This window comes from Colius striatus, chromosome 1 (assembly GCF_028858725.1).
Source record: "Colius striatus isolate bColStr4 chromosome 1, bColStr4.1.hap1, whole genome shotgun sequence".
Taxonomy (NCBI): Eukaryota; Metazoa; Chordata; class Aves; order Coliiformes; family Coliidae; genus Colius; species Colius striatus.
This window is the reverse complement of record NC_084759.1, coordinates 2,070,979-2,215,157: the sequence shown is the minus strand read 5'-3', so window position 1 is coordinate 2,215,157 and position 144,179 is coordinate 2,070,979. Positions and strand designations below refer to the sequence as shown.

Below are 144,179 nucleotides of genomic sequence, written 5' to 3'. Positions count from 1 at the left end.
GGAGGAAGGGGCGGACGTTGGGAATGATCACATTTGTCTTCCCAAGTCATCGTTACTCACAGAATTATAGAATCATTTTGGTTGGAAAAGACCTTTAAGATCATTAAATCCCACCACTCACTTCACACTGTCAGGCCTGTCTCTAAACTAGCCCATGGCCCTCAGCACCTCAGCTGCAATATCTGCAGGGCTGGGGACTCCCTCAGCTCCCTGGGCAGCCTGACATAGAGGCCGACAACCCTCTCAGGGAAGCCATTCTGCCTCAGCTCCAACCTCAACCTCCCCTGCGGCAACCTGAGGCCATTTCTTCTTTTCCTCTTGTCCTGTCACTAGTTACTTGGGAGCAGAGACCGACCTCGCCTCACCACAGCCTCCTGTGAGGGAGTGTCAGAGAGTGCTGCTCTGTCCCCTCAGGCTCCTCTTCTCCAGGCTCAACACCCCCATTCCCTCAGCCCCTCCCCAGCCCCTTGTGCTCCAGCCCCTTCCCCAGCTCTGTGCCCGGCTCTGGCCACGCTGCAGCCCCTCAGTGTCCCTGTGGCAGTGAGTGAGGGGCCCAGCACTGACACAGCCCTGGAGCTGCGGCCTCCCCAGGGCCCAGCACAGGGGCCGGGCACTGCCCTGGGGCTGCTGCCACCCCACTGCTGAGCCCAGCCAGGCTGCCCTTGGCCTTCTTGCCCCGTGGGCACGCTGCTGCCTCCTGTTCAGCCCCTGCCACCAACCCCCCCAGGCCCTTTCCCTGCAGCAGCTTCCCAGCACCTCTGTCCCAGCCTGGAGCTGCCTGGCCTTGGGGTGGCCCAAGGGCAGGATTTGGCCCTTGCCCTTGTTCAGCCTCATCCCATTGCCCTGTGCCCATGGCTCCAGCCTGCCCAGGGCCCTCTGCAGCCCCTTCCTGCCTTCAGGCACATCTACACTCCCAACCAGCTCCATGTCACTGTGAACCTACTAAGGATGCATTCAATCCCCTCATCCAGATCATTAATAAAGACATTAAACATAATTAGCTTTCTGCCTGTTGCTGGGACTGCCAGTTGCCACCCAGCTCATCTTCCTCTGCACAGCTCCTGATACAATGAGACAAGCAAAGCAGAGCTGGGACTTGAATAACCAACAAAAGTAATGGCTTTAACAGAGGAATAACCAGATGACTCGTAGCAGAAAGACACAGGAAGGCAACTTCAAATTTGCCTTTGTACTTTGACAGGACCAGAAGTCAGATGAGGAAGCAAAGGTGGTACTATAGCATCCTCCCAATCTAAGACCTAAGAATCACAGAATCACAGAATCTTAAGGGTTGGAAGGGACCTCAAAAGAGAAGTATTTTCCCTCCCTGCCAAAATACATTGCTTCAAAGCAAAGGTTGGAGGAAAACTTGATCCTTGTCGGTGACAGACGGAAGACCTGATAGAGCTGTCCTTCGTTTGGGTGAGATCTTGTTCCAGCAGTTGTGTTGATGTCACTCCTCATTGGTTTTTAATCTGTTAAATAAAGCTCATCTCTCCTCTGGCTTCTGATGCCATTTGTCTGCAGCTGAGTAAGTTAAACTGACAGCTCACTCTACATGTCTTTTCCAGACAAAAATGTGGAGGGAGTAAACGATCTTCACTGATTGCAAGCGATTTTCTGTTGACCAGCCTAACCTTTCTGTCTCTATTAATTATTATTAATTTCTCCTTTAGCTCAGTTTAAATCCTAGAAATTTCTACAGGCTTAGCTGCTTGAGGAATTTTAGTTAAGAATTACTGTTTTCTGTTCCCCTACGTGAATTCAAACTTGCTCAAAGAGATACAGGCAGAGGCTGCAGTTAGTTATTCTGAAGCCATTTCATTCAGCCCTGTGGGCTTTTGGATAAGAAATTCCCCATAAAAAGGAAAAAAAACCCATCAAATTCCAAAGGTCTGCAATTTTCAAGGCAACAAGGAGCTATGTTGAGGTTCACAGCTAACTCCTCTGCTCAAATAACAGTGATGTGATTTTGACACTCATAGCCACAACAAACATATGGGAGAACTTTCTGAAGATTTTGCATGTGGGTTTTTTGTCAAGGCACAGCTCCTTGTAGTTTGGTGAGGAGGGGAATCTTTACTCTGGGTTAATTCACAAAGTACCTAAAAGTATTGTGAGGCAGTTATGATCTGGCTCAACACACATTCCCTTTGACAACCACTGTGAGGGGAAAAAGCCACATACTTTTTCCCGTATTCAGTCTATCTAAGAAGACTTCCTGGTGTTGCTATTTCAATGAAGTTTGTCTCACCTATCCCACTCCTTTGCACATCACTGCCTTTGGACAGCAACTTGTGATGTTGAAATATGTCTGTTGACCTGGGTCTGGCTAACGTTCAAATTTCTTACCATTGTTGTTGTTTTGGCTTAGAGGGTAATTTTATTTTCCAAAAAAACAAACCAATGTAATAACTGCCATCAAGATTTGTGTTGGTACAAGAGGGCTGTTTGTCACATCAGATCACCTCCTTTCACTTGTGGTAACTATGCTGACCTAAAATAAACCTGAGTGCTCCTCTAGCTCGAAGAGGAGGCTTTGCTGCTACATTACCTCCACAGCAGTACCATTTATGTATAGAATCATTTTGGTTAGAAAAGACCTTTATGATCATTGAGTCCAACCCCTCCCCTCACCCTGCTGAGCCCAGCACTAACCCATGGCCCTCAGCACCTCAGCTCCATGGCTTTACAATATCTCCAGAGCTGGGGACTCCCCCAGCTCCCTGGGCAGCCTGGCACAGGGACTGACAACCCTCTCAGGGAAAAAGTTCTTCCTCAGCTCCAATATAAACCTCCCCTGAGGCAACTTCAACATTTTCAACAGTCACCTGGATGAGGCAGCAGAGTGACCCTCAGTAAGTTGGCACCAAGATGGCACCAAACTGGGAGCACTGGCTGATTCACCAGAGACTGAGCTGCCATTGAGTGAGATGTGGGCAGGCAGAGAGGAACCTCATGAAGTTCAACAAGGGCAAGGGCAGAGTCCTGCAGCTGGGGAGACACAACCCCATGCAACAGTACAGGCTGGAGATTGACCTGCTGAAGAGCAGCTCTGCAGAGAGAGACCTGGGAGTCCTGGTTGATAATAAACTGACCATGAGCCAGCAATGTGCCCTCGTGGCCAAGAAGGCCAATGGCATCCTGGGATGCATCAGAGGGACAATCACTTCCCTGGTCCTGCTGGTCAGACTATTTCTGGTACAATCCAGGATGCTTTTGGCCTTCTTGGCCACCTGGGCACAGTGCTGGTTCATATTCAGTTAACTGATGATGAACATCCCCAAGTCCTTTTCCATTGAACACTAAGTAACTCCAAATTCCTAAATGAAGATGAAGTAAAGGAGATGTCTCATGTCCCTCTGGAGGTTTGCAGCATCAAAGTCATGGCATGCCAGCATAACATAGAGGGTAACGTAGAGCAATTTAGCCCTCAGACAGAATTCTTGTTAACCCAAATGTTTCCCCAAAGGACTGAGTAGGTCTCTAGGAATCAAACAACTAAAGAACCAGACAGACCACATCACCTTTTACTCATTTTTCCCAAGAACCCACCCTGGTGTGTACATGCTGCAAGAACCCTTTCACTTTTCAGCTGTGGCTGACAGAGCTGTTCATTCCCATTGATGAACATCTGGGCACAATCACAAATGTATCCTCCAAGGAGTGCAGATTGTGAATCAGCAGGCTGCTTGACAAGAGGTCCAGCTCTCAAAACTGCCACGTCTAGAGCATGATCCACAAATACCATATCTTTTCTGATTCCTTCTCTCCAATTAATCCTATCAACCAGTTTTTGTCTCCATGGACATGACATTGACACGTGTCTTGTTATTTTCTGACAGGGATAAAGAATTATTTCCTTTCTTACACTTGGCAAGTCCAGTAGGGCAGGCTAAGCAGAGCAAAATGAGTTTATTGATGCAAGAAATCATGTAAGAATTTGAAGGATTCAGGAACACAACTTATTAACACACATGTGAGAAAGGAGGTTCTGGTAGTATGAGCACAGGTTTGGCTCCCGTGTTAGTGCTCCTCTTCTCCTAGGGCACAACAGCCAGTCTCTCTTTGCTACCTGGTCCTAATAGGATGGAAGATGTTCTCTGTGCATCACTTGTCCTGGAAGAGTGACCACGTGAGTCATCAGCAGACAAGATGAGGTGGTGACAGGGATTAAGCCCTTCACTCTGGTTTGTCCATTGTTGTTCATTTTTCCTTACCTCCTTGGCTCTGTTCAGCTTGCTCCAGCAGGACAAGTCATGCAGTCGAGCTTTGCACTTTCAAACACCCTTCAATGCGCTGATCCACTGCCCTGTGCATTCAGTACCTTTGTGGCTTCATCCTGTTGTCACACTGGATTGATGAGATCAGCACTGCCTAGAATCACAGAATGGTTTGAGTTGGAAGATACCTTAAAGATCAGCTTGTTCCACCCCTCCCTGCTGTGGGCACGGACACTTTCCACTAGACCAGGGTGATCCAAGTCTCATCCAACCCGCCCTTGGACACTACCACGGATGAGACTTCCACAACTTCTCTGGGCAACTTCTTACATTATCTCATCTCCTGCATTGTAAAGAATTTTTTCCTAATGTCTACTCTAAATCTAACCTCTTTTCAGCTTAGAACTGTTACCTTTCATCCTGTCATTACACATCCTGATAAAGGGTCCCTCTCCATCTTTCCTATTGGCCCTTTTTAGGGGCTGGAGGTTGCTCTAAGGTCTCCCCGGAGCCTTCTCTTCTCCATGCTGAACACCCCCAGCTCTCTCAGCCTGTCTCCAGAGCAGAGGGGCTCCAGCCCTGGCATCATCTCTGTGGCTCCTCTGGACTGGCTCCAGCAGCTCCATGTCCGTGTGCTGTTGGTGCCCAGAGCTGGAGGCAGCACTGCAAGGGGGTATCAGCAGAGCAGAGCAGAGCAGAGGGGACAATCCCCTCCCTCAACCTTCTGGACAAGTTTCTTTCGATGCAGGCTGGAATGCAATTGGCTTTCTGGGCTCATTGGAGTCACAAGGTCCAGAGCAGAGTCAAGGCTGTGCAAATTCAATGCAAACTGTTGACTCTAGAGAGTGATAACCACAAGCAATGAACATCAACCTTAGACCAGGTCTCAGCCACTGTCCCTCTGGCTCAGTGGCATGGAAAGCATACACTTTCTATTAATTGCAGAGGGAGCCTAGAGTGACGTGCCTGTAACACGGAAAGCACAGCTCACTGCCTATATTTAGGTAGGATGAATCCAGGCCCTTCTAAAATGTTTACAGTGCCTTTTATTTGTGGCTTGAACCGGAAGATAGCAATTATACATATCCCAGATGGAGAAAGATGTTTAAAAGCAGGCTTGGTTATACTGTTGCTTGCTTTTTCTGTTTGGCTGTTTGTTCATTTCTCCTACAGAAGGAGCAGGAAATCTTTAGAGAATGGCTGCTCTCCCTCCTCCGCTGTTTCCAAGAAACTGCAACTCTTTGATCTTTTTTAGCCTTGCAAAACCTGAGCCTGTCCTTGTCCCAGCCAAAGCAAGTGGCAAATTCACAGGGTCAGATGCTTATCTGGGTGAAAACTGGCATAACTTCTGCACTTCAAAGAAACTCCCTTGATTTATACCTCTTGCAGACCACAATCCTCAAAGTCTTCATGGGAGGCGGGACCCCACGCCGACGACCTTGGTCATTACATTACTTAATTAAAACCAGTCATTAAATAGTCTTTAGTCTGATGTTTATTTCTCCAGGCTGATCTGTTTACACTGCTTGTTGCTGCTCTGCATTGTGCCAGAGTGACAGGAGGCTAAAGCAAGGCTATTCTGCAATGTGGTGGATTTCAGTGCCTGCACTGCGACTGGGCATCTTGGCTGTGTTTGCTCACAAGAAAAAGTGCAGTTTAATGATTAGATGGGGAGACAGAAGCCAAAAACCCAGTGCAAAATGTTAAGGTTGAAATCTCTGGTGAGCAGACTCTTGTCTTCTGTTCTCCTCCCTTCTTCCCAACTGAGCAGTGCGTTTTCATGGCACGGTCTTGAAGCCCTCTGGGTGACATTCACTGTTGGGTTTATAAAGAAGGGTCTGGCAAAGAGATAACTCACCATGTATAGATGACATATATGTATATGATGTATAGATGTCATCTGTGACAACTCGCAGAGCCACACTCCCCTAAGAAAGCCCCAAACTCAGTGTTAACTGTGCAGCATTGCTCATTTAACAGTAGAGTGTTTTCCCACCACTCAGCTTGGAGAAACCGTTCTGAGAGCTCCTTAGTATGAATTCTGGGGGTCTCAGTTTCTCAGGCAACTCCATTTCTGAGCTTTCCAGGAGCAATGATTTGCAGAGGAGTCCTTATGAGCACTGACTTTAACTGCCCAGGACTGGGGCCAAGTCCTCCAGAGCATCTCATCCAAAGCTCAACTCTCTGCTTGCAATTCACTGTCCCAGGAGCAACTCCACAGCTCTCTGTGCCCTTCTTCACCTCTGAAGTGGAGAATGGCAGGAGGATGGTCTCTTTAGCCCATGACATTGGATCTTTTTCCCCAGAAACTATGTTTAGGATGTTAAAACCCAATTTATCCCCTGAAGCCTGCCCTCCAACTTCCTTGGAGGAGAAAGATGTGGTTCATTCTCCCCTGTACAGACAATTCCTTGCAAGCTCACAAGGAAAAAAGAGACTATTGGTACACACTTCTAGATCTCTTTTAAGAGAAGCCACTTAAAAATGCAGTTTGAGACGTAGTTCTGCTGGGGATGGCCTCTCAAATGCTGAAGCTATTCTTTCAGGAAGGTCATGCTGTCATAACAAACATTTCACCAAAATAGAAACAATACCCTGGGAATCTGAACGTCAGAGTGGAAAGTCAGCTTCCTGGCAGATATTTGTAAAGTGCTTTGAAGATGTGAGGAATGACACTGCTGCTAAGAAGTATTTATCCCCCTTCTTTGTTCTGTAATGTTGATGAGCTTAATTCTTTCTTTCAGTGTGTGATATGACAAAGGCACAACGTCTTCTCCACACTTGGGGATTTAAAAATCCCAACCACCACAAACCAAGACAAACTCTGTAATATCTCTGCTATCAGCAGAAGTACAAACAGTCATGATTTATGTATAGATTTTTTCCATGGCTCTCACCACTGTGGTATCTGAATGACTTTGCATTTAACAGCTATAATAATTTTGTGAAACAGTGAAGTATAGTTGTTTATATTTAACCAGAGGGAATCAAGGATTAATTAAGCAAGGCAAAGTGAAACAGGAGGTGAGATACTGAATGCTGATCTCTTGAATCCCAGTTTACTGTTTCTTCTATAAGATGATGCCTGTTAGTTAAAGAAATATAAACACAAAGGCTTTACACAGAAGCCATTTAGTGCAGTTCTTTTGGCCTGAGCTGTACAACCCAGATAAGATTATCTCAAAAGTCCCAAAGCCCTGGAAATTATTAACTTTCTCTAATTCCTTTGTATTTGGGTGTAAGCCATCTTGTCTGTGTATAATCCCCTAAAAGAAGGCTTTTTTGGGTGTTTGTGTCTGTCCCATGTCTCAGCCATATCGCATTCCCATCAGCTGGGCAGGAGGAGGACCCTACAAATGCTCATCTGAGAACTCACACGGGGGGACAGACTGAGAGATACATTATTAAAGACCCCACAGCAAGAAAAATGTTTAGAGCTCATGGGCTTTTCAGGCACCAAAGGCAACCAACCAAGAGCTATAGCTCACTAGGAAACTGGGCATTTATCTTAGGAGGAATTTCTTTGGTGCCAGGGCTGTCAGGCATTGGAAGGGGCTGCCCAGGGAGGTGCTGGAGTCACCGTCCCTGGAGGGGTTTCAGAGCCGAGTGGATGCTGCACTGAGGGCAATGGGCTGGTGGCTGATGGGGCTGGGACAAAGGCTGGGCTCCATCAGCTTAAAGGTCTCTTCCAGCCAAAATGATTCTATGATTCTATTTCTAGTGTTTGCAGATCTCCTGGAGTTTTGAAAAGTTTGAGATGCAGCTTTTACACTGCAAATCATTTCTGCCCTGCAGAGGGGATCGTCACACTCTTCACTTTTAGCATCAGTGGAGAGTGATAGCAGTCTGGCTATAGATGGGATATATATATATATAGTTCCCTGTCTCTCTTGAACTGGGGAGCTGGACACAGCACTCCAGATGAAGACTCACCAGGGCAGAGCAGAGAGGGAGTAGAACCTCTCTCACCCTGCTGCCCACACTCTCTTCATGCCCCCAGGCTGCCATTGGCTTCTTGCCCACCAGCCCACGCTGCTGCTCATGGGCAGCTGCTGCCCCCCAGCAGTGCCAGGTCCCTGTCCCAGAGCTGCTCTCCAGCAGCTCACCCCCAGCCTGTGCTGCTGCAGGGGCTGGTTCCTCCCCAGCTGCAGGACTCTGCCCTTGCCCTCTGCCCTCCTCATGAGGCTCCTCTCTGCCCAGCTCTCAGTCTGCCCACATCTCATTCAATGGCAGCTCTGGTGAATCAGCCAGTCCTCCCAGTTTGATGCCAGCAGGGAACTTGCTGAGGGTCACTCTTTCCCCTCATCAAGTCATTGATGAAGCCATTGAATAAGACATCAGAACCCCAGCTAATGTCTCCTAACAAGCTGCTTCCAGCTGTTCCACAGCAGAGTTGAGAAGAGACAGAGCCGTGGTTTTGGGTGGCTGGGTTGTTGGGATTTTTTTGTTACTTTTTTGAGGCTTTTGAGAAGATTTCAAGTTGAGGAGGGCTGGGACAAAATACTGGGGGTTTTTTGTTTATTTCTACCTAGCAGGAAAACAATTTTCTTTGTCTGTAAATTAGGATGTGGTAGGAGGTTCTTAACTGCTGGAACAACCCACACACAAAGTGTTTATTTCCACACTTAGGAAATGGTTATAATTGAACTCTTCCCAGAGATGCAATTAAGATGTGAGCAGGCTCCCTGCCTGCCCATAAGAGCTTTCTTTGGGATTTGCCTGGAGCGATGTGGCTGTAGTAGTCATAAAGGGGATGAGATTTCTTCTATTGCACGTGAAGAAAAGGTGGATTAAGTCCCCAGCAGGACAGAAAAGCATGATTAAACAGTGCTAATGCCTCTGTTTCGGTCCATTACAATTTCCCTAGTCCCAATACCTGCTCATCTGCTCCCCAAGCCAGGTGTTACTAGCAGAGAGGAGCTTGCTGGGGAAGAAGTCCCTTATGTTCCTCTTTAAGCAATCACTGCTGACCGTTGCCAGACCCAGGAAAACACAATACAGGGACTGTCAGGTATCACATAAACTGGGATTTCTACTAAACTAAAGGAAACCCACACAAACCTGGATTAGATCTCTCCAGTTGCCCATCTAATTCACCTTCTTTTCTTTCCTGAAACTGTAGACCCAGAATCATAGAATCATAGAATGGTAGGGGTTGGAAGGGACCTTTAGAGGTCATCTAATGACTACAGAGATGCTGTGCCCTTTTTACAGTGCCTTCAAATCCCAGCTCACACAAGCCAAAGAAAATCCCTGTAACACTCACAGGGGTTTTTTTCCAGGCTGGTGATTGAATCTAATCTTGGGTTAATTTCATATTTGAAGGCTGCAGATCTCTTAATGAAAATTATAAGCTTTCCAACATCTTGCCTGCAGCCCTTGCCAATTCTTCAATATGCTCCTTAATTTTCCTGTATACATCTGTGCTACTTCAGAATCTAGTGTCTCTTGTAGAAAAATGTTATGAGTCAGCTTATGAATAATTCCAATGCTTGCTTCATTTTGCATTGCACAGAGATGACTAGAAAAGAAAACTCTGGAGGGATGCTTTACTTAAACTGACATGTAAAGGGGACAGTAGGTTCAGTGAGAAAAATACAGCACACCGTGCTTTCTTCATCAGTGTTGTGTGCATCTCTGCACAAAGGCAGGGCTTGGAATTGTGTTCTCATTGTCTGTGAGGAATGAAGCTGATTTTACAGTCAGAAATTAATTTTCCTGTAACACAGAATGGAAAGTTTGAAATCAGTAGGAGATGTAAGAGGCAGACAACTGGCTCTGGATGGAAGTAAATGAAGAAGTAAATGAAGACCTAGAAGGCTATTGATGACAACAGGAGCAGATATTCAATTTGTCATACTTCAACAAAGGTAAAAGTTAAATGAAGTTTAGGCAGTCTTCAGCTTTTTGATCTGGATACCAATACACTATGGCAGTGGAAGAGGATGAAACAATCTTTGTGGTGGTACCAGTGGAGAGAAGTCACTCGTGTTCTTGCTGATGAAATTGGGCAACTGTTTCAATGAAGTTTCAGTGGAAACACTGAAGGTTTGTGGGGCTGTAGGTGTGTATAGAGTTTGGCCCCCAATCACAGAATCACAGAATCTCAAAGGTTGGAAGGGACCTAGAAAACTCATCCAGTGCAACCCCCCTGCCAGAGCAGCACCACCTAGAGCAGGGCACACAGGGACTCATCCAGCTGGGGTTGGGATGGCTCCAGAGAAGGAGACTCCACAGCCCATCTGGGCAGCCCCTGCCAGTGCTCCCTCACCTCAACAGGGAACAAATTCTTCCTTGTGTTTCTTTGGAACCTCTTCTGTTCCAGCTTGTCCCCGTTGCCCCTTGTCCTATCATTGGCCATCCCTGAGCACAGCCTGGCTCCAGCCTCCTCACACCCACTCTTGATGGATTTGTAACCATGAATGAGGTCACCCCTCAGGCTCCTCTTCTCCAAGCTGCAGAGCCCCAGCTCCCTCAGCCTTTCATCACAAGGGAGATGCTCCACTCCATCATCTTTGTGTCCCTGCACTTAACTCTCTCCAGCAGCTCCCTGTCCTTCTGGAACTGAGGGGCCCAGAACTGGACACAATATTCCAGGTGTGGTCTCACAAGAGCAGAGTAGAGGATGAGGAGAACCTCTCTCTACCTACTAACTACAGCCAAGAGAAAAACTCTTTATGGCCCAGTGAGGAAGAGGGTTTAAGGCAGGAGCTAGGACTAAACAAAAAGTCTGCCACTCCCAGCAGAACAGGAAAGAGATGGAAAACATTGTTTGACTCTCCCTTCCAGGACAAGTATCTCCAGGTGCTGGTTATTACTGCTGAGCTCTGAGGCTCCTGGGCAGAGGGAGCAGCATTGCCAGAGCTCATTCTGCCTTTTCACAAAGTCTGGATTTCAATTATGGAACTGTCTGCCAGCAGGCATTATGAATGACACACATTTATACACACCTCAAAGGCCTAGCTAAGGGAAGAAATTTTCATCAGAGGCTCTTCAATAGAAATACACAACCTGTGGCTCAGCAAACCACTAAGCCACAATTCTTCAGCCACAGAGGAGGTACCAGGGCAGTATCACTTCCCTCTGGTATTGTTTTTGTGCTCCTTCCCTAAGTTTCCACCCCAGGAGGGATGAGGAACAGTTACAATGCTGATCTGACTCAGTACAGTCACTCAGTGCCCTTACCTGCTTCTAAAAGAGTTTGGAAAGGTATTTGGCCAACACCAAGCCAGCAGAATCATCTGCTCTGTGACCCAAACCTCTGCTTCCTTGTCTAGCCCTTGTAAACTCAACTGCTTCCCAGAAATGTTGGAGGGCTGAGGGAACCCAAGGCATTCCTCCAGTAGTGTTTTCATGAAGAGCAAGCAAGACAGGCCAGGGTGGATGTTCATCTCTGTGACAGAGGGGCAAAGGAAGTCCCAGACCCAGTTAAGCAGTCTGCCCAAAAGCCTGATGAGGTGGGACAGTACAGGAAGGAATTTGATGCCAGTTTCCCAAGCTTTGATCCCATGCCTTGCTCTTTGTAGCTCTATGATACATCCATGGTGCTCTGCAAGTAATCAATGCCAATTAGACACTAAAGTAAAACCAGGAGTGTCTGAACAATGAGAACTCACTCAGGAAATGCCTATTCATTGACCTTCTAATCCATTTGCATGTAAAACCTAGAGCAGACAGTGGAACTGATTCTGCTTCAGCCCCTTTTACTCTGTCTCATCACTGGCCGTTGTCCTCTTGCTCTAAGTCAATATTCATCTCTGCTACCTGGGAGATTTCTACTTGTTTACATATTGAAATATTCTCCCTTTTATCCCTTGTGATGGCTTAATGTCTCATCCCCTCTTGGCTTTTCTGATTCAAACTTTCTCTATGTGGGGCCGTTCAAATAGGAAACAGCTCTGACCAAGGCAGCAGCTGCCTTGTCAGTTTTCATTTCTACACACGATGACTAACCCTTCAGCTTATGATTTTGGTGGATTTTTGTACTCTACCCCAGCCTTTGGATCACTGCTTTGGGATTTGCAGCCTACAAAGTTCTCAACACATTGGTCCCATTAGGACTCCATCTGTGACCGATGCCATCTCTGGAAATGGCTCTCCTCCCAACCACCCAGTTTAATTCATGTCGTTGACTTCTGTTAACATGCCCTTGGTTTACCCTGTGAGCGAATGGCTGGGATTGGCATCACACCCTCCCAGTCCTTGTGTGGGAACAGGCTACTGTCTATCCTCTGGGATCTCCCCCAGCCCCACCCTTTCTCCTTTTATATTCTACAGTCGTCTCTGGAGCTGCCAAATGACCATATTTTTCTGTGGTCTGGGAATGTTAGTGACAGCTCCCCAGAAATACTCACCATGATGTGTGTGAAATTTTCTGTGGAGCAAAAAAATTCCTCCTCCTGCCACTGGCTCTGAAGACCCTCACATACAGCAAAAGCTTCAAGGCAAGTGAAGACCCCAAACTTACCTCCAGATATCTCTCAGGACAAGAACATTCCTTAAAAAACTGAATGGAAGAGATGACAATGATATGGGGGTCACCCAGCCAAGCCCTCACAAAGCACCTCTGGTGTCTTTGACAGCTAAGGGCTTGTGGCACGCATGTACAGACTTCTGGCAACATCTCCAGCTGTATTACCAAGAGATGCAAAGTGGTACCACAGCAGCCTGCTTCACACACTGGGGAAACCTTGGGTAAGAGCTTTTTCCATTCCCAAAGAGCATCCATTGTACACCAACCAAAAGAAGGACGTATTGTCACCTCCACTTTACAGCTGTAGAGCTCAGCAGGTCTGATGTGACATACAGGCACCCAAACTGTATGGAAATCAATAGGACCTGCACAGCTGAGTACTTCTGAGGACTTCAGGCTTGACTTGGAAGACAATTTGGTGACTGTTGTAGAATGTGGCTTCTTTTTGCCCCTTGTCCATGATGAAATCCTCCGGTCTGCAGGCTGCAAGGTGCCTCCTTCCCAGGGAAGGTAAGTGCAGAGTAGAGATGTCCAAATGCAGGGGAATGGAGACCTTCCTCTGTTGGAAGAAGGTTGGAAAAAGGGTTGGAAAGAAGTTTGAAAGAAGGGAACATGCCTGAAGCACATCTAGCTGAGACATGACCACCCTTCTGCTTCAGCATCCATCTTTATATCCTTGCTGCTGGATCTGATGGCCCCATATTTCTATTCAGAGAACATTTCCCATGATGTGACAGTAAGGAGCTTGCCTGCCTGTGTCCCCAGGGAGAGCAATACAGCTTTGGATTCACAAAGTACTGAAGTCAAGTCTCTTCTTCATATCTAGCAAAGCCAGAATGAGATCCTGGGTCGCCTTCATGAAGAAGGACCCATGCAAATGTGCACATTGTCACCTGGCTGCCTCTTGTGCAGGTTGTACATGGCTCAGAGCTTCTCTGTGGGGTGAGGTAGCAGAAAGGATCAACCTAAGACTCCTCCTTAGGGCTTTGGTTTAAAGTCTTCTTGGCAGAAGGTACTAACACGTTGGTGCCAGCTAGCAGAAGTGTAGCACCCTCAGGTCTAGACAGTGGTTGAGCAGCAGTTCTGTCTGTCGTGTCCACCACAACGGTGACAGACAATTACTAATGTATTGAATCCAGACCTGGCAAAGCATCTTAGCCAAGATCACAGACTAGTCTGTGGCAGAGCTGGGAACAAAATGTGACCCTTGGAGGTTCAGCCTGGCACTTTAACCACATGAATACACTTCTTGTGTTATCTGCTCCCCCTTTTCATGAACTCTGCTGTATGTTTCATACCTAATTCATTCCTGATTGTAAGGAGAAAACACCCCCTTTCAAATGCACATTGTGACATACAAGAAGCAGATTGATGGCCCTGAAAGCCTTTTCTCTTCTAAGTCTCTGTAAAATATGTTCTTTTGGTGCTCATTAATTAAAGAGACTGTGAGATGGGAATTTTAAGTACAGTAATAAATCTACTCAGTTAATCCATGGCACTAGGGATTTCATCCAAGCAGGATTTTAAACCATTAGATTATAGCAAAAGTTTTCTGTGACATGAGGAACAACTCAATGCCTCAGCAGCTTCAGCAATAAGGCTGTGAATGGGCTGATCCTTTGTACAGTAGGTTTTCACTGCAGAAGAAGAGGCAAGTGGTCCAGAAACACTGCAACTTGGGCACCAAAGGATTGCAGGACGGCTGGGAACCAACAAATGCCCTAAATTACGCAGGGTTGGCCATAGGAAGTTAGTAGGTAGAAAGAAGCTCAAGCAAAACAGGGAGCAACACAGAGATCTGAAGGGCCTGAAAGTTATGGCCAGGAAATGAACACCTCTGTCTTGGTGGGGGTTCAATATTGGAGTCTGGTGCCATTTGCTACCTCATTCCTTTAGGTATGGCATCCTTACAAAGAGCCATAGACTTTGATGCTTGGTGTTTAAACACCTTTTGTGAGCCCTAGAGGTGTTAACACAACATTGTCACTGCCATTGCATTTGCTGTCCCTCCAGCAGGAACAAGCATCATGGCAGCCTTTTCTGTGACTGCCCAGCAGTCCCTCTTCAAATCCCTCATTCACCCCAAGAGTTAAACTAACCACAGACACAGATCAGGAACCAGTGGGGACAACTGATATCCTTCATATCTCCCAAGTCTTTGTATGTCTGCACAAATGGAGACTTTGAAGCACAAAGCACACACACTGCTTCGTGCCCTTGCAGGCTCCTGTCTCAGGGACTCACAGCCTGCACTCCTACTTGCCCAAACCTGTTCACTGTGGGAACTCAAAACACCTTTTGTCTTCTCTTGGAAGCAAACCTCCTCACAAGTACCATTTCAGATGTTGTCCCTGCTCCCTGTTCTTGCTCTCCAGCTCTTGGCATTTTCCCTCTGTGCTATTTCAGCCACTTTGCTCTGTGTCTTTCCAGCTGGGTGAGGCTAAGCTATAAAAGGGATCTGACTATCTTCCCTGTCTTTTGGCACACAGCCTTGGGCTATACACAGCTCAGCTAAACCATTCCATGAATTCCTCTCTCTCCCGGCTAAAAGTAATTCATCACAAGGGGTTTTTTTCACCATGCCCTCCCGAGACAGAAAATTCTCTGCCTTGCAGCTGCCTTGACATATAGGTCTTGGGATGAGCTTATCTCAAGCAACTTGTGTGCAGAAAGATTCCATGGCAGAACTGAATGATAAACAGAACTTGAAAGAGTGTGGCCATGTATAAGCAGCCAAGAAAGTGCTCTGTGTTCCTAGAGAGATGTTTCTACCCTGATCTTCCTCCTCATGCCATTATCTAGTTAGAAATGCTTGGTTTGAAGCAACCACTCAAATGTCAGCATTTTATGAAACCTGGTGCAGTTACTGTCCCACAGAGTGTGATCCAGCTGCCTGTTCCTCCACTGACTGATGAACTCATGGTTACTGATATTCATACAATGGTAGGGGTTGGAAGGGACCTTTAGAGATCATCTAGTCCAACCCCCCACATTATGTGTTTTCATTCTCAGACACACACAGTCCCTCCCTATTAAAGTCATGTTCCATTCCAGAGGTAAGGACTAGCCACATTTTCACCTCTCCTCTGCAGAAAGTTGACAATCAAGATGTAAACTCATGTGAACATGGTCATGTCAAAAGGTTGCCTTTGAAAATGAGTCTTGGGATTGAGAGAGGCAATTGCTTGATTTCTAAAGGGAATCCAGGACTTCTGGTGGGCAGCAAACTAAACATGAGACAGCAATGAGCTCTTGTGGGGACATCCTGGGGAGCATCGAGTGTGTGCAGTAGGGTGAGGGAGGTTCTCGTCCTCCTCTACTCTGCCCTGGTGAGGCCTCATCTAGAGTACTGTGTCCAGTTCTGGGCTCCTCAGGTCAAGAGGGACAGGGAGCTGCTGGAGGCAGCCAGTGCCAGGACAAGGAGTAAGGCGCAGAGGCTGGAACACATCAAGTGCCCCTGGCACAGGAGGAGAAAGTCCTTTGATGCTGAGGTGAGGGAACCCTTGCCCAGGCTGCACAGAGAGGGTGCAGAGCCTCCTACTTGGGAGGTTTTCAAACCTGTCTGGACACGTTCCTGTGCTCTCTGATTGAGGGGAACCTGCTTTAGCAGGGGATTGGGCTGGAGCAGCTCTGGAGGTCCCTTCCAACCCCCACCATTCGGGGATTCTGTGACAGCCCTTGGCTTGTATCGAAACCCACAACTACTTCACTAAAGCTATTTGTATGGAGAAGAGAGCCATGGCCTCAGGGTGGGGGTCATGGGGCATGCTATTTCTGTACTCCCAATGTATGACTCTTGCCACTAAACAGATGTGTTCTGTGCTTGTATCTTTTCAGAGAAAGTGTTTGAATTCACCAGCTCTGTGTTGCAACCCAGAACAGAGCTTTACAGTGTGGGTGCAAGTCGGGGTGTCTTGGAGGTCCCTGTGGGTACAAGGTTTAATAGGCAGTGCTGGAGTATTGTGTGGGGCAAAGGTGCAAAGCTATAGAACTGTCTCATTCTTATGAATAAGTTTTCTTATTCTTTATGACCAGGGGGACAGGGAGATAAATTACAGTTATATTGACAATCCACCTCTCTCCTGCAGTGGCAAAGACACGAGAAAAGGTAGGTTAGGGTTTAAAAGTATGCTGACATCTAGTTATATCTCCCAGAAGCTTTCCATGTCAAAAGCCCTGCCAAGTCATAGAATCATAGAATCATAGAATGGTAGGGGTTGGAAGGGACCTTTAGAGATCATACAGTCCAACCCCCCTGCAGAAGCAGGGTCACCTAGATCAGGTCACACAGGAACATGTCCAGGTGGGTCTTGAAGAGCTCCAAGGAAGGAGCCTCCACACCCTCCCTGGGCAGCCTGGGCCAGGGCTCCCTCACTGAAACACTGAAACAGTTTGTTCTTATGTTTAAGTGGAACTTTTTGTGTTCCAGCTTCATCCCATCACCCCTTGTCCTGTTGCTAGCTACCATAGAAAAAAGGGATGTCCCAACCTCCTGACATCCACCCTTTAGATATTTATAAATGTTAATGAGATCCCCCCTCAGTCTCCTCTTCTCCAGACTAAACAGCCCCAGGTCCTGCAGCCTTTCCTCATAAGGAAGATGCTCCAGTCCCCTGATCATCTTGGTGGCCCTGCACTGGTCTCTCTCCAGCAGTTCTCTGTCCCTCTTGAGCTGGGGAGCCCAGAACTGGACACAGGACTCCAGATGAGGCCTCACCAGGGCAGAGCAGAGGGGGAGAAGAACCTCCCTTGACCTGCTGCCCCCACTCTTCTTGCTGCCCCCAGGCTGCCATTGGCTTCTTGCCCACGAGGGCATGTTGATGGCTCATGTTTAGCTTATTATCAACCAGCACTCCCAGGTCTCTCTCTGCAGAGCTGCTCTCCAGCAGTTCGACCTCCAGCCTGTGCTGGTGCAGGGGGTTGTTCCTTCCCAGCTACAGGACTCTGCCCTTGTCCTTGTTGAACCTCAGGAGGTTCCTCTCTGCCCAACTCTCAAGCCAGTCGAGTCCCTTATTACTGCCTGTTTTTAACCCCAAGATGGCTAGAATTTCCAGGATCCAGCTTTTGCCCATCTTGGCAAAAGAACTGAGAATATCTCAAATCTGTCAGCGAAACTGAACTGAGAAACAACATCCTTCAGCATTGGGTCTCACTATGGACACGGGACCCTTCTGAGTTACAAATCTCCTTCCTAGAAGGTTACCATGACTATTTAGTCACTCACACTGTTTCTCTTGTGTTCAGAGTAGCAACTGAATGTGTTACAGAGGGAAAGCACATCATCTCTGTGGGCTTCAGAGATGGCTTACTGGGAATTTGGAAAGGCCAGAACAGTGTCATATCTTTATGATCCTCTGCATTTCCAGCTTCAGGCCAATGGATAAATATTTGGCTTATGCTGTGGGCAGTTCCTGGAATGCAGTTGTGAGCTGGACAGAGATAGGAATACTTTGTCAGGCTGAGAGGACATTGCCTTTCTCCAAAGAGTCATAACCGCAGAAATAACTTCTTGGAAGAGCCTTGACATTGAGCATTGGATGTGCTGGATTGTCCCCAGAGGATGGCCGGGAATAAAGGGCTTTTCTCTAGCGTGGTCAGAAATGTGGCCATGCAATCTGGGCTGTGGGTGATGGCCTCATTAGGAAAAGGCTGCTGGGATTTTTAATGAGAAGTTCAAGCCAGGAGGGGATGTTTTCTACACTTTCTGACCACTTGCTCTGGGGCTATGTGCAGCACATCTAGTTTGAAGAGCCCATTTTTAACAAGCTTAACTTCCACTCCAAGTGCAGAGGATTTAACATGTGCCTCTCTGCTTTGCAAAATCTGAAACATGAAGCACATACCCAGTGTTTTGGGGACTTCAATGAGAAAAAAACTTCAGGGGGTCTGCTCAAGCAGTGACTAGTTACAGGCATACCAAGCCAGATGCTTGTTCCTGTAGTTTTGAGCCAAATGTGACTGCCACATTTCTTGCTGTTGGCTCTATCTCCATTTCTTTTCCTAATGGATTGATTGAGGTCTGTTAAGTACTCAGAACATCAATTAAGAATGGAAAGTTGATTGTCTGAAGATAGCATCACCACAGATTCATCTCATTGACACATGAAAATGTAATATTTAACATCAAGCAACAAACCTGCTGATGGAAAAACAAGTCAGAAGAGAAAGTGAGCTATTAGAACACTCACCAAGTGCTTGATTTTCTCACCCTTGCTCCAGTGACAGTGTCTGTGTCTGAGGGAACTGAAGCTCTAAGTAGTGCAGGATCTGTATGTGTCAGCAGCATTGTTCCTGTCACATCATTTATCACCATTTCATGGTTATATCATTCTTACTTTCACAGGAGCAGATAATTAAAATGGACTAAACACATTCATCAATGATGGAAAACCACACTGGAATCTGACCACCTGACTAGGTGTTGGGTATCGTGTCATAGCACAGAAGTGTTTGTCACATGGATGATCTATTAATAGGTCCAGAAGTGAAGTGACAGCAGGAGAGAAATAGTTGGCAACTGGTAATGGCAAAACCTTATCCTTTGCAACACTTCTGGTAAAGGGATTGCTGTGAGCACTGAAGGAAGTCTTACTGGACTAAAACCTTATGCTGGAGCTCTGGCTGGCTCAGGGCTGGTTTTTTTGGAGACCTCTTCATCCAAGCAATACCTAGTATACATGTTGAAGTACTGTCAATGAGATGTTTACAGCTGGTTGTATGCTTTGTAGAGCAGGTCACAGATCAAACTCTGCACTTTCTCCTCTTGCTTGTGGCTTGTGCCACTGCTGATCTAAGGTGTCAAACGGGTACGTTATTCAGAGCATCAGCTGTGTGAATGAGCCAAGAAATATTTGTCCCTTTAGTGAACCTGGATTAGAAAAACATACTGAGAATAGCTGAGTAAGCATTAGCACTGGGCACAGATGTTGTTAATTTCCACATATCTAGTTTAGTGAAGGGACTGAGGCCCATGTAAGATATTGCTCATCGTGTGATCTGGTACCGCTCGCAAGGAGGAAGGGAGATGCCTACAATCTGCTCTGCAGGCTGTAGCCTCCTCAGGCAGGATCATCACAGGAGCAGGAGAAGCATGAAAATGCATAAACATGGAAACTGCATTTTGCATCAGTGAGTCTCAACAAAACTGGGGGAAAAAAAGGCTTTAGGACTCATCCTTTACAGACAAGCAGGACATGAAGAAAACAACAAAGAGATGTCCTGAAGGCACACAGTGTGGTGCTCAATGCAAATAGTGAGGACAACCCACCTGGATACATTGTTCTGAGGTTCTACAAACAAGTGAGATCATTCATCTATCCCACCATAGAATCATAGCATGGTGGGGTTGGGAGGGACCTTTAGAGCTCATCCAGTGCAACCCCCCTGCAGAAACAGCTCCCACCTAGATCAGGTCACACAGGAACGTGTCCAGGTGGGTCTTGAAGAGCTCCAAGGAAGGAGCCTCCACACCCTCCCTGGGCAGCCTGGGCCAGGGCTCTCTCACCTCACAGGGAAATAGCTTTTTCTTATGTTTCAATGGAACTTTTCGTGTTCCAGCTTCATCCCATCACCCCTTGTCCTGTCACTGGTTACCAGACCAGGACTGTGGCCAAAAGACATAAATGTCACTAATTACAAAAGAGATTCTTAAGACTTTAAAGGATGAGGTCACAATGACCTGAAAGCCTGGGAAAATATCAACACTAAGAAGGCCAAGGGCAGCCTGGCTGGGCTCAGCAGTGGGGTGGCAGCAGCCCAGGGCAGTGCCCGGCCCCTGTGCTGGGCCCTGGGGAGGCCGCAGCTCCAGGGCTGTGTCAGTGCTGGGCCCCTCACTCACTGCCACAGGGACACTGAGGGGCTGCAGCGTGGCCAGAGCCGGGCACAGAGCTGGGGAAGGGGCTGGAGCACAAGGGGCTGGGGAGGGGCTGAGGGAATGGGGGTGTTGAGCCTGGAGCAGAGGAGGTGGGTCGATCCCTTCTCTCATGTAATGAGTGACAGGGCAAGAGAAAATAGCTTCAAGTTGCTCCAGGGGAGATTTAGATTAAAGATAAGAAACAACTTCTCCAAAATGGCTGTGCCAGGCTGCCCAGGGCTGTGGTGGAATCCCCAACCCTGGAGGAATCCAAAACCACGCAGCTGTGGGGCTGAGGGCCCTGGGTTAGGGGTGGCCGTGGCAGTGCTGGGGGATGGTTGGACTTGAAGAGCTTAAAGATCTTTTCCAAAACTTTCTGTGTGATCCTGTGATTGTCTTCACCTGTTGTCTGCAGCTTCCATCCAGGCTACAGGTCATTTTGTGCATTCTTTTCCTTTACATCTTACACAATGTCTTAACACCTTAGTGCTTCAGTTATTGCCATGCCATTTACTCTCATTCTGCAAATGCAAACCAAAGATTTCATGCCACTCATCACATTGCTTTAGCCAGTCTCTCCCAACCTTATATACCAACAAGGCCTTCTCTTCTTTTATCTCATAATCAAAAACATGCAGGTTTTCTTTACCTCAGATCTTCTTTCAAGTTAAGCTTGCTATATCCTTTTTGTTTTGGGACTAAAAATTCAGATCTAGGTAGGGTGTGGAGGCTCCTTCCTTAGAGGTCTTCAAGACTCACCTGGACACGTTCCTGTGTGACCTGATCTAGGTGGGAGCTGCTTCTGCAGGGGGGTTGGACTGGATGATCTCTAAAGGTCCCTTCCAACTCCTACCATGATATGATGCTATGATCACATCTACAGTGGATGTATTTGTGATGTCAGTTCCCACAGAGCACAGAGAAGAACAATCCATTCTGCCTATTTATATCAGCTATGCCTGTTTCGTCCATGTTTGCAGAACATCTCACACAGCAAAGCTCTGGTCATAGATAAAGGCTTCAGATACCACCAGCACTTAAACAAAAATGATATATTGGGGAAAATGAATTCTAGGTTCTCAGTGAGGAATTCCCAGTCATGTGAGCTGTTGGGATGCAGAAATGTCATCAGAAACACTGAAAGTATTTTGGTTCTGGCAGATCAACTATAGTAAATAGTGGAGGCCTATATTTGCTGTAGTACTGGACTGGGGCAGAGGACATCAGACTCCCGAAGTCGTCTGCTCTAAAGTTCCCTGGAAGATCATAGAATCACAGAATGGCAGGGGTTGGAAGGGACCTTTAGAGATCATCCAGTCCAACCCCCCTGCAGAAGCAGCTCCCACCTAGATCAGGTCACACAGGAACGTGTCCAGGTGGGTCTTGAAGAGCTCCAAGGAAGGAGCCTCCACACCCTCCCTGGGCAGCCTGGGCCAGGGCTCCCTCACTCCAACACTGAAAGAGTTTGTTCTTATGTTTAAATGGAACTTTTTGTGTTCCAGCTTCATCCCATCGTCCCTTGTCCTGTTGCTAGATAGAATAGAAAAAAAGGATGTCCCAACCTCCTGACACCCACCAGTGAGATATTTGTAACTATTAATGAGCTCCCCCCTCAGTCTCCTCTTCTCCAGACTAAACAGCCCCAGGTCCCACAGCCTTTCCTCATAAGGAAGATGCTCCATTCCCCTGATCACCTTGGTGGCCCTGCACTGGCCTCTCTACAGCACTTCCCTGTCTCTCTTGAGCTTGGGAACCCAGAACTGGACACAAGACTCCAGATGAGGCCTCACCAGGGCAGAAATGGAGCAGAATCTCCCTTGACCTGCTGCCCACACTCTTCTTGATGTCCCCAGGATGCCATTGGCCTTGCCCACAGGGGCACGGTGTTGGCTCATGGTTAGTTTATTGTCAACCAGCACTCCCAGGTCTCTCTCCCAGAGCTGCTCTCCAGCAGCTCACCCCCAGCCTGTGCTGCTGCAGGGGCTGGTTCCTCCCCAGCTGCAGGACTCTGCCCTTGCCCTTGGGGAACCTCAGCACCTTCCTCTGTGCCCAACTCTCAGCCTGCCCACAGCTCACTCACTGGCAGCTCAGCCTCTGGGCAATCAGCCAGTGCTCCCAGTTTGGTGCCAGCAGGGAACTTGCTGAGGGTCCCTCTGTGCCCTCACCCAGGTGGTTGATGAAGATGTTGAACCAGACTGGCCCCAGAACCCATCCCTGTGCAACTCCGCTGGCCACAGGCCTCCAGCTCCACTCTGTGCCATTGATCCCACCCTCTGGGCTCTGTCATTCAGCAGCTCTCCATCCCCCTCACTGTCCACTCATCCAGCCATACTGCCTGAGCTTTCTGATGAGGATGTTATGGGAGACAGTGTCAAAAGCCTTGCTGAAGTCAAGGCAGAGGACATCCCCTGCCCTCTCCTCGTCTAGCCAGCCGATTATGCACTCAGAGAGTGCACACATCACTCAGAGAGTGCACACATCAAGTCGGTAAAAGATTTCCCCTTGGTGAATGCATGTTGACTCCCCCTGATAACCATACTTTCCTTCATGTGTTTAGTGACAATGTACTGTGAGAAACAGAAGGAAGTATTGCCAATAGCAGTCTGGACACGCTGCAGACGTGTGTTTTCATACAACAATCCAACAGGAACAGTTAGCAATTCTGAGCCTGGGGATATTTTAGGAGTAATGTATTTGTACTCTTCTTACAGAATTATTTTTTCCACTCATAATCTCATCATCTTCATGTTCTGGGGGAAAGAAAAAAAAGCCCTGTTGCAAACAATTATTGCCCCACACAGTCAAGATTGTTTTCATTTACTCCATTACAGCAGAGACGAGTCGGAAAAGAAGCCTTAGTCATGAATGTAACACTGCATGAGGGGAAATTCCTGGGGAGTGAATGAGCACAGCAATATCTCAACGTCTTTTTGTTTTCTGAGTACAAGTAAACGTCTGCTCAACCTTTTCCAATCATTTGTCATGGGTTTAGTCTGAAGTCAGCACTGCACATGCAGTGATTCTCCTCTGCACAGTTATCCTGTCCTGACTTTACCTTTCCAATGTTATGGTGAGGTGTATTTGCTGGGAGTAGAAAAAGGATAATATTTCCTCACTACCACCACCCCAACCTGGGTCAGTATTGGTAGAACATGGTTCCAAACCTCCTGATCATAGAATCATAAAATCATAGAACCATTATGGTTGGAAAAGATCTCTAAGATCATCAAGTCCAACCCCTCCTCTCACCCTGCCTTGACCACCACGAAGCCACAGCCCTCAGCACCTCAGCTCCATGGCTTTGGGATCCCTCCAGGGCTGGGCACTGCCCTAGCTCCCTGGGCAGCCTGGCACAGGGGCTGACACCCCTCTCAGGGAAACAGTTCTGCCTCAGCTCCAATCTAAACATGCCCCAGGGCAAACTTGAGCCCATTGCCTCTTACCCTGTCCATTACTGAAGAGGCTGATCCCCCAGCTCCCTGCAGCCTCCTGTGAGGGAGTGTCAGAGAGTGCTGCTCTGTCCCCTCAGGCTCCTCTTCTCCAGGCTCAACACCCCCATTCCCTCAGCCCCTCCCCAGCCCCTTGTGCTCCAGCCCCTTCCCCAGCTCTGTGCCCGGCTCTGGCCACGCTGCAGCCCCTCAGTGTCCCTGTGGCAGTGAGTGAGGGGCCCAGCACTGAACACAGCCCTGGAGCTGCGGCCTCCCCAGGGCCCAGCACAGGGCAACAGCCTCTTCCTTGGTCCTGCTGGTCACACTATTTCTGATCCAAGCCAGGATACCACTGTCCTTCGTGGCCACCCGGGCACACTGCTGGATGTAATGATCCCCTTGCAGCCAGGCAAGTTCCTAATCCCTGTGTGGGTTGCATTTACCTGTGATTAACTTGCACTGCTGTTATCCTGACAGAGAAATTTGGCCAATGTAAATAATGTTATCAATCCTTGACATGTCTTACTCCACAGGGGGAAAGGCTGTAAATGGTTTAGATACATCCCAGGAAGTTGCCCAGTGAAGCAGTGCAGGAGATAAGCTATCAGGAGTGAACTGCAGTAAGTGCAAGGACAGCAAAACAGGTCCTTTGGAGAAACCTGAGGGCAAATTTATTGAAGGAAAGGTGAAAAGCAGGAGGTACTAAATCTCTCTCCATCCCATTTCAAAATGACTAAGGTGGAAATCAGAGTTCAAATACCACTGTGAGCTGAGTTGGACAGTTTTATGGCTTCATATTTCACACTTCTGGCTTCTTAAGCACTACCACAGCCTAATAAATAACCATATCTAACACATTACATTCCACTTCTCAACACCCCAGAACCCTGACAATGACAGTTGTCACTTGAGTGTCTCTCCTTGCATGCAAAGAGCGTGGACAACAACAGACTGACCACATTGACCCAGGAAGGGAGGAGGTGGACTCATTTTATAGATGGGAAATAGAGGCATAGACAAGGATGGGATCAGTTGGATCAAAAGCATCCTAGGTTTGAGGCTCTCTTTGTAGAAGCACTCCCAGGGTGAGATTCACCTGCTTGGAAGCAGATGCTTAAAAGAAGCCAGGTGAATTGCAGCTATGCCCACTGCTCTCTACTGACTGTGGAGAGAGTCATGGGTGACTCCATTGTCTACTGGCATTAACCCCACATGCATCTGAAGCCATATGTGAGGAATCACATCTTCTGTGGCTTGCCCAGGACTTGGCAGCCAGTTAGCTACTGCAGCAAAGCCTGGAGCTCATTTAAAAATGGTATTTATTTAACTAACATCAAGTGCAATGAAGTTTAAAAGTTAGAAAAGGGAAAGAAAAATGAATAAAATAAAGGAAAAATAAGTAAATGAAAATAAACTCAAATAAAGGAAAGGAAAAGAAACGAGGAAGGAGAGGAGAGGAGAGGAGAAGGAGAAGGAGAAGGAGAAGGAGAAGGAGAAGGAGAAGGAGAAGGAGAAGGAGAAGGAGAAGGAGAAGGAGAAGAAAGGAGAGGAAAGGGAAAGGAGAGGGAAGGAGAGGGAAGGAGAGGGAAGGGAAGGGAAGGGAAGGGAAGGGAAGGGAAGGGAAGGGAAGGGAAGGGAAGGGAAGGGAAGGGAAGGGAAGGGAAGGGAAGGGAAGGGAAGGGAAGGGAAGGGAAGGGAAGGGAAGGGAAGGGAAGGGAAGGGAAGGGAAGGGAAGGGAAGGGAAGGGAAGGGAAGGGAAGGGAAGGGAAGGGAAGGGAAGAGAAGAGAAGAGAAGAGAAGAGAAGAGAAGAGAAGAGAAGAGAAGAGAAGAGAAGAGAAGAGAAGAGAAGAGAAGAGAAGAGAAGAGAAGAAAAGAAAAGAAAAGAAAAGAAAAGAAAAGAAAAGAAAAGAAAAGAAAAGAAAAGAAAAGAAAAGAAAAGAAAAGAAAAGAAAAGAAAAGAAAAGAAAAGAAAAGAAAAGAAAAGAAAAGAAAAGAAAAAGAAGAGAACTGCCACTCTGGCCTGAGGATTTACTACTTCATGTGACTCAGACCCTGTTATTTGTCATTTTTAAATCTCTGTAGGAACAGGAAGTCACCACATTGTGGACTACAGGATGTGTAGCAACTTTCTGCTGCAATAGGATTGCCAGCCACAATGAAAACTGTGGGGCACCTGCCAGGGATCAGGCTCATGCTTTGTGTACAGGACACACAGGCAATGCCAGGGCCTCCACACCTCTCAACATGCTGCACAAAACATGGAAGCTTGAAACAGCACGAGTGGAAAACCTGACCCAAAATATCCTGCAATTTATCTTTGCATCACTTTTCATTCCCACAGTTACTGCTGCACGTCTGAGTTCAAAGCAGCAGGTGGAATGGGAACCTGACAAATCCCTGTGGACTGGAGACTTGGGACAATGAACCCAAACCCAACCTTACCACGGTTCTGGGGGTTTTAGGAGAGAGTCAATGCTAAGAAGATGATGTTATCATCTGGAGATGATTCATTGGTCGGTGTTTGGTGGTCTCAGGGCACTTCAGCTGTGGTCAGGAGACTACAAGACAAATTGTCACCCCAGTTGATGCTCATCTGAGGCAGCTTACACTTACAAAAGTAAAGGTAAGAGATGCTTGGACTGCACCACTATCCTTAGCTCAGAGACTGGTTTTTCCTTGTCATGGGGACACTCCAGCAGACACAGCATGGACTGCTGTAAGTGGTGAAGGAATTGGCAGTGTCTGTATAGAACCCACCAGAAGGCTAGAACTGGTAGAATGGTGACTTCAGCTGAAATAAAAGCGTGGAAAAGATCCAATAAGAAGATTTTTCCCTACCCTGCTTTGAGCTCTGCTTTCTGCTGGCATGGCCTTGGCTGAGTTCAGACCTGATGAGAAGTGATGCTCCAAGTGCTGCTTGTTTTCTTATGCTACTGTTTGCAAGGACTCTGTACCAGCCCCTACATTATGGGCACACAAGAGACTAATTGATATGAATTACTTTTGTTACTGTCAGTTATCTTTCCTAGGGCTGTCTTTGCCACAGATTTTGCAGGCAAAATCCTTATGAACCCACATGCCCCCTTATGTTATCACAACTTTGTGCTGCCATTCAGAAAGATCCTGACCAGCTTAAGAGTTGGGCACAGAGAGGAAGGTGCTGAGGTTCCCCAAGGGCAAGGGCAGAGTCCTGCAGCTGGGGAGGAACCAGCCCCTGCAGCAGCACAGGCTGGGGGTGAGCTGCTGGAGAGCAGCTCTGGGACAGGGAGCTGGCACTGCTGGGGGGCAGCAACTGCCCATGAGCAGCAGCGTGGGCTGGTGGGCAAGAAGCCAATGGCAGCCTGGGGGCATGAAGAGAGTGTGGGCAGCAGGGCCAGGGAGGTTGTGCTGCCCCTGTGCTCTGCCCCAGCTGCAGTGGGGAGGCCACATCTGCAGTGCTGTGGCCAGGGCTGGGCTGCCCAGCTGCAGAGAGACAGGGAAGTGCTGCAGAGAGGCCAGTGCAGGGCTGCCAAGGTGCTGAGGGGATTGGAAATCATTCTTGTAAGTAAAGGCTGTGGGACCTGGGGCTGTTCAGCTTGGAAAAGAGAAGGCTGAGGAGGGAACTTCATCCCCACTTACAAGTGTATAACTGGTGGATATCAAGAGGATGTGGTAACAATTTTCTGTGGTGTCCAGCAACAGAACAAGGGGTAATGAACATAATCTAGAACAAAAAGAGTTCCACTTAAACACAACTTCTTTGGTGTGGAGGTGAGCGATCCCTGGCACAGGCTGGCCAGGGAAGGTGTGGAGTTTCCTTCTTGAGAGGTTTCCAAACCTGCCTGAACGTGTTCTTGTGACCCTGATCGAGGGGAACCTGCTTTAGCAGGGGGTTGGGCTGGAGGAGCTCTAAGAGGGCCCTTCCAATACCCAGCATTCTGTGATTCTTTGTTTCTGCATCTTGGTGACAGATAAGGGACCTCAGCAGTGTTTTGGGGTAACACCTAGGTGCAGGTCCTTGTAGAGGGAAGCGGATGGGTGACATGGAGAGACACATCATCTGACCTTATGGTGGGTTCAGTTGCAGCAGGCCATGCTGTTCATGTCTGCACAACCCCAGAGCTCTGGTTGGGTTTGCTCTGAGGAGCAGGGGCTTTTCAGACACACCAGGGAAGGCTGCCAGATGCCATGCAGTTGTCACTCGATGTTGGTGAGAAATGAAGAGGTGGGATCTACAATCTCAGGAGTCATTGCAAGTGAGGAGGCGCTTTGCAACATAGTGTGTGCCTTGGAATGACTTAGAGGCAAGGACAGTCTTTCCATCACCTCCAGCCCACTCTGGATCAAGCCCAGGATGCATCATCCTAGCTGTAATCCTCTTGTATACTCGGATCTGTTACCAAGTAAGGTTTCTTTTAAGGATGTAACTGGTTGTGCAGCCAGATCATGGGCTTACAGGGAGGGGACAACATAAACTGCTTAATTTTGTGTAAAACCACACATTCTTCCCCCACCCTTTTCTTTTGAGTTTGATTTTTGAAATGGTCTGGTTGGGTTTGTTGCCAAATGTCGGTTCTTCACTTATTTTCTTGGTGAACCCTTCAGAGCTGGGGACTTTCCACGGGACGGCTCGTTTGGAAAAAGTGACGTAAGTTGTACATGGCGTCTGATTTTGTCTTAAAATATCGAAGCCTGGGAAAATGTGTCATCACCTCACTGAAGATGCTACCCATGCTCAGAAACTCAGCAGGTATCTGTCTGTCGGAAACTCACCCCAGCAATGAAAGTCATGGCTATTTTGGATAACAATTGATGTGGCGTGTGTCACAGAATCACAGAATCTCAAGGGCTGGAAGGGACCTGGAAAGCTCACCCAGTGCAACCCCCCTGCCAGAGCAGCACCACCTAGAGTAAGTATTTTTCTTGGGAAATACTCAAAAGAGCAATGGGATCAGCTGGGACAACAAAAAAAATGCCAACAAAATCTCTCAAACTTTGTCGCTGCTCTGAACGGCAACAACTCACACAAGAGGATGGATGTTCTGCTCGAGACATCAGTGTTGAACTCCAGGCCATGCTCTCTCCTGTATCAGGAAACAAAATGAAAGAAACATGGTTAATTTTATCAGCTTATTGAGATCTCACTGAAAACGTTTCACTTGTCATTTATCTCTACTCAATTATTCCCTTACATGATCTCACTATCAGTAGGAAATGAGGAGGATAAAAAGAGATTTACCTGAGACAGAAATTTAGTGACCTTAGACCTGGACAGGCTGGAGGGTTGGGCAGAGAGAAATCTAATGAAATCCAACAAGGACAAGTGTAGAGTGTTGCATCTGGGATAGAACAACCCCATGTACCAGTACAGGCTGGGGAATGAACTCTTAGAGATTAGCACAGGGGAAAGGGAGCTGGGGGTGCTGGTGGGCAGCAGGATGAGATGAGCCAGCAACGTGCCCTCGTGGCCAAGAAGGCCAATGGCAGCCTGGAGTGGGTGAGAAGGGCTGTGGTGAGTAGGTGCAGAGAGGTTCTGCTCCCCCTCTGCTCTGCCCTCCTGAGACCACACCTGGAATATTGTGTCCAGTTCTGGGCCCCTCAGTTGCAGAAGGACAGGGAGCTGCTGGAGAGAGCTCAGTGCAGGGCCACAGAGATGCTGGAGTGGAGCATCTCCCTTGTGCTGAAAGGCTGAGGGAGCTGGGGCTCTGCAGCTTGGAGAAGAGGAGCCTGAGGGGTGACCTCAGTCATGTTACAAACCCATCAAGGGTGGGTGTGAGGAGGATGGAGCCAGGCTGTGCTCAGTGATGGCCAATGGTAGGACAAGGGGCAACGGGGACAAGCTGGAACACAAGAGGTTGCAAAGAAACACAAGGCAGAATTAGTTCCCTGTTGAGGTGAGGGAGCACTGGCAGGGGCTGCCCAGATGGGCTGTGGAGTCTCCTTCTCTGGAGCCATCCCAACCCCAGCTGGATGGGTCCCTGTGTGCCCTGCTCTAGGTGGTGCTGCTCTGGCAGGGGGGTTGCACTGGATGAGCTTTCCAGGTCCCTTCCAGGCCTTGAGATTCTGTGACTCTGTGAATACAGGATGGGATGTTAAACTAAATTCAGAATGTGAATTTGTGTCCTTCTGTGATTTCACCAGATGTCTTTGTGAAATGACACCTTGCCAAAGTAATGTTCTCTGCTTCTGAAAACTAGCACAAGGGATGTGTTTGTATTTGTACTTATTGGGTTACTCTACCTTTATCACACAGGTGAAAATGTAGATCTTCATCTTGGAGGAATTCATAAGACTTTCCTCATAATAGATGTTTAAAACAGTGATTTAAAACCATTTAGAACCAGATTTCCTCCAGATGGAACATAGATGTATGACGTTACACCCAGTTTGAACAAATGGGTTTGAACAATTGGATGATGGAGCACTGGGACAAGCTGCCCAGGGAGGGTGTGGGAGCTCCTTCTCAGGAGGTTTTCAAAACAGTCTGGACATGTTCCTGTGTGACCTGATCTAGGTGGATCTGCTTTGGCAGGGAGGTTGGACTGGATGATCACTAAAGGTCCCTTTGAACCCCCACCATTCTGTGATTCTGTGAAATGTCTCAATCCTGTTGAAAAGCAACTACTCAATAGGTAAAACACCCAAAATCACAAGTATTTGGTAGTTCATTGCACTGAACCTTTTGCATTCTGTAGATATGCAATGGGGAGAAAAATTAAACCACAGAATTTTCTAGACCAACCTTTTTTAAACCCTGTTCTTAAATTAGGCTTTAAAACCCTATATTTAGATGCTTTGAGTCTGATGATATTTCAAAGGTGCTGAGCACCTCTGCTTTCTGTTGACACAGAAAACTTTTTGACATTTCTCTGAATGAGATAACCTTTCTCAGAAAGCCTAAATATGGTTGTAGGCATCCAGGTTTCACTTGTTTGCCTGAAAATTTCACAGTAAAACTTGAGCACTAGACACTGTAAATAGTTACTGTGAAAGACACGCATGGTAGATACACAGAATCACAGAATGGTGGGGGTTGGAAGGGATCTCCAGAGATCATCCAGCCCATGCCCCTGCTAAAGCAGCTTCCCCTGGCTCAGGGGGCACAGGAACGTGTCCAGCTGGGGTTGGAAACCTCCTGAGAAGGAGCCTCCACACCCTCCCTGAGCAGCCTGGGCCAGGGCTCCCTCACCTCAGCACCAAAGGAGATTTTCTTATGATTAAGTGACACTTTTTGTGTTCCAGCTTCACCCCATTACCCCTTCTCCTGTCACTTGAGACAATAGAAAAAAGTGCTGTCCCATCCTCTTGACAGACACATTTTAAATGCTCGTGAGTGTTGCTGAGGTGCCCCTGAGCTCAGGCTTCTGTTCCCCAGGCTGAGCAGCCCCAGGGCTGCAGCCTTTCCTCCTCACACACATGTTGCAGCCCCTCAGCACCTTGGCAGCCCTGCACTGGCCTCTCTGCAGCACTTCCCTGTCTCTCTGCAGCTGGGCAGCCCAGCCCTGGCCACAGCACTGCAGATGTGGCCTCCCCACTGCAGCTGGGGCAGAGCACAGGGGCAGCACAACCTCCCTGGCCCTCCTGCCCACACTCTCTTCATGCCCTTAGGCTGCCATTGGCTTCTTGCCCACCAGCCCACGCTGCTGCTCATGGGCAGTTGCTGCCCCCCAGCAGTGCCAGCTCCCTGTCCCAGAGCTGCTCTCCAGCAGCTCACCCCCAGCCTGTGCTGCTGCAGGGGCTGGTTCCTCCCCAGCTGCAGGACTCTGCCGTTGCCCTTGGGGAACCTCAGCAAGTTCCTCTCTTCCAAACTTTCAGATGCTGAAGGTGGGAACATGTGGTGTAGCTCCAGAAGGAAGACAGAGTTGGGATCAAACCAACCATTGCATCAAGTCCTGCAGATACAATTGTCTTTGCACCCACAGCCACACCAATCACACGTGCGTCAGAACAGCAAGCAACAAAATGAGCTGCAACCATTTGAATCTCAAGCATGTAAAAAATTCCTCAAAAACAGGAAAAGGAGGCAGAAATCTCACTGCAAGTTGTTTGAGCTTGTGCAACAAATGTGTCTGGCCCAGCCCTGAGCAATCTGTGCCAATTTGAGGTGAAAGTGAGTGTGAGCCAGTGGTTTGCTTAGGTGACTTGCTCTCTTCTGACCTTGCAGTGGGAGAGCAGCCCAGGGGAATGTGGTAAGAAGGAACAATTTTGAGAAAGCAAAAGACTTGCACAAGATGATTTCTCTTGGCAGCAACAGCTTCTTAGGAATAAACTCCTGCTCTCTGCAGACACATTCTGGATGTGCAGCCTCCTCACAGTTTGAAGGGGGATAGCAGGACACCTCTGCTAGAGGGAGAAGCACAAAGCTCAGAACACCAAGGTGGCATTTGATTCAATTTTCCATATTTGGCTGAAACTGAAGGAGTAGAGCTCCTATCTAGTTGTCTGATGGTCAATGATAAGCAGAGCATAACAGGAGCCTACAGAACATTAAAATAAGGAACTTGAGCTCTCAGCAAAGTTGTATGTGAATTCATCCCAAGCTGGAGGCTGCAAACATCCCTTAGAGGTCTTAGGAGTAAGTAGTTTAATTGCTCACTGCTTTCACTTGGTGAAGGTGGACTCCCCATCCCTAGAGATATTTGGAAGATGCATAGGTGAGGTGCTGAGGGCCATGGGTTAGTGATGGGCTTGGCAGTGTGAGGCAAGGGGTTGGGCTTAATGAGCTTAAAGGTCTTTTCCAATCACAATGATTCCATGATCCTATGATCCTATGATCCAATGACTCTGTGATTCTGGCCTATAACTCTGCAAGCCTCAAAAGTGGTTAATCAGGTGTGATGTTGCAGTATTACACTTTAGCTCCCTTTTTTTTATGATCAAGGACCCTGCCTCCAGCAGACACCAAGGTGAGACGTCCTCAGACCAGGTTCAAACACCAGTGCTGATAAAAGCAATTCAAATGAAAGCTGCTCTGAGGATGCAAATGTCACTGGGTAGGAGTGAAAGCAGAAGACAGCATCAGGCTAGAGCAGAGGAAATGAAGAAACAGAAGCAGCCTATGCAATGGAGACACTGCTGATGGAGGAAACATCTCATCATACCTCTGACTGGCATCACTCATCTCGGAGCAGAGCTGCAGAGGCAGCAGCAGGTTTGGGGGAGTTTTTCCCCTCTAGATCTGCTGGGGGGAAGGATTATGTTGACTGAGATCTGCTTAGAACTCACACTGAGCTCTACCTGCACACAAAGGCAGCAGCAGGTTTGCAAGCACTTCTTGCTCTTCTCAGAAACGACAGTCACAAATTAGGGGAAGATAGTCTGAAGTCTGATCTTTATAAGCCCAATCTTTGCCAAATCCCTGCTCTGCCACTCCATTCCTCCCCCCAGGCTGCAGAGCACTGCTGCTCACACACCATCCAACAGAAAATGGCCAACTACATTCCAATGATCATGAAGTGACACTTGTGAGATGGTCCTTGGCTCAGTTACACTCACACTCCTCCATCACTCTCCAGCTCCACTGCCCTGCACAAGAAGAGGATGTAACAGGGCTTGCAGCAGCCACGAGCTTGGCTCCTGATGTTGCTGCAAGGAGCTGTGCAGGCCTCAACACCTCTGGGCAGATACTTCATGGCCTCAACGTGTGCAAGGTGGGGACATCCCCAGCAACTGCCTCACGGGGTATTTTTGTGTGCACACCAATTAACAGCCTGGAAACCACCAGGAGAGGTGAAAGAAACCACTGAGGAGATGCTCAGCAGCCTGCTAAGGCAGTAACCGCTGCAGCACAAGGGAACCTCAATGTATGGAAAGTACACCAAACTGGGAGGACTTGGCACCAAACTGGAAGGACTGGCTGATTCAGCAGAGACTGTGCTGCACTCAGTGAGATCTCAACCAGCTTGAGAGTTGGGCAGAGAAGAACCTTGTGAGGTTCAACAAGGACAAATGCAGAGTCCTGCAGCTGGGGAGGAACCAGCCCCTGCAGCAGCAGAGGCTGAGGGTGAGCTGCTGGAGAGCAGCTCTGGGACAGGGACCTGGCAGTGCTGGGGGGCAGCAACTAACCATGACCAGCACCGTGGCCTCATGGGCAAGAAGGCCAATGGCATCCTGGGGGCATCAAGAAGAGTGTGGCCAGCCTCCTTCAACTTGCAGGTAAATGAAGTGGAGCTTATACAGTGAAACTCAAATACTTAAACATAGCTGTGGAGCTACTTTGAGAAAGGACAAAAAACAATGTGTTGACCAGAAACTCCTACACGTTATTCCCACACAGCAAATTAGATTTGTCTTGCAGATTAAAAGACTGTGACATTTACAAACCACTGTACAGTGTAGGCTTCCTGATAAATAATGGCAACACCCCAGCTATTCCACATCAGAAATAAATACTCAAAGAGAGAGCAAAAGAGACTCGTGAGACTACAGTGGTGAGATAGAGCTGAAGGGCTGGAGAGAAGCAGCCAACAGAGCACATAGACATCTGTGCCATTTACTGTGAGATACACACAGCATTCAAAAGGCAGAAAGCCAATGAAAAAGTGCTAAAAGAAACAGGTAGCCAAGATGAATCCTTTGTGCAAGGGTAATCTGCAGCTTTGGTCTGCAATGTGCAGTGGGAAGCAATTAAGAATGGCATTGAGTAAAAAGCCAAAGCCTGGCTTTTAATAGTCACAACGATGCTCTGAGAGCTCCTGGATATGCTGGGCTTGCTCTGGGAAGGAAAACTCCAGGGTCATTGAGATTTCTGTAAACATCAATGAACCTTGTGTTGTGCTGGGTTCCTGGTGCAGCTGAGGAAGAAATCAATCTGCTCAGTCGTTAGTATAGCAGCTATTTCTGTCCTTATGTCCACACTGGCTCGTGCCACATCGATTGCACTTCTTCAGCCTTGACTGGGAGGAGTGTTCGATGCACCAGTTTCCTCTGATGCTTCAACACGTTTGTTCCAGCAAAAAACTTTCATTTCCATGGAGTTGTGCTGCTGGGAATCTGGGAAACAAGGGAAAGAACCACCACCAGTCTGGGAACAAAAGTGTAAAGCACTAAGACTGGACATGAATTAGTAACCATAAGATCATAGAATCGTTATGTTGGAAAAAACCTTTAAGATCATAAAGTCCAACCCCTCACCTCACACTGCCAAGCCCAGCACTAACCCATATCCCTCAGCACCTCATCTATGTGGCTTTTGGATATCTCTAGGGATGGTGACTCCACCACCTCCCTGGGTGGGTACTTACCCTTCAAGCAAACCTCAGCGGTGTGCAGGGATGGAGGTATGATACATCACTGATTATATCCTTCAACTGCTTAACAAGAACCCTGGGGCAAGCTTCTTTTCCCTGTTCATGTAACTGAAGCACAGCCCAGTCTTTCCTGACTGCCCCAATACGCAGATAAAGACGATTAACAGTCATGCCTCATGATTATTCCAACCCATTTATCCCACTCAGCCTGAGCAGAAATTCACTTCCCTCTCCAAAAAGGCTGATGATTTTTAGTGTTATTTTGTTTCAGACTCAAAAATGCCCTTCAATTTGCATCTGTGAGTCAATCCCTTCCAGCTGTGCACCGTTGATTGGCAGCTTCCCTGGAAAAGAAGCTTTCATCCTTCTCAGCATCACTGTGAGAGGGTAAAAGCATTGTGCCATGGGAACCATCAGCTTGCTATTATTTTTCGACACATTTGTTTTCAGTCTGAATTTGGATGCTTACAAGAGGTGACAGCTGGGGTGTTTTACACACCAAAGTCCCTGAACGAGTTCCTTCCACTCTTCATAGAGTCACAGAATCATTTGATTGGAAATGAACTTTAAGATCATCATCCCAGCCCTCCCCTCACCCTGCCAAGCCCATCAACAACCCACAGCCCTCAGCACCTCAGCTCCACGGCTTTGCAGTATCTCCAGAGATGGAGACTCTCCCACCTCGCTGGGCAGCCTGGCACAGGGGCTGACACCACTCTAAGGGAAACAGTTCTTCAGCAACAACCTGAACCTCCCCTGGGACAACTTGAGGCTGTTTCCTCTTGTCATAGAATCATAGAATGGTAGGGGTTGGAAGGGACCTTTAGAGATCATCCAGTCCTTTCACTCATTACTGGAGAGAAGAGAAGGTCCTCCAGCTCCCTGCAGCCTCCTGTGAGGGAGTGTCAGAGAGTGCTGCTGTGTCCCCTCAGGCTCCTCTTCTCCAGGCTCAACACCCCCATTCCCTCAGCCCCTCCCCAGCCCCTTGTGCTCCAGCCCCTTCCCCAGCTCTGTGCCCGGCTCTGGCCACGCTGCAGCCCCTCAGTGTCCCTGTGGCAGTGAGTGAGGGGCCCAGCACTGACACAGCCCTGGAGCTGCGGCCTCCCCAGGGCCCAGCACAGGGGCCGGGCACTGCCCTGGGGCTGCTGCCACCCCACTGCTGAGCCCAGCCAGGCTGCCCTTGGCCTTCTTGCCCCCCTGGGCACGCTGCTGCCTCCTGTTCAGCCCCTGCCACCAACCCCCCCAGGCCCTTTCCCTGCAGCAGCTTCCCAGCCCCTCTGCCCCAGCCTGGAGCTGCCTGGCCTTGGGGTGGCCCAAGGGCAGGATTTGGCCCTTGCCCTTGTTCAGCCTCATCCCATTGCCCTGGGCCCATGGCTCCAGCCTGCCCAGGGCCCTCTGAGGAGCCTTCACACCAAAGCTTTCATAGACAAGGGTGGGATGAGCACAAACTTGGTATAATGACACAGAGATCCAGACACAGGCACTGTGAGTCTTACTAGGCACTCTCCAGCTTTGGGATATGGAAATGCTTTCCATCTGTCACATTGATGTGAGAGATGGGTGTGGATTAGGCATAAAGGAAAGTATGGCATTTATAAGGTTTAGGAGACAGCTAGGTTTGGGTACTTATTGAAGTTAATCACATGCAATATAAATAGTGGAAATCTCACAAGGTCCAAGGTGTGGGCTGCCCTTGGTTACATCTGGGCTGAGCCTGGAAACAAAGCTGGGGTTTAAATAAACAGCTGAAATCTATGGAGGGAGTCAGTCATTGCAATTCTGAGGTCATTGGTCCTCATCCCGAACTCAGTGACACTCCCTTGTGCTATAGGACAGATTCAGGGTGGCCTTAGACATTAACATGTTGGAGAGAGTTCTGCCTAACCATCAAAACTGTGATGACCCACCCCCAACAGCTTGCTTTAGAGACCCATATTCCTCCCCCTCCATGTATGCACTTTCTGTTAAATCACTGAGCAGCTTACAGATGGGCTGAAGTCTCAAGGAGGAGTTGTTTAAAGCTTTGTTTGGTTATTAGCTCTGTTTATCTTTCTCTTCCACGATGACAGCTGAAGTAATCCCAGCCTTTATGAATAAGCTCAGAGTTTCACCTGTGTTTAGTTAAAGACCACGAGGTACAATACTTCCCCCAAAACACAGCCTTGTCAAAGGAGTCATGCATTGTGCTGGAAACTCTATTAGCTAAATTTAGTGTCTGTTTGATGCCCAATGAAGCTGCTGGAAACATTAGAAACGCTGGCAGCAACTAAGGAAAACAGCTCTTTAGTTATTGCTCTGCCCAGATCTCAGCTGAAAGATTGTTCAGAGATCTCCCACTCCACTTCTTTTCATCACAGACCAGTTGACTCTCAACCTCTTTTATTTTACCTTCTCTTAAAGAAACTGCAGATGCAGCTGGTAAATTGTGTTGCTTCTTTCTTTGTTTCTCTCAAGTGTCAGATACTACTGACACAAAAACAAGACCGAAACAGAGTATTACTGGACAAGTTTCAACTCTACAAAGAGAAGCAATATCACAACAACAACAACAAACCCCTCACAATAAATCTCCAGTTAAAATGCTACATCTGAGCCAACTACTGGCATCACCTTCTGCTCTGAGATGAATCTTCATCCATCCCCCAGTGAGCCTTTTAGCCAAAACCTTTATTGGCCAAGGAAGGCCAAGCCCTTAACCTTCACTCTTTCTTTGCTGGCAGCCTGGAGCCTGAATATTTTTGGACAGATGTTTCAGGGCTGTGGATATCACTAAGAAATTGGGCACCTATTTGTCTTTCTCAGAGTTAGTCTGGAAGGTATCATTCAAAGCTGCTTTTGCTGCATGATGGATGTTGCATTTGAGTTTTAAGCTCAGAGATCTGTTACTTATTTTCTTGCTGTTAGTGAAATAAAAGCCACAAAGAATTTCTCATTTAAAAAAACAGAAAGACTGTGACAGTGGTTCTGTGTGGAGCTCTCAAGAAAAGAGCACATAACTGAGAAATATTCAAGGCAAGTGGAGAACTCAATAACTTTCATCCAAGAGACACTGGCTGCAGTAATTTGTGCTCCATGGCTTGGGCTTTCTACCAGCTGCTGCTCTGTGCAGGTTGTACTGGGGCACTAAATAGTATTTCTAATAATTGCCTTGGGGGGGGGGAAGCAGAATAAATCACATGCTGAATGAAACAGGGATTCAACAGAAAATTATAGAGTTAATTACTGGATGCCCACCTTGGTCCCCAAACACACACCTGGAAGGAAGGGTGGAAGGAAGAGGAATTTTGTCAGAAGATGGCTCATTTGGTGCATCCTGAAATGGCTGAGTGTGAGATGGGTGTCAGGGGAACATAGAAATAATAGATATAGACATTGCTTCTCAGCTCCTGAGCTTCCAGGGGAAACCAGCACAGGCAAGAGTAAGGGGAAGGGTGCATCAAGTCTCTTTTGCAGACTTTTACAGAATCTCAGGGGCTGGAAGGGACTTGGAAAGCTCATCCAGTGCAACCCCGCTGCCAGAGCAGCACCACCTAGAGCAGGGCACACAGGAACTCATCCAGCTGGGTTTGGGATGGCTCCAGAGAAGGAGACTCCACAGCCCATCTGGGCAGCCCCTGCCAGTGCTCCCTCACCTCAACAGGGAACAAATTCTTCCTTGTGTTTCTCTGGAACCTCTTCTATTGCAGCTTGTCCCTATTGGCCCTTGTCCTATCATTGGCCATCACTGAGCACAGCCTGGCTCCAGCCTCCTGACACCCACCCCTTATGTATTGGTAAACATGAATGAGGTCATCCCTCAGTCTCCTCTTCTCCAAGCTGCAGAGCCCCAGCTCCCTCAGCCTTTCATCACAGGGGAGATGCTCCACTCTCTTCATCATCTCTGTGGCCCTGCACTGAACTCTCTCCAGCAGCTCCCTGTCCTTGTGGAACTCCACACCTCAGTCTTACTGGGAGTTTTGTCTCCTGTTTCTACTAAGTCCAACAGGAATCACAGAATCATAGAATGGTGGGGTTGGAAGAGACCTTTAGAGATCATCCAGTCCAACCCCCCTGCAGAAGCAGGTTCACCTAGATCAGGTCACATAGGAACATGTTCATCAAACCCTAGAGGGGTACTTGGTGATGCTGTGATATGTCCCATTTCATAGTCCTCAGTGAGACAGCTTGAGAGGAGCTGACAAAGCCCATCTGGGTGCCCAAGCTATCCATGCATTGAACTAGCAGTGTTTGAGAAAGCACACACCCCTCCTGTCCATGCCACGTGTAGTGGGTTGGTGTGGGCAGGTTTTGGTAGTGGGGGGCTACAGGGGGGGCTTCTTTAAAGCAAGAGCTGCTGGAAGCTTCCCCTGTGTGTGCCAGGGCCAGGGGGCTCTGAGCTGGCCCCACTGCTGCCCAAGGCCCAGCCCAGCAGCCATGGAGGGAACGTCTCTGGCACTGACACAGGGGACAAGGGGAAGGAGTTGCTGGGCAGAGGCAAAACTGCAGCAGCAGAAGGGAGGGAGAATGTGAGAGCAGCATCTCTGCAGGCAGCCAGGGCAGTGCAGAAGGAGGGGGAGTGGGAAGGAGCCACGCTGGGGCAGCTCCTGGAGGACTGTGTCCCGTGGCAGGGACCCCACACTGGAGCAGGGCAAGTGTGAGGAGGCCTCTCCCTGAGAGGAGGCAGCAGCAAAGTCCATCTGGGAGGAACTGACCATAACCCCCATTCCCCATCCCTCTGTGCTGCTTGGGAGGAGAGAGAGACCCAGGGAGAAGGGAGGGCTGGGGGAGGTTGTTAAGGGTCAGGGTTATTTCTCATCTCTCTACTTAGTTTTTATTGTTGATAAATCAGATCAATTCCCCCCAAGCTGAGTCTGTTTTCCCTGTGACAGTAATTGCTGAGTGATGTCGCTGTCCTTTGACTCGAGAGCCGTTTGTTGTATTTGTCTCTCTCCTCTCCAGTTTGGGAGGAGGATAGAGCAGCTTTGGTGGACACCTGGTACCCAGCCAGGGTTAACTCACCACACCAGGGCACTCAAGCCAGAAGCAGGAGTTTCCCACAAGCTGGGTGTGCTTGCAGTGTGTGAGTATAGGGCATGATCTCACCCTGCCAAGGTGGGGCTCAGGGCTTCCTCCCACAGCCTGCCTTCCTGCCACCCCTGTCCCAGCCTCTCATGCTGGCCAGACCGAGCATGCAGCACTTACACATCCTACAACTAACCAGCCCAAAAGGAGAGCTGGGGAAGGGGTCTGGCTCCACTCCTGGGGTTAGAAGATTCACTTGAGATGAAGGGAAGGAAACGTCCAAGATCCTGATCCCTTCACACAGGTTTTGCTGTTTTCTAGCTGAAATGGTGTTTCATCTGGACTCCCTTCAGCAGTCCACTACAACACAGACTTTCCCATTCCCTATGAGAAGTGCAGCAAAGCCCTTCGTGTTTCAGATGATAAGCTCAGGGAAAAGCATCAGAGTCAGGAATGGTGCTCACCTGCTCTGTCAGGCTCTTCAGCTAACTTAAACTCACACTTTCCCCCCAAAAGAAAAACAACCCAGGGGAAGATGAGCAGAAGGTGAGCAGGCAGAGGGAGACGTGCATGATGCTGTAAATCCTGTAAGAAAAGAGACTTTCCTCAGTTAGGCTGGGTGTCTCTCACATACTTTTTTGCTACTTACTCATAAAAACATGTTTGAAATTAATATTTGTGTGTTTACTTTGTCTATACAGGAAAAAAAACCCCACAGAGATGTGTCTCTTCAACCAAATTACTGCCACTCTCGCTGTATTTCATTGTGGATTTCTGTTTTGTTGTCTATACCTTTGAATGATAATTCTTATGTTGCAGAGCTGTGAGACCAAAGTTCTTTGCTGTCTCACAAAGTTCTCAGAGGCTGGAGGAAAACCAGTACCACTAGAATTGACATTCACTCAAACAAGGTAAAAACTCATCAATGTCCTTTCCTGAAAGACAAAATCCTCTGGAAAAGATCTGGGTATTCACTGGGAGGAATGGTACATTACTGAGACTTCCATCAGTCAAGGGGGCTTGTGTACTCTGGTATGACAGGCAAACAGCCTGTAAAACTGCTGTTGAATACTTGTGGCTGTTGGCAGAAGCTGATGTGTCAGAGAGGACCACAGTGACCCAGGATCACAGATGAACACCAAGTTATTATGACACATTGTGCTGCCATTCAGCGGGATCTCGACCAGCTGGAGAGTTGGGAAAAGAAGAACTTCATGAGGTTCAACAAGGACAAGGGCAGAGTCCTGCAGCTGGGAAGGAACAACCCCCTGCAGCAGCACAGGCTGGGGGTTGAACTGCTGAAGAGCAGCTCTGCAGAGAGAGACCTGGGAGTGCTGATTGATAATAAACTGAACATGAGCCAGCAATGTGCCCTCGTGGGCAAGAAGCCAATGGCAGCCTGGGGGCAGCAAGAAGAGTGTGGGCAGCAGGTCAAGGGAGATTCTGCTCCCTCTCTGCTCTGCCCTGGTGAGGCCTCATCTGGAGTCCTGTGTCCAGTTCTGGGCTCCTCAGCTCAAGAGGGACAGGGAAGTGCTGGAGAGAGGCCAGTGCAGGGCCACCAAGATGCTCAGGGGACTGCAGCATCTTCCTTCTGAGGAAAGGTTGCGGGACCTGGGGCTGTTTAGTCTGGAGAAGAGCAGACTGAGGGGGGAGCTCATTAATATTTACAAGTATTTGAAAGATGTTTGTCAAGAGGATGGGACAACACTTTTTCTGTAGAGTCCAGAGATAGGACAAGGGGTAAGGGACAAAAGTTGGAACACAAAAAGTTCCACTTAAGGAAAAGCTTTCTTCTTGTAAGTGTGAGGGAGCCCTGGGCCAGGCTGCCCAGGGAGGGTGTGGAGGCTCCTTCCCTGGAGGTCTTCAAAACCCTCCTGGACATGTTCCTGTGTGACCTGATCTAGGTGAACCTGCTTCTGCAGGGGGTTGGGCTGGATGATCTCTAAAGGTCCCTTCCAACCCCACCATTCTATGGATCTATGGTTGGGTTCTTTTCAAGCAAATGAACCAGCCCTCTCCTCAAGTGCCACAAAACACTGTCTGGGAAAACACACAAGGTGTTCAGACCCTGTGTTTTGGTGACAAATAAATAACAGCAGCATGGCCATGGGTTATCTCACGCCAGTTGACCCAGGTGATGGAGAGCAACAATGGGCAAGTTCAATTTGGTCATGTAGGCACAGCCTTGGAGAACAAGTAACTCAAGGCAGGCTCAGGAGACAGAAATAACTGAGGCTCTTGGATCAGACAGTTCTTGTGCAACCCAAAAGAAAGGGAGGGTGCAAATTAATTTCCCGAGCCTAATAGAAACAATACTTGTGCCCTCAGGGAAGGGACTCACAGAAAAGCCAACATGTTTAGCTATTTGGGTTGAATATGGAGCTCACAATCAAAAGATACTGAGTTGCTGCTTGCTGCTTTTTAGATCAAACACACCAAACACCACAAGGCCCATCAGCATCCTTACTCTTCCTTGCTTTTGCTGTGCAAACACCCCTTTCTGCTTTCAGAGACTGCTCCCAGCTGTGCAAAGCTGATACATGTCAGATAATTGGGAGGTGATGAGAAAACCCTTTGTGTGGGCACAGATTGGTGCTACACACATCATGAGGGCAACCTGTTCCCAGCAATGCCAGTGAACCAGTGGCAAACCACAAGCACAGGAGCTGAATCCTAATCTGGTGCCCTGGTGTCTCCATCAAACAAACAATGAAAAACCAAACACACACCCCCCTTCCCAACAAAAAAGGAAGACTTTCTGATAACTTCTGATGGGAAATGTGGTTGCAGTGGCTGTGGGTAACTGATAACAATATAGACAAAAGGCAAACATGCTGTCCCAGTGTTTGCTGGCAAATATTGTCCAGCAACTCAATCCAAGCTGCTGAAGGGAGGGTGGGATGGGAAGGGAGCCCGAACATGTTGCACAGAGGAATTTCTTTCACATGCTACGCCTCACATGTGGTGTTTTTTCCCCCCCACCTACTCACAGAGTAGGTTTGTGACTTTAATCTGTTTATTTTTAGTGGGAAGCATGAGTAGGTAAATATGTGTTCTGAGCTGATATTTTAGGCAGGGAGGTTAAATGATGTGTGTGTGCTAATTGTTGTTATGTTTCTGGGTACTATTGATTTTGGACTCACTCCTGCACACCCCCACGCACCAGAAGAAGAGAAGAAGTTGTTTGGCTGCTATCACAAACATTCACTGCTGCTACTACTGTACAAACTGACAAAGGTGAGGGTTTTCCCCCCTCTGGTTCTTTACTGAAAATGTTGGTGCTGTTGGAAGCTGCCAAATAGGTCTTGGGAGAGAAGCTCTTGTTTGCCTGCAGGACAAGTAGAGGAGAGACTGTGGCCATGACTGTTGTCCCTACACACTACTGGCAAAATGCAGCTACCAAGATGTTCAAAACATGGACTGAGCCTCTGCTCTTGCTCTGCATTTGTTTCTTTTGCTGCAAGAAGTTTCTGTACCAGCACAGAAACTGTCTACGAGCTTTGCCCACCCTGCTGAATTCACCTCGCTGCCTCCAACAAGTCAGTGAAGCTGCTGAGGGCTCAGGGCAGTAAGAAACAGAGTCTTTCTCCTCCTGCTTTCATGGTAAGTCTACAATCCTTCAAGTAGTCACGTAAGCACGTAGCCATGCCCCCTCCAGTCACCCCAAACCCCGCCAGCAGCATGAGATCTTGATGCAGCTGTCTCCTGAAGACCAGTTTCATTCAGACTCCTTACCTGTTTGTTTTTAGAAACACTCAAGCTCAGTTCCAAACCTCACCTACGTGGTTTGGGTATCATCATAAAAACAAAACACAGTGTAAATAATGCTGAAAGCCTTAAAGCAGAAAGGAAAGCAAATTACAAGGCACTGTAAAATGACATGATTTTGATTAACAGCAAGAACAGAAAGGCAGACCAGAGCTGGGCTTGTGAATGACCCAGGCCAACTTGGACTAGCTGAAGACTCATATTAATATCAACCAAAGCTTTGTCCTGTCCTACTTATTTTCTAGATTGCAAATCAAACTCTGATTAATCACCACCACCCCCAGCAAAATAAAAGCTCCTCTAATCACCTTGTGATGACAACACATCTTTGTAACACTGCAGATGCTCGGGGACAGCTCACAAACAGGATGCAAGTGAGCATCCCTTCAAAAATTAACTAGATTACTGCAGTCACTAAACACTATTGCAAGTTGCATAATCCTGAGTGCTTTATGGCCAACATATGAAACAGCAGCTGCTCTTAGAGGAGTTTGTTTTTCCACTCATAATCAAGTATTGGCTTGGGGAAGGGTGTCATTTTTCTACCCTCATTCTTTTTCTGGGAATTGTTGTACCAAGTACAGACAGAAAAGCCAGTCACAGTCTTCCTAACTTCTTGTTTTTATGAGTTTCTTTATTTTGGTCTTTAATCCACCCACCTACTTCCCCCATTGACTGCTGACAGCTCTCCTCTGTTACTTGTTGTGCTCATTGTGTCTGCGTTTGCATTGCTAAACAAGGGGTTTTCTCAGGGTAGCTGCCCCAAACCAATTCCTGAAGCTGTTAGCACAATGCTTGTGGTTTTTTTCCCAGGTTCTTGAGTAAACTACAGCAACATGAAGATGGAGTGTGCTTTCTGACACATATAATCCTACCCAAGGGACAGAGAGCTCTCTCCTGCTAGGTGACAACTCACTCTGCATCAGTTATCGGGGGGGGGGGGGGAAATCTAGACCAGGACATGACTTTATTGTATCACCCTGAAGCTCTACTGAGGGTTCTGCTTGACTCAGTCAAAGTATGAAGCAAAAGGCAGACAGAGGAGCACAAGGAAGCACTAGGAGGGACAATTAACAGCCGTGCCCACAAAAGTCATCAAGGTTTCTGCATGCATTGATGATGTAGGTCTACCTGTAGGTGTCTGAGGTTTATCAAGGAGATTGGGACATCCCTTTTTTCTGTAGTAGCTAGCAACAGAACAAGGGGTGATGGGATGAAGCTGGAACACAGAAAGTTCCATTTAATCAGAAGGAAAAACTGTTTCACCGTGAGGTGAGGGAGCCCTGGCCCAGGCTGCCCAGGGAGGGTGTGGAGGCTCCTTCCTTGGAGCTCTTCAAGAGCCACCTGGACACGTTCCTGTGTGACCTGATCTAGGTGGGACCTGCTTTTGCAGGGGGGTTGGACTGGATGAGCTCTAAAGGTCCCTTCCATCCCCTACCATTCTATGATTCTGTGATAAGGCATAGAATGGAAAAGCACTGACTTGTGGTTTTGGAAGTCTAAATAGATGAGCAGTAACAGCCACATCTAGGCAGAAGCAGTTGGTCTCTCAATGCTGAGTATGAAAAGACAGAGGGCTCAATGTCTGTGACAGAACATAGATGGAGTAGGTGCTCCTGAACATTTTCCTACAGACCTTTCTGCAAAGGCTCCTCCATATCCAGTCTCATTCTGTCTGTTGGTATCAGACTGGATCATTATTTTGGTCCTTTTGTCCTCTCTCTCCATGTATTTTGTCTGTGCTTCTCCGTGTGCCCTACTCTAGGTGCTCCTGCTCTGGCAGGGGGGTTACACTGGATGAGCTTTTGAGATCCCTTCCAACCCTTAAGATTCTGTGCATCTCCTGCCATAGAGCCACAACACTTGAACCTCAGCACTGGGCTTCAACCTCTCCTCCCCTGTCTCCTGACACAACCCATGGGGAACCTCTCCCACCAGGACCTGCACTTCAAACACACTTTTTTTCCGAGAAACAAACACATTTTCCTTCCAGATCCCACCTCTCCACCTTCCACCAACTCCCAGACCTTCAGTTCTTTTTTCTCCTTTTCTGTCTTTGCTGCAGCCCATCACTTGCTCCTTTCTTTCTGTCTCAACTCCACACTTTCCTCTGGGAGCCCGAGACCTCACACACAAACACAGCTATCCTGACACCTCTCCTTTTCTACCTGCACTGCCCCTCCACCTTCACACCTTGAGTTTTTCCTGCCAGGACCAACATCTAGATGACTATTTCACAGTGCACTACCTTATCTCTGCCTTCCCATCCGATTTTTTTGGTCTCTTTACATTCTTGGCCCTGTGCCTTTGTGCCTTCCCTGCACTCATCTGTCAAACACTCTCTTTTCTTCAAAGCATTGCTTAAAATTCAGCTTTCCAAGCATTGCTCCTTTCTTCTCATCACTGATAACCCCACATAATCCTTGTGATGAAATATTTTCTCATGTCCTGCCGTGTGTTTAACTTGACTGCTTTAGGTTTCAGAGGCTCCTAGACAGGGAGTTATGTCTTTTCTGCAATCTGCAAAGCGCTGCTCAGGTCTGTGCCGCTCTACAAGTGTTATCTAACAAATGGAATCCACTGCAGCCTATTTATGATCAGCTACAAAAGGATGAGGAGGACCAGCTAAGATGTGAAGTTAACTGTTTAAAGCCTATAACAAAGAACCCAGGGAGAATGGTTTTTGAGGTGAGATTTCGCTCTGTGCTACAAAGACATTGTTTGCAGTGACATCTGAGCAAACAGCTAGGTTTTGCTTCATTGCTTCCATCCAGGAGGAATTTACTCTGAGGCATGTGCTCAGATTTGTGAATAAGCTTCTCACGTTGCTTTGCACTGATGGCAGTTGCTGTGCTTATAGTTAAAGCCTTGATAACCACAGGGCCATGGTCAGAACAGTGCTCTGACCCTGTTTGGCTTACTGGGAGAGTTGTACTCCATGAAGTCCATGTGCTGCCATAAGAGCAGTAGGGAAGGAGATAGAAAAGATAAAAGTGGCTTTTGAGAACTAAGAAGAACCCAAGATGACCTTCATCTCTGTTACAGTCACTGAAGTGGCACCTCCTGACCCTCTGTGTAGGGAGAAGATCATTTGGGAACAGGGAGAAAGGCAGCTTATAGCATTAGAACCCCACTGAAGCATGATCCAGCTCTAAAACACTACATCACTGCAAACAGACCCAGTGTTTGCTCAGCCACCCTCAGCAAGTGGTTTAGCAGAACATATGGCAGCAGCTGCTGTTTCTTGCACACAAAGTCAGCACCTGGATTGCTTTTCCCTGTAAATTTAAATCACAGTGTGTGTCTGTTCCTAACACCCCTATATCCCACCAAAGTGAAGGATGATTCTGGCTGACCTGCTTGCCTTTGCAAGCATGGCCTTGCTGCTGGGGCCAGGAGGAAGCAAAATGAATGTTACCAGAAGCTCATAAAGCCCAATTACTGCAAGTGTTCCCCAGAGCAACCTCAGCATCACACAAACTGCTGAGCCACACAGACCGTGGCGTTTCTGGGAGAGAAGCAAGGGGTTGCTGTTACAAGCAAGTCAAGATACACATGTGTATTTGTATTTTTGCATATATATATATATATATAAGTTGCTGGAAGTGCTACAAATCTGGCTTGCACATGACAACATTGACTAGTCCTTATGCCCTTGTAGGAGGCTCTCAGCTTGGGGAAATCCTGTTTGATCAACCTGAAGCCTTCTACGAGGGCATAACCAGCTGGCTAGATGAGAGGAGAGGAGCAGATGTCATCTACCTTGACTTCAGCAAGGCTTTGGACACTGTCTCCCACAACATCCTTATCAGAAAGCTCAGGGAGTGTGGCTGGATGAGTGGACAGTGAGGTGGATGGAGAGCTGCTGAATGACAGAGCCCAGAGGGTGGGGATCAATGGCACAGAGTGGAGTTGGAGGCCTGTGGCCAGTGGAGTTCCACAGGGATGGGTTCTGGGGCCAGTCTGGTTCAACATCTTCATCAACCACCTGGGTGAGGGCACAGAGGGACCCTCAGCAAGTTCCCTGCTGACACCAAACTGGGAGGACTGAGCCTGAGCCTGGCCTCAGAGGCTGAGCTGCCATTGAGATGTGGGCAGGCTGAGAGCTGGGAGGTGAGGCCAACTGAGAATTGCTCTGGTGAGGCCTCATCTAGAGTTCTGGGTTCCTCAGTTCCAGAGGGACAAAGAACTGCTGGAGAGAGGCCAGTGCAGGGCCACCAAGATGATCAGGGGAATGGAACATCTTCCTTATGAGGAAAGGCTGCGGGACCTGGGGCTGTTTAGTCTGGAGAAGAGGAGACTGAGGGGGGAGCTCATTAACATTTATAAATATCTAAAGGGTGGGTGTCAGGAGGTTGGGACATCCCTCTTTTCTATAGTAGCTAGTAACAGGACAAGGGGTGATGGGATGAAGCTGGAACACAAACAGTTCCATTTAAACATAAGGAGAAACTGTGTCAGTGTTGGAGTGAGGGAGCCCTGGCCCAGGCTGCCCAGGGAGGGTGTGGAGGCTCCTTCCTTGGAGCTCTTCAAGACCCACTTGGACATGTTCCTGTGTGATATGATCTAGGTGAACCTGCTTCTGCAGGGGGTTGGACTGGATGAGCTCTAAAGGTCCCTTCCAGCCCTACCATTCTGTGATTCCATGATTCTGTGATATTTCCCACAGCATGTGCTTGTGCACAATAAAATTTAAGGTGAACCAACTTATTTCCTTTTCATTTGAAAAAGAAATCCCAGCATATAATTGGAATCAGGGCTCTTGAGCAGGTTTCAACCAGAGCATCTCTGCTACCGTTGGTGGGGGGTGATCCATGTACACCCCCCTCTGAACCCAGACAAATCCTCTTAACCAAGCCCTGCAAAATCTCATATCCCATCTACAAACACCTTGTACATCACTGTGTGGTAATATTTGTATAGCTGTAGCTATGACTTCTAAGGATTCTTCAGTCTAACTTGTAATCTTGGCCTGGAATTAAGTAATAAAGATTATACATATATAGATCATCTTTATATATATAAGTAACAAATGACCTCACAGTAAATTAACGCTAAAAATATACATCACTCATTACCAACAGCATCAGCATCCTCTGAGGAGCAGGAGGTGCAAGGAAAGCCCTGGAAGAGGATGTCAGTCGTGGCTTAATTCAGGCATCACCCTGGGATGTGTCAGGGAAGGGAGGAATCCTGCTGGAAGAGGGCAATGATTTGCCAATTAAAAGCTGCCAATTAGGGAGAGAAATTGCAGCGCCCTGAGGGGAGCTGCTGAGCGAGGACATGAGGTGAGCAGCAGCTCAAGCTGGCAAACAGGCCCGAGGAAAGACACAGCAGTTGGTTAATTACATGAGGAAGGCTGGAGGCCAGAGGCAAGGCTCTGCAAGATGCATTTTTCTATTTATTCTATTTATTTAGCCCCAAGTCCACACAGTGTCCAAGCAACTCAGCATCACAGATGGATTTTATCCTTATGCTGCCCTGTGGAGTAGAGAGATAACCAAATCCTTGAGGGGCCAAGGCAAAGGGCAGAACAAGGGGTTTATTGGTCTGGGGTCACAGAGACCATCTAACCCAGATGATATGAGCCCTGGTTCAGCATCTCCACCACAAAGACATGCTCTCCCTGAAGGAAGGAAGCTGGGCAACAACCTGCTGATATTTGAGATGAAGGTCCTGAGGATAAGAAAAAGCACTAATGGAGGAAAGACATTTCACACACACACAGAAAAAAAGACAAAAAATCACCTTGTTTTTAGTGCAGGTTTCCAGGGGGAAAGAAGTGCCATCGTTACACACATTCACAGGCTGGGACAAAGCTCCCAGGGCATGGCACCACTGGGTCAGCTCATGTGACAGAGTAGAGGGATGGATCCTGATGAGAGGCAAAGATATCAGTCCACTATGGTCATCCATGGGTTTTTTCCAAAGGCTGGATGAGAGTCATGGAATCATTTTAGTTGGAAAAGACCTTTAAGATCATTGAGTCCAACCCCTCCCCTCACCCTGCCAAGCCCATCACTAACCCATGGCCCTCAGCATCTCAGTTCCATGGCTTTGCAATATCTGCAGGGATAGGGACTCCCCCACCTCCCTGGGCAGCCTGGCACAGGGGCTGACAACCCTCTCAGGGAAGAACTTGTTCCTATCTCCAATCTAAAGCTCCCCTGAGACAACTTGAGGTGGTTTCCTCTTGCCTTAAATTAATTACTTGGGAGAAGAGACTGACCCCCATCTCCCTGCAGCCTCCTGTGAGGGAGTGTCAGAGTGCTGCTGTCTCCCCTCAGGCTCCTCCAGGCTCAACACCCTCATTCCCTCAGCCCCTCCCCAGCACTCTTGTGCTCCAGCCCCTTCCCCAGCTCCACTGCCTATCTCTCCAGGACTTCTACATCCTTCCTGACCTGGAAGCCACAAGTTTCCCAACTGTGCTTCCCAGGATTGAACACCTTGTTGAGGGTAATGCATTTTCCCCAACACAGAAGCACTTCCAGGTGAGTTTTTTTCAGACAGGCTGCTCAGTACTGATACAAGATCAACCAGTGCTGGATGACCCCCCAATCCCTTGGATCCAATATGGTCTTCCTCATTTCAGTGAAAGGCTTTCATGCTGAAAGGCTTTCTGTTATGAAGGTCCACCTGAAAATGTAGAGTAGGAAAGATGCATCGTCTGTGTAAGAGTCAGAATTCATCTTACACCACTGTGGGTGGTCATCCACTCTTCTCCATAAACAGGACCTTTCCTTTTTGCTCTTCTACCAGCATTTCACACTACCCTCTGAAATGAAAGCTGGATGGCAACCATGGAAATCTAATAAACAGCAGGACACAAACCATGTCATCCCCATGAGTCACAGCAAGCTTAGGTTTGGTTCCCTACAGAAGGATTTGCCCTCATTAGGGCTTCTGCCACCTGTCCTTAGAGACCACTAGAAGATGCAGAAAGTGCATTGGATTTAATGTCAGGAAATATTGTCTTTGCTCAGTTCCATTTCCTCAAAACACCCCGTTCTTTGTTGTCCTAAGCAAAGTTAACTCGCTCTATCCAGCAAGAAATTACCATTTCCCTGCTCACATTCCCTCCAGTCCTCACGTGTGTGAGATGAGGTTAACATAACCACTTTGTTCCATTACAGAAAACTCCCTTCTTCTCACAAGGACAAAGAACTGAGGATTTTCCACAACTATTTTCATCAGTGAACTTCACCCCCGTTGCAGTTTCCTCAACTGTGGGCTTGGGAGAACAGTCTGTTTAAGAGGCTTCTGCAAAGAACAGCTTTTCCATTGCTGTGTGCATCACCTGTGAAATGTCACCCTTGAACAAACCCAGAGAGAAACACACTGGGCTTCCACCAGAACCTTTTTCTTTGTTCATTCTTGGACATCACTTCAAATGCCAAAGCATGAATGGCAACAACTAAGTGCAGACTGGTTAAAAGGCATCACTTCCCCCTCTTTCAGTTGAGTCTGGGAAAGCAGCAAAGAATCTGCACTTATAATGTCATGGTACATGGTGTGACCACATTAAAGAATGTTGGGGGCTTTTTTCTGGTAGTAAATTGATTTCTTGAGCTATTTCCTTTGTCAAGTGACCATGAAGGAGACCAGTCTGCCACCAAGCTCAAGCTGCAACATAAAAAAGTGATGAAGCATTATTGTTCTTTGACAGGAAGCTGTGTTTACAGCGGGATGCAGCTCGTGCTGTTCCAGCCTGGGTTCGCTCTGGAACATCTGCACAGGGTTGTTTATGCTCCTGCAAAACAACACTGAGCCTGGAGCATGGCTGCAGAAGCCTGGCTTCATTCCTGGAGAGCTTCTGGCAGGTGGCATCCCACAAAGACACCTGACCCTTTGATTTGCCTTTGACGTCAGTGAGATGATGTTTTAAAGGGGGGTGGGAGTAGGGTGGAAATCATATGTTTCATTCCAAACTCACCTGTTTTCTGCCAGCTGGGTTTTTCTGCATCTATAAAAGAAAAAACACACAAACATACAACTTAAGGGCTTGTGTTTCTGACGTGAAGCAGCCAATTAGACGAGTCAGCCTTTCCCAAACAGCAGCCTTGCTCTGCTTCCTTTACAACCCAGCTCTATTATTTTGACAAAACAATTCTATCCTCTTTTCTTATGAAATGATGAGTTCACAGCAACTGAACCTAAAAGCAAACAGAAGTTGAAGCTGTGGCCCAGAAACCCATGGAAATGCAAAGTAACCACAGCCTTTAGCTCCTTGGTTTAAGCTCTTCATGCTACACGTGGTCTTGAGCTCCTCGTTGTCCTCATCCCATTAGAAAGCTCAGGAGCTCCTTGAGTTTTCATTACCACAAACCAGCAGTACCCTGCTTAGCTCAGAAGAGACTGGTGTCACCTAAACAGCAATGGAAAACTGAAACTGGGTGATAGAACAGGACTGGGGGCGAGAGGAAGCAGGAGTGAGGCTCAGACCCTCTTTCATGAGCAGCCTCCATGGTGACTCCTCTCTGGTCAGGAGAAGGTGGATCAGCACAAGGCACTAGTCTGAAGAGGAAGCTTCAAAACTGGCTGGCTGGTGGAAGAACAGGACGAATTCAAACACACCACGAGAGCAAAGTGGGAGCATCACTGCCACAAACTGAGAGGAACACGATCGTAGCCAAGACACTACGGCTCAGCATGGAGTGTGTTGTGTCAACACATAGCAAGGCTGGGTCCCTGCCAAGCCAACCAGAAGGTATCTCCAACTAAGCTCTCTTGGGTTGGATTATTTATGTTTTGGTATTAAAATGTGACAAATAAACCTAACAATATTTTTGGCACGACTCCAGCAGCAGAAGCAGCGAGTGTTGTGCTAAACATGAAGTTACTATTTACTACGCTGCAATACACAACAGGTCTGGCCAAGGGACACAGAAGACAATTCTGCTGGAGAAGTCACATCACAGAGGGTGACTTACAGGACAGAGGCTGCTGAGTTTCATGGGGCTTCTGGCCATGGTTTGGTGGCAATGAGGGACACATGCTCCACAACCAAGAGAATCATGAATGAGATGAGTGGAAGATTGGAGGAGTCGAGTCACAAGCATTTGCATTTTGAGCCAAACATTTGAATTTCTGAGTTTTAAAGCATTTGAATGAACACATTTAGAATAAGAACAAAGAAGGAATCACTGTTTCCCACAGGAACAAAATCTGTGCTATCCAAGTGCCTTCTCACCAATGGTTATCTTCCAGTGTTCATGAGAGATCTCAGAGTCAATGAAGGCCCTGTCATTAATTTAAGGGATATTGCCATAGGATGCTGTAGCACACCGAGTGTCCAGGCAGGGTGACTGTTTTTTGCAGTGCAGCCTCTTTTGCAGAGAACAGTATTACCATAGAATCATAGGATTGATTTTGATGGAAAAGACTTTTAAGGTTATCATCCAACCCCTCCCCTCACCCTGCCAAGCCCATCGGCACTAACCCACGGCCCTCAGCACCTCAGCCCCACGGCTTTGCAATAGCTCCAGGGCTGGGCACTGCCCCACCTCCCTGGGCAGCCTGGCACAGGGGCTGACACCCCTCTCAGGGAAGAACTTGTTCCTAATCTCCAATCTAAAGCTCCTCTGAGATAACTTGAGGTGATTTCCTCTTGCCTTAAATGAATTAGCTGGGAGAAAAGGCTGACCCCCAGCTCCCTGCAGCCTCCTGTGAGGGAGTGTCAGAGAGTGCTGCTGTGTCCCCTCAGGCTCCTCTTCTCCAGGCTCAACACCCCCATTCCCTCAGCCCCTCCCCAGCCCCTTGTGCTCCAGCCCCTTCCCCAGCTCTGTGCCCGGCTCTGGCCACGCTGCAGCCCCTCAGTGTCCCTGTGGCAGTGAGTGAGGGGCCCAGCACTGACACAGCCCTGGAGCTGTGGCCTCCCCAGGGCCCAGCACAGGGGCCGGGCACTGCCCTGGGGCTGCTGCCACCCCAGAGCTGAGCCCAGCCAGGCTGCCCTTGGCCTTCTTGCCCCCCTGGGCACGCTGCTGCCTCCTGTTCAGCCCCTGCCACCAACCCCCCCAGGCCCTTTCCCCCCAGCAGCTTCCCAGCCCCTCTGCCCCAGCCTGGAGCTGCCTGGCCTTGGGGTGGCCCAAGGGCAGGATTTGGCCCTTGCCCTTGTTCAGCCTCATCCCATTGCCCTGTGCCCATGGCTCCAGCCTGCCCAGGGCCCTCTGCAGCCCCTTCCTGCCCTCAGGCACATCCACACTCCCACCCAGCTTGGTGTCACCTGCAAACTGCCTGAGGTGCCCTCGATCCCCTCACCCAGATCCCCGACACAGATGTTCAACAGCACAGGCCCCAGCACTGAGCCCTGGGGATCACACTGGGGACCGGCCAACACTGGATTTAACCCCATTCCCACCCCTCTGGACCCGAGGCCATCCTGACAGTTTTCCACCCAATGTATGTCCATCCCAGGCACAGACACCCAGCTTCTCCAGGAGGATGTCTCCAGGAGACAATGCCATGGGTCAGTGGTACTGATTGCAGTTGTTGTCACCATATCTCTTGATGGTGTGATTGACAACCTGAAGTTTGCAAGCTCCTGTGGCATTTCACCTGCTGAGCTCATCAGTCCAAGGCTACAAATGAGATCCTCCTCCTTCCTTTCTGCTTCTTGAAGGCTCTATGGGCTTCATACTGGACCAGTAGCTCGTGTGGCTCTGTAAGGACAAGGCACACGTGCCACACCCCATCAGCATCTTGCTTTGGGCCATGCAGTCAGTGTGTCACACACACTCCTCCCAGATGTCTCGTCCCACAGCAGGCCTCTCTTCTGTGTGCTGCTCTCCAAGGCATGGGAATCCAGATCTCCTAAGGTCTATGTTGTGGCTTCATGCTTTACCACAGCCATCCTAACCAACCAAGGAATTTCTTGGTGATTCCCAAGGGAAATTCCACTTAGATAGGACCTGAAAACCTCCATTCACTGCATTACAGCCATCCTGCTAATCTCTATGCTATAGAGATAACTGCAGCACAGCCACAAAATCCAGGAAGAAAAAGACAGAGAACAAGGGAAAGGAAAACCATGAAGTTCTTTGGCAGCCACAGAAAGGACATCCTTTCTGCCAGAACCAAGAACAAGGGTGTGATTTGTGATGAAGACAAACCTCCAGCTCAGAAGAGAACTGCCAGACAGGAAAAGTGATTTTCAGCAGCTTTAAGAACCAAGTTGGATAATTTTCAAATGACTTTCTAGGGGTGGAAGGTGAGGAGGGATGAGGTAATGGAGTGCTTAGGTCACCTCAGTGAGGAACTTGATGACTTTTTACCTTAAGAGTCTTTGGAAGCGTTGCAAACAAGTGTGCCACCACCAAATCAGCCATCTGGGTGCAAACCAGGGCTAACCATGTCTCAGTGTAACAGCAGCTGGAGCTCTCAGTGGAGGATTTTCATAGTTCTCCTCCAGCTGGTCTGCTGGCATCTGCATGTCATCATTTCCCACATCCCACTCACCCTCTGTAGATACCACATGTGTCCAAGGCAAGCAATTTCCCACATCACCTCTTCTGCTCAGCTCTTGCAAGGGGACTAAAGCTCTGGGACCAGAGTTGTCCTTGTATCTTCCTGCACCTTGATTGGGAGAATTGAAGTGAATCACAGAATCATTTTGGTTGGAAAAAGCCTTTAAGCTCATTGAGTCCAACCCCTCCCCTCACCCTGCCAAGCCCAGCACTACCCCATGGCACCTCAGCTCCATGGCTTTGCAATAGCTCCAGGGCTGGGGACTCCCCCATCAACTCCTTGGGCAGCCTGGCACAGGGGCTGACAACCCTCTCAGGGACAAAGCTCTGTCTCAGATCCAATCTAAACCTCACCTGGAGCAACCTGAGACCATTTCCTCTTGTCCTATCACTCATTACTGGAGAGAAGGGACCGGCCCCCATCTCCCTGCAGCCTCCTGTGAGGGAGTGTCAGACAGTGCTGCTGTGTCCCCTCAGGCTCCTCTTCTCCAGGCTCAACATCCCCATTCCCTCAGCCCTTCCTCATCATTCTTGTGCTCCATTCCCTTCCCCCATTCCCTCACATCTCCCCTGTAGCAACTTGAGCCCTTTTCCTCTTGTCCTATCATTCATTACTGGACAGATGATTAAACAGTCCAGGTTACATTTGCCTTTAGGTTTGTAACCCTCACGCCCCAGCCTCAGTGTATTTCAGCTCAAGGTTCCTATTTTATTTCCAAACATAACTACAATAATCCAGAAAGCATCTCAGCTAACCTTTACCCAACAGTAACTCCAAGCCCTGTGGTACATTCGCAGTGGCTGATGGACAAGGCAACTGCTCACTGAGCCCAGGCACTAACATCAGTCTAACTTGGTAACAGTTGTGATAAAGCTCTCTCTCCTCAGCCAGCTCTGATTTGCAGCAGGGCTCTTTGTCTTAAGATGCTTTGGCAGATCTTTATTGCTATTTTGGTCAGTCCATTTCTATCACAGAACTCTTCCATCCCTCAGGATACATTCTGAGGAAGGCACTGAAGCAGCATCAGCAACCAAATGAGATTGTGTATCCTCAAGGCAAAGCTAACCAGGCTCCATCCTGACCAAAAAAATCACTGCTTTACAGGGAAGACAACCCTCCAGTTCTCTAATTAGTCCTTCTGGGCTTGCATGTTGCACCTTCATATGGTAGGTGTGAGCAAAAGCTATAAATCAGAGCTAAAACTATGTCAGTTACCCATATATCATCTGTTCTTCATGCAAGAAGAGGCTGCCCAGTGCTTACTAACACCTATTGCACTCAACTGTAGATTCCATTGATGCAGCTGAAAAAAACCCACATTTCTGAGCACCCAAAAGCCTTTTTCAGTATTAAGAGACAGTACAAAGTGGGAGCTCAGTGCTTTGTTATTGCCTTGGGTCACCACAGCCCAAACGTGGCTGCGAGGAGGATGGACGAGGAGAGGAAAACAAATATCCCTATTTCTGGGAACACTGCAGCTTCAGAAACTTTGTTCTCACTAAACTTGTGCTATTTCCTACTTCTCGTGGTTTGTTCTCATGCTGTTTTTAACCTCTCCTCAAACCAATATAGTATTTCTATTCCATGTCCAAAACAAACCAAGGAAAAAACAGAAAACACAGCACACACGAAAAACAATTGAACAGAAACCTTTTCATTCCCAAAGGGGTTGGAGCCACAATTTATGTCAATTCTTTTAATGTGTTTCCCCCCCCTACAATGAGTTCATGTGTTCTTATTTTAAAGTGTTACAAAAAGCAGCTCCTTTAAACAAAGAGGAGGCTCTGTTTTGCAATTAAATAGCAAAACTGGGGTTTAGCTTAATAAAAACCACCTCAAAACACAACAGATAAAGGTCCAGGTAGTGTGCTTTAAAGGTAGATTGTCCTTCTCGTTACTACATCCTCATATGAAGAAAAATGGCCATGTGGGGTAAGAAGATGTCCCCCATGTGCTTTGAGAAGAGGGGAAACCAATGTATGCAGAGACCAAATGTTCTTCTAAGCATGACTAAAGCAGCACTTCATTTTCTTGAGCCTTTACATGGGATTTTCATAGAATCACAGAATTGTGGGGGTTGGAAGGGACCTTTAGAGCTCAACCAGTCCAACCTCCCTGCAGAAGCAGCTCCCACCTAGATCAGGTCACACAGGAACGTGTCCAGGTGGGTCTTGAAGAGCTCCAAGGAAGGAGCCTCCACACCCTCCCTGGGCAGCTTGGGCCAGGGCTCCCTCACTCAAACACTGAAATGGCTTTTCCTTATGTTTAAATGTTCCAGCTTCATCCCATTACGCCTTGCCCTGTTTTCACTTTGATCCCAGTGGGCTCCTGCTCTCACAGGCACCACACACATTCCAAAGGCACTTCAAGTTCTGTCTTCACTGGGCTGGGATGCCCTTCAGACATGCCCCTTAATTCTCAGGTGCAGACCTGTTGCAGACTTGCTAATCATCAGGAGAGAGATGGCAATGTAGGACCTGACTTCCTACCATTGTGGACTGTGGAAAGAACTTATCATAGAATCACTATGGTTGGAAAAGACCTTTAAGATCATTTAGTCCAACAGCTCACCTCAGACTGCCAAGCTCATCACTAAACTAAACCATATCCCTCAGTACTTAATCTACATGTGTTTTGAGTAACTCCAGGGATGGGGACTCCACCACCTCCCTGGGCAGCCTCTTCCAAAGCTTCATAACCCTCAGGTACAAAAGTTCTTCCTAATGTCCAATCTAAACCTCCTCTGGTGCAACCTGAACTCATTTCCTCACGTTCTATCAATCATTACTGGAGATAAAAGAGACCAACCCCCACCTCACTACAACTCTCCTTCAGGTATTTGTGGAGTGATCACATCTTCCCTCAGCCTCCTCTTCTCCAGGCTGAACATCCCCAGCTTCCTTAGCCACTCCTCAGACTTGTTCTCTAGACCCTTCGTCAGCTTTGTTGCCCATCTCTGGACATACTCCAGCACCTCAATGTCCTTCTTGGAGTGAGGGGCCCAAATTATTATGGGCATTATTCAAATACCCACTAAATAACTTCTACATTTTGATCTGAAATCACCATGAGCAGGTGAAGATGAGCTGGTTGTGTTCAGCTGCAGCAGTAACACACGTCCAGTCTTCACTGTGACGATGAAGCGAAATAACTTGGGACTTTGTGCTTCCTGTGACCACCCTTCTCAGCAGATGCTAACAGGAGAAAGGCTAAAAGTTGACAAAAGAAGGTCCCAAAGGTGTAAGTACAGAGGGAACCTTCTTCAACCACCTGTCAGGACAAGGAGAAAGGCAATCACAACAGAAAAAGACATCACCATCTCCCTTTTGGCTCAGGATCTGTAATGCTTTACACAGACCTGGTGTCTAAAAAGGCACTCCCCCACCCCTCCTATTACCCCCCCAAAGCAGCTGTTTATACTACAGGCTCTGCTTTTACTGCTTGTTTCAAAACAAACCTTTGCCATTTCCTGGCCAGATAAGTTGCACTTCAAATTCTGTGCTAGAAAGTCTGTGAAAGTCAAGATACTGCTGTTTTCCACTATAAATAGCCTGGGCTCGCTATGACATCTCACTGTGACATTTAGTTCAAACAAAGAAGGGAAAAAAATCTTGAGAGGAAGCAAACAGAAAAGAAAGAGGAGGTAAAGAACAAAATACATTTTAAAAAACCCACCAATCCCAACCCACAAGATGAGTTCTTGGATCTCTGGGGGGAATGGATTCCTGGATACATTGATGGCTTTGGACAAAATGCTGTTTCCCAGCCTTTGGGACATGCTGACAGCCCATGGAAAGTGCCTGATCCTCACTCAGGAGAAGGCATCTTCTCCATGGGATACTCCAACAGGGAAATCTTACTCCAGCCTCTCTGGGATATAATTTCCAACTATTTCCTGGTATTATTTTCACACTCCCAAAAGCCCATGTCTAGCATCCCTCCAGGCTGCCTTGACAATGGTTACAACTGCAGTGATTTCCCAGAGGCCTGAAAGCAGCAGATTTTGCGTTGCTTGCCCTGGAAATCCTCCCACCAGTGGGGACATGGGTCAGAAGACAAATATCCCAAGACAAGCGTCATGCCTTGGGCCACACTCTTGAAACTTGGAGCAGAAATCATTTCTCAGAGTGTTTTATAACCCTGGTTGTGCAAGCATTCAGGTTTCTGGGAGTAAGGTGGAAAGGGGACCTTCCTCCATGTGTATAAATGACTTGAGGGGGTGTCATGAAGATGGAGCCAGACTTTTCTCAGTAGTAACCAAGGGCAGGACAAGGGATGATGGGCAGAAACCCAAAACCATGAAATACTAGGGAAAAAAAGTGACAAGTGCAGGTGGTCAAACACTGAAACAGGTTGTTGAGTTTCCATCATGGGGGATTTCCCCTTACCTGTCCCACCTGGCCCTGCTTTGAGCAAGCTGGTTGGAACAGATGATCTTCACAGCTTCCTGCCAACCTCACTGGCGACAGGAGAGGAAGAAGAACCATTCCCACCTCTTTGCTGTATTCAAGTCTTGGGCCCTGAGAAGTTTCTTAGAAGGAAGGGATGCAAGCATTCCTATTCTCCCCATGAAAGTTATACACAGCTTTACCTTCTTGCAAGAAGAACTGGAGACAGCAGAGCAGATTACAGGTCTGAACTCAACTTAGGGGGAAAACAACTTCCTGGGAACAAAGAGAATTAGGAAAACAGACCTGAAATGGACAGCAAGCAGAAGAGCCTTGCTTTGCTTTTAAAAAAGGCTGCAATATCCAAGAGCAGCTTGGCAGGGATTAACTAGTCTGCAGGAAAAGCCTGACTCATCAGCTCAAAGCATTTACACTTATGGAGAGAGTCAATGGTCCTGGTGATGGCTACAGGGCAGCAGTCACACATTCACTTGGCATCTCTAGGGACAACCAGCCTATTATCACAGAATCCCAGAACAGTGGGGGTTGGAAAGGCCCTTCAGAGCTGCTCCAGCCCCAGGCCCTACTAAAGCAGGTTCCCCTGGCTCAGGGGGCATGGGAATGTGTCCAGGTGGGGTTGGAAACCTCCCAAGAAGGAGCCTCCACACCCTCCCTGGGCAGCCTGGGCCAGGGCTCCCTCACCTCAGCACCAGTTACACACTCCATATACACACATCAAAACAAGCAGCATCCCCAACAGCAATAAAAGCCTGTGCAAATTCATTTCTAGAGCCTTTAGCCATTCTCTGGTAGAGACTGACAGGAAGGAAGTCTCAAAGTACTGGAGTCCTACAACCCTCTGGGACAGTTCTGTCTGACAGCTGCATAAAAAATGGATTTATTACCATAAAAGTCAGCAATTCCTGAACAATGTTGTCTCTGAAGAGTACCAAATTAGACAGGCTCCCATACAAGACATCACAGAGGACTCGTGCTCCTGAGCATCCAAGTGACAGGATTAGATCATCCTTAAAGGTCCTTTCCAACTCAAACCATTCTATACAGTCTAAATCCCATTTGCAGTCTAGAAGAGACCAGCTGCTGTGGCCATCACCCTCTGAAGGGTTCAGTGATGACCCCAAGAGACCAAGGTCCTAATCACCCACCTCCAGTTTGATGGTATGAGCGTCTTCTCTTTATGACCAGCTGGAATCAATGAAGGCAGCTACAGAAAATGAGATCCCAGAGAAACTGCTAAAAACATCTAGGTATCATCACAAAAAGTGCTGTTCTTCAGAAACAGCCAAGTATGGGCAAAACCCAAAACCACAGGATGTTTGGAGTAGGGTCTGACCTGGAGTAGTATTTATTGGACAATTTAACAGCCCTGGACTCCAAAAATGACTCAAGGCCGTGCTGTTACTCCTCAGTCCCCAATGCATAAAAACTCTTCAATATCTTTCCTGCCCAAAACAACTGAAAGCCTCTTTTCTCTAGAAGTGATGAACAAGTTCCCAGTAGCTCATTATCCTGCTTGAAACACTCAAACAACTCTTCACCTGGGAACACTGAAAGTAACCCACAACCACCACGATCCAAGACGACCAACAACCTCCCCTTGCCACTCACAGCTCTGCCTGCCTCCAGCAATCACCAACTGCTATTTCATTAGTAGTTTCAACCCTTCAGTTACCACTGCAACTGCCTGGTTCATTACCACCAAATGAGGTTATGGGACTTCAACCTGCAGCCCCTGTGCTTTTTTGGAGACAAGACGACTCCAAATGGCACAAATCATGATGCTCCCTGGGAGCCTGATTTAATTCTCCTCAATCATGGCACTGATTTGTCTAAGTCTCCATTTCTATGCCTCTTCACCTGATTAAACACCCCTAGTGACAACTTCTTTTGCAGGAATGCACAAATACATCTTAAGGCACTTCTTTCTTAACTTTCTCTTTGATAAATGATGTTAAGCTCTAATGATAAGCTTTATGTTGCATTTCTGCTGGAAGAAACCAGATTTTCAGGACAGGCTTTGGGTAGGGGGAGAACTCCTTGTCTGCATGGAAGGGAACTTTGCAAAGGCTGAGAGCAATCATTCCTGATGGTTTACATCAAACCTAGGGAAAGAAGTCCTGAAGCCAGCATAGACACATAGGCACTAAACACAAATAACCTGATTTTTCTAGTTCACCTTAAATGATGGTCAGTCTTCTCTGGATTGAGCATTGCCAAGCTGAAAACATCTGCCTTTGTAGTGCACCTGTGAGGATGAACAACGACCTTCATCAGTGACAGCCTTACACCTCAGAGACAAGAGAATATAATCTTCACTTTGCTGACACTTGATTCTTTTAAAGGCTTGAGGTGGTTGGGTTTTTTAAGTCCCATCTATTTCATCACACATTCTCTTCAAGGCATCGTCCACGTCACGATGACACAACTGCAGGAAGCTTCTGCGTTTCTATTTCACCCTGAAATTTCAAAAAGCTCATTTTGTGAGTGAAAGACCGAGACTGAAAATACTTTTACCCTTTCCAGAGAATGTCTACTCCTCTGTGATTGCATCCTTAAAGTGCAAGTCACCTCTCCCTTCTTTCAGTCCTTCCTCTTAACTTCACTTTACCATCCTTTCTTGAAACTTCATGTATGTGCTATTGCAGTGCCACAGCACACTTGATCAAATGTCAAAGCAACCCTTAAATGCTGTTTTATCTGCCCTCTGCTTCAGCCCCAGCTTCCTGCCAAGCTCCAAGCCTGACACTTGCTAATTCCTAGCACCAAAGACTCTCCCCATCACACCACAGCTCACCTTTCTTCTGTTCCAAGGAAGGACATCAGATCACTTCAGGAAATGAGATGCAGCTTATTAGGCAGAAGGGATATGCAAATGTCTTACACATTCTGATGGTTTATTTTTAGCAGCTCAGTGATATCTGTAAGGCTTTGAGGAGTGGATGCATGGCTGCAGTAGGATGAAGGAAGTATCCCAGGGGCATGTACATGTGCAGGGCAGGACAAGGAACAGGCAGTGCTGCCTGGAGTCCATGACAAGGGGGAGAAGGCCAAACACTCCAAGCACATCTTCCTACAGCTGTGCTTAAAAAAAACAACAAGGAACTAGGAACAAAATCAGCTCCATTTGAGAAAACATCAAGAGAGGAGTTTCAGGAATGAATGCACTGACTACAAAAGTCCTTCTTCTAAACCCCTCACACAAGACCTAGATATCCCCCCCACTTACTTCAATTTGCCAAGCTCTGAACCATCATCTCTCACAGCAATACTAAAAGCTTTCATGTTTGTTAGACAGACTTCAAGGAATTGTCAGACAGTTCAACTGTAGATGTTCATACCTTTGCTGTGAAGTCATCACTAAGGATGCAAACAGAAGTTTTACATCAAACACAATAAACTGAACCAGAACTCAACAACAGACTTTGGTAAAATCTTTCTCTACTTCGTATTCTCATGGCCTTTCAAGTCAGGGGCACTCTAAACACTGCAAAACCTGCTACAAAACAGAAGAACTGTGTGTCATCTGCTCTGGGCTTTTCATAACTGTTGTATGGAAAACTACAGACATCTGCAAAGCACAGCACACTGTCCAATCCCACAGGCAGTCAAATCTGGATGAAATCGCTTCTTGTCGTTCTGGAGCGACGTGGCACTTTCGGGACTTAGGTCAGAACTTGGTCACTCTCCTTGGTCACTGCTATTTCACCAAAACAAGAGTAAAAGCTCCCAAACAACTATCAAAACCTGAACTACCTAGAATGTCACACTGGTAGGGTTATTTTTAGGGGTTTTTTAACTAAAGAATTATGTTTCAATCAATATAAACTATTGTCTCCCATCCCAAGCACTCAGTAGAGCAGAAACCAAACTAATAACTACTTCCACATAAAGAGAATGCAGAAACAAATCATTTCCTCACCCACTTTTCCAGCATTTGCACGTTGAATTTATCAAGACACTTCTCCACCACAATAAACCACATTATTTTGGGACTAATGCTGATGGGCAAAGAAAACAGCAGCGTATGAAAGTCACAGGGACTTCAATTTGTGAAGTAACTGAGATGAAAAAGCAGCAGCACCATCTAGGGGTGACTGCATCTTCCTACATGGGTGGATACTCAGGACAAGGTAAGTTCTGGAGGCTTATGTGTTTTTTTTAAAGTTAGTCTTGGTTGGAATTGAACCTGAACTACAACACAAGCAAGTAAAATCACAGCTTAAAAAGCAAAGACTGACGCAAAAAGTTGTATTAGCCTTTGGATGAAATCTACTTACAGTAGTACTTCAGCACCAAAAAGTGGGCAGTTAGGCTGACAGATGTATATACAATTAAATGATGTGTCAAAGTCTTAAAATGCTTCATTATTTATAATGAAATCTATACAAAACAGTTAAAAACGTGGCTTTTATATACATTTGGAAAGAAAAAAAGAAGTATTGTCTTCATTAGCAGAACGTATTAAAACTGGTTCTTCTTCTCCCATCCGAACCCAAACCTCTCTCTCTGTGGCTTGTAACTACTATCACAAAACCCCAAAGTATTGCTTCGACAAGCCAAGTTGTAAGGCTGATTTCTGAAACCTACCACTGGATACTGATTTCAGCTTTTCAAGTCCACAAAAATGGTCGCTTTAAAAACAGCATGTAAGAGTAAAATACAGATTGGTGGGTTTTTTTCTCCTTTAAAAGCCTGAAAGCTCACTTCTGAATTCCCAAGGTTCAGCTTTGAAAGATGCTGAACCCACTTATCCCCAATTTTGAAGAATTGACTGATAGCAAAACACATCAACCCCACCCCTGTCTGGATTAAGAGTTCACACCCCCTCCTGTCTCACAGGAGCTTCTTAAACAACTTGGCCATCACTTTTACCTTTAAATAAATAATCCAAGATTCTAACAAGAGCAGATGAGCATTTCACGTGCTTATGGCACACAGGAATGCCTCACGTGCCTCTACTTCTGGTTAAAGCACGAGAACAAAAACCCACTAGCAAACCCACTTGGTTGCCAGTTAGGGATGTTGCTTATTTCCAAGCATTCACCAATGAGAAGTTAACAAAAATAAACTATATTTTTTTGGCTTATATATAAAAGAAGAAATCTCTACTCTAAGTGAGCACAAGTGCAAGAAAGCTAACCAATGCTAAATTCCCTGGGGCTTTTCCAGCACTGTCAGAGACACTTTTTTTCTCTCACATGCTATTTAAAATTACAAATATTTATTAAACATTCTCTTTTTTTCCCCTCCCCACCTCCCCCATGGTGTTTTGCTAACAAAAAGACACACCAAAATAACTTCCACTGGAATAGATTTTCACTGAAAGGTGTTTCAGTATCTGGGCAAGGGCTTCGATAGCACGAGCTGTAGAATTCGCTGCAGGTTTGCTTTTGAACAGGCATACATTCCACTGTCACAGATTGACTACATCTCAAGAACTACATCTCTTTTTTTTTCCCCTCTTTGTTTCTTTCTCTCTTTTTGGAAACAACTTTGAAGATGCAGCTTTTGCACTACCGTCTTGTTAAAACACGTTGATGCTTCAAGGGTCCAATGAACGGCTCTAATAGGCAAAGTGCTCTAAGACATCACAAAGAAACAAGGGCATCTTGGATACTCAAAATCCCAAGATGTTTTTAAAGTGCACTCCAGTGTCCCAACTCCTTAGGATTGTTCAGCAGAACATTGAGAGGGGCTGGGCTCAGCGCCGTCCTCAGCGCTACTGTCCACATCTTGCTCTGCTGCCGTCTCCTCGTCGTCGAGGCGCTGACTGGTGAAGTTGTTGAGCTCCAGGAGCCCGCTGGGTTCCACCACCACATTAGAGCTGGAGTGACAAGGGATGGAGTAGTGAGGGATAGTCTGAAAGAAAGCCAAAGGTTTCAGTTTTAGCAGGTGGTTCTCACAGCTTGGAGGCATCTGCACAGGCGCAGGTACTCATGGAAAAGGGACATTAGGTTTCCAGGAGCAAGTTTCCCTCCCTGAGGCCTGCTGCATGTCATGATGAAGCTGGAACACAAAAAGTTCCCCTTAAACATAAGAAAAAACTCTTTCACTGTTCAGGTGAGGGAGTCCTGGCCCAGGCTGCCCAGAGGGGTTGTGGAGTCTTCCTTGGAGGTCTTCAAGACCCACCTGGACATGTTCCTGTGTGACCTGATCTAGGTGAACCTGCTTCTGCAGGGGGGTTGCACTGGATGATCTCTAAAGGTCCCTTCCAACCCCCACCATTCTGTGATATCTCAAGCTTCATAGAATCACAGAATCATTACAGTTGGAAAAGATCTTTCAGATCATTGAGTCCAACCACTTACCTCACACTTCCAAGCCCATCATTAAACCACATCCCTAAAGATTCAAAGCACCCTTTCACCGGAGATTGTGAAAGATAAAATGTGAATAACCCTGCTCTTAATGCACTGACCTTGGCTTGGATCTTCACTAAGGTTCTGTGACAACATAACCAATAGCTAAACTACCTGTGCCCACCATCCATCACCCCTCAAATGCAAAGCAGGGATAATTCTTTCTACTTATCTCTTTCAGACAAGTCACTCAGCTATATATAAGGACCAGTCATTTTTTTGTACACCACATAAGCTCTGGCCATGCTCTGAGCTGTAGCAGCACAGAGGCTGAGGAAGCACAGCAGATTTGTTTCTCCTTGTACTTTCCTAGGTTCTAGAAACTAAACCTACCAACTTTATAGAAACAAAATCCTGGGCAGTGTTTTACTTTTGGAACAGCTTGTAGCATGCCACAACAATATATGATACGGATTCTCAAGGTATGCACGTTTGAAGCAAAGTGCTTCAAACTGCCCTAGTTTCTATTTAGGGAAATGAGGACTAAAACTGAGTACAAAAATGATCATTTCTACAAAAGTGAAGTTAGCTGCAAGGAAGATTTTACAAAGCAGCATGAAATGTTTGAAAGGTCCATACACAAATTACTTCTCACATCTGAAGGATTTTTACTGTAACACAAATAATCATGGAAAAGTTTTAGCTGGAAGAGACCTTTAAGCTGATGGAGTCCAGCCTCTGTCCCAGCCCTATCAGCCACCAGACCATTGCCCTCAGAGCAACATCCAACCAGCTCTGAAACCCCGCCAGGGACGGTGACTCCAGCACCTCCCTGGGCAGCCCCTTCCAATGCCTGACAGCCCTGGCACCAAAGAAATTCCTCCTCACATCCAGCCTGAACCTCCCCTGGTGACACTTGAGGCCGTTTCCTCTTGTTCCATTGCTGTTACTGGGGAGAACAGACCAACCCCACCTGGCTACAGCTTCCTTTCAGGTAGAGAGTGAGAAGGTCTCCCCTGAGCCTTCTTTTCTCCAGGCTCAACAGCCCCAGATCCCTCAGCCCTTCCTCATCTGAGACATGCTCCAAACTCTTTCCTAGCTTGGCAATCTGACCTCTGGATCCTGTCCAGCACCAAAATGTCCTTGTAAGAGAGGTGCCCAAAACTGGACACAGGATTGGAGGTGCAGCCTCACCAAAACTGAGGCCAGGGGAATGATCACCACCCTGCTCCTACTGACAACTGATCCAGGATAAAACCATTTCAATCCACCTTATCACTTGTGTGAACACATACCATACCAACTTGTCTATGAAGATTTATATCACACCACTATGAGCCCTCAGGTGACTTAAATACTTCCTCAGTTGACATCCTGACCATGTATTACATCGTACATCATACTGAAGACATCAGAATCAATTAAAACACCAATCATGAGGTAATCAGTAACTCAAAGCATTTAGGCTAAAGATCAATAGTTTTATCTCAGGAGTGGCAAGACTGGTTATAAGAGAAGTTAACAAGCTTTCTTCTGAATTCAGACATTATTATTCTATCATTTACTTAATTATTCTATAATTTACTTAACTTTTCCCACAAGCTGAACCCCAGTTCTTCCTTTTTGTGCTAGCTGTATACTCAGAGGTCACACTGAGAAATAGACATTATAAAGCAAAATCCCAGATCACAGTTCCATAGTAAGTGTTGAAGGTCACACTTTTAACCATCTCCAACAAAAGTACTGTGTAAAATGAGATGAGCTTGGTATGCTTTAACAAAGGAAGATGATGAGGACACAGAGAATGATACAGTGCTAGAGAAACTCAAGCTCAGTTACTCTGAAGGAGTAAATCCATTACAAGAGCAGAAAACTGGGGAAAGAAAACAAAAATCACTCAAACGTGGTTCAGTTGGTACCATCACATTAGACACGAATTCGCTCTGCTCAACCTTTGTCTTACTTGCTCTGGTCTTCTCTTACCTGGATGACAATTTCTGATGAACTCTCTTCAGCTTTCTTTTGTGATATATTCTGAATGTGTACAAACTGGTTTGTTGCAGGCATTCCTTGTGCATCGAGTTTCCTCTCTGTTAAAGCAGGACCAACAGCAGGAGGACTCGAAGCGGATTCCGTACACGTCTGTTGCTGGGGGACGGAAGCCGTCGTCATCCCTACGGCAGCCGCCTTCGGCACCTGAGGGCAAGGTGATGACTCTGCTTGTTTACTAGTGGCCGTGGCTTTGTTTGGGGGATCCACTACGGTTTGTTCTACGTTTGTATCAATCTCAGCTTCCACCATAGACACTCTCAAAATATCTGCTACCGCTGTCTTCGTGGATGCCTGCGTGGGGAACGGGCTGGTAACGGGCACAGAGCTGCCACCTGCTACCTTTGAAACAGAAGGAGGCTGAGGCCCCTCAAAAGTTATCTTTGTAACAGCGGATCCTTGCGTTACAATTGGATGCTGCACCTGAAAATCAAATTTTTGTTGTGCATGTTACAGCTAGATTACTTTGGGGTTTGTTTTTTCTCTCAATTACTGACAAGCTAATCAATCATTTCCAAGGACAGTATGGCACAAACAACACATTTGCTACGAGGAAGACAGTTGAAACTCAAAGTGTTTTAACAAAGGAATTAGCAATGACACGGGAACAGTTAATTGAAGCCTGGGGAAAAGCAGCTTTTTTTTTAGGCTGCTAGGTAAGGATTGTAGCAGTCTAATACCACAGTTTTCCTTTGGGATTTACATCCCCTTGTGATGTTTGTTAACCCTCCTTGTTTTCACATGTACTCCTGAAAAGGCCCCCAAAAAAAGCGTGTTTTTCTGGAGTTAGTTAAAATCAACTTTTTTTCCAAGTTCCTCAGTCTTTAAACATTTTCCCCTCCCAAGGGAAAATAAGGAATAAAAAAAATCCAATTACTCCTCTACAAGAAAGCCATAAAACTTCAGGAAGATGTAAACTACAAAGGAAGACGTACAATGGAGAGCCTGAGGAGACTGCAGTGTATTCAGCTTTTATTTCCACAGAAATAAAAAGTGCTATGGGAACAAGGACCCCAAAAAAACACCCCAAAAAATTAACTTGGCATAGCTAAAAATTAGAAATAAAATAACTAAGGACCAATTCCATGCACCAGTGGTGGCAAAAAAATGGATCAAAACCATCCAAGACGTTATTTGTGAGCTCTATGGGTTATTACTCTATATTCCTTTTCCCCTATAACATGTGCTTCTCTTTGCTAGTGTCAACCTTCTGATGGGGTAATTAATACCAGCAGGAAGGAGGAGTTCTCTCTTTTGCCAGGACAAAACACTGCTACAGTAGCGACAGGGTTGGTGTTTTGAGACTTATAGCTAGGTTTGGTTTTCCTTCAAGAGCGCCGTGTATTTCGCATGCTATCAATATTCCGTTACCTGGCTTGCTGGCTGTTTCTCTGAAGAGGCAGGTAGCTGCATTTGACTCTGGGGGGGTTGGGGTTGCACGTAGATTTTTTGTGCCGTTGGTGCCTGTTGCAGTTTGGGCAGCTGCTGGGTGGTTTTTACTGCAAGCACCTGGACTACAGTTTGCTGTGGCTGTGCCACTAAGGTAGGGAGTTGCCTTTCTTTGGCCATCATGTGGTGTGGGGGGTGCTGTGCATCTGGTTTGGTCTGTGCTTGCTCTTGCTGCAGAGGGGTTAGTTTTTGATGCCTTATGGAAAGCTGGGGCATTTGTGGGAGTTTGTGCTGGATTTGATCAGCCTGCAGGTGGATTGTCTGCTTCTGCTTAGTCTGGAAACACTGCAGAGTTTTCACTTGCAGTTGAGTCTGTTCCAGCTGTGGCTGACTCAGTTTTTGCTGTTTTTGTGTCTGCGATTGTGTCAGGGCAGATCTGTAAAAGAGGCCAGTCTGAGGATCTAAGGTGTCCATCTCTTCCACTTCTCCTTCCTCAGTTCCAAGCTGTTCGCTGTGTTTGGTAAATGCAGTGTGACTGCTTAAGGCCTTAATAAGAAGAATTTAGAGGAAGTTAGTCAACAGAACTATAAATCACAAGAATATACACTCTAATTTAGTGTTCCAACTGGACCACAACTTATTCTGCCATTATAAATGCCCAATTCATGGGTAAAGACACCCTTACACAGAGATTCCACAACACCTAAGCAATCAATAGCTAATTTTATCCTGTTAAAATGTGGTACATTTCTATGTGACCACATCACTAACCCTCAGTGAAGATTACGGAGCCCTTGCCTGTGTCAGACTGAGGTTTAAAGCCCCTGAAGTCACATGGCAGTCAGATATGAAGCAGCACAAATTAGAAGGTCCTTGAATCAGTAGCTCCTCAGTAAAGCCAGAGTCTCTCTGTCTCTCTCTTACCTCGAGAGCCTAGTCACCTTCTCCATGATTTCTCCTACAGCTCCCCATGTACCTACAGTCTACCCTGTTTCAGCAGAGATCCTCTCTTCTGCTCCCTTCTTATTGCAGCTTTTCTTGGGCACATTGTTTTTTGAGGGACTCAAGGGAACAAGAGATCTACGTCACTAGGCTTGTATACCATGCTATAAAGATATTAACAAATGGCCTTAGTAAGACGAAACAACCTACTCAAAACCCCTGAGAAAATACAATTTGAAGTGGGTTGATAACCCTAATATTATTACTAGCCTGGTTCACAGGTGGTGCTCCTAGAAGTTAAAGCACTGCAGTCTTGAACAATGGCATTGGTATGGCTTCAGTAAGTTTTCACCACAAGCTACACTGCTTGAAGTGTTTAGGACTCACAGAACTGGTCTAATTATGAACTTAATTTCTGATTCAGAGAATCACAGAATCTCAAGGGTTGGAAGGGATCTGGAAAGCTCATCCAGTGCAACCCCCCTGTCAGAGCAGCACCACCTAGAGTAGGGCACACAGGAACCCATCCAGCTGGGGTTGGGATGGCTCCAGAGGAGAGTCCACAGCCCATCTGGGCAGCCCCTGCCAGTGCTCCCTCACCTCAACACAGAACAAATTCTGCCTTGTGTTTCTTTGGAACCTCTTCTGTTCCAGCTTGTACCCACTGCCTCTTGTCCTATCATTGGCCATCACTGAGAACAGTCTGACTCCCTCTGCAGTTTGCCTGTTTGCAAACTGAAGCCCTCTTGAACAAGACACCATGTGCTTTGTATTCTGACCAGGTTCTGCTTCACCTCTTTTCCCCTGCACTAACACCAACATCATCCCATGCCCCTGCAACACTACCGAGAAAAAAACAGCTTGTTGCTGTTGAGATGACATACAGATAGCAAGAAGGGATCTAGGAAGCCTTCTCTTTTCCACAGTGGCTGTTAATATTTCTTAGCAGCCTCAAGCTCTCTCATTAACTGCCTCTCTTTTTATCCCACCACCCTCACCATCAAACCAGGTAGTGTTAAAATTATTCATCTGCCCTTACACTTGGCATTTTCAGTGGCAGTAACATGACATATACTCAGAACAAGCCCTGGTCCTTTACAGTTCATCTAACCTAGTGCTGTATATATGCTGTTGGGAAAAGGAAAGGGTACAACCTGCTGCATGATGTGAGTAATTGCGCCCGTGGAGGATGCAGGGATGGATTTCACCACCACAGAAGTCTGTGTTGCTGTCTGTGACTGAGCCACGTGCTGCAGCAGAGTCCTCTGGGGCTGAGATGATTGCTGGTGGGGCTGGGACCGATGGCTGACTGAAAGTAAAGAGGTCAGTGGCACTTCTCCAGAACTGTCTGCGGTAACTTCAACTATCTGCTACACATTTAAGCTTCAACTGAAAGCATCTATGAGTGAAATACAGATCTGAGTATGAAACACCATCTTTTACTGTATGTTAGCTTCAACCTTAAAGTGTAGATCTGTTCTGAGAAGCCTCTTCAAGTAGCAACTGAGGGGTTTTGTTTTTATCTCTAATCAACTAAGGAATCATGCTTGGCCCAAATCTCCTCTGGTCTGCCCCTCACAACACACCAGCTTTGCAAGCAGAATTTATACCCAATTTTCAGCTGGGCTCTTTATAAGGCATAAAACCACAGAGCATAAGTTATTCTGTGGTGTTTACACTGTCTAAAGCACCTCATAATTGGCTGCAGTTAAGAACAGCAAGCCTCGCACACTGAATTTCTGCCACTGATAACTGCAAGAAATACCCTCTGGAGCATGGGCTGAATTTGGTCAGCAGATCTCTGGGTATTACAAAAGCAAGTGAGGTTGATTAGAAATCAGAGACTAAAAACAAGACAGCTCATCATGGATCTATGTCACTTTTTAGAACAGATCCAGCGCCAAGTTATGGAGCTATATGGTGATGGCTTTGTTATTCCATAGTGAATTGACAGAGGAATGATCCTCAGCTGAAAAAAACACCCCAAACCCACAAACAAGCACAGTTTAAATTCAGCTGTAACATAACTCCAAAAGTTTTTAGTGACCTTCCTGAAAGTTGAAAGGTCATATTTTGAATGATATATGCCAATTTGACTTTCCCACTCCAAGGAAGGAGTTGGATGCCATCAATACCAGCCTGCACGCTCTGCCAGATGTGTGGTGGATATTCCCCAGCAGTTCCTGCACAATTGAAAGCTTCATTTCAAGATCAAGTTTCTAACCTATATGGTTGTGGAGATACTCTTCCGAATGGGAACCAATACAGTGTTGTCTTCCTGAGTCTGCAGATAGACAGAAAATAGTGACACCAAGATGTGTGAACAGCTCCCTTCATCTCACAAGGAAGCACACATGCTGAATCCCAACTCCTACACAGATTAAAGCCTGCCTAATCCCTGCCTCTTGGCACAGGGGGAGATCTCACTGCAGATTACAGACCCTTTACTATGTTACTACCAATTTAGCAGAAAATACAGCTAAGGTGGATGCCTGATAAACCCTAAGAAGCACAAATTAAAAGCAAAAGCAGCACTCAATTCCCTGGCAGTGTTAACAGACACTGGGCAAAGGGACAAAAATTGAAGAGGAAAATAACCAGGTTTGTGCTGTAGAAGAAACTGCTGCTAAATACTGGGTACCAACTCAAGCTTTATAAAAGCCCAGTATTTCAAACAGGAACCAAAACTCAGACAAACTTCCCAATTCTGTACCTTGCATGGCTTCTAAGCTGCTGAAAAGGGCTTAAGTCTATGAAGATGCAATTTCCCATCTTCCCTGCACTTTCACAGCGAGACCCAGCAAAAGCAAACCTTGAACAGAAGCTCAATGCACAGTTATCTGAGCAAGGGAAGATAACTGACTGTTAACTGGAGATCACTAATTTGTGATAGTTTGGAGTTTGTGTTGAAAGAAATCTAAGGGAGCATGACTGGAACATTCAAAATTGAAGCCAGACACAGTAAGTGTATCTGAAAAATTAAGTATCAGATTAGACCTTTAACAGTAAAATCACTGGAGTTACAGACCTGTATTTATACAACTTAATATAATCAAGTTTTATTCCTCTTTTCCAGTGTGTATTTTCAACACATTTTTGCTTTTATCTTCCAAATAACATAAGGAGACCAATAACAGGGACTTAAATTAAAAAGAACAGGTAATTTAGCCCTCTCATGTATGTATGGGAAGTGGCTCACATCTAATGCTCTGGAGCATCAGACAGACAAAGGGAGCCAAGGACTTACACAAAATGGGATAACCAGACAGAAGTCAAGACTTGAAAAATATGGTTGGAGTTCAGCTCTTTAACTTTGAGATCTGAATAATTTGTTTGTTTAAAAAGTGCAACTTCATCAGTTCAAAGCCTTCCAGCAAATGAAAAAACTGGGGATGACATTAGCAAGCTACATGCACACCTGGCTAAAAAAAACACTTAGAGTAACATTTTGCAAGTAAGGGTTAAACTAACCCAAAGCCTGACTCCACTCAGTATGTGTAAGAAACAGTATATGGTTCCTGTAACTTCCATTTCTACTTTTTCCTTACTAGACATTTTCCTTCAAGTGGGACATCATGTCAGGGAACAGAAAATCTGTTTAACTAGGATGTCTTGAAGCAACAATCCTTTGTTTCAGTTATAAACACTCTCCACTATGCTCCAGAAAAGCAGATGCAGTCTCTGTCCCCTGGCACAGTGTCTCAATAGTGGAAGAAAAGACTCATTTCCCCTACAGCAAATTACAGAGAAAACACCAAAATGAAACCCATTGGAAGAAAACTTCCAAATTAAGTCCCCAGGCTTCAATTTCAAACCCACCATCACACTACCTCAGTCACTTACCAGTTGTGATATATTCAGCAACTAATTCTGACTCCACTACAGCGATTGAAGGACTTTCTGGAGAATGCCTTTTCTCTTGGGTCATCTGGATTGGGACAGCCATTTGACTCAAGTCAATAGTAGGCTGTCTTGGCTTTGATTCTAACTTTTCCTTCACTGCTTTAGAAAAAGAGAAAAACATAAAATAAGCCTCCAATACATAAATCTTCATAATAGAATAAACCTCCAATATAAAAGCAAATTTTAATTTAAGAGAGAGTGAACTTCATGTAAGAGATTCAAATTGTTACAGGGTAAGAGAAAAAGAATGAAGCTGATTCAAGACAGGTGCTCCTCAATTACAGAACTTATGAAAAACTGCTGCTTAAGCAAGTAATGAGCTTTGAAGTTATCCTAACCATGTCTTCATACCTGTTGTCTGCTGAAGTTCCAGCAAAGCTTTGATTGTGGAAGTAGCTGACTGGGATTCACTGGATACATCCTGATATATTATTGTAGGGCTTGTGTCCACAGCAATTTCATGTTCTGACCAATCCTGACTTCTTGAAGCGATCACGTGGACTACAGGCTGAGAATCTGTTTGCAAAAGAACAGGGGCACATCAAGCCATCCTAGAACCAGTTTGGGTTGGAGATCTCTTGTCCAACTTCTTGCTTTAAAGCAGGGCTATAGCTCAATTTTAGTCTGATTATCCATTAGCATTTTCAACACTGCCAAGGATGCATATTGTCCTTCTGCAACATTTTAGTTATTACAACTTGAGGTAAAACATTGCTGATGTCAGGAACAGCTTCCAGAAAAGAAAACAAGAAAGATCCTACATCTTTCATATGAGGAAGGGCTGCAGGACCTGGGGCTGTTTAGTCTGGAGGAGACTGAGGGGGGATCTTATTAACATTTACAAATATCTCAGTGGTGGGTGTCAGGAGGTTGGGGCAGCACTTTTTTCTATTGTGTCTAGCAACAGGACAAGGGGTGATGGGATGAAGCTGGAACACAAAAAGTTCCATTGAAACATAAGGAGAAACTGTTTCAGTGTTTGAGTGAGGGAGCCCTGGCCCAGGTTGCCCAGGGAGGGTGTGGAGGCCCCTTCCTTGGAGCTCTTCAAGATCCGCCTGGACATGTTCCTGTGTGACCTGATCTAGGTGGGATCTGCTTCTGCAGGGAGTTGGACTGGATGATCTCTAAAGGTCCCTTCCAAACCCTACCATTCTGTAATTCTATGATTCTACCCTTCTGTAAAAGCCTGTAAAAACTTTGGTTGGAACAAACAACGTTCAGCAAGTTTCTTTCTGTGTTGAATATGCCTTGGATTAGACTCTTTTTCAGAAGGTTTTAGCAGTTCAGGTGACCAACATGTACTTTACATTCTGAATTAACAACTGATAAGTTTGTTGAATCTTCAAAATGTTTGCAGTTTACTTAAAATAGTAGTATAGACCAACAAGGGATTATATAGAAAAGGTGATGGAAAGACACGTATGTACACAGATTTCACTGAGTTGTTTTTATTTGATGCACCTTATGGTCACTCCTGAACAAATGCTGGGTGTTACTGATGCCCTGTTATTTGTCCTCCTCTCCTACACAAAGAGCAGCATCTCTATAATGGCTTGAAGCCATGGCAATACCTCATCAGGACTCCATGTCTGATGTATGTCCTGATGCACATGCACGTGACTAGAAGAGGATTGAGATCTAGGTTGGTGTCATGACAGCTTCCAGTCACACAGTGGAGAGATGTTTCCATACACTCAGGAAAGAGGGTGGCAGAGCATGGGCTGCCAAAAAGATCTCAACAAAACCAGCTACACTGCAGGCCACAAACATTGTAGCAGCAACTCTGAGCCCAGCAAGGAACCATTCTCTCCAGTTTTCAACAGAGGAAATGAAGGCATATAAGAAGAGATAAATGAAGCCATAAGGGAAGTGAGCAATGAAACTCACTGCTTATAGACTGGGTGAAAACCTGTGCTAAAAGGAGACACAGTGAGCTATTTGTAACTAGCTGGCATGCTTGGGAGTCCATTAGTGTTTTATGTGACACCAGTACACACCTTGGGAGCTCTGGGAGGACTCTGTAGAAGAAGAGCTGCTATCAGTGTAGGTTTGTGGTTCTTCTTTCACTTCTGGGAGAGAAGAGTTTCCTGTCTCAGCCACCCTTGATGCCTGTTGTAACGTTTCAGTCACCAACTGCCTAGTTTGTTCACTCACAACTGTTGCTTGAAAGGTCACTGGCTTTGGTTTTATGAGAACCTAATTGGAAAGACAGAGTCTGTGTATAGTAAGAGCATTCAAGAAAACAGATTTGAACAATGAGAGCACAGAGTGCCAACTCAAATAGATCAAGACCTTCATAATATCCACAATCTACTAAAAAAGTCTACCTGTAAATTCAGCAGCTCTAACAACTAAACCACAAAGCCCAAGTTAATGGCAATGAACAAAACCATACTTGTCACTCAATAATCTGGAGTGCTTAACGCAGTAAACCACTAAATAGTCATTTTGCAGGGCTGGATACCACCGTGGTGTGACAAGAGAAAGCTACACAAGTTAGCTGGAACATGCACTGCACTGATAAGGACAAGCATCTCTCTTCCACAGCCCAGAATAAATACAGTCTTGAACAATCAAGACATGCAGAATATTATTCCTGATAAAGGTTTAGGTCTTTCCAATACTAAGTGCAACCAGAGAAAAAAGCTGAAACTAAAAGCATCAAGAAATAAGCCAGATTCTCTGTACACAGTCCCACAAACTACACAGGGCTGCAGGGATAGTCTGAACATTCATTAACCAGAAATTAACTGCAGTAAAACCTCAGATTTAATGGATGACCTGTGTCCAGACTCTGTATCTTTACTTCTCATGGTCTAGCCATTAGCTGCAAGACTTAAACAGGCATCTAAAGCCATGAGCTGACAGTTTCAGCTATGTAAAAGGCTTAGTAAATTGTTTTGCCTTGCTCTAGGCCCCCAGAAACAATTGCTAACACAGTGCTCAAATCATAGTCAGGGCCACCTCATTACATCCGTGTCTCATTCCCCACAGACATATATTAATCCTGCAACAAATGTGGCAACACAGTGAATAATTATTGATTTCCCATGAAAATTCAGGGGTACATTTCAAGACAGAAATGGGTCCTCACTGTACCTGTGTTTTCCCTTGCTGACCATAAACAATTTTAGTTGGGATGATTTTGGTAGCTGGCTGGACCGTGGACCCTATTCCTTTTGGCTGTGTAACAATCATTTTTGTGATGGGTCTTGTGGCAGTGATGATAGCAGGTTTTGCTCCTGCTGGCACTGCCTGAATAGTTTTCTCCCCCTGTAGAGAAGTCAAAGTTTACAGGTTAACTTACAGGTGAATTTCTTCAGAGACCCACTTCTCTAAAAGAATACACAGCTACATCACCTATACCATGTGATATATCACCTATACCATGCATGTATACCATGAAACCAACCTGCTGCTGCAGCTACAGACAAAAAACATTCCGAGACCAAGAAGAAACAAGTGGCTCAATGAAAAAAAGTTACCAAAATCCCCTTTTCCATTCCTTGACCTTTTGGGTAGCTCTGAATGAGTGAACAAAAAGGAGTAAAATAAAAGACACAAGCAAAGAGAAGACTGAGGGGGGGATCTTGTTAATAGTTACAAAAATCTCAATGCTGGGTGTCAGGAGGTTGGGGCAGCACTTATTTCTGTTGTATCCAGCAACAGGACAAGGGGTGATGGGATGGAGCTGGAACACAAAAAGTTCCATTTAAACAAAAGGAAAAACTCTTTCAGTGTGAGGTGAGGGAGCCCTGGCCCAGGCTGCCCAGGGAGGGTGTGGAGGCTCCTTCCTTGGAGCTCTTCAAGACCTGGACACCTTCCTGTATGACCTGATCTAGGTGGGACCTGCTTCTGCAGGGGGGTTGGACTGGATGATCTCTAAAGGTCCCTTCCAACCCTACCATTCTATGATTCTATGAAATCTTTGACTTAGGAATAGTGCTGCTGTATATCCAGACTCCTGATAGAAGTGTGAAAACATTGAGCATGCTTTCAGGCTCTGCAGAGTCACAAACCAGATGAGGGACAACATTAGCTGCCAGTGTTCCCAGTATTCCTACCAATTGTCATCAAGTAGCTGGAAATCCCAAGAACCATCCTTGCTTCAGAAATATCATGTACTGGTCGTTTCTACTGTGTAACATGTTTCCACTGGTGTGAAAATTCAGCTTTAAGTTCAAAATCTTTAAAAAAAATCCTAAAAGGTGTCAAAAAAACCCCTCCATACTCAGCTCTGCTACTCAAGTAGACTTTTGAAGATGATTAATGCATTAAATGTCACAGCTCTATCTAGGAACATAAAACACATTCATTCTTTTTATTTACTAGCACTTGTAGGTACATCCAGTTGAAGCTGGAAACTTGATTTTGTTCTTAATATATCTCAGGTTATAATTCAACAGTGTACAAGACTCAGGTACAGGATGTTACAAGGTTACACACCACAGAGTTTGAAAGGTGGTACCTTTACTGTGAAGGGACAGTTTATTTCTGCCCTTTACACCTGAAAGATCAACAGTGGGTGATGTAGGTTTAGAAACACAGGACTGTGGTTCTTACTAGAGCACAAACAAGGTAAGATCCTGGTAGTTTCCTTCTACTTAATCCCATCAGGATTACGAAACCATTAACCATGGGGAAAAAAAGGCAAGCTCAAAAGTGTTTATTTCCCTTTGAGAACATACACAGCTTGTTTTAGGCATCTTTCATGTTCTGTTTTCCAAGCATGCCTTAAAGCATGCTCTGTCTGTTAAGGAGCTCATGCAGAGTTTGCTTTTAAGAGGGACTTTAGCAGAATGAGTGCAGCAGCCATCACACAGCCTGTCGCTTGGCTATTGATTTGAGACTGGAAACTCTGACTTACCCCAGCATTCAACAGCGTTGTGACAACATTTTTGCCTGGAAGCCCTTGAATTGTGGTTCCTTTTCCAGTAGTCTTTTGCACAACAATCACATTGGGTTTGGATGTCATTGGAATTGTAGTGATTTTGGTTGTAGTCCCTAAATTTTGTGTGGAAAAAGAAATAATAGTTTTTATCATATGTACATTTCTTTCTACTGGACAAGTTGCTGAACTGTGTAAGAATCACTGTATTTAAATCTGAGAGGACAACAGAAAACAGGCAGCACCTAGGATGGGAAATTATGTCACTCAACATTTAAATATTACATGCCCACTTATGAATCTTTCACCTACACTAAAACTAAGGCATGCTTAGGACAGAGTAGTTTACTTTGTATTAGGACATTAAGCCTCTTCTCACAAATATGGAGCACACTAATACAGCTTTCTCAGGCTAACAGGACTAACTTTTCAAAGGCTAGAATTAGCTAGGGGAAAAAAGACACCACTAATACTCAACTCAAGGTCCTATTTGCACAGACAATTATTCTTCTACAAATAACCTCTGTAGAAGAAGCTACATACCAAGAATGTATCTCCAGCCAAGAGAAATACCAACTCTTTCTGGCATTGAATTGTTTTAACACAAATGCTGAGTAGTGGACTGAAAGAAGGAAAATATGCTATTGTTTTACAATCAGTTCTTCAAAGTTGAGTTTAGAAGTGTAAGATACTTCCAGTACTTAACTAGTTCCATTCCTTGTATCAGGTTTTATTTACCTGCAGCCACAGGTAATTCTCCTCAGTCCTCCACAGTCTACAAGAGAACGTAACACTGAGATGTAAGTCGTCAGTGTTACCAGATTGTCATTTCAGTGTCTACTCAGCTTTTCATCACCACCTTCCCCTTTCTCCTTAAAGAAAGTATCACTCCCTCACAACAGAGCTGCAAACCCAAGGATTCCCCTCACTACCATCTACCCAGCAGTGATGCCTGCAGGTGCTTCACTGCATATTTCAGATTCACAATTCTATTAATTCTGAGAAAGAGAAGACATGCTGAGACAAGACTTTGATTGACTTAATTCTAGTGACTTCAGAAGTATCTAAAGACTGCTCCCTTAGCAAAAAAACCCAAAAACACTCACCACAAAACAACAGAAAAGACTAATGTGTGCTTCCCAAACTTGTGTTGTTTCAGGATGATTATTATCCCTTCAGGAGCAGGCCACATTAACTGCTGCCCAGCAGAATAAATACTTGCATTTGTTTACAAACCCACTGGCAGATCTAGAAATCTTAACAACTCATCATATTCATGGAATTAACTCTTAGAGTGTAGCAGATGGGAAAGGGAGCTGGAGGTGCTGGTGGGCAGCAGGATGAGCGTGAGCCAGCAACGTGCCTTCATGGCCAAGAAGGCCAATGGCAGCCTGGGGTAGGTTAGAAGGGCTGTGGGCTGTAGGGGCAGACTGCAGAGCTGACTTTAACATACACAACTGATTGTCATTCTGGTTCTTTGGAATTGCAGTGGAATAGAAAAAGGCAGCATTCAGATTCTAAAATACTTTACACTGGGGCTAATACAGTTTTCTCATGTTTTTTGCTCTCTAATAGAACACTATATAGAAGTTCTCCTCCCCTACACTTCTCTTGCAGCCCAGGTTTCCCTCACATTAGATGTTTTCCTCTTAAACACAAGTACTGCAATCCTTACAAACATTTTACCTCTGTAACTTCTACCCATTATTTTCTTCATCCTCAGCCATTTCTCTTCTGAACTAACTTCTCCAATAAAGGCCCTAATAATTATTTGAGCGTGGAACCCCCAGAAAAGCTCCAAACAATTAAAGCAAATCCAAAACTGCTTCTGAAGCAAATCCAAAACTGCACCTACCAGAAACAATATTACTGCTGATAATCTTCCCTCCCAGTGTAGCCAGTGATTTTGGTACTACAGTAATGATGCTACCACTTGTAGTCTTCACGTAAGTAGCAGCCCCTGGAGTTCCAGCCATCCTGGCCCCTATGGAGGGGCTAACTGTTGGCCGTGTGTACGTTGCCTGAGTTCCTGTTTTGAAGAGAGAACAAGAAAAGTTCATTGTTAGAGCATGATCCTCCGTTAGTGTTTGTGGAAAAATAAGTTAGTTTAGAAAAAAGAAACCAAACACTGGCTTTTATTCAAAGAAATCCCACACTGCAATTTATTAGCACCCTTTACAATTCTCCTGGTACCTTGGAAATCCACAGAGCAATCTCCAAGCATGTACCAACTTGAAATTAAGAGTCTTTTGAAGTGTGTTACCAAATCTTCTATGACTGGTATATTTTATTCACATCCTTGTGCCAAAGACTTTAATTTTCAGCAAGTGATTAGATTCTAAGTTTGCCACTTGTTCCCTTCAATGCCCAAGTGTCAGGCATCTGATGAGACTACAGAACTGACCCCTTCCTTTCTTGAAAGACACCTACATTCAGCCTCCTCCAACATGACAGATTGTTTCTAAGGAACACCACCACTGACTGGTCTCTATATCACTCAGGGAAAAACAGAATTTACAGTGATAATCCAGTTTTATGGATTTAGCATGATGAAAGAAATCCCCCAAGGTGGTAGAAGTGCTGTTTTTTCACACTTGCCGTTTCTCAGTGGAAACAGAACTGAGTCCACAAAAGAAATGTTTCAAATGATGATGTGAGTCAACTGCTACACAAATATTGTCATTCCATTCTGCACATAGTGCACTATAGACCTTAATTGTTTAGGATTACACAGCAAACCAGTTTGCTATAACAAGAAAGCCTTATGTTCCAATCCAAGAGAGTACAATACTGGCTTTACCAACTAAATGAAAGTGAAGCATTGGAAAAGTAAAAGACTACTAAGCATTAGTTTGTGCTAATGTCCCCAACCCATGCTATAAATTCAGGAAGCAAGTTAATTACAGTTTTATGAGAACTGGGATAAAGCTGCCTTTAAAGTTTTCCTCATACAAGTTTACAGTCTGAACAGTCTGATTACTTCTTATCTTTAATCAATAACACAAATACAATTAGATCTCCAGAACACTGAGAGTTTAAATTTCACTTTCACGGCCTTTTTATAAATTCACTGCAGGACTATGAGCAAGTCACCTGTCTCTTAAGTGCATATATGTAAAATAGGAATGGTACTGACCTATCTGCTTCAGATACCTAAAAGGTTAATGGAAATCATTTAATATAAGGTGCTACAGAAGTGCAAAGTATCGGTGTAGAGTTGCAAGAAAACTTCCTTTAAAGCAAAGGCAGTGGAGAAGGAATGATCCTATTTTTGTGTCCCAATTCAAAAAGAAAAGAGCACTCAGAGCAAAAATCCTACTCCAGAATAAATATCACCAGGACTGTGAATGTGCTGTTGTGCTCATTTTCACAGGAGAGAAGTGCTTTTTTTAACCCTAACAAATCATGCTTGATCACCTGTGTGTCTGGGTTTACCCTCCCTTCCCTTCTTGGAGCCATGACTTACCAGTGGGAGTAGTGACCAGTTTAGTTGTCATGATAGTCCCATTACTGCTAACCACCATAATAGGTGAATTGCTACTGCTGGGCAAGGTCGCTGTAACTGGTTTGGGAAGGATTTTACTGGGCTGCACCTGTTGAGTGATTATTTTAACACCTAGGAAAGGAGAAAGGTCACTGTTAAAATACAGGCACGAAAAGTTAACTTTCTGAAATGCTTTCTCAGACCAAGCCCTAGTGGGCAAGTAGCCTCACAAGGCTCATATATTTCATCCTGAAAAGAATTTATGTTGGGGTTGGGGTGGTTTTTTTGCCTTGGCTTGTTTTGCAAATAACAAGACAGTCATCACCTTTGCCTTTCATGTGCCTGTTTCAATGCCTAGCTACTCCCACTGAAGCATGGGATTCCACTCCACCATTGATTTGGTTTAGTTCTTTTTAACCTTTTCAGGGCCAGGATTCAAAAACCAAAATATTTGTCAGGAACCAGAAGGTTATGACCAATACTGAAATGGTCCATATACAATGAAGCACGTAAAGGTGAAAGGTTTAGTCTTTGTTACCTTAGTTGAATTTCATCCCTCAATGAATTAAAAAACAGCTTTCCACTTAAAGAGTACAGCAGGTGTAAGGAAGTGACACTGCCTAGGGAAGGCTGCTGTAAGTAAACTGCACTCTCTCTTCATTTATTGTTTATCTTGAAGCCACAGAGGAACTGAGCTTCAACAAACTGAGTAGAATCAGCAAGAGCAAAGGATGAGGACACCTTAGGACAGCAAGGAATCTGCTCCCTTCCTCTCAGTTTGAGTAGTAGAATGGGACTTTTGCCAGAATCACCTTTAATTTGCAAACCCAAAGGTTTCTGTCAGCTGTTCAAAAGTGCACTCAGGACACTTGCACCTTATGTTCACAATGAGGTAAATGTATTGTATTGTGTTGGTCAAATGCCATGACACACCTGGCCTGAATTAATCCCCTGTAAATGTAGGCACTTTTATTTGTACACAAATATTTCTTCTAGATGAACAATTTTGTCTACTCAGGACACGAAACATCTTCCAGATACTCTTTCTTCTTTCTACATTGACTATAAAAGCAGTGTGGAGCAAGCAAGCTCCAAACTTAAAACAATGAGGTCAGGCAAGAGAAATTAAAGTCTTCACACAAGCTAGATAAAAAAAGGTCTCTATGAAAAGTGATTCACATCTTCCAGAAAGAAGAGGTATCAGACGGTTTTACCAAAGAAACCTCAACTAAAACCCAAACCTCTGGTAGGATACAAGGTGTGAAGCTGTTATTGAGCAAGTATTGTTCAGTGACTGGAGGATGGAGGCCTCTTATCTGTATTCATTATCAGGTATTTTTTCTTAGGCTACAGTCATATAATCCTTTGATAAAGGACAGGAGCATGGGTGATTAATCCTCATTCTATCATCTCTCTCAACTCTTGATCTAAATAGTATGAATAGAAAATAATCATTTTACTGACATGATTGATATAAAATATGGACACAGAAATACTTTGCACTTTCATAGCACTTCTTCCTTTAGAATTGGGTAACTTTGAAAGCATTACTTCTTCCTACATCTTATAGAGATAAGAACTGCATTCTGCAGCAGAGGAAAGCCAAGACAGAAAGAGTATATGACTTGCCCAAAGTCAACTGAATGACTCGATGCTATGGAAAGAATCCAGCCCAACTTCCAGTCTCAGATCTAATTGCATTTGTTTTGACAAGTACCTCAAAAGTAGGTTTTCATTCTAGACCCAAGAAAAAAATTAAAACATGGATTAACTTCTTTTCCCAGTTGATACAGTTGAACAGCTCTTGGATCTTCAGAAAACTGGTATCTTCCAGGTTGCCAAATTTGTTACTTTTGAAGATATTTACATACCTTTCAATCTCTAGACACAAAACATTTACTCCTAAAGGATGGTCTGTAATAGCACAAATTCTTCAATTAATGTTAGCTGTAAACATTGAGACATCCTTCACTAACTGCTTATACCCAGGTCTAATGCCAAGTCCTGTACTCAAGTAATTATGCCTTGGTGACAGCTCCCCATGCACGTTTTAGGACAGAATTCTGTCCTCCCTCTTTGAGTTGTGGTTAAACCTCACCAATCAGCACTATGACCCAAAATTAATTCCCAACTACCTGATTCCTGCTTGATCTGAATGGTTGGTTTGATGCCAGGTGGCAACTGAGATTGCTGTGTCTGCTGTTGAGCTGCAGAAGACTGAACCAGTTGTTGTTGCTGCTGTTGTTGCTGCTGCTGCTGTTGTTGTTGTTGCTGGGCCTGTTGTATTTGGTGCAGCTGCTGTTTTGGGGACTGCTGATGCTGTTTGGGAAACTGTGCTAAGATCTGAGTTGGATTCCCAACCAAACCTTTTGGGGAAGGTAGTCTGGTAGAGGCAACTTTAATTGCTGATGTAGACACACCTGTAAAAGAGTAAATGGTTTAAGATTGAACAGTGCAATACAAATATTACAATTATCTTAAATACTTTTGCATTTAAACTGTCTTTACTACTGAAAAATGCAGATATATGTGAGTAAAAGAAGCTTGCACAGAGCACAAGTGCTCTCTTCAGAGGAAAGGGAGATTTATTCAGGTTTTCCAAGTGGCAGCAGAACAGCAGCTAGTGGAAGGATCACACTCCCAGTCTATTTCCTGCATCTTTTGTAGTACAAATAATTCACAAATACTTTTGAGGCCTGATCTTTAAGCTGCAGTTAAGCAAATTATTTACAGGGAGAATCATGACTACAAAAAGTTGGGGATGTGAGGATGACAAATATCAACCCCATTAACCTTGGAAGTGAGAATCTGTTACAAGGTGCAACTTACTTTAAAAGAAAGAATCAAGTAATGGGATGTAATGTAGAAAACTGGGGGACATACAGTTCTTGTGCTGATAGTTTGGGTGATCTCACAAGTGATTAAAGTGAATTTGCAGTAAGATGGAAATATGAAGTTCACAAATACATCTCAATACTTATTTCTGTCATTCCCTTACATAGTTGTCACAACATTTCCAGCAAAATTTGGCTTCCTCTGTAATTCAACACTGCCTAATAAGAAGCATGAAAAAAAGACAAACATAAAGCCCATGGCTTACAAGGGCAGTTTTTATCCAAGTCCCAGCTCCAGTGGAAAGTGGCAAAAAAACTCCTCTTATTTCTTCCCTACATTTGAAGGCATTAGTGATAATGACAGAAATCATTACAAGCTACAACTCTGGCAATCTAAATATGCAACGCTTTTCTCACTGCATCATCTAAGAGGGTTTCCCATTTTCATGCTCAGATGTTTTCATTCATCAATTTTTCTTCACATTTAGAGTGATTACCAGTTTAGGTCACAAAGTTTCACCAGCATCTTCTGCAATGACACTGACAGTCTTGAAAGAAAAACAACATCAAGAGATAATCCACCTCATGTATTTTAGAATTACAGCCTGTTCCAGGATCAAACCCAACTAAAAACCCACTGATGCAAAAAAGAAATTCTGCTGTAAACCCTTGTGCATCTTCAGGATTTGATTAACAGAAGCAACATGGAAGGCAAAACACTACCTCAGCTTTGATTTAGCTGCCCAGCTTTTTGTGGAATGGAACAAGAATGGAAAACATGGACCAGGAAAAACTGCAACGTGACACTTGTCATTGTCAGGCACAGTATTTATCAAGTACTGGTCACTGAGGCCCTTTCAGTCAGTGACAGATTCCCTTCCAAATTTTAGCTAGTGTCTGTGGAGCTGAAGTGGTCAAGCTTGCATTCACAGTAAGAATTAGAAATCAGAAAGTTAAGAATGTTAATCCAGGCCAGCTTGGGTCATTATTTTTAAGGACTTGAAACCTGATATGGTGAATGTTCCTGAATGTTATCACTGAACATATGAAGGATAAGATGGTTATCAGGAGGAGTCACCATGAATTCACCAAGGGGAAATCCTGTTTGACCAACCTGATACCTTCTATGAGTGCATAACTGGCTGGCTGGATGAGCAGTGGATGTCATCTGCCTTAACTTCAGCAAGGCTTTTGACACTGTCTCCCACAACATCCTTATCAGAAAGCTCAGGCAGTGTGGCTTTGATGAGTGGACAGTGAGGTGGATGGAGAGCTGCTGAATGACAGAGCCCAGAGGGTGGTGATCAACGGCACAGAATGGAGTTGGAGGCCTGTGGCCAGTGGAGTTTCACAGGGATGGGTTCTGGGGCCAGTCTTGTTCAACATCTTCATCAACCACCTGGATGGGGGCATAGAGGGACCCTCAGCAAGTTCCCTGATGGGATCAAACTGGGAGCACTGGCTGATTCCCCAGAGGCTGTGCTGCCATTCAGTGGGATCTCGAATGGCTTGAGAGTTGGGCAGAGAGGAACCTGATGATGTTCAACAAGGACAAGTGCAGAGTCTTGCAGCTGGGAAGGAACAACCCCATGCACCAGTAAAGGCTAGGGGTCGAACTGCTGAAGAGTAGCTCTGCAGAGAGAGACCAGGGAGTGTTGATTGGTAATAAGCTAAATATGAGTTCTGGGCTCCTCAGCTCAAGAGGGACAGGGACGTGCTAGAGAGAGGCCAGTGCAGGGCCACCAAGATGCTCAGGGGACTGGAAAATCTTTCATATGAGGAAAGGCTGCGGGAACTGGGACTGTTTAGTCTGGAGAAGAGGAGATTGAGGGGAGATCTTATTAACATTTATAAATATCTAAAGGGTGGGTGTCAGGAGGTTGGGACATCTCTTTTTTCTATAGTATCCGGCAACAGGACAAGGGGTGATGGGATGAAGCTGGAACACAAAAAGTTCCATTTAAAAAAACTGTTTCAGTGTTTGAGTGAGGGAGCCCTGGCCCAGGCTGCCCAGGGAGGGTGTGGAGGCTCCTTCCTTGGAGGTCTTCAAGAACCGCCTGGACACGTTCCTGTGTGACCTGATCTAGGTGAACCCGACTGGATGATCTCTAAAGTTCTCTTCCAGTCCCTACCATTCTATGATTCTATGATCTTGGATTAGTATCATCAGCAGACTTCTTTCTTATCTCCTCTACTCATCAGCAGTAAACATGCATCTCCCCAACATTATTGTTGAAAACAAAGCCCAATGCACCCCTGAAAGAACTATAAATGTTATGTTACCGCCATACCTTGTGCTACTGTTGACATAACCACCGATGGCGTTGATGACACTACAGCAGTGACAGCAATAGTATTTGCAGTACAGGAAGGAGTGGAGCAGCTACTGCTGCTGCTGCTGCTGCTGCTACTGACCAAGGAGGACTGAGAAGCAGTTATAACCATGGGCTGCTTTTGAGTAGTTGAGGCAATGACTGATGTTGGGACAAGTTTCGTAACTGCTGCATAGTTGTGGGACTTAGAAAGGATGTTGGGTACAAAAGTTGAGCTTGGAGACGTGGTTACTATGATCACCTGGAAGAAGAAGAAAAAAAAGAAGAAATTCATTTGCTCTTTGCATTTACTTAAAAGCCAAACACTTCAGTTTTTATCTGTGTATTTCACTTTAGGGATACACATTTATTAAGATCATTTATGAATGTTATAATCACATTTGCTGGCAACAAAAAGATATCATTAGTTTGAAGAAATAGTGACAAACATTTTCTTAATATTAGAAAGGTTTTTTGTGAGGAAAACAGTTATATAATTAACTAGAATTATGCCATGTCTGAAGGCAAACAGAGAGGAATAAACTGCTTGGCTTCACTAAACTGGGCCAGGAAGCCTGAAGCCCACTGAAGGGACTTCCAGCAAGTTTCAGACACCATTCTCCTGCACATACACCAAGAAATGGAAGTGAGAGCTGATTTTTTTTCCCCTTTAACAACTAACAAGCAGTTGCTGAGTCAGTAATGGGAAATATTTTTTGATCCAAAGGCTGTAAACAATAGTTCATCAGTGATAAAACTGGTTTATGTTTGAAACAACTTCTGCTTTAATTATTTCTCCCAGTGGACATAAATGCTCTCTTCTCTGTCTTACAATCACTTGTCTAAAAGAGAGTAAACATCACCCCTAGTGCAAGTTACAATGACAACACAATGAATCTGATCTGACACAGGAAAACACAGAATTCGTTCTAACCTTGCAAGAGGTCTGCTCTTATGCAATTGACCTAGAAAACTAAGCATTTCTTAAGCATTGAACATGGAGACTGTTTACATAAAGAGATTACTTTTATTCTGCTTGTATGTACCTGCTTGTACTTACAAAAATACAGTTAAAAAAAAAAATCAATGCACAGAAATACAACATATTTTTAGTTTATCATGCAAGAACACTGAGAAATTGCTTTAATAATGCAAATTTAAAGCCCTGAAAACTGAAACTTATTAATGACTTGATACATCAAAAGTAGATAGAAAAAAAAAGGTTCAGGAGTAAAGAAAACCTGGGTCGGCTCAAATTAAATCTTACACTACTACCCAAGGATGACTGAAACCTTGCCTAGTAGAGGAAGGAGGGAATATAGCAACAGCACCAGACTTCAGTGACTGATCAAGCAGTAAGAGCTGAAGAGTTTCTAATTCAGTTAAAAAACCAAAAAGGAAGTAATCACATGGATGGAATGAAACCACATCTCACCACTGTGCCTACCTTTGGCTCTCCTTTCACCCCAGTGCTTAGTTTGATGGTCCACATTACTTAACTAAGCCTTTAGTATCTTGATCTGAGGAAAACCAAAACATTACTATCTCCATGAGCCATGGCAGTCAGATCACAACTCATCAGTGCCTGAAAGACAAGGCTTCCACATCTGCTGCTCTGTCACTAATGCATTCACCAAAAAGAATGTTTTCTCTGCATCACTCTTACTTTTACCTTCTGCTTAACCTTGATTTGATCAAAACACCCTTCTGAAACTGCTCTTAGGTTAAAACCATGCAGATGAGCTAGACACCACTAAGCTTCATTCCAGTACAACCCTTGCAGGTGAAAATATCCTATGATGTGCCTCTGGGGTTCCATCTTGCTTCTTAAATAGTCAGTTAACACTGCAATTACCTCCCAAGTGTTTGAATTTTAGAGCCAGGCTCCATTCCACCTAGGATAACTAATTTAGGAATATAATCAAAGGACAACTTGTAGTTTAAAAAGGCAGACTATTCACAATAAACTTCCTCCACCATCTGTAGTGCAACAGGGCAAATTCAGCATCAGAACTAAGTAAGCACAGATATGTAGGGCAAACCTGGGCATAATCATAACTCTTGAAGACTGTTCCTCATTCAAAGACTGAGATAAAACCACCAGTCAGGTTATCACAGAATCATAGACTCGTTTCAGCTGGAAGAGATCTTTAAGCTCATGGAGTCCAGCCTTTGTCCCAGCCCTATTCAGCCACCAGCCCATTTCCCTCAGTGCAACATCCACCCATCTCTGAAACCCCTCCAGGGATGGTGACACCAGCACCTCTCTGGGCAGCCCCTTCCAATGCCTGACAGCCTTTGCAACAAAGAAATTCATCCTCACATCCAGTCTGAACCTCCCCTGGTGCAACTTGAGGCCGTTTCCTCTTGTTCTATTGCTTGTTACTAGGGAGAACAGACTGAAATCACTTAATAACATTTTATTTAATCATGCTACGAAAAAAATAGCAAGTAAAACGTTACAGTCCAGCCATGACTGCTGTTCTTTCAAAATGAACACAGCAGAATAAAGTTCAGTCATGTATGAAACATATCCAGGTTGAACTAGATGATCTTTCAAGGTCCCTTCCAACCCTTAAGATTCTGTGATTAAAACTCAAATCACAACGATATTTTTGAGATTATTGTCTCAATTTACATTGAAGTGATCAAAGCAGCTTCACCATGGGTACCCAAACTGCATCACATCTTGTACAAGCAGATCACTGTCTTTTATTTGCTTTTTGTCATTGTTAATTTTCATTGTTATGGTAAAAAATTAAGTATTAACACATACTGAAATTAGTCCTGTCAGCTCTATTTTGAGAGACATCAAAACATAGTCCCTGAAGAAACCAAGGTATTAATGACCAGAAGCTTCACTAGCTATATTCCTTCTGTATCCTAGACTGAAGACTTCATTATGAGAGAATTCAGAAACTGGAGCTGTGACATTATTAGTTGTTAGGACAAATCTTCCTCCAACCTACTAAAAATGTCAAAACAATTCAGAAAGCTGGCATGTACAAATGAACAACTCCACTCCTGTCCAGCAACTTCACTCACATCCAACAGCACTTGTTTAAAATAGTACATTTCCACTTTGAGTGTAACAAGTCTGACATTTAATTTTAAGACTACTAAAAAGGATTTCTCCCACCAAAATGATCCAGTTATGTATTCTGGCATATGTAAATCCAACAGGAGAGGGTAGTGTGGCAAGCTCAGATACAAACTCTACTATGGCTCCCTAATGAAACAAGGGATGATTTTCGTATCATTGCAGATTTGAGTGTCAAATTATGTAAAGTAAACCCTAAAATTTCCACATCACAACAAGCAGAGGCACAATTGCAGGAAAGACCCTATTAGCAGTCCATTCTCTTCACTCCATCTTCCAACTACCATGATGTGCAACACTCAATACACAACATTACAGTTGTTTAATGCAAAAATCCCTTCCTGCACAAAAGATGAGCCTCACAAAAGCAATGGGGTAGGTAGGTTAAGCCCTTTACTAGCTGTGGATTTGCTGAATTGAATGCAGCACCTTTTATTCGATGGTTTATGCTCACTCATGAATTTCTATACATGTATTCAGAGATGAAATGTGATTAAGGACGCTGTTAAAGAACAGTGAATCAGATGAAAGCATCAAAGAGCTCTGAGGTGGGGAAAGGCCATAAAGTAAGTTCTTTATTGCATATTGCTTCAGTTAATCTTCATTGGTTTTAAAGTTTCCAAAAATCAGGCCATGAGAGCTCTGCTAATCCAAATAGAGTCATAAAAAAAAATTAAGAGGAGTGATGGAATAAATAATGTGTGAAGGTTTGAACTCAACAGTCAAACACTCAGAGTTGGAAAAAAAAAGCTTGTTAGTGGCCAGGCTACCATCAGTCTGCTGGTATCAAGGCCAAATTAATTCCACAGACTGCCCCTATTGCCCCTCCTTATTGCTTTAATTAATAACTGTACCAAGAACACACTTGGTCTGAGCCATTAATCTTTTGTTAAATCTTAAGAACATATCTGAAATGCTTCCTAAAGCAAGGGAAAATAGTTATTGCCATGCATCAGGCACATACAAATCTGAGTCCAATACAAAATTTTGACACAGAAAACCTTTTCCACACAGTGCATTCTGGTGAAAGCCAGGCACACTCAGCTGAAATACTGCAACTGATTTTGACCACTGTAACACTGTTAACGTGGAATGAGAAATGGCACACTAATAGTGTAAGGAAAATAAAGCCCCCCAGTCTTTGATCACCTCCAAGAATTTATAGACCTCCAAAAGTCTCTAGACAAAAGGTTTGGCAAGAGAAAGCCCCTGTCACCTCTCCTGGAATTCTTCTACTGCAAAGAATAATTATAAACAAGGAAAATAGAAATAAGAAAGATTACCTTTGACCAATAGTTGTTACCATCTGAAGGCTGTTCAGTGGCCTATGTGATCCAGTTCTCAGTGGACTAGTGTCCATATCACAAAACCCAACACCACAAATGGTACTAACTGGCAACCTTGTTGGCAGTCTCACCAGAGAGGCCAAGAATTGAATGAGCATGGAGACTGAATCCCCTCTCATCCCTAGAAGTGGTCCCTTCAGGTCAGGGTTGAGGCACATTGGTGGGGCAGTCTGGGGGAGGCTTGCACTCCCGCTGCCTGTGCTGTACCTGTTCTGTGGATAAAAAGAGGGCTTCAGTCTCCACGGCTGTCAATCCAGGTCCTTTCACACACAGGTGAACTAAATTCATACAAGAGTTTGGTTTTCTCTTTGTTTGTTTTATAGAGGGATTACCTTTCATCCCAAGCACAAACCTTAAACAGCCAGACAGTTCACAGAAAGGAAGAGTCAAAAAATCACATCTTATTCATTGATAAAACAGGAATAAAGGAACATTTGGCAGCTTCCCCCACATACCTTCTGTGTTGTCGTGTTTGTTGTCTGTGTTGAGGGCTTAGTGAAGGTTATTTTCACAGGCGACATGTGTGGTGGTAAGGAGTTGGCAATGCTCTGCATTATATTACTCATCTTGGGGCTGCCACTTACAGGCACCGTGATAGTTTTAGTGACAGGAGTCACTGCCTTCGGGACTTCTTTCAGGAGGACAGGGGAGGAGCTGGAAGAGTTCGTTCGCCTTCTTTTGCGGGGCTTCTCGTCGTCGTCTGAGCAGCTGACACCTGCAAAAGAAGGACTTCTGCTAAATTGTATTTCCCCCATCTATGGCTCTCAGTGCTTTCTATAACACTACAGACTTGCTGAGTCTTAGACTCAGAAAGAAATAGAGGATAAATTATATCTTCTGGTCACAACTAACCTGTACCACACCACAGGTGGTCTTAGTCCTTGATATAGGCCACGCTTACAAGTGCCATAAAGCAAAGAAACAAAACCCTAAGACACTCAATTACTTCATCCAGATTAAGAGATTCAGAGGATGTAACAGCCAGTGTATGGATTTCATTCTGCTCCAGAAGTTTGACTGATGACACTAGGCATACAAGAGGGTTGGGATAACTGACATGCACATTTCAGGTTAGAACTTTACACTGTGCTGGTGTTCTTGTTGCTAGTTTTGTTTACAGCAACTGGGCTATTGAAGTTTATCCTCCTGTAGTCTCCTCTGATTTCAACCTTTGTACCTACTTTCATACCATGCTTGTCATTTCAGCACCCTTCTCCCTCTCACCTTAACACAGCATCTTGAGACCTCTTCTTTCTTTATTAATGACACAGTTTAACTATAGACTCATAGAATGGTAGGGGTTGGGAGAGATCTTTAGAGATCTAGTTCAAACCCCCTGCAGAAGCAGGTCCCACCTAGATCAGGTCACATAGGAATGTGTCCAGGTGGGTCAGTCAAACCTCACTTTATGAGCTTCTGCTGCCTTGATGTGTTTTGTGCAACAGGTATAAAACAGCTCCTAACATACAATAATGAAAAAACAACAGAAATCCAGCCTCTAATGTGTTGATTCTTCCTCACAATCTACTGTATATGTTGAAAAAACAGTATGGTGCACTATCCAGATTGGCAACTGACAACCCTTTCTGCAGTGTGATCAACAGATCTTCACTCCATGCGAATCTCTCCTGAGTAGGCAATAGGTTCATATACATTAGAGAAAGATAGAGAGTTTCATTCCCTTGAAAACATCCTCCATCTATTGGGTAATATTCACATTTACCAAATTAGTCACAGTTCACCAAATTACACAACTTCAACCAGAGATTAAATCAAAAAGACATAATCCCCCCTATGCAGAACCAGGCTATAGGCATTGTTCTGATGTCTGGGGCTTCTAGACAAAAAATGCTGTCATGGCAAAAAGCAGATTTGCTTGTAAACTAAGCAAACTTTGTCAGTCAATCTCTAATTAGGGTCAAGATCTAATTACAATCTCTAATTAAAATAACTAAATATTCTGTCATTCAAAAGTGAAGACACAGGAATTAACATGGACAAGAAAGTCCCCGGTAGCACAGCAAGTGATTTCTGAAAAATGGGATTCTCCCTTAGTACAAGCACCAGCTCATTTGCAGGTGCACTCCAGAAGGCTGATAGCTCTAGCCACATGAAGGATGGGAAATTGAACTAGAGAAGCAAAGGCTCCATTTCAAGCTTGCTTTGAACTCCAAAAAGTAGTTTTAGCTGGCTGCAGCAGTCCAAATGAAGCGTGGATCTACGAGTCCAGATTTGAAAGCTTTCATCAACCATTTAGGGCCCTGAACAAGCCTAGTAGTGATTTCCATTGATAAAGCAGAGATATGGTGACATGACTTTAAGGTCTATTAGGAACAGGCTTTTAAGTATTACTGTGACTGCACTACACAAACATAACTGTGAGGTCACTAATCACACTGAAAACGTGCAGGAGTTTCAGTATCTCACACTGGAATCAAAAATCCACCTGCAGCTAGGGTGTTAGGACACAGACGTTATTTTGGTGGGTCATCAAGAAATAATGAAGAGAAAGCTCTTTGTGGTCCTCACCCACAGGAAAACAACCAACCAACCAACCCAGAAAGCAAGATGAAACTAGCAGGTTATTTTATATTAAAGTTCAGCTGATTTCATCTCCTGTTATCACTGGTGGGGTTCTGTAAGAATATTACTCCTGTCATTTCACGTTAGAAATTACATTTGCACAAAGTTTTCTATAAGCATTTAGCTAAAAGGTAGCACAGTTTGACTATAAGTTACACTTGACAAGCAAGGAAACAGAGACAGGGAGAGGTTAATGGCTCAATCAGACTGTGACTTGCATGAGGTCACACAACAGAGCAGTGGCAAAGTCACAACTGTAATTCAGGTCTCTTGAGTCTGCTCTTAAGCAGGTTTGTTGGAATGAACACGACTGATATAACACATTCTGAAAGACACACAATTCCTTAAAACAAAAAACCCAAAATGAAGCATGCAAAGTGAGGAAAAAACAGTCTAGGGATGGACAGAATAAAAAGGAGACTCTTTCATCCCTCTATCATGTGTCTACACTGGTTTTATCCTCATTACCACATAATAATGCAGTAGAGGTCTAAATTACATTTTTAACAGGTTATGAACATTTTCCCCTGAATCTGTGATTCTATGATTACTGCATTAAATCAGAAAAAATAAAATAATCTTAATGTAATGGGTTCTATGGGTTGATACAGCCACTGAAGATGGTGGTTTGCAGGGAAGATTGCATTTACGTGCAAGGTGATATTTCTGACTAGCTCCAAGTTCATACAAACATGCACATGTAGAATAAAGACTAAAAGAACTTCCACAGCAAGCATAAAAATAGCACTTATCAACTCCCCTATTAATCTTTGTTACTTGCATTTTGACAAGATAGAAAATAAGGACAGAAGGAACCATTTTTACTTATTAGTTAAGTAAAAATGCCTTTGATGAACTTGGCTTATGTATAAAGATGTATCAGGTGTAAAACTAGCTGGTTTATTATCCTAAGAATAATGAAAGGGGCGACACAAACACACACACACACAAAAACTATGCCAACATTACACTCTGGATTTCCAAATTCAAATAGAAGAAGATGGGCATCTGGTGGGACCTTGCATCTTTTTCTCAGTTGCCCAGGAATGCAAGACTCCATTCCAAATAAACCACAAAACAGTCAGGGTTAATGTAAGCATATAAATGCTTGCCAAGCTACTTCATACTAAAGAAAGTCTAGGTCAACTGTGAAAGTGGGAAGGAGGGACCTTATATAACTCAAATAAGTGACTACTATGCATTATTTAAGCAGAAGTCCTCTGCAGAAGAAACAAGCAGAGTCCCCTTAAAGACAAGTTCTAAACAAGCTGGGTTAGAAATCCACTGATGTATAGCAATTCCTGTATTTTATTTTACAAATACTTTCCACTGCTGTTGTCGTTGCCATTACTGCTCCCTGCAGCATTTTACAGTGAGTGGATTTATCCTGAACACAATTTCTCTGAAAAAGGGAAGCAATAAATTCATTCTTTAGACTAAACGAAGGCATAAAGGCATTAAATGACTTGCCCAAGGTCAGAGTGTTTAACTCAGTCCATGCTTCAGCCACCAGACTGTCCCTTTCTTTCCCTTTTGTTAATCAGTTGCTAGTATCACTTACTTTTGACGTAAACAGTACTTCCACTTGGCAAGACGACTACATTGGAGGCTGGACTGGCGGGTCTGGGGGACTTCACTGTTGCTACACTGCCACTTGGAACAGGGGTGGATGTTGGGGTTGAAGTGGTACTTGTGTAGGAATAGCAAACCACCACTGAAGAGGAGAAAAGACACCTTCCATATAACTGCAGTGCAGAATCCCATTATCCTATCACTACTTTAACAACTGAAACGGAAGCCAAAGACTTGTTGGGTCATTATCCACATCTTTGCCTCTGCAAGCCTGTTATTGCTGAATACTCCCCAGTTTGACCTAAGTACGGTCATGGAATTAATGACCTTCAAAAAGACATCACAGAAGTCTAACCATCCCTCCTCCCATCCCCAGAAATCTGTGCTGCTGATTCTAGATTTTGTTGTTTGTATTAAGATGTTTTCCTTCACCATTTGTTATTTTTCCTTTTAGCATTAATTCAATATTTTGGATCTTTTTGCTCTTCTGCCAATGACCAGTAAGACTAGACTGGTAACTGATAGAAAACAACTAGTGCCTCTTTCTTCTGAAGAAACCAAAATAGTCCTTCAGTAATGAACACTTGATTTAGCCAATCAGCTTGTTTAAAGTGTTCTGTGTAAGTAGCAGAACAATGATTCAGTATTTCTCACAAAACCAGAATAAAAACACAGCCTGTTTCAAGAAGTGATATACATCCTCCAGTTGCATGAAGCATAATTTGAGCCTATTCAGCCAAGCTAGATGGAACATGTGCTAGCGTTATTTAAAAGCACAAAGAAAGCAGAAAGCAATCTTTTGATTTGGTATGTTTAATCTGAAGTGAGAAAAAAAAACAAGACCAAAACAACAAAAGAAGTAAACCAACTAAGCTTTCTTGACTTTCACCACAATCTACTTACAGTCTTAAAGTGCTCTGAAATACACTTCATCATTTACAGAACTTCACAAAATCTTAAGTATTTATAGTATACAGAGCTTAACAAGTTAACCAGTGAATTTCCCCCTCGTTTCCTGGCTGTTTGGTTTCTATCATTTCATTTGTTAGCATGCCCACAAACACAGAGTTGTCAGATTTATGATGCAGATGCTGCAAAGGCACCTTTTAAAAAGAACAAAGGGGTTTTTTTCCATATTTCTATGAATACTGATTCAGGTTTAAAACAAATCCCTAACACAAGCTAAGGTAACAATTTATACTGTGACATTAGAGTCCCATAAATTGCAGTAGAATGCCAGCTTTCTCTCACCTTCTTTGTTTCCAGTTTCTGCAGGAACTGGGAGGGATGCATTGTGCTGAACAGCTGCATTGGCAACGGCATTAGCAGTAACAGTAAAAGCTGTTTGTGGAACCAACCGGGGCATCAGCGGCACCAGTCGACGACCTTCTATAGACCATTCCGAAGAGCTGTTTGGTCCAGACATACTAAACAGAAAGGCACATTCTGTAAGTATTCTGCTGGGTTTCCAAAATACACAAGTCCTCTACTTTTAAGTGCCTCTTTTTTTCACCCTGAAGCTCTAAAAGGCAGTTTCTAAAGACACATTTGAAGCAAAGATTTTCAACTTTCTTCAGGTCACAGAAGCTCTCACATTTTTCCCACCTGATGTAGAAATCCTCCCACAGCAAATGTAAGAGTTGTTACTGCTGTTATTATTTTGTTTTACAGATCCCTTAAAAGGGCCAAAGGTGTCACAGTCGAAGCTCCAATATTAGATAAGCTACCATTTCAGGTAGAGCCGATACACTCTACTTCTGGATGACAAATAACTAGACATCCAACAGATTTCGTAAGAAGTTACTGAAACGTATTACATTACAAGAACTTGGCTTCTACTGCATATCTTGTTTTATCTGAAGTGTTTCCTCAGACTTATTAAAGTAGTCTCAAATGTGGTAACAAGGTATGAAATGATCTAGGTGGACCTGCTTTAGCAGGGGGGTTGGTCTCCTTCCTTGGAGGTCTTCAAGACCCGCCTGGACACATTCCTGTGTGACCTGATGTAGGTGGACCTGCTTCTTCAGGGGGGCTGGACTAGATGATCCCTTCTAACCCCTATCATTCTATGATTTAAATCCATCCTTATCAATTTCCTCAGTAGAAACCAGCTTGCTTCTCTAATTTCCTGTCACCTCAGTACCTGCACACAAAGTGGAACGTTTCCAACACTGCTGTTCTTATCTAGATGGAGAAGTGCTTCTGTTAATGATTGTTTTACATGAGTCATTTGTTAAGATCTGCAAAACCCAAATGGCAAATTATTTTTCAATGCTGCTGTGTTCTTAAGCCAATCAAACTCATTTAATGTATGCATAGATTCTGAAAAACAACTTCTCACGTGAACTATTGCAAGCAAGTTGCAGCAAAAGCTACCCTAAATTAGTCTGTAAAACGCAGAGGATCTTCCCTGTTGTTAAATCCTGATATGCTTCGGTGTTCTTCATACATATTCATATAACATAAGCAGAGCTGCAGCAGCTGAGGTAAAAATACATTTTTAAAAAACAAAAAGAAATACTATCAATGTTGCATACAGCAAAGCCAGCAGAATCAGCTTCCCTAACGAGCCAGGGAATTACTTGAGTCAAACACTACATTACTAATCATCACTCACAAAGAATTGCCACGGGAAAAATAAAGAGATGCAGAACTTCACAACTGCACCTTGTCTGGATTATATCATCTCATCCACTTGAAGCTCAGCACCTCTGGACAAACTTTATGCTTCCTCTGTAAAATGCTAAAAACAGAACTACTACTTAAGAAGGAAACTCAGCTCAAGAAATAATCCTGATTTGACAATTCAATGCTTATTTTAGAATATTTTTCCCCCTCCCTTTCTTTAAAGGGGTGTAAAGGAGCCAGTGGGTTTTGTATGGTAAAGTGGACTTCCAAGTCTTTAGACTTGAACATTAATACACTAAAATGTTAAACATCCTTCTGCATCACTATAACAGTAAACTGAACTTGGTGAGTCTTGGATCAGACAATCGTTAACTCCAAGTGTTTCTTCCTCCCCATAACAGCCAAGTTACAACAGTCAAACTTAAAAAGCAATGGTTGCAGCACAAGAGAAAGAAAAAAACACAGATTTACAATCCATCTGTGTTTAAAGAGAGTTCTTAATAGTAAGACTGTTAAGCAACTGCAAAAGATACATAAGCACTTGTCCTCTTGCTCCTCTCCACCTCTCAAAATCATGTGGAGCTTGTGAAAGGAAACACAAGGAGGAACAAGCCCAGTTGATGCCAGCACAGCAGTTGCATCAAGCACAGAACAGTGGACACTGATGTCATCAGTTAGCTCTGCTGCAGTTTGCTGCGTTTCTTTTTCACTCTGGCCATTTTTTTCCCCCCCTCTCTGTGCTGATACATTGTTTTCCATTAATCTGACACCTCATTCCCTCTCTTTGTCTTTCTGTCGTTAAGTTCCTCTTAATATCAGCTTTCCAAACAGATTTAAATAAAAATAAAGGTAAAACAAAAATAATAAAGCAAACATGTTCCTCCCGCTTCTTAATTTTTCTATTTTGTCCACTCTGTTTCTTCTAGTCTATCTTACAGGAAGCTCTTCATGAAAAAGAACTGTGAGGGTGATGGAGCCCTAGTCCAGGCTGCCCAGGGAGGGTGTTGGAGGTCTTCAAGACCCGCCTGGATATGTTCCTGTGTGACCTGATCTAGGTGGGACCTGCTTCTGCAGGGGGTTAAACTAAATGATCTCTAAAGGTCCCTTCCAACCCTACCATTCTATGAATAAAGACTGTCTTATACTGTACTTGTACAGTGAATGGGATGTCTTCAGATCCAAAACACAACAGTACTAAATAACTGCTTCTAGTTCCCTGATGTAAATCTAATACAGGAATTCCTTCATCCATACACTGCTTCAAACTACTGTTCTTTAAACCACCATCAATCTTCAAAGTTTCATCATTCAGTTAAGACAAAATGGATTTTTCAAAGGGTACCTTTGGAAAGCAGGTAGAAAATGACCCGTAACTTACTTGTGTGCGATAGTTGTCAGTCGTTCATCATTTACTGCTCTCCGAACTTCAGCACGATGTCTCTCTGTTGAAATACTGTTAAAAAAAAATAAGAGCAATATATTTTAGTCAAGAGGGAGACATGAACATTTATCTAAAGTTTCTAGCTAAAATTAAACTGATGAATAATCTACCCAAGAGACAAAAGTGAATGGGCATTTACATTGAAGAGATTGTCACTTAACTTTTGTTATCATGGTGAGAAGGGATGAATGTATTATTAGAATGGTTATTATTGCTCAAATATATTACTAAGGAATAAAAAGAACATTACTGTTCACAGGGTAGCCCTGCAAACCAGATAGAATACAGCCTCTTAATGAGTTAATAAATGTAAAGCATAGAAAAGCTTGCACAGAAAACATGCGGCATTCTTTCTCAATATAACTTGAGTCCAAAGACCTTCAAGTCCTACCTTGATGAAGCTCCAAGCTAGCACACTTGTGAGCTAGCTGAAATCCTTTTAACAGTACCCCACAAAGCACCAACAAAACAATAAAGCTTCAACCACAGATGAACAGTTGTTTTACTTACTCAAAACTCAAAGCAGAGTTGGAATTAAACCTCCACGAGATGGAGAATTACTTCTCCAAGTTAGGATTCACCTTGACATACTAGTGGTAGAAAAAGCATGCAACATCTTCAAAGAAAACAGGCCATCAGTTCTTATTTTAAAAGGGTCGGGGTTACCTGAGCACTTTAGAGAGTTCTCCAAGAAGATCCTTCTTCTCTTTCGTAAGGTCTCCCTGTGCACGTAAGGCACTGATGACACCTGCATATGCCTCCAGTTCTGAAGGATTAGAGCAAACAGTTTGTCTATTTAATGCTCACAGTAGAAGTGGAAAGAAAGAGTGAATGTTATTTTCAGTATTACTGACAGTATTCTATTAATTTTCAAAATCATTAAGGGGAACATGTCTTTCAATTATTTAGTCCTTTTCAGAGGAGACTGACAATTTAGAACTCTCTCAGTCAATTGCTCTGCAGCGTACAGCCCTCCTGTGAAACAATTGTCTCACCACAGAGGATTTAGTTTAAGAACCCAACCAAATATTTCAAGCTCTCTCTAAGCTGACATATCAGCCAGAAAGCTTGAAGGAACAGTCCCCCGATTTGGAGGACTCAGAACTCTCTAGAAGTAGGAGGAGAAAATCTTTAACACGCATCGTTATGTAGAGTTCCACAGGGAAGCTTGGCTTGAAACAAGAAACACACTACCAAAAGAGCAACTGATTTTTTTTCCTAATGCCTTTCCTTAATTAGCATGGAGAATAGCAGCTCAACTTTGTTAAATAAGATCATCATAATCTTTTGTGCCCATTTGCTTAATATGTACAACGGCTTGAATCTGAAAAGAATGCAATACACCCAATTAAACACAAAAGAAACAATCCAGCCATTCTTAACTGTAGAGTCACTGCAAAGATTAACTCACAAAAATACAACTCTGATTTCAAGGATCTGTCCTTCCAGGTGAGTGTTGTGCCTTCTGTGTTATAAAGAATAAACTAATAAAGGCTACTGAAACTTCTGAATTTTATCCTACAATGCAGGGTGAAAATCATAGAATCACAGGATGGGAGGGGTTGGAAGGGACCTTTAGAGATCATCCAGCCCAACTCCTCTCCCTGCAGAAGCAGATCCACTTAATGCAAGTAATGGAGTCTGCTAATTTGCCAAAGAATGACTTGCTGTTCTAAGCTCAGCACAGTTTAAGGAAACATTACTGAAACTCCTTCTTTAAACCAGAAACAGGAATCTTTTGCAAACTTCCATAAGTGTCTTTCATTCTGCACTCCCCTGTCAGCAGCTAACCCAGCCAACCCCACAACAGGTCCCAGTCTACCAAAAGCACTAATAAAAGAGGCAGGTCAAAACCTAACACCTCTGAAGTTTGCTGCAAAAGAAAGACTGAAAAAGCTTTCAGTTTAGGACTCCAAAGAGCTAATTTACAAATCAAATCAAGGAATTGTGCTGAAAAGTCCTGCTCTCCCGTCCTGATAAAAGCAGACAAAACACAAAGCAGAGTTGCTTTGGTTAACTATGCAGCCTGAGCAGGGATGCTGAGCGACCTACAGAGGCATTTACAGCTTCAGTTATGAAACATTTGCTAATTAATGCAATAGTTATTACTAATATCAACATTTATTTAGACAACTGTGTTAAAATACTTAAGATATTCATTTTATCCCCCTCTGTTAACAACACAAAGTGATTCTCAGATACAACCATATAATTATTTAGCAAGAATAGATCATTTTTTTTCTTCCTTCTGCATTTTTAGTAGAGATCTTCTACACTGGGGCTTTAAAAATGCAGTTCTGGCCTTTTTGGAAGCTAATAAAGATTGCAGAACAGCTTTAACTGGCTTCCTCCCCCTTATGTCTGTGTAGCAATAACTAACTGGCATGCTCTCTTTCCAACACAAAGCACATCAAATGGCCAAAACAGGTTTCACAAATAGGTACCATCATTTCAAGTGTAAGGTGCTACCATCACTCCTTCACACAGGTACAAACCAGGAGTGCTTCAGAACAATGCACAGCACCTCAGGCTGCAGTTTAGCTTCATGTACACCACTGCATTTCCCTCATCACAAGAGTAACCCACTGCTGCTGAAGAGTCAGCACCGCAAGACGTTGGAAGAGTGAGACTCCATAAGGAGGATGAATATTGCAGGATACGACCCTCGGACAGCTATTTGCTCCCACTGCCCATGCTCCTCCACCCTCCACTCCCGTGCTACATCTATTTAAACTGAGAGCTTCTCTACCCTGGAAGAGACAGGGCTGCTCCAGGCTCTGATGCTCTGTTACGCGGGCAGGGCCCCCTTGTGGGAACACAGCTCATGCCAGCAATAAAAAAAGGATTTCTTTCTTTCTTTTTTTTTTTCCCCTGTCAGCCTAGGTTATGTCACTGAAGGAGGTGTAGCTGCAGTTCTGTTTGGCTCAGCTGCACCAGCACCGTTCTGCCAGCACACCAGCGTCAGCTGGGGTGGAAGTTAGGTTGGGTTGGGGTTTTTTTCCACATTCCCAGCCAGCAGAGCTACACTAACAAAATTTAGTAGCACAAATCCAGGATAAATCTTTCAGCATCCCGCACTTTCTTCTAGTTTTTGTACTTTTTCAGCCTGGCTAAAGACCCCAGGCTGTTACCTTAAAGGGTGTACAGCTCTGTTGCAACGTTCTGTGCAACATCTGCATCATTGTTTCAACAGTGTGCAAATCCCAGATTCCCAAGAAATGCAATAAAACCAGACAAAGCGAGGGAAAAGAAACTCTCAACTCTCAGAAAACAAAGTGGATGGCTTCATAATGCATTAAAAACCATGGCACAGTTAAGAAGTGCAGCACCATCACGTTAACATTCAAGCAAAATGAGAACAAGAAAAGCTGTGACTTGATGGCCACAAGAAGTTAAGAGGGAGTTCTCGACTTTCTTCCTGACATCATCCCCTAGATTATGCCCCTCAGAAGAAAGTCTGTGAACAAAACTGAAGGGCTTATTTTATTCCCTTCTAGTACTACACATCATTTAACTGGCAAAATAAATAAATAAAGAAAGAAGACATTCAGCTCCAAGAACTCAAGAACAACTGCTCACGATCTGATACACAGTCTAACAAAGGGTTCTCTTTCCTATGGGACTCAGAAGTGGATGCTTGAGACAAAAGCAACTCTTTTTATCACCTTCCAAAACACAAAAACGTGTCTCCTGGTACACACCTACTTACAAGGAGAGAGCACCAAAAACATCCCCCCATGTGTACGTATCAGGGAGAGCTCTCAGATAGTGACTGGCATTTGAAACAAGGCCAGAAGCTCCTGTAGTTACGACAGTTACATGAGAACATTGTTTTCACAGTTTCTTTCATAATTTGTGCAACTACACATTGCAAGCCATCACACTATTTCTTCTGCTGTTTCAAGTCTTTACAACAGTACCTGGAATACTCCAAAACTCAGTCCCACAATGATAGATAAGCCAGGGTTCTATGATTTCTTTTTGTACAAAAAGGTGCCTAATAAGGAATGAAAAAGCAAATGAAGAGCTTCCTCTCACAGGTTATATCCTCTTGAGTGTTAATAGTCATAAAAAGAACAGCAATACAACACTGTAACACCAAGGCTGAGATGGACTAGGACATCCATGAGAGATTCAACCAAACCAAAATAACTCTGCTCTATTCATTTTGCTCAGGCAGAGAGCATCTGCCAAACATCATTTTAAGTCAGGGCTGTCAAACCAATGACACATGCAAAATGCAGGAAATGACTCGTACGTTGCCTGTAGACATATTAGAGTACTTCATGGAAGCAGCAGGCAGGCAAATCTTAAAAGGGCAAACATACAGACCCACAAATTGTATCTTACTGTACCCAGTTTGCGAAGGATCCTCTTGCATTCATCTCTGCTGAGATCCAGAAGAGTTGGCCACACCACAGGCATCTTTCCCTTGTGCTTGCGCTCCCACAGAGCTCAGCCTCGCTGAAAAGGGAACAGAAATGCAGTAAGTGCAAGTCCATCATCTATTGATTTCCCCAAGACGATTAATGCAAACTCTCCTCAGCCTGCTCACAACTCCATGGACACATTCGCTCCCAGCCCTGCTCCAACCTTTGTAATGGCATGCTTTGCCATGCAGGAATTCGGCAGTTCCACAAGGGCACGGACTTCCTAGACTCGGATCCATCACGGGAGGAGCCTTTTTACCGAATTTCCTATCGCCTTCTCGAGCCTTTTTTTTTCCCCCGTGCCGAAACGCTCTCCGAATTGATGTTCAAGTCTCCTCCCTCTCTTTATGCACAGAGCACCTATTATAAGAACTCTTCCAGCTAACCGCACGCTCCCCCTTCCCCCCGGGGAACGCATTTCGCACCAGCCTATTATATGACAGAACAGCAAACACACCGTGAAAATTTCCTTTCCACGTACCGATACCAACGCTCCCTCCCCTAAAAAAAAACCCAAACACAGGAACATCCCCTTCGCCCGATCGCATCGCGGCGAGATTCTGGGGGTGGCGGGGAAGGAGGGCGCATCTCTCTGTTGCAACGAGGATAATACATGTAAAAGAGGAGCCGGAGGCGAGGCGGATTGTGCCAGCCCGCGGCCACGCTCCCCGGGCAGCGAGACGGGAGAAACGGCACAGCGGGGGAGGAGGGGAGTGGGCACCGGGAACAAAAGCCCCGGCGCCTTCGCACCCTCCCGCGCGGGGCTGCAGCGAGGGAAGATCTCCTGCAAGGGCGGCCGGAGGCAGCCGCCACCCGAGGGCTTCCTGGCCCTCAGCGCCGGGGACCGGAGAGAGGAGCCAGCGACGCCGGGTTCCCGCCGAGCTCCAGGGCGGCCGCCCCCGGCCCGCCGGCAGGAGGGAGGGAGGAAGGAAGGGACGAAAGAGAGGGCGGCGGCCGCTGCTTCCCCGCGCCGGGCGGAGCGGGGCAGCGCCGGCGGCCTGCGGGCGGGGGACGGGGCCCGTGAGGGGGCGGAGGGTCCCCGCCGTCCGGGGAAGGGGAGCTGCCTCTCTCCCTCCCCGAAGAGGGAGCGCCCCAGGCGAGGCGGAGAGGCGCGGCGGCGCTGCCGGAGAGCGGGACCCACCTGCCCGGCCGTGCGTGGCACATCGAAAGGCTCCTCGGCGGCAAGGCCCCTCCTCCCTTTCCCGGTGCCGCTCTCGGGTTTGTTTAGTGGCGGCGGCGGCGGCGCTTCTCCGGGCCAAGATGGCGGCTGGTCGCGGTGCGCATGCGCGACGGCCGCGAAGCACGCCGGGAGCTGTAGTCCTGACCCGCCACCTTCTCTAAGCGAGATGGAAGAAACGCCTGCCAAGATGGCAAGGAGCTGAGCGGCGCGCATGCGCCTCGGCGCCAGGCACACTGGGAGCTGTAGTCCCTCCGGCCACTTGCCGACGCGGTGGGAAGCGGCGCCGGCCCGTCCCGCCATGGCCCGACGGGCGGCTACGGGCAGCCAGAGGGGACAAAACACTCCGCGCGCGTTCTACCCGGCGTGCAACCACTGCGAGCGGGGCGCGGCGTAAACCGCATCCCACATCCCCCTTAAACTTTGGCCATTCACAGCTGCCCGCTGCTTCCCGTAGAGAAATCCAGCAGCGTTGACATCAAGCCTTGACATCACGTTTACCGTTCCCAGCTTTCTGACTTCCAAAGCGGCGCCGGTTCCGCGCGGTGCTGGGCTGGGCTCGCGGCACAGAACGGCGCTCTGTGCAAACAATGAGGGCACAAAATCCGCGCCCTAAAACCACAGCTCAGGTGGTTTTTCTTCCCGGCAGTGAGCTGAGCAGTCACCTCCTCCAAAAGAAACCCAGCCTGCCGGCTCCTTTATACAGAACAGTGATTATAACTTTATTTCCCCCTGTCCTGCAGATTTCCAAGAATAGCAGCAAATGGTGTGGCTTTAAAAGTCTTTAGAATAGATTAGAAATGGGGAAGAAAATATCTCTGAGGCTTAAAAGCAATGCATCTGATGGTGTCTCGCAGTGAGGAAGATGAAGAAAAATCCATCCCATCAAACTGCCTGCGAGGTGATGGCTGGAAAATCACAGCACAGCCCCTTCAGGATGAGCTTTTGCTCCTGCTTCTGCAGCAGGGTTGGACTGGATGATCCCTAAAGGTCCCTTCCAACACTACCCTTCTATGATTCAAGAGGGACAGACACATGCTGACACGTTCATACATGTGCATGTACTCAAGAACCGGGGAAACACTTGAACAGAGATGTACAAAATGAGCCAGTTATGTTTGAAATGTCTGAACTTGGGATTGCTGTGTCTTAAGATGAATTCCAAAAATACTTCTTCATTTTATTAAGGATGAAGACACAGAGTTAGAAATAGGCCAGAAAGGTCCAGAAAGTCCAAAGGCTACATTCTATTTTACTTAGAGCAGCACCCTTGACATTTACTTCAGATTAACCTATAATCAATTCAGCATTACACATCAAAATGAGAGGGCTGAGATACCCTGGACAAAGGGAAAACAACCCAAACCACACAAGTCCTAAAAAGCAAAAATAACCTGAACCAAGGCCTGAGCTCTGCAGTGGTTCTTCAACTCTGATGGCTTCACCAAGATTGTCTCAGCAGATACACCAGAGCCACTCCTCAGCCCAGCTGGATCTGCGTCAGCAGGGTCTTCTCAAGTCCCTCCATCACATAAAAATCACCAGTCAGCCCTAACTGGCTCAAGGAGCAGCAGGGATTTTGCCAGAAGACTAAATTAAGGTCACCTGGATTCAGAATGACTGCAGCTAGCTTGGCTCTTCCAGCCTAATCTAGGGAGGTCACCCGAAGGAGACTGAGACTTGACAGCATTTCTTTACCTCCGATGAACTAAAATCTCAAAGAGTGTTCCAGATATGGACTAAAAAATAATGGAAACAAAGACAACATGGTACTTCATTAACACAGAAAAATGGCTCAATGTCCCACAGGTGACTTTTTTCCTCAATAAATTAATATAAACTAAACAGATTCATTGTGGGTAAAGGAAGAAAAACAGACTGTGATCATGCCAACCTTTTTGCTAGTCTTAGCCACCTTCTGGATGTTAATTGCTTTCTTAGTTCTCATTACCTACATCCTTGGTCTGCCTGAGTCATCAGTTAATAAGGCCCTAAATTACAGAGCACTTTCCAGAAAGCAAAACAGCAGAGAAACTTGTCAATAGCAGCAATGTTTTGTTGTTTCCTAAGGAGACAAGGCTCAACAGTGTACAAAAACCACAAAGTAAAGGTAGTTTGTAATAATCTATTCTACTTAGCAGTCGAGGCAAGCAAAGAACTCACGTAATTAAAAGAGGTTCGAGCAATAAATCACTGAATTTTTCTAGCCTGGTCATATTAGGCTGGTACTTTAGCTCTAAATGTGTAACAGCAGCTCACTGCTAGCTCTCCTTGTCACAAGCAGGAGAAGGGGAAACTGGGACTCACCAGGACCTGCAGTATCTGATGGTGATGCAGTGATCAACTCTGTGTGATCAGCTCTGTGTCACCCACCTGCCTCGTGCCCCCGTTTCCCACTTTTATAAAGGCTTTTAAAAACTAATGGCAGTTGGTAATATCCAAAAGCCATGCAGTATTATTTAGAACAGCATACTACTGTTTTCTTTTTTAAACATTATCTCAGTTTCATACATTTAAGCAAAATTTGTTCCTCTTTCCCATAAGAAATGTAATGACCACGATACACTCCTGCTTTGTACTACATTCTCTACCACCTGACATCCTCAAGTCCCCATGAGTTTAAATAATATGATTCTCATCAATTACAGTCACTGGTTTAATTAATTAACCTTTCTGGGTGTTGACGGAATAATCTATGTCTCACCAAGCTTCCTTCTGTCTCCAAAGACAATGGAAGGGGGAAGACAATGAGCTTGGAAGCATGGGTGGTGAGATGGCCCAAGGGAGGAGCAGTGATTTTTCACGTGGAGAAGGTGATTTGTATGCAGCCCAGGTCACCAGGACAGAGCTGTGGGTCTCAGCTCTTTGGGGGCTCATAGGAATTGAGCACAGCAGCCTTGCTGGATTAACTGCAGCTCCACTTGCATCACTCCAAACTGATAAATATAGACCTCACCATAATCCTTTTTTCTTGGGTAGAAGAGGGGCCCATTAGCTTGGTCCCAGGTGAGAACCACCACGCACAGCTACTGCAGCTGCTTCTTTCCTGCAATAAATGGTGAATGTTCTGCTTCTAAGATTCTTATGCTGGTAATTTCCCAAGTAAAATTAGGGTGGGTTTTTTTTGCTTTGATTTTCCATCAGCCTGTGAGCAATTGAGAAAAGAAGGAAGAAACCCACTATGCCCTTATCCTAACATGAATCTGTAGGAAACTTAGCTTTTTAGGCAATTTAAAGATGGTTTAAAGTATCTTCTATGTCTTGCATAAGAAATAGCCTAGATTCTAACAACAACTATGTCTTGGTCCTTTTTTTAATTCATTTCCAGGTTAAATGGTCTAACCAATGGAGTTTCTCTTTTAAGAGAATATTCAGTGACTTCACACAATCATTAGAGTTGGAAAAGACCTTTAAGATCATCCAGTCCAACCTCTCACCTCACAGTGCCAAGCCCATCACTAAACCACATCCCTCATATGTTTTCCTGACACAAGCATCTCAATTTTGATTTCATTCTCTCATCCTCAGAACACTCCTAAACTCCTTCCTCCTCAAATGCTTTCCTATCCACTTTTTTCTCCTGGCTGAGGTAAGAGCAGGAATCTCAGCAACATTTAGGCACTGTCAGCTTGCCAGAGGAGCCTTTTCTATATGGCATTGTCAAAAATACAGGGATTGTCTCTCAGGACTATTTGTACTTAAATCCACAAAAGTATTTCAACTACTTTCACTGAAGACAGAATTGTGTTGCCATTTAATAGATTCCCCCCACACTATTGTAACATATTACAATCAACATATGTATTTATTTTACAAATAGTAAGAGCTTCAGTGCTGAAAGCACCTAAATTGAGCAAGGCTTAAGTCCATCAAAACACCACTGTGCATTGAGCTGAGCACCTATTCAAACACTCTGCTACACTGAGGCAAAAACTTGAGTATATAACCTCAGATAATGGGAAAAAATTCCCTTCATTGTGTCATTCTGTGGCACATCAAAGAGCGAATTAAAGTCGGTACCCTCTGCAATCTAAGGAGGCAGATGCAAACCTCCATCCATCCTCTTTGAAGTGTGCTGTATTGGTGAAGAATGTATAAAACTTGCTAGGAATAAAGCAAAAGCACTTCTCAGAATAGAAAGCGTGGGAATAAGGCAAATGTGTTAAGTTATTGCACCACTGTGCAGCTTGTGTCCTTATCTGTGGTCACACACACACATTACAAACCATATGTATCTGCAATTTAAGGGGAACACACCCCACATTAGCATTTAGCAGAATTCAGTCACACTGGGACCTGATTTGTGTTGTAGTTCAGGGGACATTCCACATTCTCCCTCAAGCTGCACTTCTAACCCATCAACAGAAGTTCAAGACAGAACTCATCAGTGAATTACTTGCTCCTGATTTTGACTTAATATTTTTACAAGGCTAGATGAGCTATAAATGCTGGGGAAGCAAGTGAACCTGTCAACTGTGAAGCATATATTGATCACTCTACAGAGATTGGACAACAAAGGCAGCTCCACAGACAACCATGACAAATGGCCTGATGGCAAATAAAACTAGGCATTTGCTTATCTGGACAATCACCAACCTTGTTTTACCTAGCAGTACAATCACTTATGCAATAAAGTCTTAATGCCCAATTGGTTTTGAAGGGTTCATTTGTTGTGCCTTGAATTCAAGACATTCTGTTGATCCCAGAACACCTTGCAAAGGAAAGTTTACTTCAACATACAGTATTGTTGCTGGGTGAAAACAGCAATGGAAAAGGAAAGCAAGCTGATGCTGAGTTTGCAAACCAGAGAGGAACAGTTTTCACATGATCCAAGAACAGTAGGGATCAGAAGGGACCTCTAGAGATTGTCTGGTCCAACTCCCTCCTAAAGCAGGCTCACCTAAATCAGGTTACAATTTTTGTCACTACACAGGCTCCACTGAGACTCTGGGAAAAGTTCACATACTTTTATGTAAGAGCGTGTCCTTAACACCAGTGCTTGTGGGCTTGTGCAGAGAAATACAGACAAGCTGTCACTCCTGGACTGGGGCAAGCAAATAAAAGATGACTCGGATTCCCTCACTTAAATTCCTTCACGGTGATATGTCTGTCTTTCCATTAGAAAAAGAGCAGCACACTAGGCTGTAATCATCTGCTTGGGCCCGCTGAAAGCTTCAGAAACACCAGCAGCTCTGGTGGAAGCAAGGACTGGACTGAGAGTGGTTGCTTGTAATTTAGAAGGCTGCGTTCCTGTGCAAAGAGGGAAGTAGCTGTGGGCCAGAATACAGACTGCTGGGAGTAAAGGCAGAGTAAGAAAGCAGACTGAGCAAGAATCCAGACAGTCTGTGCTCAAAATTTTATTACTTGGGCAGACCTCAACATAAACACCTGAAAGTACAGTGCTGCAAAGCCAACAGCCTTCTGCATTTCCTCATATTGAAGACCCAATACAGAATTGGAAAAGCCACTGCTAACTTTCATTTGCTAAATGCTAACGGTGAGGGAGGAGCTGGGATGCTGCACTACTCCAGCTCAAGGCTGGAGTTCAGTATTGCATGCTCAGCATGCACTCACAGGTCCTCTCTCACACTGTGCAAGACTTAAGTTACTCTCCACCTTTGCCTTCCCATTCTCCAGAACTGTAGGCAAATGCTGGACATTAGCAGCTTGGTTTTTATCCTGTTGTCAATTTCAGTATGCCTGGATACAGATCTACAAAAATACAGAAACATGAAATAGTTTGGAAGGGATCTTCAAGATAATCTTGTTTCAATCCACACCTTCCACTTGACCAGAGTGCTCAAAGCCCCATCCAAACTGCCCTTCAACCTCTATGGGATTATCCTGATGTCCTTTTAGTTCTTAAAGACAGGTTATCCCAACAACAATGCACCTTTAAGACTTGGAAGGTAATATAATAGTAGTAAGAGTCATGAAAGCTTTTCAAACTTCAAATATTCTCTGGCAAGTAAACTTTTAATAGCAGGAAACCTGTGGGAGTACACAATTGCACTTCAATAGTACAATCAGAAAATAAAGGCCTACTGACTTTCACCAGGGGAAAGAGGCCTGCAGTTCATTTCCAGAAGTACATTAAAGAGGCCATTTTACAACCACTATTATGTGATAAAGAATCCCAGATTTAAGATACAGCTGACCTTAAAGACACAGCAGGGGAAAAAAGCAATTACAAAATCCACACAGACACACAAAATTCCTTTAAGAACAATTTATGCAGAGAATACAGATTATCTATACAACACCACCAATACAGACAATAATGCTCATTTGATGTCAACAGATTAGACACATTTGGAAATGCACTGTGAATACTACTCAAATAATCTAGAAGATTATTAGAAACACAAAGTCACCAGCATAATTATTTTATATGTACACTTGAAAGGCTATAAGAAAAAGGGGAAAAGGGTGATTTTTGTACAACACAAGCTAATTTTTGGAATCTCCCAGTAAGTAGCAATGTCAACTGATTTCCTTTAGAAGTAATTAAGTTCATTTTCTTTCCATTACATAGGAAACACTTAAAAATTTAGTCTCTTCATCAAAAACCAACATCCATCAGACTGCAGGAAGACGACTTTACACACAAGTTGTGGCACTCATTTAACTAGGAAAGCTCACAGGCAGAAATACACACATTTAGGAGATAACTGCCATCTGATGTTTGCATAGTGTTTCAAATGATCCAACATCAACAGAAGGCTTGGTCTGAAGTAGCTTGTTCATAAACATGTGCCATGGTTAATTTCTTTTTAATGCTGCCATTACAACCTTCTGGTTTGCCTTGTTCAGAACCCCGTAAGTAGTTTCAGCACACACCCCCTTTTTGTTTGATGAATCAATATGGAAGAGGAAATCCTGAGTGGAAGATAGCCATATTTAAGGGTGAATTGCTTCTTATTAAAGGGTGAAGAAGTATTTTTTTCTACTGAAACAGGTTTGAAGTGCTTTAAAGTTCACAGTAATATGCTCCTAAACTGTTATTGCAATTGAAAGTATCTTCCTCTGTTCCCTTGTGTCACTGTGAAGATTGATGTAATCTGCACAGCAAATCAACAGTAATCTGAATTAAGTCTAACTTAAAGGTAAATGAATGTATTTTAAAAAGAGGTTACTCATCTGATTAACTCCCTTATATGGTTCACTGTGTATGAACACTGGCAATTGCCCAGTAAAGTGCAAGCAGTCAGGTGCAGCTAAGCTTATCTTCAGCATTTGGTTAAATGGCTACACAAAACTACTTAAAAGAAACAAACACACCTGAGTTAGAATTGTGGCAAAGAATTAACACCAAATAAATTATCTTATTGAAATGAATCCAATGAAATATGCTTTAGGACTCCTAGTTTGAAGGGCACTTGATGACAGGGTTTCCTTGTGGAAAAGACAGCTTTTGTCCTACTCATTCTAAACCAAATCAAGTTTTGAAGCCAGCCAAAAGGAACCAAACGAGTAGGGCTTTGTTTTTCCCTGTTATCCTTTTCAGCTGTTTCACATATTTGGATTATACTTCCTAAAGCCCAACACATCACCATGTTAGAATGCTTTTGATGTAACTTTACAGCTGTATAAAAAATGCATCACAGCTGAATTCTTACATCTCAGTGCTATTACACCTGAAACAGTTATCATCTACCATTTATACATTTCACAGCTGCCCTGTGTACTTCCTTAAACCACTCTCAGGCCACATTTGGCACATGAGTTTTTTCCTTCTTCATGCTGTCCAGTTTTTTTTCTGTCTTTTTTCCTAAGCTGTGTCTCATTTTTAGCTATAACAGACCTGACAGAATCTTCACCCTAAGTATACTCCCTGTTTAATTACCACTTTAAACACTCCTGGTTTCTCTCCTTGTCCCATCCGGGCTGTGGACCCACGACACCTTCCTAAAAAGCAGACGAAAAGGGAAGGGGGAAAAAAAAAGGGATTACAGCCTCATTTTACACCCCCACGCACATGTTTAAGGCAAAAACATACTGGATGTACCACGTACGCATCCACCGCTCTCCATCTCCGAGACTCTCACGCGCCTCTGCGCATGCGCCGCCGGGGCGAAGCGGGACCCCGGGCGCGCCCCCGCGCCGCGCTCATCCGGGCCCCGGCGGCTCGGCGCATGGGCAGCTCTCCCCCGGGCCGCCGCGCGCGGGGCACTGTGGGAAGGAGGCGGCTCTTGTCCCGGCGGAGGGTGGCGGTGAATCCTCCCGGCCGCTCACAGCAGTGTAGAGCCGCTTTCCCTCCTCTACCCCCCTCTTCCCTTCCCCCCTCCCCTTCCCCGTCCTCCTCCTCCACCCCACATACACACCCCCCCCCCACCCTCCCTCCCCCCCCTCCGGCCCGCGGATTTAAAGGGGCAGCGGCGCCAACCCGGGGGACCATGCCGAACTTCTGTGCGGCTCCCAACTGCACCCGCAAGAGCACGCAGTCCGACCTGGCCTTCTTCCGCTTTCCCCGGGACCCGGTCAGGTGAGACCCCAGCCGGGCACTGCCGGCGCCGCCTCAGGAAGGCAGCCCGCGCTGCGGAGGGGCGGGCTCGGGGGAAAGGGTTGGGGGAGGCGGGGGCGGTGAGGGCCGCTCGCCTCTCTCCCCTCAGGCCCCGCCGGAACGCAGCCCTCCGCTCCGCCTGAGGAGACACCGCGGCGAGGAAGCGCTTCCTTCACTCCCTCCCCTCTCCCTGAACCCCTCTCCGCGCCTCCTCACCTAGGCGGGGAGCCGCGGCCGTACGGGCCAGGGAGGGGCCGTGAGGGCCCGGCGGCCGCCCGGAGCTGCCGGCTGTGCTGGCGGAGGCCGCGCGCGCTGTGGCGCCGGGGGGGCGGGGCTCCGCGGGACCCTCCGGCCTGCGGCGGGAGGCGGGCGGGCAGCTGCGCATGCGCCGGGGCGGCCGGCTCTCACCCTCCCCTGAGGGGGGAGTTGTGGGAGTGGTGGTCACAGATAGAGGTGCGGCTTCGAGGGGCTAGAGGGGATGGGGAGAGGGGAGCCTGAGGGAGTGAGAGACTGCGGGATTGCCTGGCCTTGAGGGGAGTGGGGACTGAGGGGAGTGGAGGGGATGGGATGAGATGAGAGACTGGAGGGGATGAGGGGATGGAGGACTGAGGGGGACTGAAGGGGATGGAGGACTGAGGGGGCTGGAGGGGATGGAGGACTGAGGAGGCTGGAGGGGATGGAGGACTGAGGGGGCTGGAGGGGATGGAGGGCTGGAGGGGATGGAGGGGATGGAGGGGCTGGAGGGGATGGAGGACTGAGGGGGCTGGAGGGGATGGAGGGCTGGAGGGGATGGAGGACTGAGGGGACTGGAGGGGATGGAGGACTGAGGGGACTGGAGGGGATGGAGGACTGAGGGGACTGGAGGGGATGGAGGACTGAGGGGACTGGAGGGGATGGAGGACTGAGGGGCCACCTGGCTGTGAGAGGATGGTGAGCTGAAGAAGTGAGGACATAGGGGGCTGAGCGAGTGAGAGGCTGCCTGGCTTTGAGGGGATAAGAGGCTGAAGGAGTGAGGGAGCTGTCTGGCTATGGAGAGTGGAGGAGCCGAGGGAGTGAGAGGCTGTGGAGAGGGGACTGCCTGGCCATGAGGGGATGGGAGGCTGAAGGAGTTAGGGGGCTATCTGGCTATGGAGAGTGGGGGTGCGAGGGAGTGAGGGGATGGGAGACTGATGAGGTGAAGGGCTGATTGAGTGAGGGGATGGGATGCTGATAGAGTGAGAGGCTGCGCGACTGAGGGGATGGAGGGCTGAGAGAGTGAGTGGCATGTTGGCAATGAAAAGAAGTGCCTGGTTATGTGGTGCTGCCTGACTGTGAAGAGCATGGGAGGGTGTGAGGGGTGTGGAGAAGTGCAGAAGCATTGGCAGAGAATCCCATGTGTTTTGAGGGGCCTGTGAAGGGTCCCTTCTATCACATAGGTGGTAGAAGTACTGTGTGTGCTGAGGTGCTGGAGGACAGGGTGTGTGCATGACAAATGGCACACTGGTGTAAAAGGCAGCTGCTGCAGTATTTCAAGGATGATGGTGACAAAGCATCATGAATAACAGCAGAAGTGGTGGGATAGTCAAGTTTCCACTGTGTAAAAAGCAGGACTTCTCCACTGGTAGAGCAAGAAGTGTGTGTGAGAGGCCATGGTAAATGCCATTAAGAAAAAAGAAATGCTCTTAGACATGGAAACCTCTATGTGGAAGCTCATCTTTAAATCTAGATAACACTTTTTAAAGTGTTTAATTTAACTTGCTCCTCAACTTTGGAAGGTGCATAGGTGCTAAAGCCATACCAGTTATCTCTCTCCTAACAGCTGGTAATTAAGGCTGTTTTTTTAATGATTGTGCATGATATTTGCTTGCTTCCTTCCTCGAAGCTGTTTGACCTGATTTTTGGAAAATTTCAAGACCCATGGGAATTGTGGGTACTTTTTTTTTTTTCTAAGAGTCTCCTGTAAGTAATTTAGAAAGAAGATTAAAAAAGACTCATATAGGTAGTAGCTACCCTTAAAGCTGTGATTTTGGATATGTTGTCAAGCTCTCCTGGGTGAACGCAATGCCTTGTGTTAAAGCTGCGATAGCCAGACCTCTTTCTGATGCCATACTTGCAAGCTTTTGTAGTACCACCTATATTATATATGTTTGTACTTTGAATGGCAATTGAAATAAAAACAGATGATTGCCTTAACCTTTCAGTTGTACAGTTTGCCTCTAGTGTTGTCTCTTTCCACCCTTGGTCCTGTGAGAGCTGCAGATTCTTACACAGTCAAAGGCATGACTGCAGTTTGTGTGGAACCAAAGAAATTTGGTCCTGTCTGAGCTTCAGTCTTAACTTATAAGGAGTCAATGCTGTGAAATCTGAGTTGTGCCAAGTTGGTCAATATGTGACAGTTTATTGCATGAGGAAATATGCTCTTCAGTTCAGAGTTTTTATATGTAAAGACATTTTGAATATATGTTTTCCATGATAGCACAACAGAGATATATTAAAAAGCTTTCACTTAACTAAACAATGCACTAATGAGTGCATTTCTCTTTTGGAGAAACCCCCCTGTGTTTCAGAATTAGAATGCTACTACTTCTTAAGACTTAGTTCGTAAGACTAGGGGTAGTGGACAAAGGCTGGAACACAAAGTTCCACATAAGGAAAATCATCTTTACTGTGAGGGAGTCCTGGCCCTGGCTGCCCAGGTTGGAGATGGAGGCTCCTTCTGGGGAAGTTTTCAAAACCCACCTGGATGTGTTTCTGAGTGGCCTGATCTAGGTGGACTTGCTTTAGCAGAGAGGTTGGACCTTTATAGGTCCCGTCCAACTCCTACCATTCTGTGATTCTATACTTTTAACTACCATTCGTGGAGGTTTAGAAATAAAATCCTTTTGAAAACAAAACAATGCCTGTCAGCTACAATGAGTTGGAACAATACAGATCTGCGGATATTTCTTTGTAAATAAGTGGATCACTGGCTTACATTTCTACAGTGTGTAAGTGTGCTTTTTGAGTGCATGACTACTTCATAATCCCCTTGAAGTAGTTCAGGCTAATAGGGTTAATGTCCCTGTAACAAAATAGTAGAAAACAGAGTTAAAATTGACTCTGAGGGATTATCTAGACTTTTCCACTGTCCAAAGGAAGGATAAGCTAGACATAAACTGTTTCTAGCATCTTTGTTGTGCTCTTAAAAAGAGGAAGTGACAGCAATGACACTCAAGTTCTGTACAAGTCTCCTCCCCCTATTATCTTACACCTTTCTTATTTAAACCTATGCTAAAAGTTGATTATATATCCTATTTTAACAACATTTAAAGATTGATAAATCCATACAACCTTCTGGCTTGTAGACTGGACGATGTTAGTGGTTTATTCTCCTGCTTGGACTACAGCAGTCATCTACAGTTGTAAATGACAACGTGTTGCTTGTGCTACTTGCTGTTACAGAAACCTCCTGCCATTATAGATCAAACTAGTCTGGTGCCAGAAATGTGTTTTTATACCAAAAATGGGTTATTTCCACTTGGCAGCATACAGTGAGAAAGTTGAGAATAACAGCATTAGAATACATCTTGTATTTAAATTGTAATTAAAAATAATAATAATAATCATAGTCCCAGGTAAATGGTCTGTGCTACCTTACTGCTTTTGGTCTTTCCACAATAACTGAATAATTGCCTTCAGGTTTTTTCCAGTTCAGTGCCAAGCAGTTTCAGTTAGATGTCCCAAGTCTGATCTTTCCAGTGTTAGCAAGCCTGTGGGAACCAACCAATTAGCTTCATTTATTGCCTCTACCTGAGAAAACAAGAAGGGGTGCACAGGTTAAGGCCTGAAAAAGGACCAGGTGTGTTTAATTCTTGACTGACAGCTGGCTGAACTTGAGCCAGCAGTTTGCTCAGGTTGGCAAGAAGGGCAAGGGCATCCTGGCCTGGATCAGGAACAGTGTTGTCAGCAGGAGCAGGGAGGTGATCACTCCCCTGGCCTCGGCTTTGTTCAGGCTGCACCTCAAATCCTGTGTCCAGTTTTAAGCCTCTCTCTACAAGAAGGACATTGAGGTGCTGGAGAGGATCCAGAGGCCAGGCTGCCAAGCTATGAAAGGATTTGGAGCATGTCTCAGATGAGGAAGGGCTGAGGGATCTGGGGTTGTTGAGACTGGAGAAAAGAAGGCTCAGAGAAGACTTTGTTGCTCTCTTCAACTACCTGAAAGGAAGCTGTAGCCACGTTGGGGTTGGTCTGTTCTCCCTAGTAACAAGCAACAGAACAAGAGGAAACAGCCTCAAGTTGTGGCAGGCAAGGTTCAGGCTGGATCTGAGGAGGAATTTCTTTGCTGCAAGGGCATTATAACGAGGTGCTAAAGTTACCATCCCTGGAGGGGTTTCAGAGCCCGGTGGACCTTGCACTTAGGGAAATGTGCTGGTGGTTGACAGGGCTGGGACAGAGGCTGGACTCATGGATATGAAAGGTCTCTTCCAGCTGAAACGATTCTGTGATTCTGTTCTATGATTCTAATGGGTGGTATGTAGTCTTTTCATATCAAACATTATGTAAATAGCCTCAATTGCCCCAGTAAGGATGCATATTTTACAGTTTTATACAGACTAGGCAGTGCTCCCTACAGTAAGGTTTGTTTAACTCTCATCCATGTTCTGACACTTCGTCTTGGTAGTTTGGGTTAAAGTGATGTGTGAGTATTGAGAACAAAACACTTATTGAGCAAAGAGATGCTATTCTGTTGCAGTTGACCAATGTTGGGGGGACACGAGTGGTTTACGCTCTATCCACACCTCAATAAAATACCATTTGAGCTTCCATGAGATGTCAGCAGACCTCTGAAAATGTAAAGTTTGGGACTGAAGAAAACCTTTGTGAAACCTAATGAGTGATACTTGAGCAATGCTGTAATGTATTGCATTGAAATGGCTTTTACTTTGCAACTAAAGCACTTGTACAACAGTACACAGTGTGCATTGAGCTGAATACCAAAGCACAGGAGAAATGTTCATACATAATTTTATTCTAAAACAAGATGTAGAGCTGTGGCCTCCCCATGGCCCAGCACAGGGGCCGGGCACTGCCCTGGGGCTGCTGCCACCCCACTGCTGAGCCCAGCCAGGCTGCCCTTGGCCTTCTTGCCCCCCTGGGCACGCTGCTGCCTCCTGTTCAGCCCCTGCCAACAACCCCCCCAGGCCCTTTCTCTCCAGCAGCTTTCCAGCCCCTCTGCCTGGAGCTGCCTGGCCTTGGGGTGGCCCGAGGGCAGGACCTGGCCCTTGCCCTTGTTCAGCCTCATCCCATTGCCCTGTGCCCATGGCTCCAGCCTGCCCAGGAATTTCTGCAGCCCTTTTCTGCCCTCAAGCAGATCTACACTCCCACCCAGCTTGGTGTCACCTGCAAACTGACTGAGAGTGCACTCAATCCTTTCAACCAGATCATTGATAAAGATGTTAATGTATATATATCTTTATATAACATACTATGTATGAATATGAGAGCAATGTTAAGAGTTATTACTGTTTTATAGCACTTGGTACTGTTGTTCTGATATTTTGCACAAATGCACAAGCGGTTCAACTGGCAGAGATCTGAATCCAATGTTGTTCCCTTTCATTTTCACCGTTGCTGTTTATTGCCCTCAGTTAAGGTAGAGGTGATGGCAAATCCACTCAGCTATGGATTTTCTCCTTTGGGATGCTCACTAAAACATCTGATGAGAGCATTTATTCCTAAATTGTTGCATAATCACTAATTGGCCTAGATGATCTCTAAAGGTCCCTTTCACCCCCTTCCATTCTTTGATTCTGTAACTTTTTTCTCTCTCCTTGCTTCTGCCACCAGTGATTCCGTCTTTGCAACCAAAAGTAATAATCGTGAAATTACTGTATCATAACTTCTAGCTGTTCCTTGGGTTGAGACTCATCTTTTTAATTCAGTAATGAAAAGTTTGAAGTCTTTTGTTTTTAAGCAGACCAAGTAATTGTTTCACTTTCACGAATCTTAGCAATGACTGCACTGTGGGGAGATCTACTGAGACAGAGTCTTCACGTGACTTCTCTGTGTAGGTTCCTGGAACTTTGTACCAATTGAAAAAAGAAATACCAATAACACAGAACTTTTTGGGGAGGAGACTGAGGGGTGACCTCATTAAAGTTTACAAATATGTAAAGGATGGGTGTGAGGAGGCTGGAGCCAGGCTGTGCTCAGTGATGGCCAATGATAGGACAAGGGGCAATGGGGACAAGCTGGAACAGAAGATGTTCCAAAGAAACACAAGGAAAAATTTCTTCCCTGTTGAGGTGAGGGAGCACTGGCAGGGGCTGCCCAGATGGGCTGTGGAGTCTCCTCTGGAGACATTCCAAACCCAGCTGGATGAGTTCCTGTGTGACTACTCTAGGTGGTCCTGCTCTGGCAGGGGGGTTGCACTGGATGAGCTTTCGAGGTCCCTTCCAGCCCTTAAGATTCTGTAAAAGTCAGTGTTGAAAAGTATGTAGCAAAGTGATGGATTGTAGAGTAAAATAAGTCACTGAGACTGTAGTGAAAGTTCTTTCTCCTTTTTTGCTGTAGAATTATTGTACTGTTATCATAATTCTTTATAATGTAGCTGTCTCTGGCTTTCTTGAGTCTATTTGGGAAGGATTTACTTTAGGAGGGATGGGAGTTTGTGTAACTGCTGGAATAATGAACGAGTCATCCATCATGTGCATGTTTTTAGTCATCTGTGTTGTATGTTCTTAACTGTGTTTACTTATGTGCTGTTGTATATGGATGACCGTGATGCCACAAGTTGTAAGTAGGCGCATTAAAATAGTGCTGCCTTTGGAGGAGTATTTTTGCAGGAAGGAAATTTGGGGTCTTTTAGAAACTTTTAAATACGGAGATATCAACAGCTGCTGGAGTCTTATTAATTTATAGATATCTTTTTATTGCACAAATAAAATAGCAGATGAGTTTTACTGGAGTAGCTGTGCAGAACTGGTCCAGGCATGTTGTTACTTAAAACTCCATAACAAGAAAGTGATTGCAGAGACCCCATTGGGGGAAATAGAAGCTGACTAATGCATTTGCATCAATTACTGCAAGTGGTTTACTCACCAGAGGAAACAGTCTTGCATATCTAAAAGGAACTCTGTTAGCAGGGGAAATGTTTCTTTAGGGTTGTGTTGTATCTCCGAGGGCTAATCCAAAGCAGAAGTAAATGTAAAAATATGCATCCAATGAAAACTTCCTTTAGGGCTGTGTGTGCTCTCTACATAACTGTTATTCCACTTTTCAAAAATCTGCTCTAATCTCCTGGTGACCACAATAAATCCTGTGTTCTGTCTTACTAGTGGCCTTCAGAAACTGTATGACTTCAGTCTACAAGCACATCTCTTTTTTAGTTCTTTTTAAGATGGGTACAAGCTGGCACATAAGAGATTCCAAAGAAATACAAGGAATAATTTCATCCCTGTTCAGATGAGGAAGCACTGGCAGGGGCTGCCCAGATGGGCTGTGAGTCTCCTTCTCTGGAGACATTCCAAACTCAGCTGGATGAGTTCCTGTGTGACCTACTCTAGGCGATCCTGCTCTGGCAGGGGGGTTGCACTGGAAGAGCTTTCGAGGTCTCTTCCAACCCTTAACATTCTGTGATTCTAAGGGATTACATGGTCACGTTTCATGAGAGTTACAGCCTGATGTGTGAGACAAAGGAAAGAATATATGAAATAATTCCAGATTTTGTTGGGGCAGTGCTCAGCAAGAATATATAAATTAGGGGAAAAGTTTCCTGGGGGTGGGAAAAAGGAGAAAACTACACTTTTAAAAAGATTTGATGGTGAGCTACAATGGAAGGTGTGCACAACTTTTCTTAGCCTTGCATAAAGGGCAGGGCTCACTGTACTCTAATTTTAAGTGTTGTTTGAAGTCATAGGGGATTTTATTTTGTCTTAAAACCAGCTAATTCTTTTGCTTATGTGCAGGTGTCAAAGATGGGTAGAGAACTGTCGAAGGGCAGATTTAGAAGATAAAACTCCAGATCAACTCAACAAACATTACAGACTGTGCGCTAAACATTTCGAGACTTCTATGATCTGTAGAAGTGTAAGTAAAATCAAGCACTTCTTTATTGCATCTCACAAAATGAGACTAATGTTTCTCATCCGAATGCTGCATTTTCATCTTTGATCCCCCGGGTAACTGCTCCCTGGGAAGACTAATCCCTTCATCTTAAGTGAGATCATTGTCATGGTCCAGGGCACCACAGAGACTTGCAGATGTTAGCACAAAGGGTGAGGTGGAAATGAGCAGTCTGGGAAGAGAAAAGCAGAGCTGTTCCTGCTGGTTTGATATGTTTGGTCTTCACTGCAGTTCTTTCCTCATGCAAGGAAATCATCATTTTGTTTATTGTCACTGGCTATTACAACATTATAGAAATTTATTGGGTGTAAGTATGTAAGTTTGCATGCTTCTAATTAATTAAAAATCATTAATGTGCTGTTACTGAAGGGTGTACGTGGGTGTCATTTGGTTAAATTATACTGGTGTGGCCAAGAGATTTAAACATTATTTGCATCTGTCAAGCTTTTGGTTCCTGTTATATTTTATCCAGCTAAAATCATGGCACCGTTTCCTGTTACTGAAAGAATAGCTTTGAGTTTTTCTTGTTAACAAGATAACATTGATTTTTTGACAGCTTACATATCAGTAGGAAGCACTGGACTTGGGCTTTGGATCACGTTTTGATTTCTAGGATGAATTTCACTCTGATCCATAGGCAGTCCTTTAGTTATGAAGGATAATTAAAATATGTAGGACAGATTTGGCTCCTGGTGGTATTACACATGAAAGGTCTCTGATTAGCCAGTATACCAGAAACAAGCAGATTAATATTGGAAGTAATTCTGAATCAGAAAGCAAAGTTTATGAAACTTGGTTTGTTTAAAATGTATTTCAATCCACCTACAAGTAGAAATGAAATCAGTTAAAAGTCTGTACTTACTGGAAATTAGCCAGCTTAGACAACTTAAGTTTACAGTATATCCAAATAGAAAATTTTACTTAGAATTTTGCTATTTAACTGCTAGAAATATTTACATGACCACTTACAATTGTTGTCATGCTCATACTCGTTTGACAGATAAATTTTCCTTCAAAGGTGTTTTTATCCAGAAGGTTTATCTTTTAAAAAATCTTGTAAGAGGTTCCAAAGAAACACAAGTCAAAATTTCTTCCCTGTTGAGGTGAGGGAGCACTGGCAGGGGCTGCCCAGATGGGCTGTGGAGTCTCCTTCTCTGGAGCCATCCCAACCCCAGCTGGATGAGTTCCTGTGTGCCCTGCTCTAGGTGGTGCTGCTCTGGCAGGGGGGTTGCACTGGATGAGCTTTCCAGGTCCCTTCCAACCCTTAAGATTCTGTGATTCTCTGAATCAGAAATTAAGATCATAATTAGACCAGTTCTGTGAGTCTTTTGAAGATCACAGGGAGGAAAAAGTATTTGTGGTTTGGGTTGATATCTCTCTTCTCATTTTCAGTCTTCTCTTGATAGCCCCAAAATATGAATTGCATAGTATAGCTTTCTGTCTATTTTGAAAGTGTCAGAAGGTAAAAATACTTAAGAGGAAAAAAAGGAACATATCACCTGAAAGTCTGGAGGGTTTTCATGTACTCAGTGAGAATTTCCCAAACAAATTCCTAATCTAGATGTCTCTTTACTTCCAGAGCCCTTACAGAACGGTTTTACGGGATAACGCTGTGCCAACAATATTTGACCTCACAAGTCACTTGAACAATCCCCACAGCAGACATAGGAAAAGGATAAAAGAGCTGGTAAGTTTTTCATGTAAGTTTTATTTATTTTTTTAATAGTAAAACAATAAAGGCAGGGAAGGTCATGTGAAACTTTTTGTATAAAAGTGTCAAATAATACTTCACACTTGAGTGTTTGCTTTCTCTACTGTCTTTCCTAGTATCTTTTTGTTGATTAAGATTCAAATGTACAAATATTATGCTGATATGAATTTTATCTACTAAGGAAGGTTTAAGGAAATTGTCTGCAAAATGACAAGTGTTGATCCAAAGCTGATTCTGTCTTCCAGAGAAAGAGCATAGCTTCCTTTTGCTTGTTACTACAGTGCTAACTGGATGCAGGTTATGCATGGTACCCTGAAATGCTTGCTCCCTATTGATTGTCATCTTCAGTTCACACGTACTGAGGTCTGCCCCAATTCAGATATGCTTGTTTCAGCTTCTTGTTCTGAAAAGATGCATAAGACCAAGATCAGGAAGGGTTTTTTGTGGAAGGGTGGGTGCCAGGAGAATGGAGCCAGGCTGTTCTCAGTGATGTCCAATGGTAGGACAAGGGGCAACAGGTATAAGCTGGAACAGAAGAGGTTCCAATGAAACACAAGGAAGAATTTTTTCAGTGTGAGGGAGCACTGGCAGGGGCTGCCCAGATGGGCTGTGGAGTCTCCTTCTCTGGAGCCATTCCAAACCCAACTGGATGAGTTCCTACTCTAGGTGGTCCTGCTCTGGCAGGGAGTTGCACTGGATGAGCTTTTGAGGCCCCTTCCAGCCCTTGAGATTCTGTGATTCTGTGTTTCTGTGTCTTGTTGATACCTCTCTTGTGTCATTTCTAGTAGTAGCATCTCTAGGTCTCTATGGTTAGAAGTATACTGACAGTTATAAAGAATTCAAGTCCTAAACACAGCTTATCTGTTGGAAAACTACAGAGCATTTCTAAATAGTTCTTAAATTGTTTGATTAAGTCTGTTTATGAGCTGAAAATAAGTTAAAGATGTTTCTGTCTATGGACAGTGCATGTTCATATCAAAACAGAATTCTTTAATAAAACCTCTTTACTAATAATTACAAAATATGTATTGGACAAACTCCTAATGCAAGTATGGAAATCTCAGCAGCAGTAGCAAACTATTGTCATCTAGTCAGTAGATGGATGTCTTAGCAGCAGTAAGATACATGAAGAAACTTTCTCTTGGACCTTCTAGCACTTTTTGGTAAACATTAACACTCTTACAGTGGTCCTGTCTACAGTATTTGTATCTGATCTTGATGTATTTTAATATTTTAAGGGCATGTGCTAGACATGATCATCAATATAAGGGGTTTCTTTGTTTGTTTTCTTAAAGAGTGAAGATGAAATAAGAACACTGAAGCAACAAAAGAGTAAGTGAGCAAAATAAGTGAGTTCATAAAAACTTTGTTTACTAAGGCTGACAAGGTAATGTGAGACACAAAACTGTACGTTCACGTATGTCAGGAAGGTAATTGAGTTGCTGCTTGGTTCAAACAGCCAGTCTAAACTCTTTCCAGAAATACTCAGTTCATTTTTTAACTGGAAACATTTTTCTCAGGACTCCAGTAGCTTAAAGGTAATGGGGGCAGTAAGGGAAAACAGACGTTTTTTCATGGTATCTTGACACTGTATTTTTTGGTTTTGTAGTTGAAGCTTTCGAACGGGAACAAGCAACTCAAGAACCAAACGAAAGCAATGAGCAGAATACCGTCTCGGAGGAAGGAGGACAAGAGCAAGAGGAAGAAACTCTTCCTTTAACACTGGAAGAAAGAGAAAACAAAGATTACCTTAAATCTTTGTTTGAAATTTTGATCTTGATGGGTAAACAAAATATTCCTTTGGATGGCCATAACGTCGATGAGCTTCCAGAAGGTATTTTTACTTCAGATAACTTTCAGGCTCTACTGGAATATAGAATAAATGCTGGAGATGAAGTCCTGAGGAAACGGTTTGAGATGACCGCAGTCAACCTTGAGTATTGTTCAAAAACTCAGCAGAAACAAATGCTTGAGATCTGTGAAAACTCTGTGAGGGAAGAGACGCTGAGGGAAGTCAGAGACTCACACTTCTTTTCTCTTGTCACCGATGAAGTAGTAGACATAGCGGGAGAGGAACACTTGCCCGTGTTGGTGAGGTTTGTTGATGACTCTCATAACCTAAGAGAAGAATTCATAGGGTTTTTACCATATGAGGCCGATCCTGAAATTTTAGCTGTTAAGTTCCACACGACTATTACTGAAAAATGGGGTCTAAACATGGAATACTGTCGAGGTCAAGCCTACATTGTCTCCAATGGGTTTGCTTCTAAAATGAAAGTCGTGGCTACAAGAGTCTTGGAAAAGTATCCACAAGCTGTGTATACGCTGTGTTCCTCGTGTGCCTTAAACGTTTGGCTGGCGAAATCCGTTCCCGTTGTTGGCGTTTCCATTGCACTAGGAACAATGGAAGAAGTTTACTGTCTTTTTAACCAATCTCCTCAATTACAGGTAGAACTGGACAACACAATTTCTGTTCTCTTTCAGAACGACGAGTCAAAGGGTAACGAGCTGAAGGAGATCTGCCGTTCTCAGTGGACGGGCAGGCATGATACTTTCGAGGTTTTAGTGGATCTCATGCAAGCATTGGTACTGTGCTTGGATGCTGTAAACAGTGACTCATCTGTCAGGTGGAACAACTTTATCTCTGGCCGAGCGTTTGTACTTTCAAGTGCGTTGACAGATTTTGACTTCATTGTCACTATTGTAATTATGAAAAACATTCTGGCTTTCACAAGAGCTTTTGGGAGAAACCTCCAAGGACAAACATCGGATGTGTTCTTTGCAGCCAGCAGCATAACAGCAGTGTTATATTCTCTGAATGAGGTGATGGAGAACATTGAGGTTTACCATGAGTTTTGGTTTGAGGAAGCAACAAATTTAGCTGCAAAACTGGATGTACAAATTAAACTCCCAGGGAAAATTCGCAGGGCACAACAGGGGAACTTGGACTCTGAGGTAACGTCAGAAAATTACTACAAAGAAATCCTTAGTGTCCCCACAGTGGAGCATATTATTCAGGAATTAAAAGATATATTCTCAGAACAACATTTAAAAGCCCTCAAGTGTTTATCTTTAGTGCCCTCAGTCATGGGGCAGCTCAAATTCAACACGTCTGAGGAGCATCACGCTGACATGTTCAAAAATGACTTGCCCAATCCAGACACTCTTTCCGCTGAGCTTCACTGTTGGAGAATCAAGTGGAAGCACAGAGGAAAAGATATTGAACTTCCAGCTACTATTTATGAAGCACTTCACTTGCCTGACATAAGGTTTTTCCCTAATGTCTATGCACTGCTTAAAGTCTTGTGTATACTTCCAATGATGAAGGTGGAGAATGAAAAGTATGAAGTAGGGCGAAAGCGCTTAAAGGCGTACCTGAAAAACACCTTGACAGAGCAAAGGTCAAGCAACCTAGCTTTGCTGAACATAAACATTGATATTAAACATGACTTAGATTTAATGGTGGACACCTACGTTAAACTCTATCCAGAGAAGGTGGAATTTCAAGACTTTATTCCCTCAAACAACTCTGAAGTAACAGAAAATGCTTGATTTCTTTTTTTAAGCTCAAACCAATCAAAACAGCTTTTTTCTTGATCAAGTTTCAACACTGAGGGGGGAGGAGGAAAAACCTGAAATCTGATAAAAATCATGGCAATTCTATTTCCATTATAGGTCTCAGATTGAAGGATCTGTGGCCAGTGACCCAAATCATGTTTTGTTGGTCTGCATTAAATGTATTCTGCGAACAAAACCAAGCCTGAAAAGAATTGCCCATGCTCCTGGCAGAGGTGCTGCTACATCTGAATGAGTTAACTTGGGTGCTTGTTTACTTTTCTTGCATCTTGACAAAAGTCTGTTGTGATTGTAGATCTGATGGGGCTGTTACATGGTCTTGAATTAGGATAAGGCAAAAAACCCAAACCTCAAAATGCTATGAAGAGTATAAATCTGTTTCAGTTCTGTTACTTAGGATTTTATTCCTTTATTTTTTGAAAACTTTGTTTAAAAAGTCTTTGTTGTCTATTTAATTGGCATTTTGGAGAGTGGATTCAGCTATTGCACGACCACACCCGTGCTGTGGACTGTTCTCAGTGTAAAGTGAATGTTAGTGATCCAGAGGTACGTTCACGGTTTCATTGGAAGAGTCAACCTCTTTAATCTCTCAGTGACTGTTTACATTCCTTTGTGTGAGACACAACTTCTTTTATTTTCCCTTCAGGCTTTTTAACAGGCATGGCAGGAGTACTGAAATTCTTAAAAGACACTAAAACCTTCAAATCTCTTCCACAAACATCTAAATCTGTCCGTTCTATCCAGACTCTGACACGAACCCATGCATCTTATTGTCTGTTTTATTTGTCAGCTCACCCAGGAAAGATGAAAATAAGAATTTGTTCTTTGTTTAGAAGTAAGATTGAAGATATTGCTGTTATTTTTGGCAAGAATGACACATTTTTGTACAGTTTATTGCAATTTAAAATAAAATGTGAATTGCTTTTTACATAGTAGTGAGTTTCTTAGTAAAGCTGGGCCTGTTTGAGAACAGGTACCTTTTGAAAGGTTCCTTTTGGTTTAGTTTTCTCTCCTGTTGTTTTTGCATTTCTAGTGAGTGGTATTGTCACAAGACAGGAAACTGTCTAAGAGCACCTTTGATCTCTATGTTCTACTGAAGGTTTTTTAATCGTGGAGGTTTTATCCAACTGAAACAGGTGGAAACAGATGAAATTTGAAATGACAGAATTTGGAATGACTGGAAAACCCCTCAGCAAGAGAAAATGGAATGATTGTGGAGACTATGACATACACAGTTCTCCATTGTTTAATGCAATCAAACAATACATTTGAAAAAGACCTCACCCTTTACTAAGTAACATTAGTTATTAAAGTGTTAAGAAATGCTTTCAGGAACTTTGATTTACATTAGAGTAGTAAAAATAACTCTTAAACAAAGTAGTATCTTCCCACTGCTGTTTGTGTATACTGCAGACTTTCATGTTAATGCAGTAATTACCCTGACCAGTAACAAGTGTTGTAGCTAAGGGCTTGCTCTGTTCCTCTGACTGTATGGAAATAACATAGGTTTAGGCTAATACTATTAAAAAAACCCAAAAGGGGCATTTTTTAATTAGAAGTCATAGGGAAAATTGTCCTTTTTTTAAAACATCTTAATCAAAAGTTTAATAAAATACATAAGGATCTTTCCCCTCCTGGGATTGTCTGAGTTCCCCTGCAATGCAAGGTGGCTGTGACCTCTGGGAGTGTGGGTCCTGTACCAATAAAGTGGGGCTGGCTGGATGAGCCCAGGCTTACAGGCATCATCAGAGCAGGAAAATTGGTACCCAGTGCCATGTAATTGGCCAAAAGAGCTGAAGGCTACTTTCTGCCTGTGTAAATGAGATATTTTTTTGAACTGTGTACTGAGGCATATTGAAGGGAGGAAATGCAGCATACCCCTCCTTTAGCTACTGAAAGGTCCTCTGAAGTTCAGCTGAGACACACTGTGGTGACTAGCCTTGCTAATTAGTTGGCTCCAGGAGCCTTGATCACTTGGTGTGCCTCTGCCTTTCAGAGAGATGCTTAGATTGCCTGTAATCAATCAGCAGCTCCTTTTTTAGCCCTTTTAATTGTTGGTGAGGAATGCCTTGGGAACCTGTAGCAGATAGTCTGAATGGTGATGGATTGGCAGGATGCAGAGGAGCAAAGGAATGGCAAATTGCAATGGTAGATGCCTCTGTAACTTAGGAGATTTGTGTGGAGGAAACCATTTACTGGAAGTATAGTGGCTCCCATCTTACTTTTGGGAGCACAGAAAGGATGAGACTAAAGTGGAATGCAGTAACATAATTTTAAAGAGAACACTGCTGCTCCTAGAGCAAGTCAGGGACTGACAGAGAAGTGTCTAAAAATGGGACAACATTGAATAATTTAGATTCCTTTATTTTCAACAGTTTCTTGAAGCAGAGGGAATTGCCATCTTAAATATCCTGCCAGCTCAGGGCAGTGTGTATTTCCAAGGAGTATCAGGTATTTGGACACATCCTATGTAATGAAGGAATATGTCAATTTGAGTATCACTTCTGGGATGTAAATAACCCAAGTGAAAGTGGATTTTCCTTAGCTGCTCAGCTGATTGTGTTTTTTAGTGCTTGTCTCAATACACAAACTGTGTTTTCTTTTCCCCATGCACAGACTTCTTAGAAATCACTGTTGCTGCCTAGAAAAGTAGCATGTAGCATTCTATCTCCTGCAGAGTTATTTCTGTCACTGGCTACAGAAATCCTGTAACTGCTTGTTTGGCTGCCAGAGTTCTGCTGTAAAGAAGCAGAGGACCAGAACCACTTAATGATTCTGGGTGCAGTTATCCTCTTTTTCCTCCCCCCCCCTCCATGCTTTTGTTTCTGTGCAACACTGCAAACCTCAAGAGTTGCCAGAAACATCTCCATTACTCTTAAGAAAGTGAAAATAAATCTCTTTACTGGATCTGTTTCAAGAAACAGTTGCTAACCTAGAAAAACAATAGGTGTTATCCCAAAGTAGGCTTAACATTCAAGAATCTTTAGACCTCTTAATGCTCCCTGCTTTCCCTAAGGATTATAAAGAATGGCAGACTTCCCAAAGTTTTGCCTAGGTATAAGTAGTGAGGCATCAGCAACAAATAATGGAGTTGGAAGTTTTAGATCTACAGCTTTCAAAACATGTGCATGTTCTTTGTAAGCAATTCTTTACTATGCAAAATAACACTGGTGATTGAATAGAACTCGAAGTGTGTGTTCCATCATGCAATAATTGTTCATTTTATTACTCATAGTTGTCCAATGTTTCTATTTATTTATTTTCATGTAGCAAACTTGCTTTTTTCTTAAAACCATGCCTGTGTGTCTTCTGTTTTAGCTGTCAACAGTTGTCCCTGGAAGTGTCCTTGAAGGCAAGGCAGGCACTAGTGAAGTTTGGTCAGTGGGGAGGAGGAGAAGCAGTGCAGCAGTGACAGAACAGCTGCTTGTGTAGTCCCCTATTCCTCTCTTTTGTACTGTCCCAGAGTTAAATATGCCAGTGAGTAACTGTCTGTGTGACTGCCTGTGACATCTTATCTTAGATGATGCTCTTGTGCTTCATTTGTGACCTGATCTAGGTGGACCTGCTTGAGCAGGGGGGTTGGACCAGATGATCTTTATTGATCCTTTCCCACTCATCTCATTTCTGGTTCTGTGGTTCTGTGCTGCAGCAGCCCCTGTGTAAGCATTTTGCATAAGGCTCCCAATGACCTTCCCCCCTGCATGTTGACATGAATACTCTAGGAATAAGTTCATTTCTTAGTTTTAGAACTGGGCATACAGACTAAAGGATGGTGCTTACCATCCCCCAAAGCCACCTGTGCTATCTACAGACCTCCCACAAACCCTTCCCCATTTGTGACCATGTGCTTCACCAGCAGCAACACTACAAAAAAAACAGTTGTGTGGGCAGCAAAGGATCCTTCTTGCTGGGAAGCCCTGCCATGAGCCTGCAAGCATGCCATATGGAGTCCACACTGTAGCACAGGCTTTCCTTGCAGCAGCTAGAGGAGAGGGGGCTGTTACAGCTCTGCCTTTACAAAGAGATTCAGAGCAATGCTGATTTACATTTAAAAACAGAGATCTCTGTGAAAGCCAAGGCTGGAAACAGTTCAGCACATCAGCCAGTACTTTCAGGTGTCTCATGGTATCTTTTACTGAGAGGTGACTACTGAGCCTCAGGTCATCTGTGATGGATTGCAGTCAGAGCTGGGACTGCACACATGACTGTTTGCCCAGTGCCAGGACAAGGGGTGATGGGCACAACCTGGAATACAGGAACTTCCACTGGCACGGGAGGAGAAACTCCCTTGGTGCTGAGGTGAGGGAGCCCTGGCCCAGGCTGCCCAGGGAGGGTGTGGAGGCTCCTTCTCAGGAGGTTTCCAAACCCACCTGGACACATTCCTGTGCCTCCTGATAGAGGGGAACCTGCTTCAGCAGGGATTTGGGCTGGATGAGCTCTAGAGGTCCCTTCCAACCCCCATCATTTGGGGATTCTGTGACTGCAAGGGTTCAAAAATTCACCTTCTCTCTCCCTTCAGCTGGCAAAGGCCCAAGGATCTGTGGAAAGGACTGTCTTTGCCCCTGGAAGAACTTCTAGAAGGTCTACTCAAGCAAGTCACCACCTCTGCCATGGCCCACAAGCCTCAGTAGGATTTTCTAGTGAGTAGACTATTGCAAGGAAGAGACTTCAACAACTGTCATCAACAGGACACGGCATTTGAGGGGAAGAGCTTTTCACCAACACTTTGCTTTTTTGCCCTGTCTTACTCTCAGAGCAGAACAATTTCAGGCTCTATGTCTGTCTGCTAGTGAAGCAGCAAGGCTCTTCTGTATAGCACTTGGTAACTTTTGGTGAAGGATGCTGGCCAAGAGTTGTCATGGGTTTAGGTTAGGAAGGAGTGGGCCCCAGTTCCTTGGTAGTGAAATGCTCCAAACCTCTGTTCTACATGAGCCCAGCCAGAACTGAGCCCACATGGGGTGCTGCTCTTCTCCTCAGTCCCTCTCCACCAGCCTGCAGTGGCATCAGGGTGAGCAGGCCTGAGCTGAAGGTCTCTGAGCTGCTGACAGAAGGGGTACCTGGCACAAAGTGTGGAGGAGAGGTGGCTGCAAGGGATTGATAGTGCTGGGGAGTTGGACCCGCGTCTGGCCCTGTGGGTCCGTCGTCGGGCAGGCAGCTGACTAAAGTGACACGTGACCTTCCTAGGCTGAAGGACTTCACAAGTTGAAGGTGAATCATCTGTTTTATTAAATCAGAGGGCATGTCAAGCACTGCACCAAGTCATGCCATGTCTTGTACATATCCCTTAAAGAGTATTCACGGAGAAATAGGAACCATATGGGCAGATTCTTATTGGTGAGCACGTCCTGCTGAAGAGCAGCCTTGGATATCTGCCTGCAGAGATGGGGCTTAGCAGGAGTCAGGCCTTAACTCCTAATTTATTGTGCTGAACAGCTCTCAAGAAGAGGGAGGGATGTGTAGGAGGTGCATCTTAAAGTGGACTGTGCTATGACATGCATTTAGTCCCCCCCAGGGACTAAGGCTTGCTGCCTTCACCTTGATTTGAGACTCTGGGCTCCAGGAATAGGCAGGAATATCACAGTCTGGCGTGAGTTCCTCCCTGGGGGAAAGACACAGATGATATCATTGTTGGAGTTGTTTGGACATCATAAATGTACTTACTGAAATGAGAAAAAGATGGGTTTAATTCCTTTTTTTTTAATAAAAAACCCAGAAAGCTGTGAGTGCCAGGAGCCTCACTGAGAAAAGGGTCTTTGCACTCTGGAGAGCTTCCCCTTGCCTAATGAATAAGCACTTCTAAATCACTTTTTGCTTCATTTCTTTGTGTGTGTATGTAAAGTATGCAAAGCCAGATGAAGTTACTTTTTTGTCTTGCAGATATCAACTTTGCTGAGCAATGCTTTCAGGAGAAGCACACTCACATGAAAGGCACACAGCTTGGTCCTGGGAGACTTTGTCCACACCATACACAGCTCCTCCTGAACCACATACCCTGGGATCTGAGCACGTAACTAATCAACTAGGAAAAGACATGAGCCTTAACACATGCTGATTATTAGCTGGTTTCCACTTCACTCTGAAAAGATTTACTGGAAGTTAGCAAGTGAGCACTGACTTTAAGTTCAATGTATAAAACTATACCTTCCAAACCAAGGTCATGCATAAGGCAGGGCAGCCTGTTCAGCATCTGCAGAGAAGGCAGAAAGCTTGAAGGAATTCCTCCTTAGCAGGTGAGGAGATCTCTCTTCCTTTAGCTGCTCTCAGAAGCTTTAATCTTCTAAATGAAGGCCAATGGCATTCTGGGATGCATCAAAAAGAGTGTGGGCAGCAGGTCAAGGGAGGTTCTGCTCCCCCTCTACTCTGCCCTGGTGAGGCCTCATCTGGAGCCCTGTGTCCAAGTATGGGCTCCTCAGCTCAAGAGGGACAGGGAAGTGCTGGAGAGAGGCCAGTGCAGGGCCACCAAGATGATCAGGGGACTGGAGCATCTTCCTTCTGAGGAAAGGCTGCGGGACCTGGGGCTGTTTAGTCTGGAGGAGACTGAGAGGGGAGCTCATTAATAGTTACAAGTATCTCAATGGTGGGTGTCAGGACATTGGGGCAGCACTTTTTTCTGATGGTATCTAGCAACAGGACAAGGGGTGATGGGATGAAGCTGGAACACAAAAAGTTCCATTGAAACATAAGGAGAAACTCTTTCAGTGTGAGGTGAAGGAGCCCTGGCCCAGGCTGCCCAGAGGGGTTGTGGAGGCTCCTTCCTTGGAGCTCTTTAAGACTCACCTGGACACGTTCCTGTGTGACCTGATCTAGGTGGGAGCTGCTTCTGCAGGGGGTTGGACTGGATGATCTCTAAAGGTCCCTTCCAACCCCTACCATTCTGTGATTCTATGAAATGTTTCATCATTGCAGATGATGTGCTTGTTGGGAAACCTGTGTGGGTTTTGGTGTATGTAAAGGCACCCTCCTGCATTATTATAACAGCTGGATTTTGAAAGTATTTGTGATACATGCAATTTGACATCAGATATTGCTGTGTTTTCCAAACTACTTCACGTTCTTAGTTCCAACACCAGGGATAATGGAACAGATTCAGAAGTCTAATCCTCGTTCTGTGTGCCTTTCAGGAGGGGTGATGCAGCCAAAGCCTGGATGCAGTTTCACATCTGAGAGTGCACCATTGCTCCTGGGAAACTCTTCAAGGCAACAAAAGAACCAACAGTATTTGCTTCTCCAAGATATGCTTAAGGTACTGCACACCTTGCTGCTACATGGGGACGTGGTTTAGTGGTGGCTGTGGCTGTGTGAGATGAGTGGTTGGACCTGATCATCGTAAAGGTCTTTTCTAACCAAAATAATTCTATGATTCTACATGGTCCTTCAAATCTCACTACTCTTCACCAATATGGAAGTTGCTGCAAGGAGGATAGTGCTCTTTCTAGGGCTATATAGGGCTATTGCCCCTATATAGTTTTGTAACCAACATACAGTTCTGAAAGATCATGCTTTTCAAAGGTCAGTGTTCTTAAATGCCTGAATTATACATTTCTCAGTTGGTGATGCATCCAAAATAGGGCAGGGTCTTGTTGGAGGCCTGTACCTAGTGGAATCCCTCAGGGGTCAGTGCTGGGACCAGTACTGTTCAATCTATTCATTAATGACCTTGCTGAGGGAGCAGAGGCACTGTCAGCAAGTTTGCTGAGGATGCTGAACTGAGGCAGTGGCTGACACCCCAGAAGGCTGTGCTGCCTTTCAACCAGAGCTGGACAGGCTGGAGGGTTGGGCAGAGAGAAATCTAATGAAATCCAACAAGGGCAAGTGTAGAGTGTTGCATCTGGGAAAGAACAACCCCATGTAGCAGTACAGGCTGGGGAATGAACTCTTAGAGAGTAACACAGGGGAAAGGGAGCTGGGGGTGCTGGTGGGCAGCAGGATGAGATGAGCCAGCAACGTGCCCTCGTGGCCAAGAAGGCCAATGGCAGCCTGGGGTGGGTGAGAAGGGCTGTGGGCAGTAGGTGCAGACAGGTTCTGCTCCCCCTCTGCTCTGCCCTCCTGAGACCACATCTGCGATATTGTGTCCAGTTCTGGGCCCCTCAGTTGCAGAAGGACAGGGAGCTGCTGGAGAGAGCTCAGTGAAGGGACACAGAAATGCTGGAGTGGAGCATCTGCCTTGTGATGAAAGGCTGAGGGAGCTGGGGCTTGAGCTTGGAGAAGAGGAGCCTGAGGGGTGACCTCATTCACGGTTCCAAATGCATCAAGAGTGGGTGTGAGGAGGCTGGAGCCAGGCTGTGCTCAGTGATGGCCAATGATGGGACAAGGGGCAATGGGTACAAGCTGGAACAGAAGAGGTTCCAAATAAACACAAGGAAGAATTTGTTCCCTGCTGAGGTGAGGGAGCACTGGCAGGGGCTACCCAGATGGGCTGTGGAGTCTCCTTCTCTGGAGCCATCCCAACCCCAGCTGGATGAGTCCCTGTGTGCCCTGCTCTAGGTGGTGCTGCTCTGGCAGGGGGGTTGCACTGGATGAGCTTTGCAGGTCCCTTCCAGCCCTTGTGATACTGTGAAATGCAGTGATTCTCCAGAAAGTATGTAGCATTCCTCCTCTCTGTGGAAAGCTTTAAAGAAGTGTCAAGGTGGGTATAACAGCTAAAGGCACCAAAATACACAGATTTTTAAATCTCAGCCTAGGAGCAAAAAGGAGCATTTGAGCAGAACACTGGGGCTGTATTGTTCAGTTACCTTGGTATTACATTGCATTCCCCAGGTGACTTTCAGTAGATTGTGTGACAACAAAACCTTTCTAACCAGTTTTTTAATTCACTTTTTTTTGTTTGATACATCCCATCATTTTAATTGCAGTTTGGAGAATAGAAAAATCTCCTTGTATTCCATTTCTGCTATTAAATATTACACGTCCCGTGTTTCTTTCTACTTTACTCCATTTACTTTCCCCCTCCCAAATTCAGACCAACAGTCTTTCACTTTTCTTTTGTTTATAAATTTACATCCCTTTCTCAATCCCAATTCACTTGTTAGTCATTGCTTGTGATCTTTACAAGACTCTTTTCTGCTCTGACCAGAACATATTTGCAAGATGTATCAGTTGTGTTTACTGTTTAAAGAAACAAACCCATCCACTTTCCCTCCTAGTTTCTTTTCCTCTCCCCTCCCAAAATGCTGCTTTTATGGATCACACTTTTCTTCAAATACCAGTATTCTTCAAACATAAATTAAAGGTTTGTGGTTTCCTTCTGTAACCTTGGATTGACCAGCTTGCTGTTGATACAGTCATTATAGAGTCACAGAATCATAGAATGGTAGGGTTGGAAGGGACCTTTAGAGGTCATCCAGTCCAACCCCCCTGCAGAAGCAGGTTCACCTAGATCAGGTCACACAGGAACGTGTCCAGGGGGGTCTTGAAGACCTCTAAGGAAGGAGCCTCCACACCCTCCCTGGGCAGCCTGGGCCAGGGCTCCCTCACTGAAACAGTTTGTTCTTATATTTAAATGGAACTTTTCATGTTCCAGCTTCATCCCATCACCCCTTGTCCTGTTGCTGGCTACTATAGAAAAAAAGGATGTCCCAACCTCCTGACACCCACCCTTTAGATATTTGTAACTATTAATGAGCTCCCCCCTCAGTCTCCTCTTCTCCAGACTAAACAGCCCCAGGTCCCACAGCCTTTCCTCCTATGAAAGATGTTCCAGTCCCCTGAGCATCTTGGTGGCCCTGCACTGGCCTCTCTCCAGCACTTCCCTGTCCCTCTGGAGCTGAGGAGCCCAGAACTGGACACAGGACTCCAGATGAGGCCTCACCAGGGCAGAGCAGAGAGGGAGCAGAACCTCCCTTGACCTGCTGCCCACACTCTTCTTGCTGCCCCCAGGCTGCCATTGGCTTCTTGCCCACGAGGGCACGTTGCTGCTCATGTTTAGCTTATTATCAACCATCACTCCCAGGTCTCTCTCTGCAGAGCTGCTCTCCAGCAGTTCAATCCCTAGCCTGTGCTGGTGCAGGGGGTTGTTCCTTCCCAGATGCAGGATCCCTTCTTTAGACTAAATAAGTAGCAAGATATCACAGATGGCAGTGTTTCGGCTGTTTCTTTCCTCACAGATGTAGATTGTATGAGATGTGATGGTCACATAGTCAGTCAACAGCTGAGCATGCTTAGCATGAGGTGGAAGATTTGGGTTAGATACCAGATTGTATGGATCCATAATTAGCTCTTGGGTCAGGTCATATGGATCCACACACTTTGCTGGTTTCACTTGTTATTTTCTCTGCACTGACTCTCCTCTTTTATAAAGTTGATTCAAACCATCATGTTCCACTCCCTCCTACTCTGCATGAATGGTAAATCTTGCTGATCATGGGCTGCTTTTTGCAGGCAAACTTCACTCTGTGCTTGACACAGGCTGGGAACCAGGAGCATGTGGTTGAAAACAAGACCAATGCTCCCTTCTGCAGATGAAGGCATGGCTGCAGGATTCCTGGTTGCTTGGGGACACAGGTAGACTCCCTTCTGTATGCAAATGACCATGTGGATATCATCAGGGATATTCCTATAACTCCCATTTCTCAAATATTTTCTATGTTGCTGATCTATTCATTTTCATAAAACCTCTGGGATATAAGGCCCAGTTATTAGATATCTGAAGTGATTATGGGCTCTCCCTGGTCACATGGAAAACTTGCAGTCAATCAGGACACTACATCAGAGTGTCACAAAGCCCTACCAAGTGGGTCTCTAGCCCAGGAGACTTAGAGGTACATCATAATGGGAGACAGCAGAAACAAGACAAAGGATGCTTAAAGAGAAGAGGTAGCACGGGTGAGTTTAGAATCATAGAGTGGTGGGGGTTGGAAGGGACCTTTAGAGCTCATCCAGTCCAACCCCCCTGAAGAAGCAGGGTCACCTGGAGTTTAGGGTAAATGAATGTATAGTCTATAGTCTTCATAAAAGCTAACACAGTTTCCCCTCTAACATCAGTGTCCATTTGGATTCACACCATCTCAGCAGTGACCAGGGAAGGATCTTAGAAATTAATTCCAGGTGGTTTTGGTTATTTAGGCATCTTCTCCCATAACAGCACTGTCTCCTCTTGCAGCAACAGCAGTTTAAGAACGATTCTGCTTCACATGCTCTTCTTCACACCGACACCCACAGCCTGAGACTGAGCATGTCTGAAGGTGGCAACAGGTTGGAGACAGTAGTGTAGGTGGGCACTGTCTACTCCATATATTAAATGTCTACAGCTGACTGAGAAACTTACCTCCCATGTTTATTTAATTGCAAAAAGAAATTACTATAGTAATTTATTAATTTTCAGCAAATCAGTATTTCCTGAGGTATTGTGATACTTCCCCTGAGCTGAGCAGAGCTCCACTAGGATTTTAACTTACAGACAATGTGGTGATATCTTATTACATGTAAGAGTTGTGCTAGGTCAGATAAAATGTGTCTTGCATTCCTTGCTTGTCCCAGAGCTGCTGCACAGTAGATGTTTCAATGTGCCAAAGGCATAAAGAGTGATGTGTATGCAGCTTGGGAAATTGTCTTTTAGGGATATTTGAATATATCACAGCTTTTACAGAGTAACCACTTCTCCTGGGCTGGGAAAGAATCTGGGGATGGAGTTGTAAAATAATTGGTATTTTTGATTCAGTAATAACCCCAAATAAATGAATAAAATAACAAATTAAATCATAAATAATACGTAATAAAAATATGTCCTTTAAATAAATAGACATGATCTGATCTAGGTGAACCTGCTCTGCAGGTAGGTTGGACTGGATGATCTCTAAAGGTCCCTTCCAACCCCCACCATTCTATTGAATCTATGATGTGGTGTAAAACTTAATTTTATACATTTTCTAATCCTCTGAAGGTTTAAACTGAAGACAAATCAAGACAAACTTGTGTGGTTAGATTAAAAATCAAATATTTCATCTTAAAAAATGAACCATGCAGGAAGCCAGAGCAATTCACTGACCATTTTTCCCAGTATACAGAAAGTTTCAGTTGCAAAAAAATTGGATGAATAGTATTTAAAATCATACATCTGTACCACCCCATTCCAACTCCTTTTCATAGAATCATGGAACTGTAGAGGTTGGAAGGGGCCTTTAGAGATCATCTGGTCCAACCCCCCTGCAGAAGCAGCTCCCACCTAGATCAGGTCACACAGGAACGTGTCCAGGTGGGTCTTGAAGAGCTCCAAGGAAGGAGCCTCCACACCCTCCCTGGGCAGCCTGGGCCAGGGCTCCCTCACTCCAACACTGAAACAGTTTGTTTTTGTGTTTAAATGGAACTTTTTGTGTTCCAGCTTCTTCCCATCACCTGTTGCTAGATACAACAGAAAAAAGTGCTGCCCCAACCTCCTGACACCCACCATTGAGATATTTGTAGCTATTAATGAGCTCCCCCCTCAATCTCCTCTTCTCCAGACTAAACAGCCCCAGGTCCCGCAGCCTTTCCTCATATGAAAGATGCTCCAGTCCCCTGATCATCTTGCTGGCCCTGCACTGGACTCTCTCCAGAAGTTCCCTGTCCCTCTTGAGCTGGGGAGCCCTGAATTAGACTCCAGATGAGGCCTTACCAGAGTAGAGGGGGAGCAGAACCTCCCTTGACCTGCTGCCCACACTCTTCTTGATGTCCCACAGGATGCCATTGGCCTTGGCCACAAGGTCATGTTGCTGGCTCATGGTTTATTATCAACCAGCACTCCCAGGTCTCTCTGCAGAGCTGCTCTCCAGCAGGTCAATCCCCAGTCTTACACGAGTGCTCTGCAGGACTGAATCCTTTAGAACAAATTCAACTTCAGCTCCTTATTGAGAATCATCAAGTTTACTAATCTAGCCTTCAGTAAGTCATCCAAATATATATCATATTTCAACTTTAAAAGACGCCTAATATGGCTGGCTTTTCAACAGAAAAAAATGAATGAGTTACCTTGTTTGTCTGCTGGAATATACTAAGTTGCCAGAGAGAAATGGTGTTAACAGCTCTGCATGCTCTCACATATGCTGTTCCTCGACTTGCTATTTTTAGCCCAGTTTCTGAAAGAAAGAGACTTTTTAAAACATTGCAAACATGCCTGGGCATCTGTGTGAGCTCATCAAGCCTTCCACTGGTACCTTGGAACCAACTGGCCAATTTCATACAAATATTGGGAAGGAAGACAGTTCCTACAGAACTACAAGAGAAAGAGACCTTCATATTCTCCTCACTCTAGGAAACAGCTGGACATAGGCTTGCCCTTTATCAGAGAATCCACACAGGTGAGCTCCTCTTGGAGACACAAATGAAGATGAAACAAAGTTCCTCTGGCTCTGCCAATTCCGACATAACTTCAGTTCCCCTCTTCAACAGAGGCAAAGCGATGCCATGCTTAGTGCTTGCACTCCTCAGAGTGACAGAAAAGAGGTCACACCACACATTTCCTCTGCAGTCCTTCTCACAACACTTTTTTTTTGCAATTCTCTGCTCCATCACTGCACTTCCACGTTGACATTTCCATTCTGTTTGCCTTTTGATATTACTGCATCCAGGCAACGTAAAGTGGGAGCTTAGAGGTGCTGCAGGACACATAAGACTCTTTCCAGTAGTTTCATCGTTTATGAAGACCCATCTAAGGGGGAAGCTGAGCCTTCCTTTTGAACCAAAGCTTTAAAGAAGTTTGGTTTGGCCTCCATTATTGCTGCTGATCTCATTAATAGTTACAAATATCTCACTGGTGGGTGTCAGGAGGTTGGGGCAGCACTTTCTTCTGTTGTACCTAGCAACAGGACAAGGGGTGATGGGAAGAAGCTGGAACACAAACAGTTCCATTTAAACACAAGAACAAACTGTTTCAGTGTTGGAGTGAGGGAGCCCTGGCCCAGGCTGCCCAGGGAGGGTGTGGAGGCTCCTTCCTTGGAGCTCTTCAAGACCCGCCTGGACACGTTCCTGTGTGACCTGATCTAGGTGAACCTGCTTCTGCAGGGGAGTTGTAATGGATGATCTCTAAAGGTCCCTTCCAACCCCACCATTCTGTGATTCTATGACTCGCTGTAGTATGACCAAAGTTGTTCTGGCTTAGAGGTGTTTGTCCCTTCCTGATTGCTTTGGATTCCTTCATGACACTGGCAGCCCAAAAAGACTCTCAGGCTGCTGACAACAGTTATCAAGCTCAGCTGCCAAGAAAGGTTGCTGATTATGGGCAGCTCGTAGTATGTCATGGAGAAAACATTCCCTTCTTCTCTACTTTGCAAGTCACTGAAGTCTCTCTTTGCAAACAGGACAACGCTACATTTCTGCTTGGCAGCCTTTAGCATGGCCCTGTGGAACCATCTGCTCACCACAGAGCCACCTGCACTTCAATATATTCACCTCCTTTGCATTTTTCTGCCTGTGTTGGGGAGCAGTAGGGATGTGCAAGCCAAGCCAGGAAGGAGAGTGTGTGTCACCAGCCAATGCAGCCAGATTTTCTAATGATAGTGGTGATCATGGATGCCTTCAGCTAGGTAATTTGCAGCCCCTACCTAAAAGGCATTCTAGCTGTGTGTTCATGGCCAGTGCCTTTGAAATCAGGTGCCATTCCATTGTCTCTGTTCATACTTCATGTTTCTCAGTACTTCAGTTGCTCTGAGAAACCATGGCACTGAGGGACCATCAAAGGGACTTAAAGATTGTGCTAATTGGGTTTACTGGGTTTACTTTCAGTAAATGATTGTAGACTTTGCTGCTTATATCTATGTTTTTAGACAAATGACTTGATTTTGAAGGTTCAGGGATTGCTTGAATCTCCCATGCAGATATCCTGTCTCTTTGGACTGACTTCTTGTATTATTTAAACAGTGAAAAGCAATAATTTGGGAGCTAGAATTGATGCCAAGGAGCTTTATAAAACCTTCCACTCTCTGGCCAGCATTTCCCTCCACCTCATGGGTTGACACTGTCAGAGTGAGTCCAATAATGCTGAGAGAAGAGCAGGAAGAGGTTGCTGGGAACAGCAGCCAAGTCTGTCCTGAGGAAGTATTTAGAGCTCAGTCTGTTGTGGATTTGAGCTCTTCAGGCTTGCACTGAAATGTATCAAGAAGACAGGAGCCACATTCACTCATTCCTACATTACACCAATAGTATGGAGGAAAAGAGATCTTCCCAGTTCTGTGAGATGAGTAGTTTCTTTTAGTTTATGTTCCCCATCCCTAAAAAAGACACTGGGCAGCTCCTCTCTTGGTTTGGCTTTTTTCTTCTGGGAGAAGATGTTTGTCCTTTGTTCTCAGCATCACTGAAACCGCCACTCTGTGTGAACCTGCAGCTCAGCATCTTGCTGTGGACACTGCCCAGACCCAGCACCACAGGCAGAACTGCAAAATCTCTTAAGGATCTATTATGTGAGATGACTGAAGCAAAAGCTTCCTCCTGGCCTCTTCCTTCTCTCTAGTAGCTTGAAATTCAGCCACACACTAAGCCAGAGGTATTTACAGCCTCCTTTAAGCTTAATATTATTGATTACAGCTCTTGATAGTATTTTTATCCTTATACAGCTAATCTTTCTTTTGAAAGGTACTGTAACTAACCAGGACCAAGGTGTGGACCTATCCACTGCCCAAAATAGACCAGGTTGTGTAGTTGTGCCTGTTGCCCAGCGTGGCTTTGGCCATGCTCTCCATTTCCAGGCAGAGCACAACCCTTGAGTCACTCTCAGCTGTCAGCATGGTTGAGGACACTGTGTTGTGGTGAATATCTGGGTGTATGGATGTGGATTGTGCTGTGCAAATAGTCTTCCAGGCCAGAAAACAATCCCTGAAATATCTTATTTACTAGAAGAGATGTAGCCCCAAGTATTAACGTGGCTCTGAACTGCAGAGATACCGGTTGTCCTCTTGTTCTTGGGTTGCTGCCTGCCTACAGAGAAGGACTGGTGGTTTGGAGACCATGAAGGTTCAGGATAGAGGAGGGTTGTTTTCAACAGCCTTAGTAATTAGCAAGACAGCAAGTCACTAGAAGGCAGAAGGGTTTCCTCATCCCTCGAAGGCTTCAGAGTTGAATTAGATATTTTTCTGTAGGATGCTGCTCCAGCTGTGTGCAGATGTATTAGTGGAGACAG

At 45.1% G+C, this 144,179-nt stretch overlaps 2 protein-coding genes across 9 annotated transcripts; one reads left to right on the top strand and one right to left on the bottom strand.

Annotated features, from left to right (window-relative positions):
- Positions 1–64,065: 64,065 nt before the first annotated feature.
- On the bottom strand, positions 64,066–106,300 carry EMSY (EMSY transcriptional repressor, BRCA2 interacting). 8 transcript variants are annotated; one of them, XM_061990259.1, is made up of 21 exons: positions 106,188–106,300; positions 104,972–105,080; positions 101,283–101,382; positions 100,554–100,628; positions 97,799–97,974; positions 96,537–96,689; positions 92,848–93,107; positions 87,926–88,208; positions 84,936–85,220; positions 82,783–82,932; positions 81,172–81,345; positions 79,296–79,432; positions 77,528–77,701; positions 76,426–76,624; positions 74,780–74,944; positions 74,369–74,527; positions 72,750–72,809; positions 71,680–71,834; positions 69,566–70,129; positions 68,129–68,617; positions 64,066–65,705 (listed from the first exon to the last, which is right to left on the bottom strand). In XM_061990259.1, exons 2-21 carry the CDS (start codon positions 105,039–105,041, stop codon positions 65,511–65,513), a joined length of 4,023 nt encoding a protein of 1,340 aa, XP_061846243.1. In that variant the 5' UTR covers positions 105,042–105,080; positions 106,188–106,300; the 3' UTR covers positions 64,066–65,510. The 8 variants fall into 8 exon arrangements, with proteins under 8 accessions (XP_061846243.1, XP_061846249.1, XP_061846258.1 ...); XM_061990265.1 differs by having other exon boundaries at positions 74,369–74,524; XM_061990274.1 differs by lacking the exon at positions 72,750–72,809.
- Positions 106,301–114,402: 8,102 nt separating this feature from the next.
- THAP12 (THAP domain containing 12) lies at positions 114,403–131,318 on the top strand. Its single transcript, XM_061990247.1, has 5 exons — positions 114,403–114,708; positions 122,652–122,772; positions 124,388–124,495; positions 125,815–125,851; positions 126,129–131,318. Exons 1-5 carry the CDS (start codon positions 114,620–114,622, stop codon positions 128,069–128,071), a joined length of 2,298 nt encoding a protein of 765 aa, XP_061846231.1. The 5' UTR covers positions 114,403–114,619; the 3' UTR covers positions 128,072–131,318.
- The last annotated feature ends 12,861 nt before the right edge of the window (positions 131,319–144,179 follow it).

Excerpts from the sequence above, each read along its gene's own strand:
- THAP12 (XM_061990247.1), top strand. The coding sequence starts at position 114,620 with ATGCCGAACTTCTGTGCGGCTCCCAACTGCACCCGCAAGAGCACGCAG. Across the intron at positions 114,709-122,651 it reads TTTCCCCGGGACCCGGTCAG|GTGTCAAAGATGGGTAGAGA; the intron begins GTGAGACCCCAG and ends GCTTATGTGCAG. Across the intron at positions 125,852-126,128 it reads AACACTGAAGCAACAAAAGA|TTGAAGCTTTCGAACGGGAA; the intron begins GTAAGTGAGCAA and ends TTGGTTTTGTAG.
- EMSY (XM_061990259.1), bottom strand. The coding sequence starts at position 105,041 with ATGCCTGTGGTGTGGCCAACTCTTCTGGATCTCAGCAGAGATGAATGC. Across the intron at positions 100,629-101,282 it reads GAACTCTCTAAAGTGCTCAG|TATTTCAACAGAGAGACATC; the intron begins GTAACCCCGACC and ends TTTTTTTAACAG. Across the intron at positions 88,209-92,847 it reads CAAACACGACAACACAGAAG|GTGATCATAGTAACCACGTC; the intron begins GTATGTGGGGGA and ends TTCTTCTTCCAG.